General features: G+C 45.2%; 1 protein-coding gene and 35 non-coding genes across 36 annotated transcripts; all 36 read left to right on the forward strand.

Moving 5' to 3' along the window:
• Positions 1-3051: 3051 nt before the first annotated feature.
• LOC146195848 (uncharacterized) lies at positions 3052-4738 on the forward strand. Its single transcript, XM_084596294.1, has one exon. It carries the CDS (start codon positions 3194-3196, stop codon positions 4532-4534), a length of 1341 nt encoding a protein of 446 aa, XP_084452420.1. The 5' UTR covers positions 3052-3193; the 3' UTR covers positions 4535-4738.
• Positions 4739-10442: 5704 nt separating this feature from the next.
• LOC146195849 (U5 spliceosomal RNA) lies at positions 10443-10568 on the forward strand. Its single transcript, XR_014706256.1, has one exon. It is a non-coding gene; the product is annotated as a U5 spliceosomal RNA (small nuclear RNA).
• A 3634-nt stretch (positions 10569-14202) lies between these two features.
• On the forward strand, positions 14203-14328 carry LOC146195850 (U5 spliceosomal RNA). Its single transcript, XR_014706283.1, has one exon. It is a non-coding gene; the product is annotated as a U5 spliceosomal RNA (small nuclear RNA).
• A 1590-nt stretch (positions 14329-15918) lies between these two features.
• On the forward strand, positions 15919-16044 carry LOC146195851 (U5 spliceosomal RNA). Its single transcript, XR_014706278.1, has one exon. It is a non-coding gene; the product is annotated as a U5 spliceosomal RNA (small nuclear RNA).
• A 1596-nt stretch (positions 16045-17640) lies between these two features.
• On the forward strand, positions 17641-17766 carry LOC146195852 (U5 spliceosomal RNA). Its single transcript, XR_014706284.1, has one exon. It is a non-coding gene; the product is annotated as a U5 spliceosomal RNA (small nuclear RNA).
• Positions 17767-19363: 1597 nt separating this feature from the next.
• Positions 19364-19489, forward strand: LOC146195853 (U5 spliceosomal RNA). Its single transcript, XR_014706261.1, has one exon. It is a non-coding gene; the product is annotated as a U5 spliceosomal RNA (small nuclear RNA).
• A 1597-nt stretch (positions 19490-21086) lies between these two features.
• Positions 21087-21212, forward strand: LOC146195854 (U5 spliceosomal RNA). Its single transcript, XR_014706285.1, has one exon. It is a non-coding gene; the product is annotated as a U5 spliceosomal RNA (small nuclear RNA).
• A 1590-nt stretch (positions 21213-22802) lies between these two features.
• Positions 22803-22928, forward strand: LOC146195855 (U5 spliceosomal RNA). The gene has a single exon (XR_014706279.1). It is a non-coding gene; the product is annotated as a U5 spliceosomal RNA (small nuclear RNA).
• A 1597-nt stretch (positions 22929-24525) lies between these two features.
• On the forward strand, positions 24526-24651 carry LOC146195856 (U5 spliceosomal RNA). Its single transcript, XR_014706275.1, has one exon. It is a non-coding gene; the product is annotated as a U5 spliceosomal RNA (small nuclear RNA).
• Positions 24652-26252: 1601 nt separating this feature from the next.
• Positions 26253-26378, forward strand: LOC146195857 (U5 spliceosomal RNA). The gene has a single exon (XR_014706262.1). It is a non-coding gene; the product is annotated as a U5 spliceosomal RNA (small nuclear RNA).
• A 1595-nt stretch (positions 26379-27973) lies between these two features.
• LOC146195858 (U5 spliceosomal RNA) lies at positions 27974-28099 on the forward strand. The gene has a single exon (XR_014706286.1). It is a non-coding gene; the product is annotated as a U5 spliceosomal RNA (small nuclear RNA).
• Positions 28100-29689: 1590 nt separating this feature from the next.
• LOC146195859 (U5 spliceosomal RNA) lies at positions 29690-29815 on the forward strand. The gene has a single exon (XR_014706280.1). It is a non-coding gene; the product is annotated as a U5 spliceosomal RNA (small nuclear RNA).
• Positions 29816-31412: 1597 nt separating this feature from the next.
• On the forward strand, positions 31413-31538 carry LOC146195860 (U5 spliceosomal RNA). Its single transcript, XR_014706236.1, has one exon. It is a non-coding gene; the product is annotated as a U5 spliceosomal RNA (small nuclear RNA).
• A 1597-nt stretch (positions 31539-33135) lies between these two features.
• On the forward strand, positions 33136-33261 carry LOC146195861 (U5 spliceosomal RNA). The gene has a single exon (XR_014706287.1). It is a non-coding gene; the product is annotated as a U5 spliceosomal RNA (small nuclear RNA).
• Positions 33262-34848: 1587 nt separating this feature from the next.
• LOC146195862 (U5 spliceosomal RNA) lies at positions 34849-34974 on the forward strand. The gene has a single exon (XR_014706288.1). It is a non-coding gene; the product is annotated as a U5 spliceosomal RNA (small nuclear RNA).
• A 1599-nt stretch (positions 34975-36573) lies between these two features.
• Positions 36574-36699, forward strand: LOC146195863 (U5 spliceosomal RNA). Its single transcript, XR_014706289.1, has one exon. It is a non-coding gene; the product is annotated as a U5 spliceosomal RNA (small nuclear RNA).
• A 1588-nt stretch (positions 36700-38287) lies between these two features.
• LOC146195864 (U5 spliceosomal RNA) lies at positions 38288-38413 on the forward strand. The gene has a single exon (XR_014706263.1). It is a non-coding gene; the product is annotated as a U5 spliceosomal RNA (small nuclear RNA).
• Positions 38414-40003: 1590 nt separating this feature from the next.
• On the forward strand, positions 40004-40129 carry LOC146195865 (U5 spliceosomal RNA). Its single transcript, XR_014706257.1, has one exon. It is a non-coding gene; the product is annotated as a U5 spliceosomal RNA (small nuclear RNA).
• A 3631-nt stretch (positions 40130-43760) lies between these two features.
• On the forward strand, positions 43761-43886 carry LOC146195866 (U5 spliceosomal RNA). The gene has a single exon (XR_014706290.1). It is a non-coding gene; the product is annotated as a U5 spliceosomal RNA (small nuclear RNA).
• Positions 43887-45478: 1592 nt separating this feature from the next.
• LOC146195867 (U5 spliceosomal RNA) lies at positions 45479-45604 on the forward strand. The gene has a single exon (XR_014706281.1). It is a non-coding gene; the product is annotated as a U5 spliceosomal RNA (small nuclear RNA).
• A 1596-nt stretch (positions 45605-47200) lies between these two features.
• On the forward strand, positions 47201-47326 carry LOC146195868 (U5 spliceosomal RNA). Its single transcript, XR_014706291.1, has one exon. It is a non-coding gene; the product is annotated as a U5 spliceosomal RNA (small nuclear RNA).
• A 1598-nt stretch (positions 47327-48924) lies between these two features.
• LOC146195869 (U5 spliceosomal RNA) lies at positions 48925-49050 on the forward strand. Its single transcript, XR_014706292.1, has one exon. It is a non-coding gene; the product is annotated as a U5 spliceosomal RNA (small nuclear RNA).
• A 3549-nt stretch (positions 49051-52599) lies between these two features.
• On the forward strand, positions 52600-52725 carry LOC146195870 (U5 spliceosomal RNA). The gene has a single exon (XR_014706265.1). It is a non-coding gene; the product is annotated as a U5 spliceosomal RNA (small nuclear RNA).
• Positions 52726-54313: 1588 nt separating this feature from the next.
• On the forward strand, positions 54314-54439 carry LOC146195871 (U5 spliceosomal RNA). Its single transcript, XR_014706266.1, has one exon. It is a non-coding gene; the product is annotated as a U5 spliceosomal RNA (small nuclear RNA).
• A 1591-nt stretch (positions 54440-56030) lies between these two features.
• LOC146195872 (U5 spliceosomal RNA) lies at positions 56031-56156 on the forward strand. Its single transcript, XR_014706267.1, has one exon. It is a non-coding gene; the product is annotated as a U5 spliceosomal RNA (small nuclear RNA).
• A 1589-nt stretch (positions 56157-57745) lies between these two features.
• LOC146195873 (U5 spliceosomal RNA) lies at positions 57746-57871 on the forward strand. The gene has a single exon (XR_014706282.1). It is a non-coding gene; the product is annotated as a U5 spliceosomal RNA (small nuclear RNA).
• A 5874-nt stretch (positions 57872-63745) lies between these two features.
• Positions 63746-63872, forward strand: LOC146195874 (U5 spliceosomal RNA). Its single transcript, XR_014706242.1, has one exon. It is a non-coding gene; the product is annotated as a U5 spliceosomal RNA (small nuclear RNA).
• A 3577-nt stretch (positions 63873-67449) lies between these two features.
• On the forward strand, positions 67450-67576 carry LOC146195875 (U5 spliceosomal RNA). Its single transcript, XR_014706299.1, has one exon. It is a non-coding gene; the product is annotated as a U5 spliceosomal RNA (small nuclear RNA).
• A 4046-nt stretch (positions 67577-71622) lies between these two features.
• LOC146195876 (U5 spliceosomal RNA) lies at positions 71623-71749 on the forward strand. Its single transcript, XR_014706300.1, has one exon. It is a non-coding gene; the product is annotated as a U5 spliceosomal RNA (small nuclear RNA).
• Positions 71750-73347: 1598 nt separating this feature from the next.
• On the forward strand, positions 73348-73473 carry LOC146195877 (U5 spliceosomal RNA). The gene has a single exon (XR_014706238.1). It is a non-coding gene; the product is annotated as a U5 spliceosomal RNA (small nuclear RNA).
• Positions 73474-75066: 1593 nt separating this feature from the next.
• LOC146195878 (U5 spliceosomal RNA) lies at positions 75067-75193 on the forward strand. Its single transcript, XR_014706233.1, has one exon. It is a non-coding gene; the product is annotated as a U5 spliceosomal RNA (small nuclear RNA).
• Positions 75194-76790: 1597 nt separating this feature from the next.
• LOC146195879 (U5 spliceosomal RNA) lies at positions 76791-76916 on the forward strand. The gene has a single exon (XR_014706241.1). It is a non-coding gene; the product is annotated as a U5 spliceosomal RNA (small nuclear RNA).
• Positions 76917-83480: 6564 nt separating this feature from the next.
• On the forward strand, positions 83481-83607 carry LOC146195880 (U5 spliceosomal RNA). Its single transcript, XR_014706234.1, has one exon. It is a non-coding gene; the product is annotated as a U5 spliceosomal RNA (small nuclear RNA).
• A 1598-nt stretch (positions 83608-85205) lies between these two features.
• LOC146195881 (U5 spliceosomal RNA) lies at positions 85206-85331 on the forward strand. Its single transcript, XR_014706235.1, has one exon. It is a non-coding gene; the product is annotated as a U5 spliceosomal RNA (small nuclear RNA).
• A 1596-nt stretch (positions 85332-86927) lies between these two features.
• Positions 86928-87053, forward strand: LOC146195882 (U5 spliceosomal RNA). The gene has a single exon (XR_014706276.1). It is a non-coding gene; the product is annotated as a U5 spliceosomal RNA (small nuclear RNA).
• Positions 87054-92135: 5082 nt separating this feature from the next.
• On the forward strand, positions 92136-92261 carry LOC146195883 (U5 spliceosomal RNA). Its single transcript, XR_014706268.1, has one exon. It is a non-coding gene; the product is annotated as a U5 spliceosomal RNA (small nuclear RNA).
• Positions 92262-142168: the final 49907 nt, after the last annotated feature.

The raw sequence follows: 142168 nt of genomic DNA on the forward strand, positions 1-142168 counted from the left end.
CGTGGTTCATTTTGAATGATGCCACATCATCATCACAAACCCCTGCTTAGTAGCAAAAAAGGAAAACGTATTATAACTCGTGCTGCTTGAAGTGTACATTAGGAATCCGAATAGACTCGCCGGAAGTAAACATACATTCTCTTGGCTAGCTCTTCTCGCCGGCATTGAAGCTACAAAACGCCCACACTCCTCAAATCTGACAGAAGCTCGGGCGGCTGCACGGTTCGACATTTTTCACGGATTTCAAGGAGGGTGCGATATTAAAACGGGAGCGTACAGAAAAGGCAGGATTTTGGGCGACAGTGGCTTTCCAGCCGGATAAATCCAGCGCCCTGATCACGTTCACAAAGTTGGTCTGGGTCGCTGAAACACTAAAACGTTTTTTTCAATCTTCATCGCGCCTACAACTTGTGACTGGAACCATATTGCTGCTTAAATTGCATGCATCAATGATAACGAACTCTTTCATAGCTGTTTGGCTAACATTGTATAATTAGGAGAAACTTACTTTTATAACGTAGTGATTCATTGTATGATCAGGAGATACTTGTTCTGTGCTATATGTTTAACTGCATTACTTGTATTTTTTTACATAATTTGACCACTCCCCTCCTTAATGCCTCTGGCATTTAGAGTAAGGAAGTATAGAATTGAGAGCTAAGAGTTCCGGGAACAAAAAAAAAATGGGGGGGGGGGGGGTAGGGGGGGGCGTATATTTTCTTCAAGAAATATGGCCTTTATATCGATCAATCAGTCTGTTTTCTCTCAAACAGAAAATGTGAGGCTAAGCTAATGTCAAAATGTTTCAGATTAGAAACATATTCGTTTGTAGAATGTGTGCACACTAATTGTTGTGTTCACATGCAACGTGAAAGACGTTAGCGCCGCTATGTGTTGTATGTTAGCGACACTAGATGGCGATGGCCGCGCCAAAAAGCACAAGAAGCAAAAGCAATGTGCCTAGACCACGAAGTTTTCCCGTTTACAAGAATACGTTGAGCCTAAGATCCGAATTCATACAATAATTTCATTATTTTTACTAAAAGAACAACTCTAATGGCGTTATATAGTACTTATACTTGGCTAGAAACCCAGTTTGCACTGTAACTACGCAATAATTTTGTCATAGTTTGCGCCGTTAACGAGCACACATAGACATAACTGCTGCAATGGGGTGACGAGCGAAACGGTCTTGGAGTATCGCTCAGGTCTCTCCTCAAATCCACGTACTAATCTCAGCATCCTCTCATGTTTTTACATGATTGTATTGATCCCGTGCCATGGTATTGACGGGCCTGTTTTGTACTGCTGTACTTGACATGTCACCTTCGGGTGTAATAAAATTTTTTTCTTTCGCCTTTTAATAAAGATTACCGTGGGGTGGGACACTTCAATGAGCCTATAGGCCAATTTTTATGGGGCCTTGCCCGTTTGGGCGGGGCCTAAGCACTGAATCGAAGACAAGACTATGTTGCCTTTGTTGAACGTTCTTGTCAACGGGGTCAGCTGCAGTTGCAGTACCAATTCACTGCACGTACGACTACATTATACACTGTAGCACTGCTCAGGGGCACCAACGCGGATCGGGGTAGAGAGGGTTACTCCTGATGCCGCTCGGCCACTTACTAATTGTGGCACCTCGATACGAATTCGGGCGAAATCCGGAATTGCGCGTGATATTTTTCCGTCCATTTTTCAAGTGTTCGAAATTTCCCTCTTCACATGTTCGTTTGTGTCAAAAGTTTGTGCCTAAATACTACAATTCAGTTACTTTCCACCAAAATTAAATTTCGCAAACAGTGGTGAAGTCGGTCAGCTTCGTACTGCGGCCTGGCGCGTACGTGGTTCATTTTGAATGATGCCACATCATCATCACAAACCCCTGCTTAGTAGCAAAAAGGAAAACGTATTATAAGTCGTGCTGCTTGAAGTGGACATTAGGAATCCGAATAGACTCGCCGGAAGTAAACATACATTCTCTTGGCTAGCTCTTCTCGCCGGCATTGAAGCTACAAAACGCCCACACTCCTCAAATCTGACAGAAGCTCAGGCGGCTGCACGGTTCGACATTTTTCACGGATTTCAAGGAGGGTGCGATATTAAAACGGGAGCGTACAGAAAAGGCAGGATTTCGGGCGACAGTGGCTTTCCAGCCGGATAAATCCAGCGCCCTGATCACGTTCACAAAGTTGGTCTGGGTCGCTGAAACACTAAAACGTTTTTTTCAGTCTTCATCGCGCCTACAACTTGTGACTGGAACCATATTGCTGCTTAAATTGTATGCATCAATGATAACGAACTCTTTCATAGCTGTTTAGCTAACATTGTATAATTAGGAGAAACTTACTTTTATAACGTCGTGATTCATTGTATGATCAGGAGATACTTGTTCTGTGCTATATGTTTAACTGCATTACTTGTTTTTTATTACATAATTTGACCACTCCCCTCCTTAATGCCTCTGGCATTTAGAGTAAGGAAGTATAGAATTGAGAGCTAAGAGTCCGGGAACAAAAAAAAATGGGGGGGTAGGGGGGCGTATATTTTCTTCAAGAAATATGGCCTTTATATCGATCAATCAGTCTGTTTTCTCTCAAATAGAAAATGTGAGGCTAAGCTAATGTCAAAATGTTTCAGATTAGAAACATATTCGTTTGTAGAATGTGTGCACACTAATTGTTGTGTTCACATGCAACGTGAAAGACGTTAGCGCCGCTATGTGTTGTATGTTAGCGACACTAGATGGCGATGGCCGCGCCAAAAAGCACAAGAAGCAAAAGCAATGTGCCTAGACCACGAAGTTTTCCCGTTTACAAGAATACGTTGAGCCTAAGATCCGAATTCATACAATAATTTCATTATTTTTACTAAAAGAACAACTCTAATGGCGTTATATAGTACTTATACTTGGCTAGAAACCCAGTTTGCACTGTAACTATGCAATAATTTTGTCATAGTTTGCGCCGTTAACGAGCACACATAGACATAACTGCTGCAATGGGGTGACGAGCGAAACGGTTTTGGAGTATCGCTCAGGTCTCTCCTCAAATCCACGTACTAATCTTTCGCCTTTTACTAATTTAGGGTTAGTATAGTGCGTCGAACCGGACGGTGGTGAGAGGCATTTGCGGGTGAGAAGTGGTAATTAAGGCCCCGGCGCCGCGCGCAGCGTGGTTGCTTGGGCATCGCAAGGATGAACCGCCAATCGCCGTTACAGCGCCCGTCAAAGGCGCAGTGTTTCTTTTTCAGTGCGCCGGAGCATACACCAGTGGATGCTATCATCGACGCAATCGAAGAAATCGTCGGAGCCGGTGGGCTGATCTACCTGCAGCACCACGGAGGCACGAGGTTCTTGGCTGCCGTCCGCTCAGCGGCCCAGGCGGCCAAGATGGCGGCAAGCGGATCAATCAAGCTTGCGAACAAGGTTGTTCCTCTGGAACAGATGGGTTCACCTGTGGTCTACGTGACCGTGTATCGCCTGCCACCGTGCATCAGCGATGAGGCCCTTGTGGCAGCCCTTGCTCCCTACGGGAAGTGTCACGGCGTCTCGGACGTCGTATTCAAGGACCGCTCGGACATCTCCAACGGCACCAGACTTGTCAAGTTAGAAATGGTGAAGCCGGCACCCAACTTCATCGTTGTGGCTGGCTACCGCGTTATGATAGAGTATAAAGGAATGAAAAGAGTGTGTTCCAGGTGCGGTGTCGAAGGACACTTCAAAGTCGCATGCAAGACGGCGAGGTGCGCGCGGTGCGCAGTTTACGGCCACGCAACTAGTGAGTGCAAAGAGCCATGCAGACGCTGTCAGGGAAGTCACGCTACAGTTGACTGTGCCCAGCCGCGCTCATACGCTGCTGCCGCCACTCTGCCCCCCCAGCAACCCCCCACACCCGCTGTAAGTGAAGGAATTCGGAATCCCGAAGAAGGTTCCCTACAGCGAGATGCAGTACAAGATGACTCTGAGAAGACACAGGTCACGTCGGTCACCACTCAAAACACAGATGCTTCCTCAGTCGAAGGGAACGCGCCGACCACGGGTGAGACTACGTCTACTGACAACAACGCTTCCGAGCTGTCAGACTCAAGCTCTCAGCAAGACCAGGAAGAAGAAAGACGCCTTCATACAGAAAGACAGAACATCCCCAAAGACCCACGCCTTGTTAACCCTATAAGTCAAGTATCAGACCTCCTGGAAGCAGCGCGAAAGTCGGGCAGCATTGAATATGGCGCTACCAGCAGCCATAGTTTATACAGCGGCCACGCCCCTTTCAGCAGCCATCTTGGCCTCCCCGACGACACGCACGGTCCCAGTAACATAACAGAGCCACGCCTCGAGCCCAGACCAGAAGAAAACACCAACAGGAGAAATACAAGCACAGGGAGAAGTCGACCGCAAGCGGAAGACTCTAAAAGACAACTGTCCTCCTCAGACAGCAGCATGGCGGCAAGAAAAGATATTGCCCCGCTTAAGAAGTCAAAAAAGACACCGGACGAAAGCGCCATGGACTTCACTTCAGATGCGGAATCGCCTTAGAGCCAGTCATCTTGCACCGTTGTCCGCTCTTTTTTCTTTTTTTTTCTCTTCCCCTCCTTCTTTCCCCCCCCTCTCTCCTTTCAACAGAACTGGAATGCCTCGTCCACGCCTACCCAGCCTCGCTATCAACGGCGCAGTCATCTTCCGGCAGCCGCCCGCACGTGTCGCCACGCCAACCGTCTGCATCTCGGACACTGCCCGCTTTGCCGCATCTGCCGTCTCCAGTTACTCCTGTATTATTCTGTGCACTTTTTTCAGCGCGTGTGCGTCGCATTGTACCCCGCCTGTACGCCGTTGGGCCGCAGAAAGTTTTTTGTTCAAGTCGGTAAGCCAGCGTTTCAATGCCCTTCATACAAATAGAAATGGCATACTTACACATAGTAACACTCAATGCACAAGGATTTAGAAATAGAAACAAGCAAAGAGAAATAGTCCATTTTGCAAGAGAAAACAAAGTAGATCTCCTGTTCCTGCAGGAATGTAACCTGCGGAACTCAAAAGAAGTCAAAAGATTCTGTGAAGAGTTCTCCGTTAAAGCTTATTTTTCCTATAGCCCTTCACGGAGTCGTGGTGTGGGCGTAGTGGTTTTTTGCAGACCATTACTGCATGGCAGTTTTCGTTTGTTTGACACGGAAGGCCGAGTGATTGCCTTTGATTTTTTCTGGGGTGAAAAAAAATTTCGTGCACTAAACATTTATGCTCCAGCGACGCGGCCGAATTTGAAACGTTTCTTCACCGAGCTGGCCCCTTTCATTTTAGAAAACCATCCGTTTTTGGTACTAGGCGATTTCAACTGCGTTCTGGATGCCAGGCGCGACATACGAGGCCCTGGACAGGATGGGTCCATAGCACATGCGGCCGAATTAGCACGATTCGTCCGCGAATATCAATTGACTGACGCCTGGGTGCACATGAAAGGCGACACTTTTGGTGGCACATGGCGACAAAGGCGAACACAGACGAGGCTAGACCGCGTGTATCTTCCACCTGAACTAGTCCCCCGTCTTGTACAATGCAATGTCCTAGCATTCTCCCCTGACGCTGGCCACATCTCGGACCACCAGCCGTTTTCCATTATCCTGCATTTAGAAGGGAAGCCCGGGGATCGTGGAGACCTTTGGAGGCTAGACGTAGCTTCTCTACGTGATCCCGCGGCTTTAGCTGAAATCAAGGCAGCAGTAGAGGATTCGCTTACTCCGCGGAAGCAAGACATTGACAAATGGGACGATTTGAAACAAAGCTGGAGGTCCGCATGCATAAGGGCAAGCAGAAAGAGAAAGAAAGCTGAGACGGAGCAGATCTGCGAAAGTTTGCGACGCATTCGCATAGTGCGAACGGGAGGTTCGAAGTCTCAACTTTTCCAGGAATACCTCGAACGCCAGCGCGACCGATATAGCCGCCTTTTGTGCAGAACCTCACAGACGTCAGCAAAGGCATGGGCAACAAATCGACCAGTCTCCGATCCAGAGGTGCTGCGTTTGGCACGCACGTCAAGTTCCGCTCGCAGTAGTTCGTCGTTTATAGAAAAAGTATTTGTTGAAGATGGGAGCGAGAGCGGACTGCGTCGAGACATCGAAAGGATGTTCTATAACTGGTTCAGTGATGCTTTTATGTCAGAATGCACGAAAACTGCCGAAACACTCAAGAATGAAATCACTAATTTTTGTTGTAGTCTTCCACAATTGGATGATGCAGAAGGAAAAAGTTTAACCGCCTCCACCGACAAGCAAGAACTGTTTCTCGTCCTGAAAACTATGAACAGCGGAGCAGCTCCCGGGACGGATGGTCTACCCGTCGAATTTTACCGAGCCTGCTGGTCAGAAGTCAGCGACGCTTTAGTAGCCCTACTAAATGCAGTGCTGGAATGCAAAGGGATGCCTAGATCATTTTCAAGAGGACGTGTAACCCTCCTGCCTAAACCCGGCGCAGATCTTGCAAAACCAGCATCGTGGAGACCAATAACTCTTTTGAATGCAGACTATAAAATATTTGCAGCCCTACTCGTCCAGCGTCTTAAAGGACTATTAAGTAAAATAGTTAGTCCTCTCCAGACCTGTTCCATTCCTGGAAGGAGCATATTTTCATCTCTCAACCTTACTCGAGACATAATACAATACACGAAAGCGCGGGCAGCACCAGGTTTTCTGGTTGCTATAGATCAGGCGAAAGCTTTTGACCGCCTCGAACATCAATACCTTTTCGAAGTGCTGCGTTGTTATAATTTTCCCAAAGAGTTCATCCAAGTTCTTGAACTGTTGTATTCAAATATGACTGGGGAATTGTTGTTGAACGGGATCGTAACACCAACATTTAATGTCACAAGAGGGGTCCGGCAAGGATGCCCTCTATCCCCTGTACTGTTCGTGTTGGCAATTGACCCATTGTTAAGGCGTTGGCAAAACAATACAACAATAAGGGGCCTCCCAATGCCAGGTTCAAGCCGCGTTAAAGTCTCTGCTTACGCAGATGATGTTACCCTTTTCCTAGAAGATGTGGACAGCCTTGCCGGCGTCTTTACAACTTACAATGTTTACTCCACTTTGTCGGGTGCCAGAGTGAACATCGATAAGTGCGAAGCACTAAATTTAGGAAATAACAACATCGCATTACCAGGTGGAATCAGACAAGTGGATCACATGCGTATATTGGGCGCTATTTTTTGCGCAAGTGGAGTTTCCCCGCACATGTGGAAAGATATTGTGAGCGGGATACGACGACAGACTGAAGCTGTGTCGGCAGGATCCTTGTCTTTGGAAGAAAGAGCTTATCTAATTAAGAACGTAATGTGTAGCAAGCTCTGGTTTGCAGCACGTGTGGCCCTACCACCGTCATCAACGGTACGCACAGTAAACACTCTCATCTTCTCTTGGTTCTGGCTCGGGAAATCGCAGTACGTAACACAAACATCCCTCCGTCTTCCGAAGGCAAAGGGAGGCTGGAGCCTACCTTGCGTCGTCACTTTCAGCAGAATTCTCTGTACAAAGTGCACTTGTGATCTTCTAGAAGATGAATCTTTTCAAGGAAGGGTATTATTATTGTATTGGTTAGGCCATTACAAGCGCACTCTAGTGCCTCGAGGCCTAGGCAACTTAGCACCAACAGCTGTTGTACCAGCGCCCCAGTATGCTGCTGCAGCACGTATGTATGCACAACTTGAAGCGCTTCCGAATGTGTTGTGGCGCTCAGCACCAGTATCCAGGCTGTGTGAAACCATGTGTATGTCGGCCCCGCCTTCGAAGTCTTTGCCAGGTCCGACACACAATTGGAAACCTGTATCTTCGCGTGACTTGCCATCATCTGTCAGAGATGTCTACTGGCAGTACTCGTGGGGCATCTTGCCAACCAGGGACAGACTGAATAGATGGGGCATGGTGCCAAATAACAAATGCATAAACTGTGCTCAAGTAGAGACTAATAATCATCCTATAAAAGAATGTGTAGTCGCGTCTACTATGTGGAAGTTTGTTGGGAAGGTTTTCGGTGTGTTTCCTACACATGCCCCCAGACAGCGGAATAAATTTGAATATTTGGTGTACTATACAGTGATGTATGTACTGTGGCACTTCCGTAATGTTTCCGAGAGGTCGAGAAGACAAAACAGAGCAATGTTTCCCAGGTTGCGCAAATTGCGTACAATCATTCATGCTCATTTAGAGGAACGGCTGTTTGTTTTGGGGGAACAAGAGTTCCTCCGTCAATGGTCAACACGATATTTTCTTGTATCCAAAAACAGAGTGTTTTTAACTGTTTGAGGGTCTTTGATGTAACATAGCGGCAAGCTCAGACCCACACCAGCAGCTGTGTAACCTATAAGGTTAGGCCTCTTTTGTTGTCTGTCGTAACTTTTCGGTGTGTGCAAAGTGATGATTTGCTCATTTGGTTGTCATTTGTGAACAATATTCATGCTTACAGCCAATTTTGATTTGGAGGGTGTTGTCCTCCTGTTGTCATCCAGCATCCTGTCATGTTTTCACATATTTGTATTGATCCCATGTTACGGTGTTGATGGGTCTGCTTTGTACTGCTGTACTTGACATGTCACCTTCGGGTGTAATAAAACATTTTCTTTCGCCTTTTACTTTTTGGAGGGTGTTGTCCTCCTGTTGTCATCCAGCATCCTGTCATGTTTTCACATATTTGTATTGATCCAATGTTACGGTGTTGATGGGTCTGCTTTGTACTGCTGTACTTGACATGTCACCTTCGGGTGTAATAAAACATTTTCTTTCGCCTTTTACTAAAGATTACCGTGGGGAGGGACACTTCAATGAGCCTATAGGCCAATTTTTGTGGGGCCTTGCCCGTTTGGGCGGGGCCTAAGCACTGAATCGGAAACAAGACTATATTGCCTTTGTTGAATGTTCTTGTCAACGGGGTCAGCTGCAGTTACAGTACCAATTCACTGCACGTACGACTACATTATACACTGTAGCACTGTTCAGGGGCGCCAACGCGGATCGGGGTAGAGAGGGTTACTCCTGATGCCGCTCGGCCGCTTCCTAATTGTGATACCTCGATACGAATTCGGGCGAAATCCGGAATTGCGCGTGAGATTGTTCCGTCCATTTTTCAAGTGTTCGAAATTTCCCTCTTCACATGTTCGTTTGTGTCAAAAGTTTGTACTTAAATACTACAATTCAGTTACTTTCCACCAAAATTAAATTTTGCAAAAAGCGGTGAAGTCGGTCAGCTTCGTACTGCGGCCTGGCGCGTACGTGGTTCATTTTGAATGGTGCCACATGATTATCGTAAACCCCTGCTTAGTAGCAAAAAAGGAAAACGTATTATAACTCGTGCTGCTTGAAGTGTACATTAGGAATCCGAATAGACTCGCATGAAGTAAACATACATTCTCTTGGCTAGCTCTTCTCGCCGGCATCAAAGCTACATAACGCCCATACTCCTCAAATCTGACAGAAGCTCAGGTGGCTGCACGGTTCGACATTTTTAACGGATGTCAGGAGGGTGCGATATTAAAACGGGAGCATACAGAAAATTCAGGATTTTGGGCGAGAGTGGCTTTCCAGCCGGATAAATCCAGCGCCCTGATCACGTTCACAAAGTTGGTCTGGGTCGCTGAAACTCTAAAACGTTTTTGTCAATCTTCATCGCGCCTACAACAATTGTGACTGGAACCATATTGCTGCTTAAATTGTATGCATCAATGATAACGAACTCTTTCATAGCTGTTTAGCTAACATTGTATAATTAGGAGAACCTTACTTTTATAACGTCGTGATTCATTGTATGATCAGGAGATACTTGTTCTGTGCTATATGTTTAACTGCATTACTTGTATTTTTTTACATAATTTGACCACTCCCCTCCTTAATGCCTCTGGCATTTAGAGTAAGGAAGTATAGAATTGAGAGCTAAGAGTTCCGGGAACAAAAAAAAAAATGGGGGGGGGGGGGGGTAGGGGGGGGCGTATATTTTCTTCAAGAAATATGGCCTTTATATCGATCAATCAGTCTGTTTTCTCTCAAACAGAAAATGTAAGGCTAAGCTAATTTCAGATTAGAAACATATTCGTTTGTAGAATGTGTGCACACTAATTGTTGTGTTCACATGCAACGTGAAAGACGTTAGCGCCGCTATGTGTTGTATGTTAAACGACACTAGATGGCGATGGCTGCGCCAAAAAGCACGAGAAGCAAAAGCAATGTGCCTAGACCACGAAGTTTTCCCGTTTACAAGAATACGTTGAGCCTAAGATCCGAAACCATACAATAATTTCATTATTTTTACTAAAAGAACAACTCTAATGGCGTTATATAGTACTTATACTTGGCTAGAAACCCTGTTTGCACTGTAACTATGCAATAATTTTGTCATAGTTTGCGCCGTTAACGAGCACACATAGACATAACTGCTGCAATGGGGTGACGAGCGAAACGGTTTTGGAGTATCGCTCAGGTCTCTCCTCAAATCCACGAACTAATCTTTCGCCTTTTACTAAAGATTACCGTGGGGAGGGACACTTCAATGAGCCTATAGGCCAATTTTTGTGGGGCCTTGCCCGTTTGGGCGGGGCCTAAGCACTGAATCGAAAACAAGACTATATTGCCTTTGTTGAACGTTCTTGTCAACGGGGTCAGCTGCAGTTGCAGTACCAATTCAATGCACGTACGACTACATTATACACTGTAGCACTGCTCAGGGGCACCAACGCGGATCGGGGTAGAGAGGGTTACTCCTGATGCCGCTCGGCCACTTACTAATTGTGGCACCTCGATACGAATTCGGGCGAAATCCGGAATTGCGCGTGATATTGTTCCGTCCATTTTTCAAGTGTTCGAAATTTCCCTCTTCACTTGTTCGTTTGTGTCAAAAGTTTGTGCCTAAATACTACAATTCAGTTACTTTCCACCAAAATTAAATTTCGCAAACAGTGGTGAAGTCGGTCAGCTTCGTACTGCGGCCTGGCGCGTACGTGGTTCATTTTGAATGATGCCACATCATCATCACAAACCCCTGCTTAGTAGCAAAAAAGGAAAACGTATTATAACTCGTGCTGCTTGAAGTGTACATTAGGAATCCGAATAGACTCGCCGGAAGTAAACATACATTCTCTTGGCTAGCTCTTCTCGCCGGCATCGAAGCTACAAAACGCCCACACTCCTCAAATCTGACAGAAGCTCAGGCGGCTGCACGGTTCGACATTTTTCACGGATTTCAAGGAGGGTGCGATATTAAAACGGGAGCGTACAGAAAAGGCAGGATTTTGGGCGACAGTGGCTTTCCAGCCGGATAAATCCAGCGCCCTGATCACGTTCACAAAGTTGGTCTGGGTCGCTGAAACACTAAAACGTTTTTTTCAATCTTCATCGCGCCTACAACTTGTGACTGGAACCATATTGCTGCTTAAATTGTATGCATCAATGATAACGAACTCTTTCATAGCTGTTTAGCTAACATTGTATAATTAGGAGAAACTTACTTTTATAACGTCGTGATTCATTGTATGATCAGGAGATACTTGTTCTGTGCTATATGTTTAACTGCATTACTTGTTTTTTATTACATAATTTGACCACTCCCCTCCTTAATGCCTCTGGCATTTAGAGTAAGGAAGTATAGAATTGAGAGCTAAGAGTTCCGGGAACAAAAAAAAAAAAAATGGGGGGGTAGGGGGGCGTATATTTTCTTCAAGAAATATGGCCTTTATATCGATCAATCAGTCTGTTTTCTCTCAAACAGAAAATGTGAGGCTAAGCTAATGTCAAAATGTTTCAGATTAGAAACATATTCGTTTGTAGAATGTGTGCACACTAATTGTTGTGTTCACATGCAACGTGAAAGACGTTAGCGCCGCTATGTGTTGTATGTTAGCGACACTAGATGGCGATGGCCGCGCCAAAAAGCACAAGAAGCAAAAGCAATGTGCCTAGACCACGAAGTTTTCCCGTTTACAAGAATACGTTGAGCCTAAGATCCGAATTCATACAATAATTTCATTATTTTTACTAAAAGAACAACTCTAATGGCGTTATATAGTACTTATACTTGGCTAGAAACCCAGTTTGCACTGTAACTATGCAATAATTTTGTCATAGTTTGCGCCGTTAACGAGCACACATAGACATAACTGCTGCAATGGGGTTACGAGCGAAACGGTTTTGGAGTATCGCTCAGGTCTCTCCTCAAATCCACGTTTTTAACTGTTTGAGGGTCTTTGATGTAACATAGCGGCAAGCTCAGACCCACACCAGCAGCTGTGTAACCTATGAGGTTAGGCCTCTTTTGTTGTCTGTCGTAACTTTTGGGTGTGTGCAAAGTGATGATTTGCTCATTTGGTTGTCATTTGTGAACAATATTCATGCTTACAGCCAATTTTGATTTGGAGGGTGTTGTCCTCCTGTTGTCATCCAGCATCCTGTCATGTTTTCACATATTTGTATTGATCCCATGTTACGGTGTTGATGGGTCTGCTTTGTACTACTGTACTTGACATGTCACCTTCGGGTGTAATAAAACATTTTCTTTCGCCTTTTACTAAAGATTACCGTGGGGAGGGACACTTCAATGAGCCTATAGGCCAATTTTTGTGGGGCCTTGCCCGTTTGGGCGGGGCCTAAGCACTGAATCGAAAACAAGACTATATTGCCTTTGTTGAACGTTCTTGTCAACGGGGTCAGCTGCAGTTGCAGTACCAATTCACTGCACGTACGACTACATTATACACTGTAGCACTGCTCAGGGGCACCAACGCGGATCGGGGTAGAGAGGGTTACTCCTGATGCCGCTCGGCCACTTACTAATTGTGGCACCTCGATACGAATTCGGGCGAAATCCGGAATTGCGCGTGTTATTGTTCCGTCCATTTTTCAAGTGTTCGAAATTTCCCTCTTCACATGTTCGTTTGTGTCAAAAGTTTGTGCCTAAATACTACAATTCAGTTACTTTCCACCAAAATTAAATTTCGCAAACAGTGGTGAAGTCGGTCAGCTTCGTACTGCGGCCTGGCGCGTACGTGGTTCATTTTGAATGATGCCACATCATCATCACAAACCCCTGCTTAGTAGCAAAAAAGGAAAACGTATTATAACTCGTGCTGCTTGAAGTGTACATTAGGAATCCGAATAGACTCGCCGGAAGTAAACATACATTCTCTTGGCTAGCTCTTCTTGCCGGCATTGAAGCTACAAAACGCCCACACTCCTCAAATCTGACAGAAGCTCAGGCGGCTGCACGGTTCGACATTTTTCACGGATTTCAAGGAGGGTGCGATATTAAAACGGGAGCGTACAGAAAAGGCAGGATTTTGGGCGACAGTGGCTTTCCAGCCGGATAAATCCAGCGCCCTGATCACGTTCACAAAGTTGGTCTGGGTCGCTGAAACACTAAAACGTTTTTTTCAATCTTCATCGCGCCTACAACTTGTGACTGGAACCATATTGCTGCTTAAATTGCATGCATCAATGATAACGAACTCTTTCATAGCTGTTTAGCTAACATTGTATAATTAGGAGAAACTTACTTTTATAACGTCGTGATTCATTGTATGATCAGGAGATACTTGTTCTGTGCTATATGTTTAACTGCATTACTTGTTTTTTATTACATAATTTGACCACTCCCCTCCTTAATGCCTCTGGCATTTAGAGTAAGGAAGTATAGAATTGAGAGCTAAGAGTTCCGGGAACAAAAAAAAAAATGGGGGGGGGGGTAGGGGGGCGTATATTTTCTTCAAGAAATATGGCCTTTATATCGATCAATCAGTCTGTTTTCTCTCAAACAGAAAATGTGAGGCTAAGCTAATGTCAAAATGTTTCAGATTAGAAACATATTCGTTTGTAGAATGTGTGCACACTAATTGTTGTGTTCACATGCAACGTGAAAGACGTTAGCGCCGCTATGTGTTGTATGTTAGCGACACTAGATGGCGATGGCCGCGCCAAAAAGCACAAGAAGCAAAAGCAATGTGCCTAGACCACGAAGTTTTCCCGTTTACAAGAATACGTTGAGCCTAAGATCCGAATTCGTACAATAATTTCATTATTTTTACTAAAAGAACAACTCTAATGGCGTTATATAGTACTTATACTTGGCTAGAAACCCAGTTTGCACTGTAACTATGCAATAATTTTGTCATAGTTTGCGCCGTTAACGAGCACACATAGACATAACTGCTGCAATGGGGTGACGAGCGAAACGGTCTTGGAGTGTCGCTCAGGTCTCTCCTCAAATCCACGTACTAATCTTTCGCCTTTTACTAAAGATTACCGTGGGGTGGGACACTTCAATGAGCCTATAGGCCAATTTTTATGGGGCCTTGCCCGTTTGGGCGGGGCCTAAGCACTGAATCGAAGACAAGACTATGTTGCCTTTGTTGAACGTTCTTGTCAACGGGGTCAGCTGCAGTTGCAGTACCAATTCACTGCACGTACGACTACATTATACACTGTAGCACTGCTCAGGGGCACCAACGCGGATCGGGGTAGAGAGGGTTGCTCCTGATGCCGCTCGGCCACTTACTAATTGTGGCACCTCGATACGAATTCGGGCGAAATCCGGAATTGCGCGTGATATTGTTCCGTCCATTTTTCAAGTGTTCGAAATTTCCCTCTTCACATGTTCGTTTGTGTCAAAAGTTTGTGCCTAAATACTACAATTCAGTTACTTTCCACCAAAATTAAATTTCGCAAACAGTGGTGAAGTCGGTCAGCTTCGTACTGCGGCCTGGCGCGTACGTGGTTCATTTTGAATGATGCCACATCATCATCACAAACCCCTGCTTAGTAGCAAAAAAGGAAAACGTATTATAAGTCGTGCTGCTTGAAGTGTACATTAGGAATCCGAATAGACTCGCCGGAAGTAAACATACATTCTCTTGGCTAGCTCTTCTCGCCGGCATTGAAGCTACAAAACGCCCACACTCCTCAAATCTGACAGAAGCTCAGGCGGCTGCACGGTTCGACATTTTTCACGGATTTCAAGGAGGGTGCGATATTAAAACGGGAGCGTACAGAAAAGGCAGGATTTTGGGCGACAGTGGCTTTCCAGCCGGATAAATCCAGCGCCCTGATCACGTTCACAAAGTTGGTCTGGGTCGCTGAAACACTAAAACGTTTTTTTCAATCTTCATCGCGCCTACAACTTGTGACTGGAACCATATTGCTGCTTAAATTGTATGCATCAATGATAACGAACCCTTTCATAGCTGTTTAGCTAACATTGTATAATTAGGAGAAACTTACTTTTATAACGTCGTGATTCATTGTATGATCAGGAGATACTTGTTCTGTGCTATATGTTTAACTGCATTACCTGTTTTTTATTACATAATTTGACCACTCCCCTCCTTAATGCCTCTGGCATTTAGAGTAAGGAAGTATAGAATTGAGAGCTAAGAGTTCCGGGAACAAAAAAAAAAATGGGGGGGTAGGGGGGCGTATATTTTCTTCAAGAAATATGGCCTTTATATCGATCAATCAGTCTGTTTTCTCTCAAACAGAAAATGTGAGGCTAAGCTAATGTCAAAATGTTTCAGATTAGAAACATATTCGTTTGTAGAATGTGTGCACACTAATTGTTGTGTTCACATGCAACGTGAAAGACGTTAGCGCCGCTATGTGTTGTATGTTAGCGACACTAGATGGCGATGGCCGCGCCAAAAAGCACAAGAAGCAAAAGCAATGTGCCTAGACCACGAAGTTTTCCCGTTTACAAGAATACGTTGAGCCTAAGATCCGAATTCATACAATAATTTCATTATTTTTACTAAAAGAACAACTCTAATGGCGTTATATAGTACTTATACTTGGCTAGAAACCCAGTTTGCACTGTAACTATGCAATAATTTTGTCATAGTTTGCGCCGTTAACGAGCACACATAGACATAACTGCTGCAATGGGGTGACGAGCGAAACGGTTTTGGAGTATCGCTCAGGTCTCTCCTCAAATCCACGTACTAATCTTTCGCCTTTTACTAAAGGTTACCGTGGGGAGGGACACTTTAATGAGCCTATAGGCCAATTTTTATGGGGCCTTGCCCGTTTGGGCGGGGCCTAAGCACTGAATCGAAAACAAGACTATATTGCCTTTGTTGAATGTTCTTGTCAACGGGGTCAGCTGCAGTTACAGTACCAATTCACTGCACGTACGACTACATTATACACTGTAGCACTGCTCAGGGGCGCCAACGCGGATCGGGGTAGAGAGGGTTACTCCTGATGCCGCTCGGCCGCTTCCTAATTGTGATACCTCGATACGAATTCGGGCGAAATCCGGAATTGCGCGTGAGATTGTTCCGTCCATTCTTCAAGTGTTCGAAATTTCCCTCTTCACATGTTCGTTTGTGTCAAAAGTTTGTGCCTAAATACTACAATTCAGTTACTTTCCACCAAAATTAAATTTCGCAAACAGTGGTGAAGTCGGTCAGCTTCGTACTGCGGCCTGGCGCGTACGTGGTTCATTTTGAATGATGCCACATCATCATCACAAACCCCTGCTTAGTAGCAAAAAAGGAAAACGTATTATAACTCGTGCTGCTTGAAGTGTACATTAGGAATCCGAATAGACTCGCCGGAAGTAAACATACATTCTCTTGGCTAGCTCTTCTCGCCGGCATTGAAGCTACAAAACGCCCACACTCCTCAAATCTGACAGAAGCTCGGGCGGCTGCACGGTTCGACATTTTTCACGGATTTCAAGGAGGGTGCGATATTAAAACGGGAGCGTACAGAAAAGGCAGGATTTTGGGCGACAGTGGCTTTCCAGCCGGATAAATCCAGCGCCCTGATCACGTTCACAAAGTTGGTCTGGGTCGCTGAAACACTAAAACGTTTTTTTCAATCTTCATCGCGCCTACAACTTGTGACTGGAACCATATTGCTGCTTAAATTGCATGCATCAATGATAACGAACTCTTTCATAGCTGTTTAGCTAACATTGTATAATTAGGAGAAACTTACTTTTATAACGTCGTGATTCACTGTATGATCAGGAGATACTTGTTCTGTGCTATATGTTTAACTGCATTACTTGTTTTTTATTACATAATTTGACCACTCCCCTCCTTAATGCCTCTGGCATTTAGAGTAAGGAAGTATAGAATTGAGAGCTAAGAGTTCCGGGAACAAAAAAAAAAATGGGGGGGGGGTAGGGGGGGGGCGTATATTTTCTTCAAGAAATATGGCCTTTATATCGATCAATCAGTCTGTTTTCTCTCAAACAGAAAATGTGAGGCTAAGCTAATGTCAAAATGTTTCAGATTAGAAACATATTCGTTTGTAGAATGTGTGCACACTAATTGTTGTGTTCACATGCAACGTGAAAGACGTTAGCGCCGCTATGTGTTGTATGTTAGCGACACTAGATGGCGATGGCCGCGCCAAAAAGCACAAGAAGCAAAAGCAATGTGCCTAGACCACGAAGTTTTCCCGTTTACAAGAATACGTTGAGCCTAAGATCCGAATTCGTACAATAATTTCATTATTTTTACTAAAAGAACAACTCTAATGGCGTTATATAGTACTTATACTTGGCTAGAAACCCAGTTTGCACTGTAACTATGCAATAATTTTGTCATAGTTTGCGCCGTTAACGAGCACACATAGACATAACTGCTGCAATGGGGTGACGAGCGAAACGGTCTTGGAGTATCGCTCAGGTCTCTCCTCAAATCCACGTACTAATCTTTCGCCTTTTACTAAAGATTACCGTGGGGTGGGACACTTCAATGAGCCTATAGGCCAATTTTTATGGGGCCTTGCCCGTTTGGGCGGGGCCTAAGCACTGAATCGAAGACAAGACTATGTTGCCTTTGTTGAACGTTCTTGTCAACGGGGTCAGCTGCAGTTGCAGTACCAATTCACTGCACGTACGACTACATTATACACTGTAGCACTGCTCAGGGGCACCAACGCGGATCGGGGTAGAGAGGGTTACTCCTGATGCCGCTCGGCCACTTACTAATTGTGGCACCTCGATACGAATTCGGGCGAAATCCGGAATTGCGCGTGATATTGTTCCGTCCATTCTTCAAGTGTTCGAAATTTCCCTCTTCACATGTTCGTTTGTGTCAAAAGTTTGTGCCTAAATACTACAATTCAGTTACTTTCCACCAAAATTAAATTTCGCAAACAGTGGTGAAGTCGGTCAGCTTCGTACTGCGGCCTGGCGCGTACGTGGTTCATTTTGAATGATGCCACATCATCATCACAAACCCCTGCTTAGTAGCAAAAAAGGAAAACGTATTATAACTCGTGCTGCTTGAAGTGTACATTAGGAATCCGAATAGACTCGCCGGAAGTAAACATACATTCTCTTGGCTAGCTCTTCTCGCCGGCATTGAAGCTACAAAACGCCCACACTCCTCAAATCTGACAGAAGCTCGGGCGGCTGCACGGTTCGACATTTTTCACGGATTTCAAGGAGGGTGCGATATTAAAACGGGAGCGTACAGAAAAGGCAGGATTTTGGGCGACAGTGGCTTTCCAGCCGGATAAATCCAGCGCCCTGATCACGTTCACAAAGTTGGTCTGGGTCGCTGAAACACTAAAACGTTTTTTTCAATCTTCATCGCGCCTACAACTTGTGACTGGAACCATATTGCTGCTTAAATTGCATGCATCAATGATAACGAACTCTTTCATAGCTGTTTAGCTAACATTGTATAATTAGGAGAAACTTACTTTTATAACGTCGTGATTCATTGTATGATCAGGAGATACTTGTTCTGTGCTATATGTTTAACTGCATTACTTGTTTTTTATTACATAATTTGACCACTCCCCTCCTTAATGCCTCTGGCATTTAGAGTAAGGAAGTATAGAATTGAGAGCTAAGAGTTCCGGGAACAAAAAAAAAATGGGGGGGGGGGTAGGGGGGGGGGCGTATATTTTCTTCAAGAAATATGGCCTTTATATCGATCAATCAGTCTGTTTTCTCTCAAACAGAAAATGTGAGGCTAAGCTAATGTCAAAATGTTTCAGATTAGAAACATATTCGTTTGTAGAATGTGTGCACACTAATTGTTGTGTTCACATGCAACGTGAAAGACGTTAGCGCCGCTATGTGTTGTATGTTAGCGACACTAGATGGCGATGGCCGCGCCAAAAAGCACAAGAAGCAAAAGCAATGTGCCTAGACCACGAAGTTTTCCCGTTTACAAGAATACGTTGAGCCTAAGATCCGAATTCGTACAATAATTTCATTATTTTTACTAAAAGAACAACTCTAATGGCGTTATATAGTACTTATACTTGGCTAGAAACCCAGTTTGCACTGTAACTATGCAATAATTTTGTCATAGTTTGCGCCGTTAACGAGCACACATAGACATAACTGCTGCAATGGGGTGACGAGCGAAACGGTCTTGGAGTATCGCTCAGGTCTCTCCTCAAATCCACGTACTAATCTTTCGCCTTTTACTAAAGATTACCGTGGGGAGGGACACTTCAATGAGCCTATAGGCCAATTTTTGTGGGGCCTTGCCCGTTTGGGCGGGGCCTAAGCACTGAATCGAAAACAAGACTATATTGCCTTTGTTGAACGTTCTTGTCAACGGGGTCAGCTGCAGTTGCAGTACCAATTCACTGCACGTACGACTACATTATACACTGTAGCACTGCTCAGGGGCACCAACGCGGATCGGGGTAGAGAGGGTTACTCCTGATGCCGCTCGGCCACTTACTAATTGTGGCACCTCGATACGAATTCGGGCGAAATCCGGAATTGCGCGTGTTATTGTTCCGTCCATTTTTCAAGTGTTCGAAATTTCCCTCTTCACATGTTCGTTTGTGTCAAAAGTTTGTGCCTAAATACTACAATTCAGTTACTTTCCACCAAAATTAAATTTCGCAAACAGTGGTGAAGTCGGTCAGCTTCGTACTGCGGCCTGGCGCGTACGTGGTTCATTTTGAATGATGCCACATCATCATCACAAACCCCTGCTTAGTAGCAAAAAAGGAAAACGTATTATAACTCGTGCTGCTTGAAGTGTACATTAGGAATCCGAATAGACTCGCCGGAAGTAAACATACATTCTCTTGGCTAGCTCTTCTTGCCGGCATTGAAGCTACAAAACGCCCACACTCCTCAAATCTGACAGAAGCTCAGGCGGCTGCACGGTTCGACATTTTTCACGGATTTCAAGGAGGGTGCGATATTAAAACGGGAGCGTACAGAAAAGGCAGGATTTTGGGCGACAGTGGCTTTCCAGCCGGATAAATCCAGCGCCCTGATCACGTTCACAAAGTTGGTCTGGGTCGCTGAAACACTAAAACGTTTTTTTCAATCTTCATCGCGCCTACAACTTGTGACTGGAACCATATTGCTGCTTAAATTGCATGCATCAATGATAACGAACTCTTTCATAGCTGTTTAGCTAACATTGTATAATTAGGAGAAACTTACTTTTATAACGTCGTGATTCATTGTATGATCAGGAGATACTTGTTCTGTGCTATATGTTTAACTGCATTACTTGTTTTTTATTACATAATTTGACCACTCCCCTCCTTAATGCCTCTGGCATTTAGAGTAAGGAAGTATAGAATTGAGAGCTAAGAGTTCCGGGAACAAAAAAAAAAATGGGGGGGGGGGGGGTAGGGGGGCGTATATTTTCTTCAAGAAATATGGCCTTTATATCGATCAATCAGTCTGTTTTCTCTCAAACAGAAAATGTGAGGCTAAGCTAATGTCAAAATGTTTCAGATTAGAAACATATTCGTTTGTAGAATGTGTGCACACTAATTGTTGTGTTCACATGCAACGTGAAAGACGTTAGCGCCGCTATGTGTTGTATGTTAGCGACACTAGATGGCGATGGCCGCGCCAAAAAGCACAAGAAGCAAAAGCAATGTGCCTAGACCACGAAGTTTTCCCGTTTACAAGAATACGTTGAGCCTAAGATCCGAATTCGTACAATAATTTCATTATTTTTACTAAAAGAACAACTCTAATGGCGTTATATAGTACTTATACTTGGCTAGAAACCCAGTTTGCACTGTAACTATGCAATAATTTTGTCATAGTTTGCGCCGTTAACGAGCACACATAGACATAACTGCTGCAATGGGGTGACGAGCGAAACGGTCTTGGAGTGTCGCTCAGGTCTCTCCTCAAATCCACGTACTAATCTTTCGCCTTTTACTAAAGATTACCGTGGGGTGGGACACTTCAATGAGCCTATAGGCCAATTTTTATGGGGCCTTGCCCGTTTGGGCGGGGCCTAAGCACTGAATCGAAGACAAGACTATGTTGCCTTTGTTGAACGTTCTTGTCAACAGGGTCAGCTGCAGTTGCAGTACCAATTCACTGCACGTACGACTACATTATACACTGTAGCACTGCTCAGGGGCACCAACGCGGATCGGGGTAGAGAGGGTTGCTCCTGATGCCGCTCGGCCACTTACTAATTGTGGCACCTCGATACGAATTCGGGCGAAATCCGGAATTGCGCGTGATATTGTTCCGTCCATTTTTCAAGTGTTCGAAATTTCCCTCTTCACATGTTCGTTTGTGTCAAAAGTTTGTGCCTAAATACTACAATTCAGTTACTTTCCACCAAAATTAAATTTCGCAAACAGTGGTGAAGTCGGTCAGCTTCGTACTGCGGCCTGGCGCGTACGTGGTTCATTTTGAATGATGCCACATCATCATCACAAACCCCTGCTTAGTAGCAAAAAAGGAAAACGTATTATAAGTCGTGCTGCTTGAAGTGTACATTAGGAATCCGAATAGACTCGCCGGAAGTAAACATACATTCTCTTGGCTAGCTCTTCTCGCCGGCATTGAAGCTACAAAACGCCCACACTCCTCAAATCTGACAGAAGCTCAGGCGGCTGCACGGTTCGACATTTTTCACGGATTTCAAGGAGGGTGCGATATTAAAACGGGAGCGTACAGAAAAGGCAGGATTTTGGGCGACAGTGGCTTTCCAGCCGGATAAATCCAGCGCCCTGATCACGTTCACAAAGTTGGTCTGGGTCGCTGAAACACTAAAACGTTTTTTTCAATCTTCATCGCGCCTACAACTTGTGACTGGAACCATATTGCTGCTTAAATTGTATGCATCAATGATAACGAACTCTTTCATAGCTGTTTAGCTAACATTGTATAATTAGGAGAAACTTACTTTTATAACGTCGTGATTCATTGTATGATCAGGAGATACTTGTTCTGTGCTATATGTTTAACTGCATTACCTGTTTTTTATTACATAATTTGACCACTCCCCTCCTTAATGCCTCTGGCATTTAGAGTAAGGAAGTATAGAATTGAGAGCTAAGAGTTCCGGGAACAAAAAAAAAAATGGGGGGGTAGGGGGGCGTATATTTTCTTCAAGAAATATGGCCTTTATATCGATCAATCAGTCTGTTTTCTCTCAAACAGAAAATGTGAGGCTAAGCTAATGTCAAAATGTTTCAGATTAGAAACATATTCGTTTGTAGAATGTGTGCACACTAATTGTTGTGTTCACATGCAACGTGAAAGACGTTAGCGCCGCTATGTGTTGTATGTTAGCGACACTAGATGGCGATGGCCGCGCCAAAAAGCACAAGAAGCAAAAGCAATGTGCCTAGACCACGAAGTTTTCCCGTTTACAAGAATACGTTGAGCCTAAGATCCGAATTCATACAATAATTTCATTATTTTTACTAAAAGAACAACTCTAATGGCGTTATATAGTACTTATACTTGGCTAGAAACCCAGTTTGCACTGTAACTATGCAATAATTTTGTCATAGTTTGCGCCGTTAACGAGCACACATAGACATAACTGCTGCAATGGGGTGACGAGCGAAACGGTTTTGGAGTATCGCTCAGGTCTCTCCTCAAATCCACGTACTAATCTTTCGCCTTTTACTAAAGGTTACCGTGGGGAGGGACACTTTAATGAGCCTATAGGCCAATTTTTATGGGGCCTTGCCCGTTTGGGCGGGGCCTAAGCACTGAATCGAAAACAAGACTATATTGCCTTTGTTGAATGTTCTTGTCAACGGGGTCAGCTGCAGTTACAGTACCAATTCACTGCACGTACGACTACATTATACACTGTAGCACTGCTCAGGGGCGCCAACGCGGATCGGGGTAGAGAGGGTTACTCCTGATGCCGCTCGGCCGCTTCCTAATTGTGATACCTCGATACGAATTCGGGCGAAATCCGGAATTGCGCGTGAGATTGTTCCGTCCATTCTTCAAGTGTTCGAAATTTCCCTCTTCACATGTTCGTTTGTGTCAAAAGTTTGTGCCTAAATACTACAATTCAGTTACTTTCCACCAAAATTAAATTTCGCAAACAGTGGTGAAGTCGGTCAGCTTCGTACTGCGGCCTGGCGCGTACGTGGTTCATTTTGAATGATGCCACATCATCATCACAAACCCCTGCTTAGTAGCAAAAAAGGAAAACGTATTATAACTCGTGCTGCTTGAAGTGTACATTAGGAATCCGAATAGACTCGCCGGAAGTAAACATACATTCTCTTGGCTAGCTCTTCTCGCCGGCATTGAAGCTACAAAACGCCCACACTCCTCAAATCTGACAGAAGCTCGGGCGGCTGCACGGTTCGACATTTTTCACGGATTTCAAGGAGGGTGCGATATTAAAACGGGAGCGTACAGAAAAGGCAGGATTTTGGGCGACAGTGGCTTTCCAGCCGGATAAATCCAGCGCCCTGATCACGTTCACAAAGTTGGTCTGGGTCGCTGAAACACTAAAACGTTTTTTTCAATCTTCATCGCGCCTACAACTTGTGACTGGAACCATATTGCTGCTTAAATTGCATGCATCAATGATAACGAACTCTTTCATAGCTGTTTAGCTAACATTGTATAATTAGGAGAAACTTACTTTTATAACGTCGTGATTCACTGTATGATCAGGAGATACTTGTTCTGTGCTATATGTTTAACTGCATTACTTGTTTTTTATTACATAATTTGACCACTCCCCTCCTTAATGCCTCTGGCATTTAGAGTAAGGAAGTATAGAATTGAGAGCTAAGAGTTCCGGGAACAAAAAAAAAAATGGGGGGGGGGGTAGGGGGGGGGCGTATATTTTCTTCAAGAAATATGGCCTTTATATCGATCAATCAGTCTGTTTTCTCTCAAACAGAAAATGTGAGGCTAAGCTAATGTCAAAATGTTTCAGATTAGAAACATATTCGTTTGTAGAATGTGTGCACACTAATTGTTGTGTTCACATGCAACGTGAAAGACGTTAGCGCCGCTATGTGTTGTATGTTAGCGACACTAGATGGCGATGGCCGCGCCAAAAAGCACAAGAAGCAAAAGCAATGTGCCTAGACCACGAAGTTTTCCCGTTTACAAGAATACGTTGAGCCTAAGATCCGAATTCGTACAATAATTTCATTATTTTTACTAAAAGAACAACTCTAATGGCGTTATATAGTACTTATACTTGGCTAGAAACCCAGTTTGCACTGTAACTATGCAATAATTTTGTCATAGTTTGCGCCGTTAACGAGCACACATAGACATAACTGCTGCAATGGGGTGACGAGCGAAACGGTCTTGGAGTATCGCTCAGGTCTCTCCTCAAATCCACGTACTAATCTTTCGCCTTTTACTAAAGATTACCGTGGGGAGGGACACTTCAATGAGCCTATAGGCCAATTTTTATGGGACCTTGCCCGTTTGGGCGGGGCCTAAGCACTGAATCGAAGACAAGACTATGTTGCCTTTGTTGAACGTTCTTGTCAACGGGGTCAGCTGCAGTTGCAGTACCAATTCACTGCACGTACGACTACATTATACACTGTAGCACTGCTCAGGGGCACCAACGCGGATCGGGGTAGAGAGGGTTACTCCTGATGCCGCTCGGCCACTTACTAATTGTGGCACCTCGATACGAATTCGGGCGAAATCCGGAATTGCGCGTGATATTGTTCCGTCCATTCTTCAAGTGTTCGAAATTTCCCTCTTCACATGTTCGTTTGTGTCAAAAGTTTGTGCCTAAATACTACAATTCAGTTACTTTCCACCAAAATTAAATTTCGCAAACAGTGGTGAAGTCGGTCAGCTTCGTACTGCGGCCTGGCGCGTACGTGGTTCATTTTGAATGATGCCACATCATCATCACAAACCCCTGCTTAGTAGCAAAAAAGGAAAACGTATTATAACTCGTGCTGCTTGAAGTGTACATTAGGAATCCGAATAGACTCGCCGGAAGTAAACATACATTCTCTTGGCTAGCTCTTCTCGCCGGCATTGAAGCTACAAAACGCCCACACTCCTCAAATCTGACAGAAGCTCGGGCGGCTGCACGGTTCGACATTTTTCACGGATTTCAAGGAGGGTGCGATATTAAAACGGGAGCGTACAGAAAAGGCAGGATTTTGGGCGACAGTGGCTTTCCAGCCGGATAAATCCAGCGCCCTGATCACGTTCACAAAGTTGGTCTGGGTCGCTGAAACACTAAAACGTTTTTTTCAATCTTCATCGCGCCTACAACTTGTGACTGGAACCATATTGCTGCTTAAATTGCATGCATCAATGATAACGAACTCTTTCATAGCTGTTTAGCTAACATTGTATAATTAGGAGAAACTTACTTTTATAACGTCGTGATTCATTGTATGATCAGGAGATACTTGTTCTGTGCTATATGTTTAACTGCATTACTTGTTTTTTATTACATAATTTGACCACTCCCCTCCTTAATGCCTCTGGCATTTAGAGTAAGGAAGTATAGAATTGAGAGCTAAGAGTTCCGGGAACAAAAAAAAAATGGGGGGGGGGGGGTAGGGGGGGGGGGGCGTATATTTTCTTCAAGAAATATGGCCTTTATATCGATCAATCAGTCTGTTTTCTCTCAAACAGAAAATGTGAGGCTAAGCTAATGTCAAAATGTTTCAGATTAGAAACATATTCGTTTGTAGAATGTGTGCACACTAATTGTTGTGTTCACATGCAACGTGAAAGACGTTAGCGCCGCTATGTGTTGTATGTTAGCGACACTAGATGGCGATGGCCGCGCCAAAAAGCACAAGAAGCAAAAGCAATGTGCCTAGACCACGAAGTTTTCCCGTTTACAAGAATACGTTGAGCCTAAGATCCGAATTCGTACAATAATTTCATTATTTTTACTAAAAGAACAACTCTAATGGCGTTATATAGTACTTATACTTGGCTAGAAACCCAGTTTGCACTGTAACTATGCAATAATTTTGTCATAGTTTGCGCCGTTAACGAGCACACATAGACATAACTGCTGCAATGGGGTGACGAGCGAAACGGTCTTGGAGTATCGCTCAGGTCTCTCCTCAAATCCACGTACTAATCTTTCGCCTTTTACTAAAGATTACCGTGGGGAGGGACACTTCAATGAGCCTATAGGCCAATTTTTGTGGGGCCTTGCCCGTTTGGGCGGGGCCTAAGCACTGAATCGAAAACAAGACTATATTGCCTTTGTTGAACGTTCTTGTCAACGGGGTCAGCTGCAGTTGCAGTACCAATTCACTGCACGTACGACTACATTATACACTGTAGCACTGCTCAGGGGCACCAACGCGGATCGGGGTAGAGAGGGTTACTCCTGATGCCGCTCGGCCACTTACTAATTGTGGCACCTCGATACGAATTCGGGCGAAATCCGGAATTGCGCGTGTTATTGTTCCGTCCATTTTTCAAGTGTTCGAAATTTCCCTCTTCACATGTTCGTTTGTGTCAAAAGTTTGTGCCTAAATACTACAATTCAGTTACTTTCCACCAAAATTAAATTTCGCAAACAGTGGTGAAGTCGGTCAGCTTCGTACTGCGGCCTGGCGCGTACGTGGTTCATTTTGAATGATGCCACATCATCATCACAAACCCCTGCTTAGTAGCAAAAAAGGAAAACGTATTATAACTCGTGCTGCTTGAAGTGTACATTAGGAATCCGAATAGACTCGCCGGAAGTAAACATACATTCTCTTGGCTAGCTCTTCTTGCCGGCATTGAAGCTACAAAACGCCCACACTCCTCAAATCTGACAGAAGCTCAGGCGGCTGCACGGTTCGACATTTTTCACGGATTTCAAGGAGGGTGCGATATTAAAACGGGAGCGTACAGAAAAGGCAGGATTTTGGGCGACAGTGGCTTTCCAGCCGGATAAATCCAGCGCCCTGATCACGTTCACAAAGTTGGTCTGGGTCGCTGAAACACTAAAACGTTTTTTTCAATCTTCATCGCGCCTACAACTTGTGACTGGAACCATATTGCTGCTTAAATTGCATGCATCAATGATAACGAACTCTTTCATAGCTGTTTAGCTAACATTGTATAATTAGGAGAAACTTACTTTTATAACGTCGTGATTCATTGTATGATCAGGAGATACTTGTTCTGTGCTATATGTTTAACTGCATTACTTGTTTTTTATTACATAATTTGACCACTCCCCTCCTTAATGCCTCTGGCATTTAGAGTAAGGAAGTATAGAATTGAGAGCTAAGAGTTCCGGGAACAAAAAAAAAAATGGGGGGGGGGGGTAGGGGGGCGTATATTTTCTTCAAGAAATATGGCCTTTATATCGATCAATCAGTCTGTTTTCTCTCAAACAGAAAATGTGAGGCTAAGCTAATGTCAAAATGTTTCAGATTAGAAACATATTCGTTTGTAGAATGTGTGCACACTAATTGTTGTGTTCACATGCAACGTGAAAGACGTTAGCGCCGCTATGTGTTGTATGTTAGCGACACTAGATGGCGATGGCCGCGCCAAAAAGCACAAGAAGCAAAAGCAATGTGCCTAGACCACGAAGTTTTCCCGTTTACAAGAATACGTTGAGCCTAAGATCCGAATTCGTACAATAATTTCATTATTTTTACTAAAAGAACAACTCTAATGGCGTTATATAGTACTTATACTTGGCTAGAAACCCAGTTTGCACTGTAACTATGCAATAATTTTGTCATAGTTTGCGCCGTTAACGAGCACACATAGACATAACTGCTGCAATGGGGTGACGAGCGAAACGGTCTTGGAGTGTCGCTCAGGTCTCTCCTCAAATCCACGTACTAATCTTTCGCCTTTTACTAAAGATTACCGTGGGGTGGGACACTTCAATGAGCCTATAGGCCAATTTTTATGGGGCCTTGCCCGTTTGGGCGGGGCCTAAGCACTGAATCGAAGACAAGACTATGTTGCCTTTGTTGAACGTTCTTGTCAACGGGGTCAGCTGCAGTTGCAGTACCAATTCACTGCACGTACGACTACATTATACACTGTAGCACTGCTCAGGGGCACCAACGCGGATCGGGGTAGAGAGGGTTGCTCCTGATGCCGCTCGGCCACTTACTAATTGTGGCACCTCGATACGAATTCGGGCGAAATCCGGAATTGCGCGTGATATTGTTCCGTCCATTTTTCAAGTGTTCGAAATTTCCCTCTTCACATGTTCGTTTGTGTCAAAAGTTTGTGCCTAAATACTACAATTCAGTTACTTTCCACCAAAATTAAATTTCGCAAACAGTGGTGAAGTCGGTCAGCTTCGTACTGCGGCCTGGCGCGTACGTGGTTCATTTTGAATGATGCCACATCATCATCACAAACCCCTGCTTAGTAGCAAAAAAGGAAAACGTATTATAAGTCGTGCTGCTTGAAGTGTACATTAGGAATCCGAATAGACTCGCCGGAAGTAAACATACATTCTCTTGGCTAGCTCTTCTCGCCGGCATTGAAGCTACAAAACGCCCACACTCCTCAAATCTGACAGAAGCTCAGGCGGCTGCACGGTTCGACATTTTTCACGGATTTCAAGGAGGGTGCGATATTAAAACGGGAGCGTACAGAAAAGGCAGGATTTTGGGCGACAGTGGCTTTCCAGCCGGATAAATCCAGCGCCCTGATCACGTTCACAAAGTTGGTCTGGGTCGCTGAAACACTAAAACGTTTTTTTCAATCTTCATCGCGCCTACAACTTGTGACTGGAACCATATTGCTGCTTAAATTGTATGCATCAATGATAACGAACTCTTTCATAGCTGTTTAGCTAACATTGTATAATTAGGAGAAACTTACTTTTATAACGTCGTGATTCATTGTATGATCAGGAGATACTTGTTCTGTGCTATATGTTTAACTGCATTACCTGTTTTTTATTACATAATTTGACCACTCCCCTCCTTAATGCCTCTGGCATTTAGAGTAAGGAAGTATAGAATTGAGAGCTAAGAGTTCCGGGAACAAAAAAAAAAATGGGGGGGTAGGGGGGCGTATATTTTCTTCAAGAAATATGGCCTTTATATCGATCAATCAGTCTGTTTTCTCTCAAACAGAAAATGTGAGGCTAAGCTAATGTCAAAATGTTTCAGATTAGAAACATATTCGTTTGTAGAATGTGTGCACACTAATTGTTGTGTTCACATGCAACGTGAAAGACGTTAGCGCCGCTATGTGTTGTATGTTAGCGACACTAGATGGCGATGGCCGCGCCAAAAAGCACAAGAAGCAAAAGCAATGTGCCTAGACCACGAAGTTTTCCCGTTTACAAGAATACGTTGAGCCTAAGATCCGAATTCATACAATAATTTCATTATTTTTACTAAAAGAACAACTCTAATGGCGTTATATAGTACTTATACTTGGCTAGAAACCCAGTTTGCACTGTAACTATGCAATAATTTTGTCATAGTTTGCGCCGTTAACGAGCACACATAGACATAACTGCTGCAATGGGGTGACGAGCGAAACGGTTTTGGAGTATCGCTCAGGTCTCTCCTCAAATCCACGTACTAATCTTTCGCCTTTTACTAAAGGTTACCGTGGGGAGGGACACTTTAATGAGCCTATAGGCCAATTTTTATGGGGCCTTGCCCGTTTGGGCGGGGCCTAAGCACTGAATCGAAAACAAGACTATATTGCCTTTGTTGAATGTTCTTGTCAACGGGGTCAGCTGCAGTTACAGTACCAATTCACTGCACGTACGACTACATTATACACTGTAGCACTGCTCAGGGGCGCCAACGCGGATCGGGGTAGAGAGGGTTACTCCTGATGCCGCTCGGCCGCTTCCTAATTGTGATACCTCGATACGAATTCGGGCGAAATCCGGAATTGCGCGTGAGATTGTTCCGTCCATTCTTCAAGTGTTCGAAATTTCCCTCTTCACATGTTCGTTTGTGTCAAAAGTTTGTGCCTAAATACTACAATTCAGTTACTTTCCACCAAAATTAAATTTCGCAAACAGTGGTGAAGTCGGTCAGCTTCGTACTGCGGCCTGGCGCGTACGTGGTTCATTTTGAATGATGCCACATCATCATCACAAACCCCTGCTTAGTAGCAAAAAAGGAAAACGTATTATAACTCGTGCTGCTTGAAGTGTACATTAGGAATCCGAATAGACTCGCCGGAAGTAAACATACATTCTCTTGGCTAGCTCTTCTCGCCGGCATTGAAGCTACAAAACGCCCACACTCCTCAAATCTGACAGAAGCTCGGGCGGCTGCACGGTTCGACATTTTTCACGGATTTCAAGGAGGGTGCGATATTAAAACGGGAGCGTACAGAAAAGGCAGGATTTTGGGCGACAGTGGCTTTCCAGCCGGATAAATCCAGCGCCCTGATCACGTTCACAAAGTTGGTCTGGGTCGCTGAAACACTAAAACGTTTTTTTCAATCTTCATCGCGCCTACAACTTGTGACTGGAACCATATTGCTGCTTAAATTGCATGCATCAATGATAACGAACTCTTTCATAGCTGTTTAGCTAACATTGTATAATTAGGAGAAACTTACTTTTATAACGTCGTGATTCACTGTATGATCAGGAGATACTTGTTCTGTGCTATATGTTTAACTGCATTACTTGTTTTTTATTACATAATTTGACCACTCCCCTCCTTAATGCCTCTGGCATTTAGAGTAAGGAAGTATAGAATTGAGAGCTAAGAGTTCCGGGAACAAAAAAAAAAATGGGGGGGGGGGTAGGGGGGGGGCGTATATTTTCTTCAAGAAATATGGCCTTTATATCGATCAATCAGTCTGTTTTCTCTCAAACAGAAAATGTGAGGCTAAGCTAATGTCAAAATGTTTCAGATTAGAAACATATTCGTTTGTAGAATGTGTGCACACTAATTGTTGTGTTCACATGCAACGTGAAAGACGTTAGCGCCGCTATGTGTTGTATGTTAGCGACACTAGATGGCGATGGCCGCGCCAAAAAGCACAAGAAGCAAAAGCAATGTGCCTAGACCACGAAGTTTTCCCGTTTACAAGAATACGTTGAGCCTAAGATCCGAATTCGTACAATAATTTCATTATTTTTACTAAAAGAACAACTCTAATGGCGTTATATAGTACTTATACTTGGCTAGAAACCCAGTTTGCACTGTAACTATGCAATAATTTTGTCATAGTTTGCGCCGTTAACGAGCACACATAGACATAACTGCTGCAATGGGGTGACGAGCGAAACGGTCTTGGAGTATCGCTCAGGTCTCTCCTCAAATCCACGTACTAATCTTTCGCCTTTTACTAAAGATTACCGTGGGGTGGGACACTTCAATGAGCCTATAGGCCAATTTTTATGGGGCTTTGCCCGTTTGGGCGGGGCCTAAGCACTGAATCGAAGACAAGACTATGTTGCCTTTGTTGAACGTTCTTGTCAACGGGGTCAGCTGCAGTTGCAGTACCAATTCACTGCACGTACGACTACATTATACACTGTAGCACTGCTCAGGGGCACCAACGCGGATCGGGGTAGAGAGGGTTACTCCTGATGCCGCTCGGCCACTTACTAATTGTGGCACCTCGATACGAATTCGGGCGAAATCCGGAATTGCGCGTGATATTGTTCCGTCCATTCTTCAAGTGTTCGAAATTTCCCTCTTCACATGTTCGTTTGTGTCAAAAGTTTGTGCCTAAATACTACAATTCAGTTACTTTCCACCAAAATTAAATTTCGCAAACAGTGGTGAAGTCGGTCAGCTTCGTACTGCGGCCTGGCGCGTACGTGGTTCATTTTGAATGATGCCACATCATCATCACAAACCCCTGCTTAGTAGCAAAAAAGGAAAACGTATTATAACTCGTGCTGCTTGAAGTGTACATTAGGAATCCGAATAGACTCGCCGGAAGTAAACATACATTCTCTTGGCTAGCTCTTCTCGCCGGCATTGAAGCTACAAAACGCCCACACTCCTCAAATCTGACAGAAGCTCGGGCGGCTGCACGGTTCGACATTTTTCACGGATTTCAAGGAGGGTGCGATATTAAAACGGGAGCGTACAGAAAAGGCAGGATTTTGGGCGACAGTGGCTTTCCAGCCGGATAAATCCAGCGCCCTGATCACGTTCACAAAGTTGGTCTGGGTCGCTGAAACACTAAAACGTTTTTTTCAATCTTCATCGCGCCTACAACTTGTGACTGGAACCATATTGCTGCTTAAATTGCATGCATCAATGATAACGAACTCTTTCATAGCTGTTTAGCTAACATTGTATAATTAGGAGAAACTTACTTTTATAACGTCGTGATTCATTGTATGATCAGGAGATACTTGTTCTGTGCTATATGTTTAACTGCATTACTTGTTTTTTATTACATAATTTGACCACTCCCCTCCTTAATGCCTCTGGCATTTAGAGTAAGGAAGTATAGAATTGAGAGCTAAGAGTTCCGGGAACAAAAAAAAAATGGGGGGGGGGGTAGGGGGGGGGGCGTATATTTTCTTCAAGAAATATGGCCTTTATATCGATCAATCAGTCTGTTTTCTCTCAAACAGAAAATGTGAGGCTAAGCTAATGTCAAAATGTTTCAGATTAGAAACATATTCGTTTGTAGAATGTGTGCACACTAATTGTTGTGTTCACATGCAACGTGAAAGACGTTAGCGCCGCTATGTGTTGTATGTTAGCGACACTAGATGGCGATGGCCGCGCCAAAAAGCACAAGAAGCAAAAGCAATGTGCCTAGACCACGAAGTTTTCCCGTTTACAAGAATACGTTGAGCCTAAGATCCGAATTCGTACAATAATTTCATTATTTTTACTAAAAGAACAACTCTAATGGCGTTATATAGTACTTATACTTGGCTAGAAACCCAGTTTGCACTGTAACTATGCAATAATTTTGTCATAGTTTGCGCCGTTAACGAGCACACATAGACATAACTGCTGCAATGGGGTGACGAGCGAAACGGTCTTGGAGTATCGCTCAGGTCTCTCCTCAAATCCACGTACTAATCTTTCGCCTTTTACTAAAGATTACCGTGGGGTGGGACACTTCAATGAGCCTATAGGCCAATTTTTATGGGGCCTTGCCCGTTTGGGCGGGGCCTAAGCACTGAATCGAAGACAAGACTATGTTGCCTTTGTTGAACGTTCTTGTCAACGGGGTCAGCTGCAGTTGCAGTACCAATTCACTGCACGTACGACTACATTATACACTGTAGCACTGCTCAGGGGCACCAACGCGGATCGGGGTAGAGAGGGTTACTCCTGATGCCGCTCGGCCACTTACTAATTGTGGCACCTCGATACGAATTCGGGCGAAATCCGGAATTGCGCGTGATATTGTTCCGTCCATTTTTCAAGTGTTCGAAATTTCCCTCTTCACATGTTCGTTTGTGTCAAAAGTTTGTGCCTAAATACTACAATTCAGTTACTTTCCACCAAAATTAAATTTCGCAAACAGTGGTGAAGTCGGTCAGCTTCGTACTGCGGCCTGGCGCGTACGTGGTTCATTTTGAATGATGCCACATCATCATCACAAACCCCTGCTTAGTAGCAAAAAGGAAAACGTATTATAAGTCGTGCTGCTTGAAGTGGACATTAGGAATCCGAATAGACTCGCCGGAAGTAAACATACATTCTCTTGGCTAGCTCTTCTCGCCGGCATTGAAGCTACAAAACGCCCACACTCCTCAAATCTGACAGAAGCTCAGGCGGCTGCACGGTTCGACATTTTTCACGGATTTCAAGGAGGGTGCGATATTAAAACGGGAGCGTACAGAAAAGGCAGGATTTTGGGCGACAGTGGCTTTCCAGCCGGATAAATCCAGCGCCCTGATCACGTTCACAAAGTTGGTCTGGGTCGCTGAAACACTAAAACGTTTTTTTCAATCTTCATCGCGCCTACAACTTGTGACTGGAACCATATTGCTGCTTAAATTGTATGCATCAATGATAACGAACTCTTTCATAGCTGTTTAGCTAACATTGTATAATTAGGAGAAACTTACTTTTATAACGTCGTGATTCATTGTATGATCAGGAGATACTTGTTCTGTGCTATATGTTTAACTGCATTACTTGTTTTTTATTACATAATTTGACCACTCCCCTCCTTAATGCCTCTGGCATTTAGAGTAAGGAAGTATAGAATTGAGAGCTAAGAGTCCGGGAACAAAAAAAAATGGGGGGGGTAGGGGGGCGTATATTTTCTTCAAGAAATATGGCCTTTATATCGATCAATCAGTCTGTTTTCTCTCAAACAGAAAATGTGAGGCTAAGCTAATGTCAAAATGTTTCAGATTAGAAACATATTCGTTTGTAGAATGTGTGCACACTAATTGTTGTGTTCACATGCAACGTGAAAGACGTTAGCGCCGCTATGTGTTGTATGTTAGCGACACTAGATGGCGATGGCCGCGCCAAAAAGCACAAGAAGCAAAAGCAATGTGCCTAGACCACGAAGTTTTCCCGTTTACAAGAATACGTTGAGCCTAAGATCCGAATTCGTACAATAATTTCATTATTTTTACTAAAAGAACAACTCTAATGGCGTTATATAGTACTTATACTTGGCTAGAAACCCAGTTTGCACTGTAACTATGCAATAATTTTGTCATAGTTTGCGCCGTTAACGAGCACACATAGACATAACTGCTGCAATGGGGTGACGAGCGAAACGGTCTTGGAGTATCGCTCAGGTCTCTCCTCAAATCCACGTACTAATCTTTCGCCTTTTACTAAAGATTACCGTGGGGTGGGACACTTCAATGAGCCTATAGGCCAATTTTTATGGGGCCTTGCCCGTTTGGGCGGGGCCTAAGCACTGAATCGAAGACAAGACTATGTTGCCTTTGTTGAACGTTCTTGTCAACGGGGTCAGCTGCAGTTGCAGTACCAATTCACTGCACGTACGACTACATTATACACTGTAGCACTGCTCAGGGGCACCAACGCGGATCGGGGTAGAGAGGGTTACTCCTGATGCCGCTCGGCCACTTACTAATTGTGGCACCTCGATACGAATTCGGGCGAAATCCGGAATTGCGCGTGATATTGTTCCGTCCATTCTTCAAGTGTTCGAAATTTCCCTCTTCACATGTTCGTTTGTGTCAAAAGTTTGTGCCTAAATACTACAATTCAGTTACTTTCCACCAAAATTAAATTTCGCAAACAGTGGTGAAGTCGGTCAGCTTCGTACTGCGGCCTGGCGCGTACGTGGTTCATTTTGAATGATGCCACATCATCATCACAAACCCCTGCTTAGTAGCAAAAAAGGAAAACGTATTATAACTCGTGCTGCTTGAAGTGTACATTAGGAATCCGAATAGACTCGCCGGAAGTAAACATACATTCTCTTGGCTAGCTCTTCTCGCCGGCATTGAAGCTACAAAACGCCCACACTCCTCAAATCTGACAGAAGCTCGGGCGGCTGCACGGTTCGACATTTTTCACGGATTTCAAGGAGGGTGCGATATTAAAACGGGAGCGTACAGAAAAGGCAGGATTTTGGGCGACAGTGGCTTTCCAGCCGGATAAATCCAGCGCCCTGATCACGTTCACAAAGTTGGTCTGGGTCGCTGAAACACTAAAACGTTTTTTTCAATCTTCATCGCGCCTACAACTTGTGACTGGAACCATATTGCTGCTTAAATTGCATGCATCAATGATAACGAACTCTTTCATAGCTGTTTAGCTAACATTGTATAATTAGGAGAAACTTACTTTTATAACGTCGTGATTCATTGTATGATCAGGAGATACTTGTTCTGTGCTATATGTTTAACTGCATTACTTGTTTTTTATTACATAATTTGACCACTCCCCTCCTTAATGCCTCTGGCATTTAGAGTAAGGAAGTATAGAATTGAGAGCTAAGAGTTCCGGGAACAAAAAAAAAATGGGGGGGGGGGGGGTAGGGGGGGGGCGTATATTTTCTTCAAGAAATATGGCCTTTATATCGATCAATCAGTCTGTTTTCTCTCAAACAGAAAATGTGAGGCTAAGCTAATGTCAAAATGTTTCAGATTAGAAACATATTCGTTTGTAGAATGTGTGCACACTAATTGTTGTGTTCACATGCAACGTGAAAGACGTTAGCGCCGCTATGTGTTGTATGTTAGCGACACTAGATGGCGATGGCCGCGCCAAAAAGCACAAGAAGCAAAAGCAATGTGCCTAGACCACGAAGTTTTCCCGTTTACAAGAATACGTTGAGCCTAAGATCCGAATTCGTACAATAATTTCATTATTTTTACTAAAAGAACAACTCTAATGGCGTTATATAGTACTTATACTTGGCTAGAAACCCAGTTTGCACTGTAACTATGCAATAATTTTGTCATAGTTTGCGCCGTTAACGAGCACACATAGACATAACTGCTGCAATGGGGTGACGAGCGAAACGGTCTTGGAGTATCGCTCAGGTCTCTCCTCAAATCCACGTACTAATCTTTCGCCTTTTACTAAAGATTACCGTGGGGTGGGACACTTCAATGAGCCTATAGGCCAATTTTTATGGGGCCTTGCCCGTTTGGGCGGGGCCTAAGCACTGAATCGAAGACAAGACTATGTTGCCTTTGTTGAACGTTCTTGTCAACGGGGTCAGCTGCAGTTGCAGTACCAATTCACTGCACGTACGACTACATTATACACTGTAGCACTGCTCAGGGGCACCAACGCGGATCGGGGTAGAGAGGGTTACTCCTGATGCCGCTCGGCCACTTACTAATTGTGGCACCTCGATACGAATTCGGGCGAAATCCGGAATTGCGCGTGATATTGTTCCGTCCATTTTTCAAGTGTTCGAAATTTCCCTCTTCACATGTTCGTTTGTGTCAAAAGTTTGTGCCTAAATACTACAATTCAGTTACTTTCCACCAAAATTAAATTTCGCAAACAGTGGTGAAGTCGGTCAGCTTCGTACTGCGGCCTGGCGCGTACGTGGTTCATTTTGAATGATGCCACATCATCATCACAAACCCCTGCTTAGTAGCAAAAAGGAAAACGTATTATAAGTCGTGCTGCTTGAAGTGGACATTAGGAATCCGAATAGACTCGCCGGAAGTAAACATACATTCTCTTGGCTAGCTCTTCTCGCCGGCATTGAAGCTACAAAACGCCCACACTCCTCAAATCTGACAGAAGCTCAGGCGGCTGCACGGTTCGACATTTTTCACGGATTTCAAGGAGGGTGCGATATTAAAACGGGAGCGTACAGAAAAGGCAGGATTTTGGGCGACAGTGGCTTTCCAGCCGGATAAATCCAGCGCCCTGATCACGTTCACAAAGTTGGTCTGGGTCGCTGAAACACTAAAACGTTTTTTTCAATCTTCATCGCGCCTACAACTTGTGACTGGAACCATATTGCTGCTTAAATTGTATGCATCAATGATAACGAACTCTTTCATAGCTGTTTAGCTAACATTGTATAATTAGGAGAAACTTACTTTTATAACGTCGTGATTCATTGTATGATCAGGAGATACTTGTTCTGTGCTATATGTTTAACTGCATTACTTGTTTTTTATTACATAATTTGACCACTCCCCTCCTTAATGCCTCTGGCATTTAGAGTAAGGAAGTATAGAATTGAGAGCTAAGAGTCCGGGAACAAAAAAAAATGGGGGGGGGTAGGGGGGCGTATATTTTCTTCAAGAAATATGGCCTTTATATCGATCAATCAGTCTGTTTTCTCTCAAACAGAAAATGTGAGGCTAAGCTAATGTCAAAATGTTTCAGATTAGAAACATATTCGTTTGTAGAATGTGTGCACACTAATTGTTGTGTTCACATGCAACGTGAAAGACGTTAGCGCCGCTATGTGTTGTATGTTAGCGACACTAGATGGCGATGGCCGCGCCAAAAAGCACAAGAAGCAAAAGCAATGTGCCTAGACCACGAAGTTTTCCCGTTTACAAGAATACGTTGAGCCTAAGATCCGAATTCATACAATAATTTCATTATTTTTACTAAAAGAACAACTCTAATGGCGTTATATAGTACTTATACTTGGCTAGAAACCCAGTTTGCACTGTAACTATGCAATAATTTTGTCATAGTTTGCGCCGTTAACGAGCACACATAGACATAACTGCTGCAATGGGGTGACGAGCGAAACGGTTTTGGAGTATCGCTCAGGTCTCTCCTCAAATCCACGTACTAATCTTTCGCCTTTTACTAAAGATTACCGTGGGGAGGGACACTTCAATGAGCCTATAGGCCAATTTTTGTGGGGCCTTGCCCGTTTGGGCGGGGCCTAAGCACTGAATCGAAAACAAGACTATATTGCCTTTGTTGAATGTTCTTGTCAACGGGGTCAGCTGCAGTTACAGTACCAATTCACTGCACGTACGACTACATTATACACTGTAGCACTGCTCAGGGGCGCCAACGCGGATCGGGGTAGAGAGGGTTACTCCTGATGCCGCTCGGCCGCTTCCTAATTGTGATACCTCGATACGAATTCGGGCGAAATCCGGAATTGCGCGTGAGATTGTTCCGTCCATTCTTCAAGTGTTCGAAATTTCCCTCTTCACATGTTCGTTTGTGTCAAAAGTTTGTACTTAAATACTACAATTCAGTTACTTTCCACCAAAATTAAATTTCGCAAACAGCGGTGAAGTCGGTCAGCTTCGTACTGCGGCCTGGCGCGTACGTGGTTCATTTTGAATGGTGCCACATCATCATCTCAAACCCCTGCTTGGTAGCAAAAAAGGAAAACGTATTATAACTCGTGCTGCTTGAAGTGTACATTAGGAATCCGAATAGACTCGCAGGAAGTAAACATACATTCTCTTGGCTAGCTCTTCTCGCCGGCATCGAAGCTACAAAACGCCCATACTCCTCAAATCTGACAGAAGCTCAGGTGGCTGCACGGTTCGACATTTTTAACGGATTTCAGGAGGGTGCGATATTAAAACGGGAGCATACAGAAAAGGCAGGATTTTGGGCGACAGTGGCTTTCCAGCCGGATAAATCCAGCGCCCTGATCACGTTCACAAAGTTGGTCTGGGTCGCCGAAACACTAAAACGTTTTTTTCAATCTTCATCGCGCCTACAACTTGTGATTGGAACCATATTGCTGCTTAAATTGTATGCATCAATGATAACGAACTCTTTCATAGCTGTTTGGCTAACATTGTATAATTAGGAGAAACTTACTTTTATAACGTCGTGATTCATTGTATGATCAGGAGATACTTGTTCTGTGCTATATGTTTAACTGCATTACTTGTTTTTTTTTACATAATTTGACCACTCCCCTCCTTAATGCCTCTGGCATTTAGAGTAAGGAAGTATAGAATTGAGAGCTAAGAGTTCCGGGAACAAAAAAAAAATGGGGGGGGTAGGGGGGGCGTATATTTTCTTCAAGAAATATGGCCTTTATATCGATCAATCAGTCTGTTTTCTTTTAAACAGAAAATGTGAGGCTAAGCTAATGTCAAAATGTTTCAGATTAGAAACATATTCGTTTGTAGAATGTGTGCTCACTAATTGTTGTGTTCACATGCAACGTGAAAGACGTTAGCGCCGCTATGTGTTGAATGTTAGCGACACTAGATGGCGATGGCCGCGCCAAAAAGCACAAGAAGCAAAAGCAATGTTCCTAGACCACGAAGTTTTCCCGTTTACAAGAATACGTTGAGCCTAAGATCCGAATTCATACAATAATTTCATTATTTTTACTAAAAGAACAACTCTAATGGCGTTATATAGTACTTATACTTGGCTAGAAACCCAGTTTGCACTGTAACTACGCAATAATTTTGTCATAGTTTGCGCCGTTAACGAGCACACATAGACATAACTGCTGCAATGGGGTGACGAGCGAAACGGTTTTGGAGTATCGCTCAGGTCTCTCCTCAAATCCACGTACTAATCTTTCGCCTTTTACTAAAGATTACCGTGGGGAGGGACACTTTAATGAGCCTATAGGCCAATTTTTGTGGGGCCTTGCCCGTTTGGGCGGGGCCTAAGCACTGAATCGAAAACAAGACTATATTGCCTTTGTTGAATGTTCTTGTCAACGGGGTCAGCTGCAGTTACAGTACCAATTCACTGCACGTACGACTACACTATACACTGTAGCACTGTTCAGGGGCGCCAACGCGGATCGGGGTAGAGAGGGTTACTCCTGATGCCGCTCGGCCGCTTCCTAATTGTGATACCTCGATACGAATTCGGGCGAAATCCGGAATTGCGCGTGAGATTGTTCCGTCCATTTTTCAAGTGTTCGAAATTTCCCTCTTCACATGTTCGTTTGTGTCAAAAGTTTGTACTTAAATACTACAATTCAGTTACTTTCCACCAAAATTAAATTTTGCAAAAAGCGGTGAAGTCGGTCAGCTTCGTACTGCGGCCTGGCGCGTACGTGGTTCATTTTGAATGGTGCCACATGATTATCGTAAACCCCTGCTTAGTAGCAAAAAAGGAAAACGTATTATAACTCGTGCTGCTTGAAGTGTACATTAGGAATCCGAATAGACTCGCATGAAGTAAACATACATTCTCTTGGCTAGCTCTTCTCGCCGGCATCAAAGCTACAAAACGCCCATACTCCTCAAATCTGACAGAAGCTCAGGCGGCTGCACGGTTCGACATTTTTCACGGATTTCAAGGAGGGTGCGATATTAAAACGGGAGCGTACAGAAAAGGCAGGATTTTGGGCGACAGTGGCTTTCCAGCCGGATAAATCCAGCGCCCTGATCACGTTCACAAAGTTGGTCTGGGTCGCTGAAACACTAAAACGTTTTTTTCAATCTTCATCGCGCCTACAACTTGTGACTGGAACCATATTGCTGCTTAAATTGTATGCATCAATGATAACGAACTCTTTCATAGCTGTTTAGCTAACATTGTATAATTAGGAGAAACTTACTTTTATAACGTCGTGATTCATTGTATGATCAGGAGATACTTGTTCTGTGCTATATGTTTAACTGCATTACTTGTTTTTTATTACATAATTTGACCACTCCCCTCCTTAATGCCTCTGGCATTTAGAGTAAGGAAGTATAGAATTGAGAGCTAAGAGTTCCGGGAACAAAAAAAAAAATGGGGGGGTAGGGGGGCGTATATTTTCTTCAAGAAATATGGCCTTTATATCGATCAATCAGTCTGTTTTCTCTCAAACAGAAAATGTGAGGCTAAGCTAATGTCAAAATGTTTCAGATTAGAAACATATTCGTTTGTAGAATGTGTGCACACTAATTGTTGTGTTCACATGCAACGTGAAAGACGTTAGCGCCGCTATGTGTTGTATGTTAGCGACACTAGATGGCGATGGCCGCGCCAAAAAGCACAAGAAGCAAAAGCAATGTGCCTAGACCACGAAGTTTTCCCGTTTACAAGAATACGTTGAGCCTAAGATCCGAATTCATACAATAATTTCATTATTTTTACTAAAAGAACAACTCTAATGGCGTTATATAGTACTTATACTTGGCTAGAAACCCAGTTTGCACTGTAACTATGCAATAATTTTGTCATAGTTTGCGCCGTTAACGAGCACACATAGACATAACTGCTGCAATGGGGTTACGAGCGAAACGGTTTTGGAGTATCGCTCAGGTCTCTCCTCAAATCCACGTTTTTAACTGTTTGAGGGTCTTTGATGTAACATAGCGGCAAGCTCAGACCCACACCAGCAGCTGTGTAACCTATGAGGTTAGGCCTCTTTTGTTGTCTGTCGTAACTTTTGGGTGTGTGCAAAGTGATGATTTGCTCATTTGGTTGTCATTTGTGAACAATATTCATGCTTACAGCCAATTTTGATTTGGAGGGTGTTGTCCTCCTGTTGTCATCCAGCATCCTGTCATGTTTTCACATATTTGTATTGATCCCATGTTACGGTGTTGATGGGTCTGCTTTGTACTACTGTACTTGACATGTCACCTTCGGGTGTAATAAAACATTTTCTTTCGCCTTTTACTAAAGATTACCGTGGGGAGGGACACTTCAATGAGCCTATAGGCCAATTTTTGTGGGGCCTTGCCCGTTTGGGCGGGGCCTAAGCACTGAATCGAAAACAAGACTATATTGCCTTTGTTGAACGTTCTTGTCAACGGGGTCAGCTGCAGTTGCAGTACCAATTCACTGCACGTACGACTACATTATACACTGTAGCACTGCTCAGGGGCACCAACGCGGATCGGGGAAGAGAGGGTTACTCCTGATGCCGCTCGGCCACTTACTAATTGTGGCACCTCGATACGAATTCGGGCGAAATCCGGAATTGCGCGTGTTATTGTTCCGTCCATTTTTCAAGTGTTCGAAATTTCCCTCTTCACATGTTCGTTTGTGTCAAAAGTTTGTGCCTAAATACTACAATTCAGTTACTTTCCACCAAAATTAAATTTCGCAAACAGTGGTGAAGTCGGTCAGCTTCGTACTGCGGCCTGGCGCGTACGTGGTTCATTTTGAATGATGCCACATCATCATCACAAACCCCTGCTTAGTAGCAAAAAAGGAAAACGTATTATAACTCGTGCTGCTTGAAGTGTACATTAGGAATCCGAATAGACTCGCCGGAAGTAAACATACATTCTCTTGGCTAGCTCTTCTCGCCGGCATTGAAGCTACAAAACGCCCACACTCCTCAAATCTGACAGAAGCTCAGGCGGCTGCACGGTTCGACATTTTTCACGGATTTCAAGGAGGGTGCGATATTAAAACGGGAGCGTACAGAAAAGGCAGGATTTTGGGCGACAGTGGCTTTCCAGCCGGATAAATCCAGCGCCCTGATCACGTTCACAAAGTTGGTCTGGGTCGCTGAAACACTAAAACGTTTTTTTCAATCTTCATCGCGCCTACAACTTGTGACTGGAACCATATTGCTGCTTAAATTGCATGCATCAATGATAACGAACTCTTTCATAGCTGTTTAGCTAACATTGTATAATTAGGAGAAACTTACTTTTATAACGTCGTGATTCATTGTATGATCAGGAGATACTTGTTCTGTGCTATATGTTTAACTGCATTACTTGTTTTTTATTACATAATTTGACCACTCCCCTCCTTAATGCCTCTGGCATTTAGAGTAAGGAAGTATAGAATTGAGAGCTAAGAGTTCCGGGAACAAAAAAAAAATGGGGGGGGGGGGTAGGGGGGCGTATATTTTCTTCAAGAAATATGGCCTTTATATCGATCAATCAGTCTGTTTTCTCTCAAACAGAAAATGTGAGGCTAAGCTAATGTCAAAATGTTTCAGATTAGAAACATATTCGTTTGTAGAATGTGTGCACACTAATTGTTGTGTTCACATGCAACGTGAAAGACGTTAGCGCCGCTATGTGTTGTATGTTAGCGACACTAGATGGCGATGGCCGCGCCAAAAAGCACAAGAAGCAAAAGCAATGTGCCTAGACCACGAAGTTTTCCCGTTTACAAGAATACGTTGAGCCTAAGATCCGAATTCGTACAATAATTTCATTATTTTTACTAAAAGAACAACTCTAATGGCGTTATATAGTACTTATACTTGGCTAGAAACCCAGTTTGCACTGTAACTATGCAATAATTTTGTCATAGTTTGCGCCGTTAACGAGCACACATAGACATAACTGCTGCAATGGGGTGACGAGCGAAACGGTCTTGGAGTGTCGCTCAGGTCTCTCCTCAAATCCACGTACTAATCTTTCGCCTTTTACTAAAGATTACCGTGGGGTGGGACACTTCAATGAGCCTATAGGCCAATTTTTATGGGGCCTTGCCCGTTTGGGCGGGGCCTAAGCACTGAATCGAAGACAAGACTATGTTGCCTTTGTTGAACGTTCTTGTCAACGGGGTCAGCTGCAGTTGCAGTACCAATTCACTGCACGTACGACTACATTATACACTGTAGCACTGCTCAGGGGCACCAACGCGGATCGGGGTAGAGAGGGTTGCTCCTGATGCCGCTCGGCCACTTACTAATTGTGGCACCTCGATACGAATTCGGGCGAAATCCGGAATTGCGCGTGATATTGTTCCGTCCATTTTTCAAGTGTTCGAAATTTCCCTCTTCACATGTTCGTTTGTGTCAAAAGTTTGTGCCTAAATACTACAATTCAGTTACTTTCCACCAAAATTAAATTTCGCAAACAGTGGTGAAGTCGGTCAGCTTCGTACTGCGGCCTGGCGCGTACGTGGTTCATTTTGAATGATGCCACATCATCATCACAAACCCCTGCTTAGTAGCAAAAAAGGAAAACGTATTATAAGTCGTGCTGCTTGAAGTGTACATTAGGAATCCGAATAGACTCGCCGGAAGTAAACATACATTCTCTTGGCTAGCTCTTCTCGCCGGCATTGAAGCTACAAAACGCCCACACTCCTCAAATCTGACAGAAGCTCAGGCGGCTGCACGGTTCGACATTTTTCACGGATTTCAAGGAGGGTGCGATATTAAAACGGGAGCGTACAGAAAAGGCAGGATTTTGGGCGACAGTGGCTTTCCAGCCGGATAAATCCAGCGCCCTGATCACGTTCACAAAGTTGGTCTGGGTCGCTGAAACACTAAAACGTTTTTTTCAATCTTCATCGCGCCTACAACTTGTGACTGGAACCATATTGCTGCTTAAATTGTATGCATCAATGATAACGAACTCTTTCATAGCTGTTTAGCTAACATTGTATAATTAGGAGAAACTTACTTTTATAACGTCGTGATTCATTGTATGATCAGGAGATACTTGTTCTGTGCTATATGTTTAACTGCATTACTTGTTTTTTATTACATAATTTGACCACTCCCCTCCTTAATGCCTCTGGCATTTAGAGTAAGGAAGTATAGAATTGAGAGCTAAGAGTTCCGGGAACAAAAAAAAAAAAATGGGGGGGTAGGGGGGCGTATATTTTCTTCAAGAAATATGGCCTTTATATCGATCAATCAGTCTGTTTTCTCTCAAACAGAAAATGTGAGGCTAAGCTAATGTCAAAATGTTTCAGATTAGAAACATATTCGTTTGTAGAATGTGTGCACACTAATTGTTGTGTTCACATGCAACGTGAAAGACGTTAGCGCCGCTATGTGTTGTATGTTAGCGACACTAGATGGCGATGGCCGCGCCAAAAAGCACAAGAAGCAAAAGCAATGTGCCTAGACCACGAAGTTTTCCCGTTTACAAGAATACGTTGAGCCTAAGATCCGAATTCATACAATAATTTCATTATTTTTACTAAAAGAACAACTCTAATGGCGTTATATAGTACTTATACTTGGCTAGAAACCCAGTTTGCACTGTAACTATGCAATAATTTTGTCATAGTTTGCGCCGTTAACGAGCACACATAGACATAACTGCTGCAATGGGGTGACGAGCGAAACGGTTTTGGAGTATCGCTCAGGTCTCTCCTCAAATCCACGTACTAATCTTTCGCCTTTTACTAAAGGTTACCGTGGGGAGGGACACTTTAATGAGCCTATAGGCCAATTTTTATGGGGCCTTGCCCGTTTGGGCGGGGCCTAAGCACTGAATCGAAAACAAGACTATATTGCCTTTGTTGAATGTTCTTGTCAACGGGGTCAGCTGCAGTTACAGTACCAATTCACTGCACGTACGACTACATTATACACTGTAGCACTGCTCAGGGGCGCCAACGCGGATCGGGGTAGAGAGGGTTACTCCTGATGCCGCTCGGCCGCTTCCTAATTGTGATACCTCGATACGAATTCGGGCGAAATCCGGAATTGCGCGTGAGATTGTTCCGTCCATTCTTCAAGTGTTCGAAATTTCCCTCTTCACATGTTCGTTTGTGTCAAAAGTTTGTGCCTAAATACTACAATTCAGTTACTTTCCACCAAAATTAAATTTCGCAAACAGTGGTGAAGTCGGTCAGCTTCGTACTGCGGCCTGGCGCGTACGTGGTTGATTTTGAATGATGCCACATCATCATCACAAACCCCTGCTTAGTAGCAAAAAAGGAAAACGTATTATAACTCGTGCTGCTTGAAGTGTACATTAGGAATCCGAATAGACTCGCCGGAAGTAAACATACATTCTCTTGGCTAGCTCTTCTCGCCGGCATTGAAGCTACAAAACGCCCACACTCCTCAAATCTGACAGAAGCTCGGGCGGCTGCACGGTTCGACATTTTTCACGGATTTCAAGGAGGGTGCGATATTAAAACGGGAGCGTACAGAAAAGGCAGGATTTTGGGCGACAGTGGCTTTCCAGCCGGATAAATCCAGCGCCCTGATCACGTTCACAAAGTTGGTCTGGGTCGCTGAAACACTAAAACGTTTTTTTCAATCTTCATCGCGCCTACAACTTGTGACTGGAACCATATTGCTGCTTAAATTGCATGCATCAATGATAACGAACTCTTTCATAGCTGTTTAGCTAACATTGTATAATTAGGAGAAACTTACTTTTATAACGTCGTGATTCATTGTATGATCAGGAGATACTTGTTCTGTGCTATATGTTTAACTGCATTACTTGTTTTTTATTACATAATTTGACCACTCCCCTCCTTAATGCCTCTGGCATTTAGAGTAAGGAAGTATAGAATTGAGAGCTAAGAGTTCCGGGAACAAAAAAAAAATGGGGGGGGGGGGTAGGGGGGGGCGTATATTTTCTTCAAGAAATATGGCCTTTATATCGATCAATCAGTCTGTTTTCTCTCAAACAGAAAATGTGAGGCTAAGCTAATGTCAAAATGTTTCAGATTAGAAACATATTCGTTTGTAGAATGTGTGCACACTAATTGTTGTGTTCACATGCAACGTGAAAGACGTTAGCGCCGCTATGTGTTGTATGTTAGCGACACTAGATGGCGATGGCCGCGCCAAAAAGCACAAGAAGCAAAAGCAATGTGCCTAGACCACGAAGTTTTCCCGTTTACAAGAATACGTTGAGCCTAAGATCCGAATTCGTACAATAATTTCATTATTTTTACTAAAAGAACAACTCTAATGGCGTTATATAGTACTTATACTTGGCTAGAAACCCAGTTTGCACTGTAACTATGCAATAATTTTGTCATAGTTTGCGCCGTTAACGAGCACACATAGACATAACTGCTGCAATGGGGTGACGAGCGAAACGGTCTTGGAGTATCGCTCAGGTCTCTCCTCAAATCCACGTACTAATCTTTCGCCTTTTACTAAAGATTACCGTGGGGTGGGACACTTCAATGAGCCTATAGGCCAATTTTTATGGGGCCTTGCCCGTTTGGGCGGGGCCTAAGCACTGAATCGAAGACAAGACTATGTTGCCTTTGTTGAACGTTCTTGTCAACGGGGTCAGCTGCAGTTGCAGTACCAATTCACTGCACGTACGACTACATTATACACTGTAGCACTGCTCAGGGGCACCAACGCGGATCGGGGTAGAGAGGGTTACTCCTGATGCCGCTCGGCCACTTACTAATTGTGGCACCTCGATACGAATTCGGGCGAAATCCGGAATTGCGCGTGATATTGTTCCGTCCATTCTTCAAGTGTTCGAAATTTCCCTCTTCACATGTTCGTTTGTGTCAAAAGTTTGTGCCTAAATACTACAATTCAGTTACTTTCCACCAAAATTAAATTTCGCAAACAGTGGTGAAGTCGGTCAGCTTCGTACTGCGGCCTGGCGCGTACGTGGTTCATTTTGAATGATGCCACATCATCATCACAAACCCCTGCTTAGTAGCAAAAAAGGAAAACGTATTATAACTCGTGCTGCTTGAAGTGTACATTAGGAATCCGAATAGACTCGCCGGAAGTAAACATACATTCTCTTGGCTAGCTCTTCTCGCCGGCATTGAAGCTACAAAACGCCCACACTCCTCAAATCTGACAGAAGCTCGGGCGGCTGCACGGTTCGACATTTTTCACGGATTTCAAGGAGGGTGCGATATTAAAACGGGAGCGTACAGAAAAGGCAGGATTTTGGGCGACAGTGGCTTTCCAGCCGGATAAATCCAGCGCCCTGATCACGTTCACAAAGTTGGTCTGGGTCGCTGAAACACTAAAACGTTTTTTTCAATCTTCATCGCGCCTACAACTTGTGACTGGAACCATATTGCTGCTTAAATTGCATGCATCAATGATAACGAACTCTTTCATAGCTGTTTAGCTAACATTGTATAATTAGGAGAAACTTACTTTTATAACGTCGTGATTCATTGTATGATCAGGAGATACTTGTTCTGTGCTATATGTTTACCTGCATTACTTGTTTTTTATTACATAATTTGACCACTCCCCTCCTTAATGCCTCTGGCATTTAGAGTAAGGAAGTATAGAATTGAGAGCTAAGAGTTCCGGGAACAAAAAAAAAATGGGGGGGGGGGGTAGGGGGGGGGGCGTATATTTTCTTCAAGAAATATGGCCTTTATATCGATCAATCAGTCTGTTTTCTCTCAAACAGAAAATGTGAGGCTAAGCTAATGTCAAAATGTTTCAGATTAGAAACATATTCGTTTGTAGAATGTGTGCACACTAATTGTTGTGTTCACATGCAACGTGAAAGACGTTAGCGCCGCTATGTGTTGTATGTTAGCGACACTAGATGGCGATGGCCGCGCCAAAAAGCACAAGAAGCAAAAGCAATGTGCCTAGACCACGAAGTTTTCCCGTTTACAAGAATACGTTGAGCCTAAGATCCGAATTCGTACAATAATTTCATTATTTTTACTAAAAGAACAACTCTAATGGCGTTATATAGTACTTATACTTGGCTAGAAACCCAGTTTGCACTGTAACTATGCAATAATTTTGTCATAGTTTGCGCCGTTAACGAGCACACATAGACATAACTGCTGCAATGGGGTGACGAGCGAAACGGTCTTGGAGTATCGCTCAGGTCTCTCCTCAAATCCACGTACTAATCTTTCGCCTTTTACTAAAGATTACCGTGGGGTGGGACACTTCAATGAGCCTATAGGCCAATTTTTATGGGGCCTTGCCCGTTTGGGCGGGGCCTAAGCACTGAATCGAAGACAAGACTATGTTGCCTTTGTTGAACGTTCTTGTCAACGGGGTCAGCTGCAGTTGCAGTACCAATTCACTGCACGTACGACTACATTATACACTGTAGCACTGCTCAGGGGCACCAACGCGGATCGGGGTAGAGAGGGTTACTCCTGATGCCGCTCGGCCACTTACTAATTGTGGCACCTCGATACGAATTCGGGCGAAATCCGGAATTGCGCGTGATATTGTTCCGTCCATTCTTCAAGTGTTCGAAATTTCCCTCTTCACATGTTCGTTTGTGTCAAAAGTTTGTGCCTAAATACTACAATTCAGTTACTTTCCACCAAAATTAAATTTCGCAAACAGTGGTGAAGTCGGTCAGCTTCGTACTGCGGCCTGGCGCGTACGTGGTTCATTTTGAATGATGCCACATCATCATCACAAACCCCTGCTTAGTAGCAAAAAAGGAAAACGTATTATAACTCGTGCTGCTTGAAGTGTACATTAGGAATCCGAATAGACTCGCCGGAAGTAAACATACATTCTCTTGGCTAGCTCTTCTCGCCGGCATTGAAGCTACAAAACGCCCACACTCCTCAAATCTGACAGAAGCTCGGGCGGCTGCACGGTTCGACATTTTTCACGGATTTCAAGGAGGGTGCGATATTAAAACGGGAGCGTACAGAAAAGGCAGGATTTTGGGCGACAGTGGCTTTCCAGCCGGATAAATCCAGCGCCCTGATCACGTTCACAAAGTTGGTCTGGGTCGCTGAAACACTAAAACGTTTTTTTCAATCTTCATCGCGCCTACAACTTGTGACTGGAACCATATTGCTGCTTAAATTGCATGCATCAATGATAACGAACTCTTTCATAGCTGTTTAGCTAACATTGTATAATTAGGAGAAACTTACTTTTATAACGTCGTGATTCATTGTATGATCAGGAGATACTTGTTCTGTGCTATATGTTTAACTGCATTACTTGTTTTTTATTACATAATTTGACCACTCCCCTCCTTAATGCCTCTGGCATTTAGAGTAAGGAAGTATAGAATTGAGAGCTAAGAGTTCCGGGAACAAAAAAAAATGGGGGGGGGGGGGTAGGGGGGGGGCGTATATTTTCTTCAAGAAATATGGCCTTTATATCGATCAATCAGTCTGTTTTCTCTCAAACAGAAAATGTGAGGCTAAGCTAATGTCAAAATGTTTCAGATTAGAAACATATTCGTTTGTAGAATGTGTGCACACTAATTGTTGTGTTCACATGCAACGTGAAAGACGTTGGCGCCGCTATGTGTTGTATGTTAGCGACACTAGATGGCGATGGCCGCGCCAAAAAGCACAAGAAGCAAAAGCAATGTGCCTAGACCACGAAGTTTTCCCGTTTACAAGAATACGTTGAGCCTAAGATCCGAATTCGTACAATAATTTCATTATTTTTACTAAAAGAACAACTCTAATGGCGTTATATAGTACTTATACTTGGCTAGAAACCCAGTTTGCACTGTAACTATGCAATAATTTTGTCATAGTTTGCGCCGTTAACGAGCACACATAGACATAACTGCTGCAATGGGGTGACGAGCGAAACGGTCTTGGAGTATCGCTCAGGTCTCTCCTCAAATCCACGTACTAATCTTTCGCCTTTTACTAACTTCTGGGTATGTGCAAAGTGATCATATGCTCTTTTGAGTGTCATTGTTAACATTCATGCTTGCAGCCAATTTTTGATTTGGAGGGTGTTGTCCTCTTGTTGTCATCCAGCATCCTCTCATGTTTTTACATGATTGTATTGATCCCGTGCCATGGTATTGACGGGCCTGTTTTGTACTGCTGTACTTGACATGTCACCTTCGGGTGTAATAAAATTTTTTCTTTCGCCTTTTACTAAAGATTACCGTGGGGTGGGACACTTCAATGAGCCTATAGGCCAATTTTTATGGGGCCTTGCCCGTTTGGGCGGGGCCTAAGCACTGAATCGAAGACAAGACTATGTTGCCTTTGTTGAACGTTCTTGTCAACGGGGTCAGCTGCAGTTGCAGTACCAATTCACTGCACGTACGACTACATTATACACTGTAGCACTGCTCAGGGGCACCAACGCGGATCGGGGTAGAGAGGGTTACTCCTGATGCCGCTCGGCCACTTACTAATTGTGGCACCTCGATACGAATTCGGGCGAAATCCGGAATTGCGCGTGATATTGTTCCGTCCATTTTTTAAGTGTTCGAAATTTCCCTCTTCACATGTTCGTTTGTGTCAAAAGTTTGTGCCTAGATACTACAATTCAGTTACTTTCCACCAAAATTAAATTTCGCAAACAGTGGTGAAGTCGGTCAGCTTCGTACTGCGGCCTGGCGCGTACGTGGTTCATTTTGAATGATGCCACATCATCATCACAAACCCCTGCTTAGTAGCAAAAAGGAAAACGTATTATAAGTCGTGCTGCTTGAAGTGGACATTAGGAATCCGAATAGACTCGCCGGAAGTAAACATACATTCTCTTGGCTAGCTCTTCTCGCCGGCATTGAAGCTACAAAACGCCCACACTCCTCAAATCTGACAGAAGCTCAGGCGGCTGCACGGTTCGACATTTTTCACGGATTTCAAGGAGGGTGCGATATTAAAACGGGAGCGTACAGAAAAGGCAGGATTTTGGGCGACAGTGGCTTTCCAGCCGGATAAATCCAGCGCCCTGATCACGTTCACAAAGTTGGTCTGGGTCGCTGAAACACTAAAACGTTTTTTTCAATCTTCATCGCGCCTACAACTTGTGACTGGAACCATATTGCTGCTTAAATTGTATGCATCAATGATAACGAACTCTTTCATAGCTGTTTAGCTAACATTGTATAATTAGGAGAAACTTACTTTTATAACGTCGTGATTCATTGTATGATCAGGAGATACTTGTTCTGTGCTATATGTTTAACTGCATTACTTGTTTTTTATTACATAATTTGACCACTCCCCTCCTTAATGCCTCTGGCATTTAGAGTAAGGAAGTATAGAATTGAGAGCTAAGAGTCCGGGAACAAAAAAAAAATGGGGGGGGGTAGGGGGGCGTATATTTTCTTCAAGAAATATGGCCTTTATATCGATCAATCAGTCTGTTTTCTCTCAAACAGAAAATGTGAGGCTAAGCTAATGTCAAAATGTTTCAGATTAGAAACATATTCGTTTGTAGAATGTGTGCACACTAATTGTTGTGTTCACATGCAACGTGAAAGACGTTAGCGCCGCTATGTGTTGTATGTTAGCGACACTAGATGGCGATGGCCGCGCCAAAAAGCACAAGAAGCAAAAGCAATGTGCCTAGACCACGAAGTTTTCCCGTTTACAAGAATACGTTGAGCCTAAGATCCGAATTCATACAATAATTTCATTATTTTTACTAAAAGAACAACTCTAATGGCGTTATATAGTACTTATACTTGGCTAGAAACCCAGTTTGCACTGTAACTATGCAATAATTTTGTCATAGTTTGCGCCGTTAACGAGCACACATAGACATAACTGCTGCAATGGGGTGACGAGCGAAACGGTTTTGGAGTATCGCTCAGGTCTCTCCTCAAATCCACGTACTAATCTTTCGCCTTTTACTAAAGATTACCGTGGGGAGGGACACTTCAATGAGCCTATAGGCCAATTTTTGTGGGGCCTTGCCCGTTTGGGCGGGGCCTAAGCACTGAATCGAAAACAAGACTATATTGCCTTTGTTGAATGTTCTTGTCCACGGGGTCAGCTGCAGTTACAGTACCAATTCACTGCACGTACGACTACATTATACACTGTAGCACTGCTCAGGGGCGCCAACGCGGATCGGGGTAGAGAGGGTTACTCCTGATGCCGCTCGGCCGCTTCCTAATTGTGATACCTCGATACGAATTCGGGCGAAATCCGGAATTGCGCGTGAGATTGTTCCGTCCATTCTTCAAGTGTTCGAAATTTCCCTCTTCACATGTTCGTTTGTGTCAAAAGTTTGTGCCTAAATACTACAATTCAGTTACTTTCCACCAAAATTAAATTTCGCAAACAGTGGTGAAGTCGGTCAGCTTCGTACTGCGGCCTGGCGCGTACGTGGTTCATTTTGAATGATGCCACATCATCATCACAAACCCCTGCTTAGTAGCAAAAAGGAAAACGTATTATAAGTCGTGCTGCTTGAAGTGGACATTAGGAATCCGAATAGACTCGCCGGAAGTAAACATACATTCTCTTGGCTAGCTCTTCTCGCCGGCATTGAAGCTACAAAACGCCCACACTCCTCAAATCTGACAGAAGCTCAGGCGGCTGCACGGTTCGACATTTTTCACGGATTTCAAGGAGGGTGCGATATTAAAACGGGAGCGTACAGAAAAGGCAGGATTTTGGGCGACAGTGGCTTTCCAGCCGGATAAATCCAGCGCCCTGATCACGTTCACAAAGTTGGTCTGGGTCGCTGAAACACTAAAACGTTTTTTTCAATCTTCATCGCGCCTACAACTTGTGACTGGAACCATATTGCTGCTTAAATTGTATGCATCAATGATAACGAACTCTTTCATAGCTGTTTAGCTAACATTGTATAATTAGGAGAAACTTACTTTTATAACGTCGTGATTCATTGTATGATCAGGAGATACTTGTTCTGTGCTATATGTTTAACTGCATTACTTGTTTTTTATTACATAATTTGACCACTCCCCTCCTTAATGCCTCTGGCATTTAGAGTAAGGAAGTATAGAATTGAGAGCTAAGAGTCCGGGAACAAAAAAAAAATGGGGGGGGTAGGGGGGCGTATATTTTCTTCAAGAAATATGGCCTTTATATCGATCAATCAGTCTGTTTTCTCTCAAACAGAAAATGTGAGGCTAAGCTAATGTCAAAATGTTTCAGATTAGAAACATATTCGTTTGTAGAATGTGTGCACACTAATTGTTGTGTTCACATGCAACGTGAAAGACGTTAGCGCCGCTATGTGTTGTATGTTAGCGACACTAGATGGCGATGGCCGCGCCAAAAAGCACAAGAAGCAAAAGCAATGTGCCTAGACCACGAAGTTTTCCCGTTTACAAGAATACGTTGAGCCTAAGATCCGAATTCATACAATAATTTCATTATTTTTACTAAAAGAACAACTCTAATGGCGTTATATAGTACTTATACTTGGCTAGAAACCCAGTTTGCACTGTAACTATGCAATAATTTTGTCATAGTTTGCGCCGTTAACGAGCACACATAGACATAACTGCTGCAATGGGGTGACGAGCGAAACGGTTTTGGAGTATCGCTCAGGTCTCTCCTCAAATCCACGTACTAATCTTTCGCCTTTTACTAAAGATTACCGTGGGGAGGGACACTTCAATGAGCCTATAGGCCAATTTTTGTGGGGCCTTGCCCGTTTGGGCGGGGCCTAAGCACTGAATCGAAAACAAGACTATATTGCCTTTGTTGAATGTTCTTGTCAACGGGGTCAGCTGCAGTTACAGTACCAATTCACTGCACGTACGACTACATTATACACTGTAGCACTGCTCAGGGGCGCCAACGCGGATCGGGGTAGAGAGGGTTACTCCTGATGCCGCTCGGCCGCTTCCTAATTGTGATACCTCGATACGAATTCGGGCGAAATCCGGAATTGCGCGTGAGATTGTTCCGTCCATTCTTCAAGTGTTCGAAATTTCCCTCTTCACATGTTCGTTTGTGTCAAAAGTTTGTACTTAAATACTACAATTCAGTTACTTTCCACCAAAATTAAATTTCGCAAACAGCGGTGAAGTCGGTCAGCTTCGTACTGCGGCCTGGCGCGTACGTGGTTCATTTTGAATGGTGCCACATCATCATCTCAAACCCCTGCTTGGTAGCAAAAAAGGAAAACGTATTATAACTCGTGCTGCTTGAAGTGTACATTAGGAATCCGAATAGACTCGCAGGAAGTAAACATACATTCTCTTGGCTAGCTCTTCTCGCCGGCATCGAAGCTACAAAACGCCCATACTCCTCAAATCTGACAGAAGCTCAGGTGGCTGCACGGTTCGACATTTTTCACGGATTTCAAGGAGGGTGCGATATTAAAACGGGAGCGTACAGAAAAGGCAGGATTTTGGGCGACAGTGGCTTTCCAGCCGGATAAATCCAGCGCCCTGATCACGTTCACAAAGTTGGTCTGGGTCGCTGAAACACTAAAACGTTTTTTTCAATCTTCATCGCGCCTACAACTTGTGACTGGAACCATATTGCTGCTTAAATTGTATGCATCAATGATAACGAACTCTTTCATAGCTGTTTGGCTAACATTGTATAATTAGGAGAAACTTACTTTTATAACGTCGTGATTCATTGTATGATCAGGAGATACTTGTTCTGTGCTATATGTTTAACTGCATTACTTGTTTTTTTTTACATAATTTGACCACTCCCCTCCTTAATGCCTCTGGCATTTAGAGTAAGGAAGTATAGAATTGAGAGCTAAGAGTTCCGGGAACAAAAAAAAAATGGGGGGGGTAGGGGGGGCGTATATTTTCTTCAAGAAATATGGCCTTTATATCGATCAATCAGTCTGTTTTCTTTTAAACAGAAAATGTGAGGCTAAGCTAATGTCAAAATGTTTCAGATTAGAAACATATTCGTTTGTAGAATGTGTGCTCACTAATTGTTGTGTTCACATGCAACGTGAAAGACGTTAGCGCCGCTATGTGTTGAATGTTAGCGACACTAGATGGCGATGGCCGCGCCAAAAAGCACAAGAAGCAAAAGCAATGTTCCTAGACCACGAAGTTTTCCCGTTTACAAGAATACGTTGAGCCTAAGATCCGAATTCATACAATAATTTCATTATTTTTACTAAAAGAACAACTCTAATGGCGTTATATAGTACTTATACTTGGCTAGAAACCCAGTTTGCACTGTAACTACGCAATAATTTTGTCATAGTTTGCGCCGTTAACGAGCACACATAGACATAACTGCTGCAATGGGGTGACGAGCGAAACGGTTTTGGAGTATCGCTCAGGTCTCTCCTCAAATCCACGTACTAATCTTTCGCCTTTTACTAAAGATTACCGTGGGGAGGGACACTTCAATGAGCCTATAGGCCAATTTTTGTGGGGCCTTGCCCGTTTGGGCGGGGCCTAAGCACTGAATCGAAAACAAGACTATATTGCCTTTGTTGAATGTTCTTGTCAACGGGGTCAGCTGCAGTTACAGTACCAATTCACTGCACGTACGACTACACTATACACTGTAGCACTGTTCAGGGGCGCCAACGCGGATCGGGGTAGAGAGGGTTACTCCTGATGCCGCTCGGCCGCTTCCTAATTGTGATACCTCGATACGAATTCGGGCGAAATCCGGAATTGCGCGTGAGATTGTTCCGTCCATTTTTCAAGTGTTCGAAATTTCCCTCTTCACATGTTCGTTTGTGTCAAAAGTTTGTACTTAAATACTACAATTCAGTTACTTTCCACCAAAATTAAATTTTGCAAAAAGCGGTGAAGTCGGTCAGCTTCGTACTGCGGCCTGGCGCGTACGTGGTTCATTTTGAATGGTGCCACATGATTATCGTAAACCCCTGCTTAGTAGCAAAAAAGGAAAACGTATTATAACTCGTGCTGCTTGAAGTGTACATTAGGAATCCGAATAGACTCGCATGAAGTAAACATACATTCTCTTGGCTAGCTCTTCTCGCCGGCATCAAAGCTACAAAACGCCCATACTCCTCAAATCTGACAGAAGCTCAGGTGGCTGCACGGTTCGACATTTTTAACGGATGTCAGGAGGGTGCGATATTAAAACGGGAGCATACAGAAAATTCAGGATTTTGGGCGACAGTGGCTTTCCAGCCGGATAAATCCAGCGCCCTGATCACGTTCACAAAGTTGGTCTGGGTCGCTGAAACACTAAAACGTTTTTTTCAATCTTCATCGCGCCTACAACAATTGTGACTGGAACCATATTGCTGCTTAAATTGTATGCATCAATGATAACGAACTCTTTCATAGCTGTTTAGCTAACATTGTATAATTAGGAGAACCTTACTTTTATAACGTCGTGATTCATTGTATGATCAGGAGATACTTGTTCTGTGCTATATGTTTAACTGCATTACTTGTATTTTTTTACATAATTTGACCACTCCCCTCCTTAATGCCTCTAGCATTTAGAGTAAGGAAGTATAGAATTGAGAGCTAAGAGTTCCGGGAACAAAAAAAAAATGGGGGGGGGGGGGTAGGGGGGGGCGTATATTTTCTTCAAGAAATATGGCCTTTATATCGATCAATCAGTCTGTTTTCTCTCAAACAGAAAATGTAAGGCTAAGCTAATTTCAGATTAGAAACATATTCGTTTGTAGAATGTGTGCACACTAATTGTTGTGTTCACATGCAACGTGAAAGACGTTAGCGCCGCTATGTGTTGTATGTTAAACGACACTAGATGGCGATGGCTGCGCCAAAAAGCACAAGAAGCAAAAGCAATGTGCCTAGACCACGAAGTTTTCCCGTTTACAAGAATACGTTGAGCCTAAGATCCGAAACCATACAATAATTTCATTATTTTTACTAAAAGAACAACTCTAATGGCGTTATATAGTACTTATACTTGGCTAGAAACCCTGTTTGCACTGTAACTATGCAATAATTTTGTCATAGTTTGCGCCGTTAACGAGCACACATAGACATAACTGCTGCAATGGGGTGACGAGCGAAACGGTTTTGGAGTATCGCTCAGGTCTCTCCTCAAATCCACGAACTAATCTTTTGCCTTTTACTAAATATTACCGTGGGGAGGGACACTTCAATGAGCCTATAGGCCAATTTTTGTGGGGCCTTGCCCGTTTGGGCGGGGCCTAAGCACTGAATCGAAAACAAGACTATATTGCCTTTGTTGAACGTTCTTGTCAACGGGGTCAGCTGCAGTTGCAGTACCAATTCAATGCACGTACGACTACATTATACACTGCAGCACTGCTCAGGGGCACCAACGCGGATCGGGGTAGAGAGGGTTACTCCTGATGCCGCTCGGCCACTTACTAATTGTGGCACCTCGATACGAATTCGGGCGAAATCCGGAATTGCGCGTGATATTGTTCCGTCCATTTTTCAAGTGTTCGAAATTTCCCTCTTCACTTCTTCGTTTGTGTCAAAAGTTTGTGCCTAAATACTACAATTCAGTTACTTTCCACCAAAATTAAATTTCGCAAACAGTGGTGAAGTCGGTCAGCTTCGTACTGCGGCCTGGCGCGTACGTGGTTCATTTTGAATGATGCTACATCATCATCACAAACCCCTGCTTAGTAGCAAAAAAGGAAAACGTATTATAACTCGTGCTGCTTGAAGTGTACATTAGGAATCCGAATAGACTCGCCGGAAGTAAACATACATTCTCTTGGCTAGCTCTTCTCGCCGGCATCGTAGCTACAAAACGCCCACACTCCTCAAATCTGACAGAAGCTCAGGCGGCTGCACGGTTCGACATTTTTCACGGATTTCAAGGAGGGTGCGATATTAAAACGGGAGCGTACAGAAAAGGCAGGATTTTGGGCGACAGTGGCTTTCCAGCCGGATAAATCCAGCGCCCTGATCACGTTCACAAAGTTGGTCTGGGTCGCTGAAACACAAACGTTTTTTTCAATCTTCATCGCGCCTACAACTTGTGACTGGAACCATATTGCTGCTTAAATTGTATGCATCAATGATAACGAACTCTTTCATAGCTGTTTAGCTAACATTGTATAATTAGGAGAAACTTACTTTTATAACGTCGTGATTCATTGTATGATCAGGAGATACTTGTTCTGTGCTATATGTTTAACTGCATTACTTGTTTTTTATTACATAATTTGACCACTCCCCTCCTTAATGCCTCTGGCATTTAGAGTAAGGAAGTATAGAATTGAGAGCTAAGAGTTCCGGGAACAAAAAAAAAATGGGGGGGTAGGGGGGCGTATATTTTCTTCAAGAAATATGGCCTTTATATCGATCAATCAGTCTGTTTTCTCTCAAACAGAAAATGTGAGGCTAAGCTAATGTCAAAATGTTTCAGATTAGAAACATATTCGTTTGTAGAATGTGTGCACACTAATTTGTGTTCACATGCAACGTGAAAGACGTTAGCGCCGCTATGTGTTGTATGTTAGCGACACTAGATGGCGATGGCCGCGCCAAAAAGCACAAGAAGCAAAAGCAATGTGCCTAGACCACGAAGTTTTCCCGTTTACAAGAATACGTTGAGCCTAAGATCCGAATCCATACAATAATTTCATTATTTTTACTAAAAGAACAACTCTAATGGCGTTATATAGTACTTATACTTGGCTAGAAACCCAGTTTGCACTGTAACTATGCAATAATTTTGTCATAGTTTGCGCCGTAAACGAGCACACATAGACATAACTGCTGCAATGGGGTGACGAGCGAAACGGTTTTGAAGTATCGCTCAGGTCTCTCCTCAAATCCACGAACTAATCTTTCGCATCCTGTCATGTTTTCACATATTTGTATTGATCCCATGTTATGGTGTTGATGGGTCTGCTTTGTACTGCTGTACTTGACATGTCACCTTCGGGTGTAATAAAACATTTTCTTTCGCCTTTTACTAAAGATTACCGTGGGCAGGGACACTTCAATGAGCTTATAGGCCAATTTTTGTGGGGCCTTGACCGTTTGGGCGGGGCCTAAGCACTGAATCGGAAACAAGACTATATTGCCTTTGTTGAACGTTCTTGTCAACGGGGTCAGCTGCAGTTGCAGTACCAATTCACTGCACGTACGACTACATTATACACTGTAGCACTGCTCAGGGGCACCAACGCGGATCGGGGTAGAGAGGGTTACTCCTGATGCCGCTCGGCCACTTACTAATTGTGGCACCTCGATACGAATTCGGGCGAAATCCGGAATTGCGCGTGATATTGTTCCGTCCATTCTTCAAGCGTTCGAAATTTCCCTCTTCCCATGTTCGTTTGTGTCAAAAGTTTGTACTTAAATACTACAATTCAGTTACTTTCCACCAAAATTAAATTTCGCAAACAGCGGTGAAGTCGGTCAGCTTCGTACTGCGGCCTGGCGCGTACGTGGATCATTTTCAATGGTGCCACATGATCATCGTAAACCCCTGCTTAGTAGCAAAAAAGGAAAACGTATTATAACTCGTGCTGCTTGAAGTGTACATTAGGAATCCGAATAGACTCGCAGGAAGTAAACATACATTCTCTTGGCTAGCTCTTCTCGCCGGCATCGAAGCTACAAAACGCCCATACTCCTCAAATCTGACAGAAGCTCAGGTGGCTGCACGGTTCGACATTTTTAACGGATTTCAGGAGGGTGCGATATTAAAACGGGAGCATACAGAAAAGGCAGGATTTTGGGCGACAGTGGCTTTCCAGCCGGATAAATCCAGCGCCCTGATCACGTTCACAAAGTTGGTCTGGGTCCCTGAAACACTAAAACGTTTTTGTCAATCTTCATCGCGCCTACAACTTAAGTGACTGGAACCATATTGCTGCTTAAATTGTATGCATCAATAATAACGAACTCTTTCATAGCTGTTTAGCTAACATTGTATAATTAGGAGAAACTTACTTTTATAACGTCGTGATTCATTGTATGATCAGGAGATACTTGTTCTGTGCTATATGTTTAACTGCATTACTTGTTTTTTATTACATAATTTGACCACTCCCCTCCTTAATGCCTCTGGCATTTAGAGTAAGGAAGTATAGAATTGAGAGCTAAGAGTTCCGGGAACAAAAAAAAAAAAAAAAAATGGGGGGGTAGGGGGGCGTATATTTTCTTCAAGAAATATGGCCTTTATATCGATCAATCAGTCTGTTTTCTCTCAAACAGAAAATGTGAGGCTAAGCTAATGTCAAAATGTTTCAGATTAGAAACATATTCGTTTGTAGAATGTGTGCACACTAATTGTTGTGTTCACATGCAACGTGAAAGACGTTAGCTCCGCTATGTGTTGTATGTTAGCGACACTAGATGGCGATGGCCGCGCCAAAAAGCACAAGAAGCAAAAGCAATGTGCCTAGACCACGAAGTTTTCCCGTTTACAAGAATACGTTGAGCCTAAGATCCGAATTCATACAATAATTTCATTATTTTTACTAAAAGAACAACTCTAATGGCGTTATATAGTACTTATACTTGGCTAGAAACCCAGTTTGCACTGTAACTATGCAATAATTTTGTTATAGTTTGCGCCGTTAACGAGCACACATAGACATAACTGCTGCAATGGGGTGACGAGCGAAACGGTTTTGGAGTATCGCTCAGGTCTCTTCTCAAATCCACGTACTATCTTGCCAACCAGGGACAGGCTGAATAGATGGGGCATGGTGCCAAATAATAAATGCATAAACTGTGCTCAAGTAGAGACTAATAATCATCCTATAAAAGAATGTGTACTCGCGTCTACTATGTGGAAGTTTGTTGGGAAGGTTTTCGGTGTGTTTCCTACACATGCCCCGAGACAGCGGAATAAATTTGAATATTTGGTGTACTATACAATGATGTATGTACTGTGGCACTTCCGTAATGTGTCCGAGAGGTCGAGAAGACAAAACAGAGCAATGTTTCCCAGGTTGCGCAAATTGCGTACAAAAATTCATGCTCATTTAGAGGAACGGCTGTTTGTTTTGGGGGAACAAGAGTTCCTCCGTCAATGGTCAACACGATATTTTCTTGTATCCAAAAACAGAGTGTTTTTAACTGTTTGAGGGTATTTGATGTAACATAGCGGCAAGCTCAGACCCACACCAGCAGCTGTGTAACCTATAAGGTTAGGTCTCTTTTGTTGTCTGTCGTAACTTTTGGGTGTGTGCAAAGTGATGATTTGCTCATTTGGTTGTCATTTGTGAACAATATTCATGCTTACAGCCAATTTTGATTTGGAGGGTGTTGTCCTCCTGTTGTCATCCAGCATCCTGTCATGTTTTCACATATTTGTATTGATCCCATGTTATGGTGTTGTTGGGTCTGCTTTGTACTGCTGTACTTGACATGTCACCTTCGGGTGTAATAAAACATTTTCTTTCGCCTTTTACTAAAGATTACCGTGGGGAGAGACACTTCAATGAGCCTATAGGCCAATTTTTGTGGGGCCTTGCCCGTTTGGGCGGGGCCTAAGCACTGAATCGAAAACAAGACTATATTGCCTTTGTTGAATGTTCTTGTCAACGGGGTCAGCTGCAGTTACAGTACCAATTCACTGCACGTACGACTACATTATACACTGTAGCACTGCACAGGGGCGCCAACGCGGATCGGGGTAGAGAGGGTTACTCCTGATGCCGCTCGGCCGCTTCCTAATTGTGATACCTCGATACGAATTCGGGCGAAATCCGGAATTGCGCGTGAGATTGTTCCGTCCATTCTTCAAGTGTTCGAAATTTCCCTCTTCCCATGTTCGTTTGTGTCAAAAGTTTGTACTTAAATACTACAATTCAGTTACTTTCCACCAAAATTAAATTTCGCAAACAGCGGTGAAGTCGGTCAGCTTCGTACTGCGGCCTGGCGCGTACGTGGTTCATTTTCAATGGTGCCACATGATCATCGTAAACCCGTGCTTAGTAGCAAAAAAGGAAAACGTATTATAACTCGTGCTGCTTGAAGTGTACATTAGGAATCCGAATAGACTCGCATGAAGTAAACATACATTCTCTTGGCTAGCTCTTCTCGCCGGCATCGAAGCTACAAAACGACCATACTCCTCAAATCTGACAGAAGCTCAGGTGGCTGCACGGTTCGACATTTTTAACGGATTTCAGGAGGGTGCGATATTAAAACGGGAGCATATAGAAAAGGCAGGATTTTGGGCGACAGTGGCTTTCCAGCCGGATAAATCCAGCGCCCTGATCACGTTCACAAAGTTGGTCTGGGTCCCTGAAACACTAAAACGTTTTTGTCAATCTTCATCGCGCCTACAACTTAAGTGACTGGAACCATATTGCTGCTTAAATTGTATGCATCAATGATAACGAACTCTTTCATAGCTGTTTAGCTAACATTGTATAATTAGGAGAACCTTACTTTTATAACGTCGTGATTCATTGTATGATCAGGAGATACTTGTTCTGTGCTATATGTTTAACTGCATTACTTGTATTTTTTTACATAATTTGACCACTCCCCTCCTTAATGCCTCTGGCATTTAGAGTAAGGAAGTATAGAATTGAGAGCTAAGAGTTCCGGGAACAAAAAAAAAATGGGGGGGGGGTAGGGGGGGGCGTATATTTTCTTCAAGAAATATGGCCTTTATATCGATGAATCAGTCTGTTTTCTCTCAAACAGAAATTGTGAGGCTAAGCTAATGTCAAAATGTTTCAGATTAGAAACATATTCGTTTGTAGAATGTGTGCACACTAATTTGTGTTCACATGCAACGTGAAAGACGTTAGCGCCGCTATGTGTTGTATGTTAGCGACACTAGATGGCGATGGCCGCGCCAAAAAGCACAAGAAGCAAAAGCAATGTGCCTAGACCACGAAGTTTTCCCGTTTACAAGAATACGTTGAGCCTAAGATCCGAATCCATACAATAATTTCATTATTTTTACTAAAAGAACAACTCTAATGGCGTTATATAGTACTTATACTTGGCTAGAAACCCAGTTTGCACTGTAACTATGCAATAATTTTGTCATAGTTTGCGCCGTAAACGAGCACACATAGACATAACTGCTGCAATGGGGTGACGAGCGAAACGGTTTTCAAGTATCGCTCAGGTCTCTCCTCAAATCCACGAACTAATCTTTCGCCTTTCACTAAAGATTACCGTGGGCAGGGACACTTCAATGAGCTTATAGGCCAATTTTTGTGGGGCCTTGACCGTTTGGGCGGGGCCTAAGCACTGAATCGGAAACAAGACTATATTGCCTTTGTTGGACGTTCTTGTCAACGGGGTCAGCTGCAGTTGCAGTACCAATTCACTGCACGTACGACTACATTATACACTGTAGCACTGCTCAGGGGCACCAACGCGGATCGGGGTAGAGAGGGTTACTCCTGATGCCGCTCGGCCACTTACTAATTGTGGCACCTCGATACGAATTCGGGCGAAATCCGGAATTGCGCGTGATATTGATCCGTCCATTTTTCAAGTGTTCGAAATTTCCCTCTTCACATGTTCGTTTGTGTCAAAAGTTTGTGCCTAAATACTACAATTCAGTTACTTTCCACCAAAATTAAATTTCTCAAACAGTGGTGAAGTCGGTCAGCTTCGTACTGCGGCCTGGCGCGTACGTGGTTCATTTTGAATGATGCCACATCATCATCACAAACCCCTGCTTAGTAGCAAAAAAGGAAAACGTATTATAACTCGTGCTGCTTGAAGTGTACATTAGGAATCCGAATAGACTCGCCGGAAGTAAACATACATTCTCTTGGCTAGCTCTTCTCGCCGGCATTGAAGCTACAAAACGCCCACACTCCTCAAATCTGACAGAAGCTCAGGCGGCTGCACGGTTCGACATTTTTCACGGATTTCAAGGAGGGTGCGATATTAAAACGGGAGCATACAGAAAAGGCAGGATTTTGGGCGACAGTGGCTTTCCAGCCGGATAAATCCAGCGCCCTGATCACGTTCACAAAGTTGGTCTGGGTCGCTGAAACACTAAAACGTTTTTGTCAATCTTCATCGCGCCTACAACTTAAGTGACCGGAACCATATTGCTGCTTAAATTGTATGCATCAATGATAACGAACTCTTTCATAGCTGTTTAGCTAACATTGTATAATTAGGAGAAACTTACTTTTATAACGTCGTGATTCATTGTATGATCAGGAGATACTTGTTGTGTGCTATATGTTTAACTGCATTACTTGTTTTTTATTACATAATTTGACCACTCCCCTCCTTAATGCCTCTGGCATTTAGAGTAAGGAAGTATAGAATTGAGAGCTAAGAGTTCCGGGAACAAAAATAAATGGGGGGGGGGGGGGGGGGTAGGGGGGGGCGTATATTTTCTTCAAGAAATATGGCCTTTATATCGATCAATCAGTCTGTTTTCTCTCAAACAGAAAATGTGAGGCTAAGCTAATGTCAAAATGTTTCAGATTAGAAACATATTCGTTTGTAGAATGTGTGCACACTAATTGTTGTGTGCACATGCAACGTGAAAGACGTTAGCGCCGCTATGTGTTGTATGTTAGCGACACTAGATGGCGATGGCCGCGCCAAAAAGCACAAGAAGCAAAAGCAATGTGCCTAGACCACGAAGTTTTCCCGTTTACAAGAATACGTTGAGCCTAAGATCCGAATTCATACAATAATTTCATTATTTTTACTTAAAGAACAACTCTAATGGCGTTATATAGTACTTATACTTGGCTAGAAACCCAGTTTGCACTGTAACTATGCAATAATTTTGTCATAGTTTGCGCCGTTAACGAGCACACATAGACATAACTGCTGCAATGGGGTGACGAGCGAAACGGTTTTGGAGTATCGCTCAGGTCTCTTCTCAAATCCACGTACTAATCTTTCGCCTTTTACTGTTTACGCCTTTTTTTTGTTGTCTGTCGTAACTTTTGGGTGTGTGCAAAGTGGTGATTTGCTCATTTGGTTGTCATTTGTGAACAATATTCATGCTTACAGCCAATTTTTTGGAGGGTGTTGTCATCCAGCATCCTGTCATGTTTTCACATAATTGTATTGATCCCTTGTTATGGTGTTGATGGGTCTGCTTTGTACTGCTGTACTTGACATGTCACCTTCGGGTGTAATAAAACATTTTCTTTCGCCTTTTACTAAAGATTACCGTGGGCAGGGACACTTCAATGAGCTTATAGGCCAATTTTTGTGGGGCCTTGCCCGTTTGGGCGGGGCCTAAGCACTGAATCGAAAACAAGACTATATTGCCTTTGTTGAATGTTCTTGTCAACGGGGTCAGCTGCAGTTACAGTACCAATTCACTGCACGTACGACTACATTATACACTGTAGCACTGCTCAGGGGCGCCAACGCGGATCGGGGTAGAGAGGGTTACTCCTGATGCCGCTCGGCCGCTTCCTAATTGTGATACCTCGATACGAATTCGGGCGAAATCCGGAATTGCGCGTCAGATTGTTCCGTCCATTCTTCAAGTGTTCGAAATTTCCCTCTTCCCATGTTCGTTTGTGTCAAAAGTTTGTACTTAAATACTACAATTCAGTTACTTTCCACCAAAATTAAATTTCGCAAACAGCGGTGAAGTCGGTCAGCTTCGTACTGCGGCCTGGCGCGTACGTGGTTCATTTTCAATTGTGCCACATGATCATCGTAAACCCCTGCTTAGTAGCAAAAAAGGAAAACGTATTATAACTCGTGCTGCTTGAAGTGTACATTAGGAATCCGAATAGACTCGCAGGAAGTAAACATACATTCTCTTGGCTAGCTCTTCTCGCCGGCATCGAAGCTACAAATCGCCCATACTCCTCAAATCTGACAGAAGCTCAGGTGGCTGCACGGTTCGACATTTTTAACGGATTTCAGGAGGGTGCGATATTAAAACGGGAGCATACAGAAAAGGCAGGATTTTGGGCGACAGTGGCTTTCCAGCCGGATAAATCCAGCGCCCTGATCACGTTCACAAAGTTGGTCTGGGTCCCTGAAACACTAAAACGTTTTTGTCAATCTTCATCGCGCCTACAACTTAAGTGACTGGAACCATATTGCTGCTTAAATTGTATGCATCAATGATAACGAACTCTTTCATAGCTGTTTAGCTAACATTGTATAATTAGGAGAACCATACTTTTATAACGTCGTGATTCATTGTATGATCAGGAGATACTTGTTCTGTGCTATATGTTTAACTGCATTACTTGTATTTTTTTACATAATTTGACCACTCCCCCCCTTAATGCCTCTGGCATTTAGAGTAAGGAAGTATAGAATTGAGAGCTAAGAGTTCCGGGAACAAGAAAAAAATGGGGGGGGGGGTAGGCGGGGGCGTATATTTTCTTCAAGAAATATGGCCTTTATATCGATCAATCAGTCTGTTTTCTCTCAAACAGAAAATGTGAGGCTAAGCTAATGTCAAAATGTTTCAGATTAGAAACATATTCGTTTGTAGAACGTGTGCACACTAATTTGTGTTCACATGCAACGTGAAAGACGTTAGCGCCGCTATGTGTTGTATGTTAGCGACACTAGATGGCGATGGCCGCGCCAAAAAGCACAAGAAGCAAAAGCAATGTGCCTAGACCACGAAGTTTTCCCGTTTACAAGAATACGTTGAGCCTAAGATCCGAATCCATACAATAATTTCATTATTTTTACTAAAAGAACAACTCTAATGGCGTTATATAGTACTTATACTTGGCTAGAAACTCAGTTTGCACTGTAACTATGCAATAATTTTGTCATAGTTTGCGCCGTAAACGAGCACACATAGACATAACTGCTGCAATGGGGTGACGAGCGAAACGGTTTTGGAGTATCGCTCAGGTCTCTCCTCAAATCCACGAACTAATCTTTCGCCTTTTACTAAAGATTACCGTGGGCAGGGACACTTCAATGAGCTTATAGGCCAATTTTTGTGGGGCCTTGACCGTTTGGGCGGGGCCTAAGCACTGAATCGGAAACAAGACTATATTGCCTTTGTTGAACGTTCTTGTCAACGGGGTCAGCTGCAGTTGCAGTACCAATTCACTGCACGTACGACTACATTATACACAGTAGCACTGCTCAGGGGCACCAACGCGGATCGGGGTAGAGAGGGTTACTCCTGATGCCGCTCGGCCACTTACTAATTGTGGCACCTCGATACGAATTCGGGCGAAATCCGGAATTGCGCGTGATATTGTTCCGTCCATTCTTCAAGTGTTCGAAATTTCCCTCTTCCCATGTTCGTTTGTGTCAAAAGTTTGTACTTAAATACTACAATTCAGTTACTTTCCACCAAAATTAAATTTCGCAAACAGCGGTGAAGTCGGTCAGCTTCGTACTGCGGCCTGGCGCGTACGTGGATCATTTTCAATGGTGCCACATGATCATCGTAAACCCCTGCTTAGTAGCAAAAAAGGAAAACGTATTATAACTCGTGCTGCTTGAAGTGTACATTAGGAATCCGAATAGACTCGCAGGAAGTAAACATACATTCTCTTGGCTAGCTCTTCTCGCCGGCATCGAAGCTACAAAACGCCCATACTCCTCAAATCTGACAGAAGCTCAGGTGGCTGCACGGTTCGACATTTTTAACGGATTTCAGGAGGGTGCGATATTAAAACGGGAGCATACAGAAAAGGCAGGATTTTGGGCGACAGTGGCTTTCCAGCCGGATAAATCCAGCGCCCTGATCACGTTCACAAAGTTGGTCTGGGTCCCTGAAACACTAAAACGTTTTTGTCAATCTTCATCGCGCCTACAACTTAAGTGACTGGAACCATATTGCTGCTTAAATTGTATGCATCAATAATAACGAACTCTTTCATAGCTGTTTAGCTAACATTGTATAATTAGGAGAAACTTACTTTTATAACGTCGTGATTCATTGTATGATCAGGAGATACTTGTTCTGTGCTATATGTTTAACTGCATTACTTGTTTTTTATTACATAATTTGACCACTCCCCTCCTTAATGCCTCTGGCATTTAGAGTAAGGAAGTATAGAATTGAGAGCTAAGAGTTCCGGGAACAAAAAAAAAAATGGGGGGGTAGGGGGGCGTATATTTTCTTCAAGAAATATGGCCTTTATATCGATCAATCAGTCTGTTTTCTCTCAAACAGAAAATGTGAGGCTAAGCTAATGTCAAAATGTTTCAGATTAGAAACATATTCGTTTGTAGAATGTGTGCACACTAATTGTTGTGTTCACATGCAACGTGAAAGACGTTAGCGCCGCTATGTGTTGTATGTTAGCGACACTAGATGGCGATGGCCGCGCCAAAAAGCACAAGAAGCAAAAGCAATGTGCCTAGACCACGAAGTTTTCCCGTTTACAAGAATACGTTGAGCCTAAGATCCGAATTCATACAATAATTTCATTATTTTTACTAAAAGAACAACTCTAATGGCGTTATATAGTACTTATACTTGGCTAGAAACCCAGTTTGCACTGTAACTATGCAATAATTTTGTCATAGTTTGCGCCGTTAACGAGCACACATAGACATAACTGCTGCAATGGGGTGACGAGCGAAACGGTTTTGGAGTATCGCTCAGGTCTCTTCTCAAATCCACGTACTATCTTGCCAACCAGGGACAGGCTGAATAGATGGGGCATGGTGCCAAATAATAAATGCATAAACTGTGCACAAGTAGAGACTAATAATCATCCTATAAAAGAATGTGTACTCGCGTCTACTATGTGGAAGTTTGTTGGGAAGGTTTTCGGTGTGTTTCCTACACATGCCCCGAGACAGCGGAATAAATTTGAATATTTGGTGTACTATACAATGATGTATGTACTGTGGAACATCCGTAATGTGTCCGAGAGGTCGAGAAGACAAAACAGAGCAATGTTTCCCAGGTTGCGCAAATTGCGTACAATCATTCATGCTCATTTAGAGGAACGGCTGTTTGTTTTGGGGGAACAAGAGTTCCTCCGTCAATGGTCAAGACGATATTTTCTTGTATCCAAAAACAGAGTGTTTTTAACTGTTTGAGGGTATTTGATGTAACATAGCGGCAAGCTCAGACCCACACCAGCAGCTGTGTAACCTATAAGGTTAGGTCTCTTTTGTTGTCTGTCGTAACTTTTGGGTGTGTGCAAAGTGATGATTTGCTCATTTGGTTGTCATTTGTGAACAATATTCATGCTTACAGCCAATTTTGATTTGGAGGGTGTTGTCCTCCTGTTGTCATCCAGCAGCCTGTCATGTTTTCACATATTTGTATTGATCCCATGTTATGGTGTTGTTGGGTCTGCTTTGTACTGCTGTACTTGACATGTCACCTTCGGGTGTAATAAAACATTTTCTTTCGCCTTTTACTAAAGATTACCGTGGGGAGGGACACTTCAATGAGCCTATAGGCCAATTTTTGTGGGGCCTTGCCCGTTTGGGCGGGGCCTAAGCAATGAATCGAAAACAAGACTATATTGCCTTTGTTGAATGTTCTTGTCAACGGGGTCAGCTGCAGTTACAGTACCAATTCACTGCACGTACGACTACATTATACACTGTAGCACTGCTCAGGGGCGCCAACGCGGATCGGGGTAGAGAGGGTTACTCCTGATGCCGCTCGGCCGCTTCCTAATTGTGATACCTCGATACGAATTCGGGCGAAATCCGGAATTGCGCGTGAGATTGTTCCGTCCATTCTTCAAGTGTTCGAAATTTCCCTCTTCCCATGTTCGTTTGTGTCAAAAGTTTGTACTTAAATACTACAATTCAGTTACTTTCCACCAAAATTAAATTTCGCAAACAGCGGTGAAGTCGGTCAGCTTCGTACTGCGGCCTGGCGCGTACGTGGTTCATTTTCAATGGTGCCACATGATCATCGTAAACCCCTGCTTAGTAGCAAAAAAGGAAAACGTATTATAACTCGTGCTGCTTGAAGTGTACATTAGGAATCCGAATAGACTCGCATGAAGTAAACATACATTCTCTTGGCTAGCTCTTCTCGCCGGCATCGAAGCTACAAAACGCCCATACTCCTCAAATCTGACAGAAGCTCAGGTGGCTGCACGGTTCGAAATTTTTAACGGATTTCAGGAGGGTGCGATATTAAAACGGGAGCATACAGAAAAGGCAGGATTTTGGGCGACAGTGGCTTTCCAGCCGGATAAATCCAGCGCCCTGATCACGTTCACAAAGTTGGTCTGGGTCCCTGAAACACTAAAACGTTTTTGTCAATCTTCATCGCGCCTACAACTTAAGTGACTGGAACCATATTGCTGCTTAAATTGTATGCATCAATGATAACGAACTCTTTCATAGCTGTTTAGCTAACATTGTATAATTAGGAGAACCTTACTTTTATAACGTCGTGATTCATTGTATGATCAGGAGATACTTGTTCTGTGCTATATGTTTAACTGCATTACTTGTATTTTTTTACATAATTTGACCACTCCCCTCCTTAATGCCTCTGGCATTTAGAGTAAGGAAGTATAGAATTGAGAGCTAAGAGTTCCGGGAACAAAAAAAAAATGGGGGGAGGGGTAGGGGGGGGGGGGGGCGTATATTTTCTTCAAGAAATATGGTCTTTATATCGATCAATCAGTCTGTTTTCTCTCAAACAGAAAATGTGAGGCTAAGCTAATGTCAAAATGTTTCAGATTAGAAACATATTCGTTTGTAGAATGTGTGCACACTAATTTGTGTTCACATGCAACGTGAAAGACGTTAGCGCCGCTATGTGTTGTATGTTAGCGATACTAGATGGCGATGGCCGCGCCAAAAAGCACAAGAAGCAAAAGCAATGTGCCTAGACCACGAAGTTTTCCCGTTTACAAGAATACGTTGAGCCTAAGATCCGAATCCATACAATAATTTCATTATTTTTACTAAAAGAACAACTCTAATGGCGTTATATAGTACTTATACTTGGCTAGAAACCCAGTTTGCACTGTAACTATGCAATAATTTTGTCATAGTTTGCGCCGTAAACGAGCACACATAGACATAACTGCTGCAATGGGGTGACGAGCGAAACGGTTTTGAAGTATCGCTCAGGTCTCTCCTCAAATCCACGAACTAATCTTTCGCCTTTTACTAAAGATTACCGTGGGCAGGGACACTTCAATGAGCTTATAGGCCAATTTTTGTGGGGCCTTGACCGTTTGGGCGGGGCCTAAGCACTGAATCGGAAACAAGACTATATTGCCTTTGTTGAACGTTCTTGTCAACGGGGTCAGCTGCAGTTGCAGTACCAATTCACTGCACGTACGACTACATTATACACTGAAGCACTGCTCAGGGGCACCAACGCGGATCGGGGTAGAGAGGGTTACTCCTGATGCCGCTCGGCCACTTACTAATTGTGGCACCTCGATACGAATTCGGGCGAAATCCGGAATTGCGCGTGATATTGTTCCGTCCATTTTTCAAGTGTTCGAAATTTCCCTCTTCACATGTTCGTTTGTGTCAAAAGTTTGTGCCTAAATACTACAATTCAGTTACTTTCCACCAAAATTAAATTTCTCAAACAGTGGTGAAGTCGGTCAGCTTCGTACTGCGGCCTGGCGCGTACGTGGTTCATTTTGAATGATGCCACATCATCATCACAAACCCCTGCTTAGTAGCAAAAAAGGAAAACGTATTATAACTCGTGCTGCTTGAAGTGTACATTAGGAATCCGAATAGACTCGCCGGAAGTAAACGTACATTCTCTTGGCTAGCTCTTCTCGCCAGCATTGAAGCTACAAAACGCCCACACTCCTCAAATCTGACAGAAGCTCAGGCGGCTGCACGGTTCGACATTTTTCACGGATTTCAAGGAGGGTGCGATATTAAAACGGGAGCATACAGAAAAGGCAGGATTTTGGGCGACAGTGGCTTTCCAGCCGGATAAATCCAGCGCCCTGATCACGTTCACAAAGTTGGTCTGGGTCGCTGAAACAGTAAAACGTTTTTGTCAATCTTCATCGCGCCTACAACTTAAGTGACCGGAACCATATTGCTGCTTAAATTGTATGCATTAATGATAACGAACTCTTTCATAGCTGTTTAGCTAACATTGTATAATTAGGAGAAACTTACTTTTATAACGTCGTGATTCATTGTATGATCAGGAGATACTTGTTGTGTGCTATATGTTTAACTGCATTACTTGTTTTTTATTACATAATTTGACCACTCCCCTCCTTAATGACTCTGGCATTTAGAGTAAGGAAGTATAGAATTGAGAGCTAAGAGTTCCGGGAACAAAAATAAATGGGGGGGGGGGGGGTAGGGGGGGGCGTATATTTTCTTCAAGAAATATGGCCTTTATATCGATCAATCAGTCTGTTTTCTCTCAAACAGAAAATGTGAGGCTAAGCTAATGTCAAAATGTTTCAGATTAGAAATATATTCGTTTGTAGAATGTGTGCACACTAATTGTTGTGTGCACATGCAACGTGAAAGACGTTAGCGCCGCTATGTGTTGTATGTTAGCGACACTAGATGGCGATGTCCGCGCCAAAAAGCACAAGAAGCAAAAGCAATGTGCCTAGACCACGAAGTTTTCCCGTTTACAAGAATACGTTGAGCCTAAGATCCGAATTCATGCAATAATTTCATTATTTTTACTAAAAGAACAACTCTAATGGCGTTATATAGTACTTATACTTGGCTAGAAACCCAGTTTGCACTGTAACTATGCAATAATTTTGTCATAGTTTGCGCCGTTAACGAGCGCACATAGACATAACTGCTGCAATGGGGTGACGAGCGAAACGGTTTTGGAGTATCGCTCAGGTCTCTTCTAAAATCCACGTACTAATCTTTCGCCTTTTACTAAAGATTACCGTGGGGAGGGACACTTTAATGAGCCTATAGGCCAATTTTTGTGGGGCCTTGCCCGTTTGGGCGGGGCCTAAGCACTGAATCGAAAACAAGACTATATTGCCTTTGTTGAATGTTCTTGTCAACGGGGTCAGCTGCAGTTACAGTACCAATTCACTGCACGTACGACTACATTATACACTGTAGCACTGCTCAGGGGCGCCAACGCGGATCGGGGTAGAGAGGGTTACTCCTGATGCCGCTCGGCCGCGTCCTAATTGTGATACCTCGATACGAATTCGGGCGAAATCCGGAATTGCGCGTGAGATTGTTCCGTCCATTCTTCAAGTGTTCGAAATTTCCCTCTTCCCATGTTCGTTTGTGTCAAAAGTTTGTACTTAAATACTACAATTCAGTTACTTTCCACCAAAATTAAATTTCGCAAACAGCGGTGAAGTCGGTCAGCTTCGTACTGCGGCCTGGCGCGTACGTGGTTCATTTTCAATGGTGCCACATGATCATCGTAAACCCCTGCTTAGTAGCAAAAAAGGAAAACGTATTATAACTCGTGCTGCTTGAAGTGTACATTAGGAATCCGAATAGACTCGCATGAAGTAAACATACATTCTCTTGGCTAGCTCTTCTCGCCGGCATCGAAGCTACAAAACGCCCATACTCCTCAAATCTGACAGAAGCTCAGGTGGCTGCACGGTTCGACATTTTTAACGGATTTCAGGAGGGTGCGATATTAAAACGGGAGCATACAGAAAAGGCAGGATTTTGGGCGACAGTGGCTTTCCAGCCGGATAAATCCAGCGCCCTGATCACGTTCACAAAGTTGGTCTGGGTCGCTGAAACAGTAAAACGTTTTTGTCAATCTTCATCGCGCCTACAACTTAAGTGACCGGAACCATATTGCTGCTTAAATTGTATGCATTAATGATAACGAACTCTTTCATAGCTGTTTAGCTAACATTGTATAATTAGGAGAAACTTACTTTTATAACGTCGTGATTCATTGTATGATCAGGAGATACTTGTTCTGTGCTATATGTTTAACTGCATTACTTGTATTTTTTTACATAATTTGACCACTCCCCTCCTTAATGCCTCTGGCATTTAGAGTAAGGAAGTATAGAATTGAGAGCTAAGAGTTCCGGGAACAAAAAAAAAATGGGGGGGGGTAGGGGGGGGGCGTATATTTTCTTCAAGAAATATGGCCTTTATATCGATCAATCAGTCTGTTTTCTCTCAAACAGAAAATGTGAGGCTAAGCTAATGTCAAAATGTTTCAGATTAGAAACATATTCGTTTGTAGAATGTGTGCACACTAATTTGTGTTCACATGCAACGTGAAAGACGTTAGCGCCGCTATGTGTTGTATGTTAGCGACACTAGATGGCGATGGCCGCGCCAAAAAGCACAAGAAGCAAAAGCAATGTGCCTAGACCACGAAGTTTTCCCGTTTACAAGAATACGTTGAGCCTAAGATCCGAATCCATACAATAATTTCATTATTTTTACTAAAAGAACAACTCTAATGGCGTTATATAGTACTTATACTTGGCTAGAAACCCAGTTTGCACTGTAACTATGCAATAATTTTGTCATAGTTTGCGCCGTAAACGAGCACACATAGACATAACTGCTGCAATGGGGTGACGAGCGAAACGGTTTTGAAGTATCGCTCAGGTCTCTCCTCAAATCCACGAACTAATCTTTCGCCTTTTACTAAAGATTACCGTGGGCAGGGACACTTCAATGAGCTTATAGGCCAATTTTTGTGGGGCCTTGACCGTTTGGGCGGGGCCTAAGCACTGAATCGGAAACAAGACTATATTGCCTTTGTTGAACGTTCTTGTCAACGGGGTCAGCTGCAGTTGCAGTACCAATTCACTGCACGTACGACTACATTATACACTGAAGCACTGCTCAGGGGCACCAACGCGGATCGGGGTAGAGAGGGTTACTCCTGATGCCGCTCGGCCACTTACTAATTGTGGCACTTCGATACGAATTCGGGCGAAATCCGGAATTGCGCGTGATATTGTTCCGTCCATTTTTCAAGTGTTCGAAATTTCCCTCTTCACATGTTCGTTTGTGTCAAAAGTTTGTGCCTAAATACTACAATTCAGTTACTTTCCACCAAAATTAAATTTCTCAAACAGTGGTGAAGTCGGTCAGCTTCGTACTGCGGCCTGGCGCGTACGTGGTTCATTTTGAATGATGCCACATCATCATCACAAACCCCTGCTTAGTAGCAAAAAAGGAAAACGTATTATAACTCGTGCTGCTTGAAGTGTACATTAGGAATCCGAATAGACTCGCCGGAAGTAAACATACATTCTCTTGGCTAGCTCTTCTCGCCAGCATTGAAGCTACAAAACGCCCACACTCCTCAAATCTGACAGAAGCTCAGGCGGCTGCACGGTTCGACATTTTTCACGGATTTCAAGGAGGGTGCGATATTAAAACGGGAGCATACAGAAAAGGCAGGATTTTGGGCGACAGTGGCTTTCCAGGCGGATAAATCCAGCGCCCTGATCACGTTCACAAAGTTGGTCTGGGTCGCTGAAACAGTAAAACGTTTTTGTCAATCTTCATCGCGCCTACAACTTAAGTGACCGGAACCATATTGCTGCTTAAATTGTATGCATTAATGATAACGAACTCTTTCATAGCTGTTTAGCTAACATTGTATAATTAGGAGAAACTTACTTTTATAACATCGTGATTCATTGTATGATCAGGAGATACTTGTTGTGTGCTATATGTTTAACTGCATTACTTGTTTTTTATTACATAATTTGACCACTCCCCTCCTTAATGCCTCTGGCATTTAGAGTAAGGAAGTATAGAATTGAGAGCTAAGAGTTCCGGGAACAAAAATAAATGGGGGGGGGGGTAGGGGGGGGGGCGTATATTTTCTTCAAGAAATATGGCCTTTATATCGATCAATCAGTCTGTTTTCTCTCAAACAGAAAATGTGAGGCTAAGCTAATGTCAAAATGTTTCAGATTAGAAACATATTCGTTTGTAGAATGTGTGCACACTAATTGTTGTGTGCACATGCAACGTGAAAGACGTTAGCGCCGCTATGTGTTGTATGTTAGCGACACTAGATGGCGATGTCCGCGCCAAAAAGCACAAGAAGCAAAAGCAATGTGCCTAGACCACGAAGTTTTCCCGTTTACAAGAATACGTTGAGCCTAAGATCCGAATTCATGCAATAATTTCATTATTTTTACTAAAAGAACAACTCTAATGGCGTTATATAGTACTTATACTTGGCTAGAAACCCAGTTTGCAATGTAACTATGCAATAATTTTGTCATAGTTTGCGCCGTTAACGAGCGCACATAGACATAACTGCTGCAATGGGGTGACGAGCGAAACGGTTTTGGAGTATCGCTCAGGTCTCTTCTAAAATCCGCGTACTAATCTTTCGCCTTTTACTAAAGATTACCGTGGGGAGGGACACTTCAATGAGCCTATAGGCCAATTTTTGTGGGGCCTTGCCCGTTTGGGCGGGGCCTAAGCACTGAATCGAAAACAAGACTATATTGCCTTTGTTGAATGTTCTTGTCAACGGGGTCAGCTGCAGTTACAGTACCAATTCACTGCACGTACGACTACATTATACACTGTAGCACTGCTCAGGGGCGCCAACGCGGATCGGGGTAGAGAGGGTTACTCCTGATGCCGCTCGGCCGCTTCCTAATTGTGATACCTCGATACGAATTCGGGCGAAATCCGGAATTGCGCGTGAGATTGTTCCGTCCATTCTTCAAGTGTTCGAAATTTCCCTCTTCCCATGTTCGTTTGTGTCAAAAGTTTGTACTTAAATACTACAATTCAGTTACTTTTCACCAAAATTAAATTTCGCAAACAGCGGTGAAGTCGGTCAGCTTCGTACTGCGGCCTGGCGCGTACGTGGTTCATTTTCAATGGTGCCACATGATCATCGTAAACCCCTGCTTAGTAGCAAAAAAGGAAAACGTATTATAACTCGTGCTGCTTGAAGTGTACATTAGGAATCCGAATAGACTCGCATGAAGTAAACATACATTCTCTTGGCTAGCTCTTCTCGCCGGCATCGAAGCTACAAAACGCCCATACTCCTCAAATCTGACAGAAGCTCAGGTGGCTGCACGGTTCGACATTTTTAACGGATTTCAGGAGGGTGCGATATTAAAACGGGAGCATACAGAAAAGGCAGGATTTTGGGCGACAGTGGCTTTCCAGCCGGATAAATCCAGCGCCCTGATCACGTTCACAAAGTTGGTCTGGGTCCCTGAAACACTAAAACGTTTTTGTCAATCTTCATCGCGCCTACAACTTAAGTGACTGGAACCATATTGCTGCTTAAATTGTATGCATCAATGATAACGAACTCTTTCATAGCTGTTTAGCTAACATTGTATAATTAGGAGAACCTTACTTTTATAACGTCGTGATTCATTGTATGATCAGGAGATACTTGTTCTGTGCTATATGTTTAACTGCATTACTTGTATTTTTTTACATAATTTGACCACTCCCCTCCTTAATGCCTCTGGCATTTAGAGTAAGGAAGTATAGAATTGAGAGCTAAGAGTTCCGGGAACAAAAAAAAAATGGGGGGGGGGGGTAGGGGGGGGCGGATATTTTCTTCAAGAAATATGGCCTTTATATCGATCAATCAGTCTGTTTTCTCTCAAACAGAAAATGTGAGGCTAAGCTAATGTCAAAATGTTTCAGATTAGAAACATATTCGTTTGTAGAATGTGTGCACACTAATTGTTGTGTTCACATGCAACGTGAAAGACGTTAGCGCCGCTATGTGTTGTATGTTAGCGACACTAGATGGCGATGGCCGCGCCAAAAAGCACAGGAAGCAAAAGCAATGTGCCTAGACCACGAAGTTTTCCCGTTTACAAGAATACGTTGAGCCTAAGATCCGAATTCATACAATAATTTCATTATTTTTACTAAAAGAACAACTCTAATGGCGTTATATTGTACTTATACTTGGCTAGAAACCCAGTTTGCACTGTAACTATGCAATAATTTTGTCATAGTTTCAGTTCAGTTCAGTTCACTTCACTTTATTTTCCTTTCCGTTAACGAGCACACATAGACATAACTGCTGCAATGGGGTGACGAGCGAAACGGTTTTGGAGTATCGCTCAGGTCTCTTCTCAAATCCACGTACTATCTTGCCAACCAGGGACAGGCTGAATAGATGGGGCATGGTGCCAAATAATAAATGCATAAACTGTGCTCAAGTAGAGACTAATAATCATCCTATAAAAGAATGTGTACTCGCGTCTACTATGTGGAAGTTTGTTGGGAAGGTTTTCGGTGTGTTTCCTACACATGCCCCGAGACAGCGGAATAAATTTGAATATTTGGTGTACTATACAATGATGTATGTACTGTGGCACTTCCGTAATGTGTCCGAGAGGTCGAGAAGACAAAACAGAGCAATGTTTCCCAGGTTGCGCAAATTGCGTACAATCATTCATGCTCATTTAGAGGAACGGCTGTTTGTTTTGGGGGAACAAGAGTTCCTCCGTCAATGGTCAACACGATATTTTCTTGTATCCAAAAACAGAGTGTTTTTAACTGTTTAAGGGTATTTGATGTAACATAGCGGCAAGCTCAGACCCACACCAGCAGCTGTGTAACCTATAAGGTTAGGTCTCTTTTGTTGTCTGTCGTAACTTTTGGGTGTGTGCAAAGTGATGATTTGCTCATTTGGTTGTCATTTGTGAACAATATTCATGCTTACAGCCAATTTTGATTTGGAGGGTGTTGTCCTCCTGTTGTCATCCAGCATCCTGTCATGTTTTCACATATTTGTATTGATCCCATGTTATGGTGTTGTTGGGTCTGCTTTGTACTGCTGTACTTGACATGTCACCTTCGGGTGTAATAAAACATTTTCTTTCGCCTTTTACTAAAGATTACCGTGGGGAGGGACACTTCAATGAGCCTATAGGCCAATTTTTGTGGGGCCTTGCCCGTTTGGGCGGGGCCTAAGCACTGAATCGAAAACAAGACTATATTGCCTTTGTTGAATGTTCTTGTCAACGGGGTCAGCTGCAGTTACAGTACCAATTCACTGCACGTACGACTACATTATACACTGTAGCACTGCTCAGGGGCGCCAACGCGGATCGGGGTAGAGAGGGTTACTCCTGATGCCGCTCGGCCGCTTCCTAATTGTGATACCTCGATACGAATTCGGGCGAAATCCGGAATTGCGCGTGAGATTGTTCCGTCCATTCTTCAAGTGTTCGAAATTTCCCTCTTCCCATGTTCGTTTGTGTCAAAAGTTTGTACTTAAATACTACAATTCAGTTACTTTCCACCAAAATTAAATTTCGCAAACAGCGGTGAAGTCGGTCAGCTTCGTACTGCGGCCTGGCGCGTACGTGGTTCATTTTCAATGGTGCCACATGATCATCGTAAACCCCTGCTTAGTAGCAAAAAAGGAAAACGTATTATAACTCGTGCTGCTTGAAGTGTACATTAGGAATCCGAATAGACTCGCATGAAGTAAACATACATTCTCTTGGCTAGCTCTTCTCGCCGGCATCGAAGCTACAAAACGCCCATACTCCTCAAATCTGACAGAAGCTCAGGTGGCTGCACGGTTCGACATTTTTAACGGATTTCAGGAGGGTGCGATATTAAAACGGGAGCATACAGAAAAGGCAGGATTTTGGGCGACAGTGGCTTTCCAGCCGGATAAATCCAGCGCCCTGATCACGTTCACAAAGTTGGTCTGGGTCCCTGAAACACTAAAACGTTTTTGTCAATCTTCATCGCGCCTACAACTTAAGTGACTGGAACCATATTGCTGCTTAAATTGTATGCATCAATGATAACGAACTCTTTCATAGCTGTTTAGCTAACATTGTATAATTAGGAGAACCTTACTTTTATAACGTCGTGATTCATTGTATGATCAGGAGATACTTGTTCTGTGCTATATGTTTAACTGCATTACTTGTATTTTTTTACATAATTTGACCACTCCCCTCCTTAATGCCTCTGGCATTTAGAGTAAGGAAGTATAGAATTGAGAGCTAAGAGTTCCGGGAACAAAAAAAAAAATGGGGGGGGGGTAGGGGGGGGCGGATATTTTCTTCAAGAAATATGGCCTTTATATCGATCAATCAGTCTGTTTTCTCTCAAACAGAAAATGTGAGGCTAAGCTAATGTCAAAATGTTTCAGATTAGAAACATATTCGTTTGTAGAATGTGTGCACACTAATTGTTGTGTTCACATGCAACGTGAAAGACGTTAGCGCCGCTATGTGTTGTATGTTAGCGACACTAGATGGCGATGGCCGCGCCAAAAAGCACAGGAAGCAAAAGCAATGTGCCTAGACCACGAAGTTTTCCCGTTTACAAGAATACGTTGAGCCTAAGATCCGAATTCATACAATAATTTCATTATTTTTACTAAAAGAACAACTCTAATGGCGTTATATTGTACTTATACTTGGCTAGAAACCCAGTTTGCACTGTAACTATGCAATAATTTTGTCATAGTTTCAGTTCAGTTCAGTTCACTTCACTTTATTTTCCTTTCCGTTAACGAGCACACATAGACATAACTGCTGCAATGGGGTGACGAGCGAAACGGTTTTGGAGTATCGCTCAGGTCTCTTCTCAAATCCACGTACTATCTTGCCAACCAGGGACAGGCTGAATAGATGGGGCATGGTGCCAAATAATAAATGCATAAACTGTGCTCAAGTAGAGACTAATAATCATCCTATAAAAGAATGTGTACTCGCGTCTACTATGTGGAAGTTTGTTGGGAAGGTTTTCGGTGTGTTTCCTACACATGCCCCGAGACAGTGGAATAAATTTGAATATTTGGTGTACTATACAATGATGTATGTACTGTGGCACTTCCGTAATGTGTCCGAGAGGTCGAGAAGACAAAACAGAGCAATGTTTCCCAGGTTGCGCAAATTGCGTACAATCATTCATGCTCATTTAGAGGAACGGCTGTTTGTTTTGGGGGAACAAGAGTTCCTCCGTCAATGGTCAACACGATATTTTCTTGTATCCAAAAACAGAGTGTTTTTAACTGTTTAAGGGTATTTGATGTAACATAGCGGCAAGCTCAGACCCACACCAGCAGCTGTGTAACCTATAAGGTTAGGTCTCTTTTGTTGTCTGTCGTAACTTTTGGGTGTGTGCAAAGTGATGATTTGCTCATTTGGTTGTCATTTGTGAACAATATTCATGCTTACAGCCAATTTTGATTTGGAGGGTGTTGTCCTCCTGTTGTCATCCAGCATCCTGTCATGTTTTCACATATTTGTATTGATCCCATGTTATGGTGTTGTTGGGTCTGCTTTGTACTGCTGTACTTGACATGTCACCTTCGGGTGTAATAAAACATTTTCTTTCGCCTTTTACTAAAGATTACCGTGGGGAGGGACACTCCAATGAGCCTATAGGCCAATTTTTGTGGGGCCTTGCCCGTTTGGGCGGGGCCTAAGCACTGAATCGAAAACAAGACTATATTGCCTTTGTTGAATGTTCTTGTCAACGGGGTCAGCTGCAGTTACAGTACCAATTCACTGCACGTACGACTACATTATACACTGTAGCACTGCTCAGGGGCGCCAACGCGGATCGGGGTAGAGAGGGTTACTCCTGATGCCGCTCGGCCGCTTCCTAATTGTGATACCTCGATACGAATTCGGGCGAAATCCGGAATTGCGCGTGAGATTGTTCCGTCCATTCTTCAAGTGTTCGAAATTTCCCTCTTCCCATGTTCGTTTGTGTCAAAAGTTTGTACTTAAATACTACAATTCAGTTACTTTCCACCAAAATTAAATTTCGCAAACAGCGGTGAAGTCGGTCAGCTTCGTACTGCGGCCTGGCGCGTACGTGGTTCATTTTCAATGGTGCCACATGATCATCGTAAACCCCTGCTTAGTAGCAAAAAAGGAAAACGTATTATAACTCGTGCTGCTTGAAGTGTACATTAGGAATCCGAATAGACTCGCATGAAGTAAACATACATTCTCTTGGCTAGCTCTTCTCGCCGGCATCGAAGCTACAAAACGCCCATACTCCTCAAATCTGACAGAAGCTCAGGTGGCTGCACGGTTCGACATTTTTAACGGATTTCAGGAGGGTGCGATATTAAAACGGGAGCATACAGAAAAGGCCGGATTTTGGGCGACAGTGGCTTTCCAGCCGGATAAATCCAGCGCCCTGATCACGTTCACAAAGTTGGTCTGGGTCCCTGAAACACTAAAACGTTTTTGTCAATCTTCATCGCGCCTACAACTTAAGTGACTGGAACCATATTGCTGCTTAAATTGTATGCATCAATGATAACGAACTCTTTCATAGCTGTTTAGCTAACATTGTATAATTAGGAGAACCTTACTTTTATAACGTCGTGATTCATTGTATGATCAGGAGATACTTGTTCTGTGCTATATGTTTAACTGCATTACTTGTATTTTTTTACATAATTTGACCACTCCCCTCCTTAATGCCTCTGGCATTTAGAGTAAGGAAGTATAGAATTGAGAGCTAAGAGTTCCGGGAACAAAAAAAAAAATGGGGGGGGGTAGGGGGGGGCGGATATTTTCTTCAAGAAATATGGCCTTTATATCGATCAATCAGTCTGTTTTCTCTCAAACAGAAAATGTGAGGCTAAGCTAATGTCAAAATGTTTCAGATTAGAAACATATTCGTTTGTAGAATGTGTGCACACTAATTTGTGTTCACATGCAACGTGAAAGACGTTAGCGCCGCTATGTGTTGTATGTTAGCGACACTAGATGGCGATGGCCGCGCCAAAAAGCACAAGAAGCAAAAGCAATGTGCCTAGACCACGAAGTTTTCCCGTTTACAAGAATACGTTGAGCCTAAGATCCGAATCCATACAATAATTTCATTATTTTTACTAAAAGAACAACTCTAATGGCGTTATATAGTACTTATACTTGGCTAGAAACCCAGTTTGCACTGTAACTATGCAATAATTTTGTCATAGTTTGCGCCGTAAACGAGCACACATAGACATAACTGCTGCAATGGGGTGACGAGCGAAACGGTTTTGAAGTATCGCTCAGGTCTCTCCTCAAATCCACGAACTAATCTTTCGCCTTTTACTAAAGATTACCGTGGGCAGGGACACTTCAATGAGCTTATAGGCCAATTTTTGTGGGGCCTTGACCGTTTGGGCGGGGCCTAAGCACTGAATCGAAAACAAGACTATATTGCCTTTGTTGAACGTTCTTGTCAACGGGGTCAGCTGCAGTTGCAGTACCAATTCACTGCACGTACGACTACATTATACACTGTAGCACTGCTCAGGGGCACCAACGCGGATCGGGGTAGAGAGGGTTACTCCTGATGCCGCTCGGCCACTTACTAATTGTGGCACCTCGATACGAATTCGGGCGAAATCCGGAATTGCGCGTGATATTGTTCCGTCCATTTTTCAAGTGTTAGAAATTTCCCTCTTCACATGTTCGTTTGTGTCAAAAGTTTGTGCCTAAATACTACAATTCAGTTACTTTCCACCAAAATTAAATTTCTCAAACAGTGGTGAAGTCGGTCAGCTTCGTACTGCGGCCTGGCTCGTACGTGGTTCATTTTGAATGATGCCACATCATCATCACAAACCCCTGCTTAGTAGCAAAAAAGGAAAACGTATTATAACTCGTGCTGCTTGAAGTGTACATTAGGAATCCGAATAGACTCGCCGGAAGTAAACATACATTCTCTTGGCTAGCTCTTCTCGCCGGCATTGAAGCTACAAAACGCCCACACTCCTCAAATCTGACAGAAGCTCAGGCGGCTGCACGGTTCGACATTTTTCACGGATTTCAAGGAGGGTGCGATATTAAAACGGGAGCATACAGAAAAGGCAGGATTTTGGGCGACAGTGGCTTTCCAGCCGGATAAATCCAGCGCCCTGATCACGTTCACAAAGTTGGTCTGGGTCGCTGAAACACTAAAACGTTTTTGTCAATCTTCATCGCGCCTACAACTTAAGTGACCGGAACCATATTGCTGCTTAAATTGTATGCATCAATGATAACGAACTCTTTCATAGCTGTTTAGCTAACATTGTATAATTAGGAGAAACTTACTTTTATAACGTCGTGATTCATTGTATGATCAGGAGATACTTGTTGTGTGCTATATGTTTAACTGCATTACTTGTTTTTTATTACATAATTTGACCACTCCCCTCCTTAATGCCTCTGGCATTTAGAGTAAGGAAGTATAGAATTGAGAGCTAAGAGTTCCGGGAACAAAAATAAATGGGGGGAGGGGGGTAGGGGGGGGGCGTATATTTTCTTCAAGAAATATGGCCTTTATATCGATCAATCAGTCTGTTTTCTCTCAAACAGAAAATGTGAGGCTAAGCTAATGTCAAAATGTTTCAGATTAGAAACATATTCGTTTGTAGAATGTGTGCACACTAATTGTTGTGTGCACATGCAACGTGAAAGACGTTAGCGCCGCTATGTGTTGTATGTTAGCGACACTAGATGGCGATGGCCGCGCCAAAAAGCACAAGAAGCAAAAGCAATGTGCCTAGACCACGAAGTTTTCCCGTTTACAAGAATACGTTGAGCCTAAGATCCGAATTCATACAATAATTTCATTATTTTTACTAAAAGAACAACTCTAATGGCGTTATATAGTACTTATACTTGGCTAGAAACCCAGTTTGCACTGTAACTATGCAATAATTTTGTCATAGTTTGCGCCGTTAACGAGCACACATAGACATAACTGCTGCAATGGGGTGACGAGCGAAACGGTTTTGGAGTATCGCTCAGGTCTCTTCTCAAATCCACGTACTAATCTTTCGCCTTTTACTAAAGATTACCGTGGGGAGGGACACTTCAATGAGCCTATAGGCCAATGTTTGTGGGGCCTTGCCCGTTTGGGCGGGGCCTAAGCACTGAATCGAAAACAAGACTATATTGCCTTTGTTGAATGTTCTTGTCAACGGGGTCAGCTGCAGTTACAGTACCAATTCACTGCACGTACGACTACATTATACACTGTAGCACAGCTCAGGGGCGCCAACGCGGATCGGGGTAGAGAGGGTTACTCCTGATGCCGCTCGGCCGCTTCCTAATTGTGATACCTCGATACGAATTCGGGCGAAATCCGGAATTGCGCGTGAGATTGTTCCGTCCATTCTTCAAGTGTTCGAAATTTCCCTCTTCCCATGTTCGTTTGTGTCAAAAGTTTGTACTTAAATACCACAATTCAGTTACTTTCCACCAAAATTAAATTTCGCAAACAGCGGTGAAGTCGGTCAGCTTCGTACTGCGGCCTGGCGCGTACGTGGTTCATTTTCAATGGTGCCACATGATCATCGTAAACCCCTGCTTAGTAGCAAAAAAGGAAAACGTATTATAACTCGTGCTGCTTGAAGTGTACATTAGGAATCCGAATAGACTCGCAGGAAGTAAACATACATTCTCTTGGCTAGCTCTTCTCGCCGGCATCGAAGCTACAAAACGCCCATACTCCTCAAATCTGACAGAAGCTCAGGTGGCTGCACGGTTCGACATTTTTAACGGATTTCAGGAGGGTGCGATATTAAAACGGGAGCATACAGAAAAGGCAGGATTTTGGGCGACAGTGGCTTTCCAGCCGGATAAATCCAGCGCCCTGATCACGTTCACAAAGTTGGTCTGGGTCCCTGAAACACTAAAACGTTTTTGTCAATCTTCATCGCGCCTACAACTTAAGTGACCGGAACCATATTGCTGCTTAAATTGTATGCATCAATGATAACGAACTCTTTCATAGCTGTTTAGCTAACATTGTATAATTAGGAGAAACTTACTTTTATAACGTCGTGATTCATTGTATGATCAGGAGATACTTGTTCTGTGCTATATGTTTAACTGCATTACTTGTTTTTTATTACATAATTTGACCACTCCCCTCCTTAATGCCTCTGGCATTTAGAGTAAGGAAGTATAGAATTGAGAGCTAAGAGTTCCGGGAACAAAAATAAATGGGGGGGGGGGGGTAGGGGGGGCGTATATTTTCTTCAAGAAATATGGCCTTTATATCGATCAATCAGTCTGTTTTCTCTCAAACAGAAAATGTGAGGCTAAGCTAATGTCAAAATGTTTCAGATTAGAAACATATTCGTTTGTAGAATGTGTGCACACTAATTGTTGTGTGCACATGCAACGTGAAAGACGTTAGCGCCGCTATGTGTTGTATGTTAGCGACACTAGATGGCGATGGCCGCGCCAAAAAGCACAAGAAGCAAAAGCAATGTGCCTAGACCAGCAAGTTTTCCCGTTTACAAGAATACGTTGAGCCTATGATCCGAATTCATACAATAATTTCATTATTTTTACTAAAAGAACAACTCTAATGGCGTTATATAGTACTTATACTTGGCTAGAAACCCAGTTTGCACTGTAACTATGCAATAATTTTGTCATAGTTTGCGCCGTAAACGAGCACACATAGACATAACTGCTGCAATGGGGTGACGAGCGAAACGGTTTTGGAGTATCGCTCAGGTCTCTCCTCAAATCCACGAACTAATCTTTCGCCTTTTACTAAAGATTACCGTGGGCAGGGACACTTCAATGAGCTTATAGCCCAATTTTTGTGGGGCCTTGCCCGTTTGGGCGGGGCCTAAGCACTGAATCGGAAACAAGACTATATTGCCTTTGTTGAACGTTCTTGTCAACGGGGTCAGCTGCAGTTGCAGTACCAATTCACTGCACGTACGACTACATTATACACTGTAGCACTGCTCAGGGGCACCAACGCGGATCGGGGTAGAGAGGGTTACTCCTGATGCCGCTCGGCCACTTACTAATTGTGGCACCTCGATACGAATTCGGGCGAAATCCGGAATTGCGCGTGATATTGTTCCGTCCATTTTTCAAGTGTTCGAAATTTCCCTCTTCACATGTTCGTTTGTGTCAAAAGTTTGTGCCTAAATACTACAATTCAGTTACTTTCCACCAAAATTAAATTTCTCAAACAGTGGTGAAGTCGGTCAGCTTCGTACTGCGGCCTGGCGCGTACGTGGTTCATTTTGAATGATGCCACATCATCATCACAAACCCCTGCTTAGTAGCAAAAAAGGAAAACGTATTATAACTCGTGCTGCTTGAAGTGTACATTAGGAATCCGAATAGACTCGCCGGAAGTAAACATACATTCTCTTGGCTAGCTCTTCTCGCCGGCATTGAAGCTACAAAACGCCCACACTCCTCAAATCTGACAGAAGCTCAGGCGGCTGCACGGTTCGACATTTTTCACGGATTTCAAGGAGGGTGCGATATTAAAACGGGAGCATACAGAAAAGGCAGGATTTTGGGCGACAGTGGCTTTCCAGCCGGATAAATCCAGCGCCCTGATCACGTTCACAAAGTTGGTCTGGGTCGCTGAAACACTAAAACGTTTTTGTCAATCTTCATCGCGCCTACAACTTAAGCGACCGGAACCATATTGCTGCTTAAATTGTATGCATCAATGATAACGAACTCTTTCATAGCTGTTTAGCTAACATTGTATAATTAGGAGAAACTTACTTTTATAACGTCGTGATTCATTGTATGATCAGGAGATACTTGTTCTGTGCTATATGTTTAACTGCATTACTTGTTTTTTATTACATAATTTGACCACTCCCCTCCTTAATGCCTCTGGCATTTAGAGTAAGGAAGTATAGAATTGAGAGCTAAGAGTTCCGGGAACAAAAATAAATGGGGGGGGGGTAGGGGGGGCGTATATTTTCTTCAAGAAATATGGCCTTTATATCGATCAATCAGTCTGTTTTCTCTCAAACAGAAAATGTGAGGCTAAGCTAATGTCAAAATGTTTCAGATTAGAAACATATTCGTTTGTAGAATGTGTGCACACTAATTGTTGTGTGCACATGCAACGTGAAAGACGTTAGCGCCGCTATGTGTTGTATGTTAGCGACACTAGATGGCGATGGCCGCGCCAAAAAGCACAAGAAGCAAAAGCAATGTGCCTAGACCAGCAAGTTTTCCCGTTTACAAGAATACGTTGAGCCTATGATCCGAATTCATACAATAATTTCATTATTTTTACTAAAAGAACAACTCTAATGGCGTTATATAGTACTTATACTTGGCTAGAAACCCAGTTTGCACTGTAACTATGCAATAATTTTGTCATAGTTTGCGCCGTTAACGAGCACACATAGGCATAACTGCTGCAATGGGGTGACGAGCGAAACGGTCTTGGAGTATCGCTCAGGTCTCTCCTCAAATCCACGTACTAATCTTTCGCCTTTTACTGTTTGAGGGTCTTTGATGTAACATAGCGGCAAGCTCAGACCCACACCAGCAGCTGTGTAACCTATGAGGTTAGGCCTCTTTTGTTGTCTGTCGTAACTTTTGGGTGTGTGCAAAGTGATGATTTGCTCATTTGGTTGTCATTTGTGAACAATATTCATGCTTACAGCCAATTTTGATTTGGAGGGTGTTGTCCTCCTGTTGTCATCCAGCATCCTGTCATGTTTTCACATATTTGTATTGATCCCATGTTACGGTGTTGATGGGTCTGCTTTGTACTACTGTACTTGACATGTCACCTTCGGGTGTAATAAAACATTTTCTTTCGCTTTTTACTAAAGATTACCGTGGGGAGGGACACTTCAATGAGCCTATAGGCCAATTTTTGTGGGGCCTTGCCCGTTTGGGCGGGGCCTAAGCACTGAATCGAAAACAAGACTATATTGCCTTTGTTGAGTGTTCTTGTCAACGGGGTCAGCTGCAGTTACAGTACCAATTCACTGCACGTACGACTACATTATACACTGTAGCACTGCTCAGGGGCGCCAACGCGGATCGGGGTAGAGAGGGTTACTCCTGATGCCGCTCGGCCGCTTCCTAATTGTGATACCTCGATACGAATTCGGGCGAAATCCGGAATTGCGCGTGAGATTGTTCTGTCCATTTTTCAATTGTTCGAAATTTTTCTCTTCACATGTTCGTTTGTGTCAAAAGTTTGTACTTAAATACTACAATTCAGTTACTTTCCACCAAAATTAAATTTCGCAAACAGCGGTGAAGTCGGTCAGCTTCGTACTGCGGCCTGGCGCGTACGTGGTTCATTTTGAATGGTGCCACATCATCATCACAAACCCCTGCTTAGTAGCAAAAAAGGAAAACGTATTATAACTCGTGCTGCTTGAAGTGTACATTAGGAATCCGAATAGACTCGCCGGAAGTAAACACACATTTTCTTGGCTAGCTCTTCTCGCCGGCATCGAAGCTACAAAACGCCCATACTCCTCAAATCTGACAGAAGCTCAGGCGGCTGCACGGTTAGACATTTTTCACGGATTTCAAGGAGGGTGCGATATTAAAACGGGAGCATACAGAAAAGGCAGGATTTTGGGCGACAGTGGCTTTCCAGCCGGATAAATCCTTTTACTATGTGGAAGTTTGTTGGGAAGGTTTTCGGTGTGTTTCCTACACATGCCCCGAGACAGCGGAATAAATTTGAATATTTGGTGTACTATACAGTGATGTATGTACTGTGGCACTTCCGTAATGTTTCCGAGAGGTCGAGAAGACGAAACAGAGCAATGTTTCCTAGGTTGCGCAAATTGCGTACAATGATACATGCTCATTTAGAGGAACGTCTGTTTGTTTTGAGGGAACAAGAATTCCTCCGCCAATGGTCAACACGGTATTTTCATGTATCTAAAGGCAGAGTGCTTTTAACTGTTTGAAGATCTATTTGATGTAACATAACGGCTAGCTCGGACCTACACTAGCAGTTGTGTAACCTATATGGTTAGGTCTCTTTTGTTGTCTGTCGTAACTTTTGGGTGTGTGCAAAGTGATGATTTGCTCATTTGGTTGTCATTTGTGAACAATATTCATGCTTACAGCCAATTTTGATTTGGAGGGTGTTGTCCTCCTGTTGTCATCCAGCATCCTGTCATGTTTTCATATATTTGTATTGATCCCATGTTATGGTGTTGATGGGTCTGCTTTGTACTGCTGTACTTGACATGTCACCTTCGGGTGTAATAAAACATTTTCTTTCGCCTTTTACTAAAGATTACCGTGGGGAGGGACACTTCAATGAGCCTATAGGCCAATTTTTGTGGGGCCTTGCCCGTTTGGGCGGGGCCTAAGCACTGAATCGAAAACAAGACTATATTGCCTTTGTTGAATGTTCTTGTCAACGGGGTCAGCTGCAGTTGCAGTACCAATTCACTGCACGTACGACTACATTATACACTGTAGCACTGCTCAGGGGCACCAACGCGGATCGGGGTAGAGAGGGATACTCCTGATGCCACTCGGCCGCTTACTAATTGTGGCACCTCGATACGAATTCGGGCGACATCCGGAATTGCGCGTGATATTGTTCCGTCCATTTTTCAAGTGTTCGAAATTTCCCTCTTCACATGTTCGTTTGTGTCAAAAGTTTGTGCCTAAATACTACAATTCAGTTACTTTCCACCAAAATTAAATTTCGCAAACAGCGGTGAAGTCGGTCAGCTTCGTACTGCGGCCTGGCGCGTACGTGGTTCATTTTGAATGGTGCCACATCATCATCACAAACCCGTGCTTAGTAGCAAAAAAGGAAAACGTATTATAACTCGTGCTGCTTGAAGTGTACATTAGGTATCCGAATAGAATCGCCGGAAGTAAACATACATTCTCTTGGCTAGCTCTTCTCGCCGGCATCGAAGCTACAAAACGCCCATACTCCTCAAATCTGACAGAAGCTCAGGTGGCTGCACGGTTCGACATTTTTCACGGATTTCAAGGAGGGTGCGATATTAAAACGGGAGCATACAGAAAAGGCAGGATTTTGGGCGACAGTGGCTTTCCAGCCGGATAAATCCAGCGCCCTGATCACGTTCACAAAGTTGGTCTGGGTCGCTGAAACACTAAAACGTTTTTTTCAATCTTCATCGCGCCTACAACTTGTGATTGGAACCATATTGCTGCTTAAATTGTATGCATCAATGATAACGAACTCTTTCATAGCTGTTTAGCTAACATTGTATAATTAGGAGAAACTTACTTTTATAACGTCGTGATTCATTGTATGATCAGGAGATACTTGTTCTGTGCTATATGTTTAACTGCATTACTTGTTTTTTATTACATAATTTGACCACTCCCCTCCTTAATGCCTCTGGCATTTAGAGTAAGGAAGTATAGAAGTGAGAGCTAAGAGTTCCGGGAACAAAAAAAAAATGGGGGGGTAGGGGGGGCGTATATTTTCTTCAAGAAATATGGCCTTTATATCGATCAATCAGTCTGTTTTCTCTCAAACAGAAAATGTGAGGCTAAGCTAATGTCAAAATGTTTCAGATTAGAAACATATTCGTTTGTAGAATGTGTGCACACTAATTGTTGTGTGCACATGCAACGTGAAAGACGTTAGCGCCGCAATGTGTTGTATGTTAGCGACACTAGATGGCGATGGCCGCGCCAAAAAGCACAAGAAGCAAAAGCAATGTGCCTAGACCACCAAGTTTTCCCGTTTACAAGAATACGTTGAGCCTAAGATCCGAATTCATACAATAATTTCATTATTTTTACTAAAAGAACAACTCTAATGGCGTTATATAGTACTTATACTTGGCTAGAAACCCAGTTTGCACTGTAACTATGCAATAATTTTGTCATAGTTTGCGCCGTTAACGAGCACACATAGACATAACTGCTGCTATGGGGTGACGAGCGAAACGGTCTTGGAGTATCGCTCAGGTCTCTCCTCAAATCCACGTACTAATCTTTCGCCTTTTACTAAAGATTACCGTGGGGAGGGACACTTCAATGAGCCTATAGGCCAATTTTTGTGGGGCCTTGCCCGTTTGGGCGGGGCCTAAGCACTGAATCGAAAACAAGACTATATTGCTTTTGTTGAATGTTCTTGTCAACGGGGTCAGCTGCAGTTACAGTACCAATTCACTGCACGTACGACTACATTATACACTGTAGCACTGCTCAGGGGCGCCAACGCGGATCGGGGTAGAGAGGGTTACTCCTGATGCCGCTCGGCCACTTACTAATTGTGATACCTCGATACGAATTCGGGAGAAATCCGGAATTGCGCGTGATATTGTTCCGTCCATTTTTCAAGTGTTCGAAATTTCCCTCTTCACATGTTCCTTTGTGTCAAAAGTTTGTACTTAAATACTACAGTTCAGTTACTTTCCACCAAAATTAAATTTCGCAAACAGCGGTGAAGTCGGTCAGCTTCGTACTGCGGCCTGTCGCGTACGTGGTTCATTTTGAATGGTGCCACATCGTCATCACTAACCCCTGCTAAGTAGCAAAAAAGGAAAACGTATTATAACACGTGCTGCTTGAAGTGTACATTAGGAATGCGAATAGACTCGCCGGAAGTAAACATACATTCTCTTGGCTAGCTCTTCTCGCCGGCATTGAAGCTACAAAACGCCCACACTCCTCAAATCTGACAGAAGCTCAGGCGGCTGCACGGTTCGACATTTTTCACGGATTTCAAGGAGGGGGCGATATGAAAACGGGAGCATACAGAAAAGGCAGGATTTTGGGCGTAAGTGGCTTTCCAGCCGGATAAATCCAGCGCCCTGATCACGTTCACAAAGTTGGTCTGGGTCGCTGGAATACTAAAACTTTTTTTCAATCTTCACCGCGCCTACAACTTGTGATTGGAACCATATTGCTGCTTAAAATGTATGCATCAATGATAACGAACTCTTTCATAGCTGTTTAGCTAACATTGTATAATTAGGAGAACCTTACTTTTATAACGTCGTGAATCATTTTATGATTAGGAGATACTTGTTCTGTGCTATATGTTTTACTGTATTGCTTGTTTATTATTACATAATTTGACCTCTCCCCTCCTTAATGCCTCTGACCTTGAGAGTAAAGAAATATAGAATTGAGAGCTGAGAGTTCCGGGAAGAAAAGAAAAATGGGGGGGGGGGGGGGAGGGGGTATATTTGGTATTGAGGACTGCTGCAGCTGAGGCTCCAAGGGAGCACTTCAGGTGAGGCTCAAAGGAAGTACCTTTGCAAGACAAACTGAACCACCTTTGCAGGCTGCGAGGTTCGAAACTGGGTTTGGGCCCCCTGCGGAGGAGGGTCGCGCGCAGCGGGGTTTACGGAGCTTCTCCCAAACGCACACCCCTAGAAAAGACGAGCGCCAGGCCGGGGGACGCTTGTACCCATTTTTACCGGTGGGAGTCCGGCGGTTGTTTTCTAACAACCTCCCGCAGAAATATGGCCTTTACAACAATGATTCAGTCTGTTTTCTCTCAAACAGAAAATGTGACGCTAAGGTCATAATGTTTCAGATTAGAAACATATTTTTTGGTATACTGTTTGCACATATTTTTTTTGTGTGCACATGCAACGCGAAATACATTCTTTCATTCATAAACCTTTATTCATGAGGATGGCCTGAGGCCTAGAGGGGAATAGAGGGGAAGGGGGTGGGTTAGGTGAGGTTGAGGGCACCAGACTCCGACATTAAGTCTAGCAGGGCACTAAGCTTGCGCTTGGCGTTGGTATTGGGGGCTGTCCAGTCGTTGTAACTCTGAATGTGGTGAGCAGATGTGTAGCGTGCGCGGAGGCCAGCCGTGCCAGGACAGGTCCAGACCAAGTGCTGCAGGTCAACGGAGTCAGCAGGGCAGTTGGGGCAGCTGATCTTGGTTCGGCGCCATTGACTCAGGATGTCCGGTGTGTACGCTGCACCGGCTCGCGCCTTGTGAGTTAGAACTTGGGCTGGACGAGAGAGGCCGGAAGGGATCGGAGGAGTAATACCGGGGACAATTAAGGTCCCGGAACAAACCCCTCCGCTCATGTTTAAGCCGCGTGATGACAGAGTCCGGTATGATGAAGGAGACGGGAGAACAGTAAGGGTGGTCCGAGTTGGACGGGCCCACATCAAGGCTATGCCGGCGGTCTTCCTCTAGCTGCGCGCCAGCAGCCTCCTGGGCCATTCTGTTCCCAGTTCCTTGTGCATGATGTCCAGGTGTCCAATGAATTCGTACCGAGACTTGTGAGGTCTCTCGCAGGTATCGGCAGCGCTCTTTGATGCTGTGTTGTACTGAGGTCTTGTAAGAACGGGCTTGCAGGATGTGGATGAAACGATCTGTTCCTTTGGTGCAGTGTTTAAGGGCCTCGTCGATGGCTGTTAATTCGAGTTCAGTTGCGGACCAGTACCTGCGACCACTGTGGCTAGTAGCGTGCAGCTGTGAACCCTCTTGGTAGTAAGCGGTGGTTGCAAACGTGATGTTGGTGTCATCGTCATGATATAGGGCGGCGTCGGTATAAATGCCGAGACCGATGTGCTGGTCTTCTGTATCAATTATGTGGCGTTGTCGGTGACCTCTTCCTGTACCTTTGGTGTTGGTTGGAAGGGGTTTTGGATCCGTTACAAATGTTCATGTCCATGGTGCTGTAAGGTGGTCCAATATGGGCAAGTTTAGGTTTGCTTCGTCAAAGATTCGAGTGAGGAGGCGATGACGGTTGGGTGTGTGACGCAGGCGAGTTTCATGATTGGCTCGATGCGTAGCAATAAACGCATCCACCGGTGAAAGTTGAGCGAATCTGTGAAGCTTCGCGATGCGTGTGTCTACGGGTAGACCAGTCATAATCCTCAAGGCAGAGTTATAAAGTAAGCCAAGTGTCTTGTAATTGGCCGCGGTCACGGTCAAGTCAAAGTAAGGGTCACCGTAGCGGAGCTTAGCGAGCAGAATAGCCACGGTGAGGCAATGTGCTACCTCCGTCCCTGCGCCACCACTCTTGCTGCTGAGCCGTTTGATTAGGTGGAGCGTTGGCTTCCATTGAGATTTTAGCTGTTGGATCCAATCCTTAGCATTACCATGTTGATTGATAGGAACGCCAAGTATCCGGAGATGACCTTCCGGGGGTTGTTCGATGCATTGACTGCCGAAGTGAAGGTTGACGTCCACGCCGCCAGGCGATGGATGTATGATCAGAAATTTAGTTTTTTTCCAGGGATGGACGCATGCCTATAGAATAAAGTTCAATGTCGATTGTATTTAGTGCTACCGTAGTTCGAGCCGTATTACATTACGTGGTCCAGAGCGTGATGTCGTCCGCGTATATTGTGAGCCATTGGCCATCGATTTTGTCAAGTTGCCATGCGATTTTCGCCATGACGATGCTAAATAAGGGGAGTAATGACTGAGCCTTGAGGCACTGCCATGCGGTTTGTAAAACTTTGTGCCGCGTGGTTGGTATCGATTTGAAATTCATAGGTTCTGTTACTCAGGAAGGATTTCCCAAAGTTGATGGCGCGGGCTCCAACTCCAGTGTGGATAAGCGCGTCGACAATGGCTTGATGGCTGATGGTGTCGAACGCCTTGTGTAAATCGACAGCTACGAGTATGTCAGGACGGCCTTTGCGCCATCGGTGTGCTCTGTTCAGGTTTGTGTGGAGAAGATAAAGGCTGTCCTGTGTTCCTAGCTGAAGGCGGAAGCTAGTCTGGAACGGGTGCAAGTAATTTGGGGTCTCAAGGTAATGTGTAAGTCGATTGGTGACCATGCGTTCCATTAGCGTACAGACGGTTGAGGTTAGAGAGATCTGTCGCAAGTTGGCAAGTTGCGTGGGGTGTTTTCCAGGCTTGGGAATGGGGATGCCTACCGAGTGTTTCCAGTGTGGTGGTAGGCAGCCTGTATCCCAGTACTGGTTGATGAGGTCAAGAAATTTTTCCTTTGTAGGTGTGCTGGAGTTCCGGAGCATGCTCCAAGTGATGCCATCTTTGTCGGGAGCGCTGTTCTTTTTAACTTGTGAAAGAGCACATTCGAATTTAAATGTGTTAAAAAGGGCGTTAATGCCAGTAGAGGCTGTGCATGGAACAGGTGCATAGATATCAGGTGGGGGTGGTGAGGCGAGTTGCGGAAAGGAAGTGCGGGCTGCCTCCTGTTCAAGCTCGGTAGCAGTCTGACTAGTGCGGAGGAGAAGGGTTTCTCCGGTATTTGCAGATTTGCTCTTGCCGTTCATGGCCCGGAATACTCTCCACAGCCTGTTGGTGTTGCTCCTATAAGATAAAGTGCTACAAAAGTCAAGCCACTGACTTCTGCTAAGGCGTTTGCTATAGTGGCGGGACTCAGCAGTGAGGCGACGAAGTTTTAGAAGCTTTCTGTAATTCCTTCCATATTGGAGGTAGTCGAGTTCGGCTTGTTTTCTGCTTTCCCATAGATTAAACAGGTGAGGGTCAGCTACAGGAACGTCTTCTGTTACTTGCGTGATTGCAGGGGCTGAATGACGGGCGCGTTGAAGGAGCGTTTCGACTGTCAGTTCGGCGAGATGATCGTCTAAAGCCTGTCGGACGTTTTTCCAATTGACGGTACGTGCATTTCGTTTGCGGCGGCGTAGATTGGACTGGAGCTGTATCCATATAGGGTAATGATCACTGTTCATTGTTGCAGGGCTACATCGCCAATCTTGGATAATGTTGTTCGAGTGCCAGGTCAGATTCGGCGACATATGTTGACCAGGATGCATGCCTCGTCGTGTCGGATAATCGGTGTCATTGCCGAGGTATAGTACCGCTACCTCTGTGGATGTGATGTGCAGACGTGTTCCGAGAAGACTGGAGCGTCTGTAATCCCATGTTTGATGCTGCGCGTTGAAGTCCCCGCCAATGAGCATCTCGTCTTTAGGATGAGCGTCGTGAAGTTTCCGTATCCAGTCAAAACTGACTTCGTGAGGCTTTGCGTGGGGTCTGACGTATGCGCTGACAACCACAAGATGTTTGCGGTTGTATCGCACTCGCGCTGCTACGATTTCTTGGTGCTGCGAGCAGAACGCGGATGTGTCAAGTTGGGCATGGGGAGTATTTTTATGAATAAATATAGCAGCCTGAGCGCGGATTACAGGGGCGTTTTGGTAACGAGGCGTATGCATAATACTTTCATAATAAAGTGCCTTGTAGTGACGAATTCCAGGGGATGTTCCTTTTGTTTCTTTAAGAAGAAGAATTGGGGGGCAGCCTATGCTCTCAAACAAGAGATTGAGTTCGTGCGCACAGGTTGCTAGGCTTCGGCAGTTCCACTGAAGGACATCAGGTATGGTTTCGATTGAGGCGATGGCCATGTTAATCGGTGGGGCGAGGCGGATGTTTATCGACCGCAGCTATGTTGGGACGCTTTGGAGCGGGAGGGCCGTTTTCTAGAGCGTCTAGGCGTTGTGCGAGGTGAGCCTGGTCATTCCGTATAAGCTGTTGTTCGGCTCTGAGTTGCGTTTGAGCATTATTGAGTTGCTTAAGTTGGCTGCTAATAGTGTCGAGGACGGTAAGCTGCATCATGACAGTTGCAGGTTGTGTTAAAATCTTTTCTTGTGCGGCTTGTTGTGCTTCGTAAGCGTCAACTCGTTTCGTGAGAGCGGCCAGTGCTGCAGATACTGTGTCGACTGATGTGGTGGTGGGCGAATCACAATTGATCTGCGTTGCGGAAGGAGGTGCTGCCTGGTTTTGCGGTGCGCTAGGAGGCGCTGTCTCGTTTTGCGGGGCGTCTGGCGCTGGAGAGGCTGTTGAAGAAAACTGAGAAGGTGGGGACGTGCCAGTCAAAGGGGCAGATTTTTTAAACCATACTGAGGCTTGACGAAGTTTCGCCTCATTGTCTTTGACCTGTTTGGCCTCGAGGAGCTGTTGGAACGCTAACTGCTTGTCCAGCATGAGGGAACGCGCGCGTTCGAGATCAGCTTGTGCTTTGGCGAGTGCCTTGTCTAGATCAGACGCGACCTGTAAATCCGATGGTTGTAATTTCTGTTGCGAGTTGCTTGAGGCGGATTCTTCTTCGCTATTTTTTTTTTTTACTGTTATGTGACTCTTTGAGAGTTTTTTGGGTGAGTTGTAGTTGCGATGTAGAACAGGTAATCTCAGATGAGCCGGTGTCATTGCCGAGGTTATTGCTGTGTGACCGGGCCTGCGTCGGCGGCGGGACTGACGGTTTCTTAGAGGGGCATGTTGTGCTGGTAGCAAGATGACCCTGTACTTTACACCTAACACAGTATGGCAAGGTGCAGGCCGCGTCTCCAGTATGTGCAGTTCCACAACGGCCGCATACAGCGGCGTTCGGACAGAATGCTTGCATGTGTCCTGCTTCGTGACAATGAAGGCACACAACAGGTCGATGTTCGAACGGGTATGCCTTTACAGGACAGTTGTAATAATAAACACGTTTCGGTATGCTCGGGGCTTCCATTGTAATTAGGGCAGTGTTCTATTTCCCAAGCATGCGTGCGGCAAGTATGGTTCCATGCGGCGAAAAAATATTGGCAATCAAATCTTTGCTGGAGCTGCCTGGCTCGATGGAATGCAACACAAAGCGTACAGTGTTTTTAGGCGGTGCCATGTAGCTGGTAACTCCAACTGAGCCCCATGTGGGGTCGCAAAGCGTCCGAAGATGGCGGGTTATGTTTACAGCATGCTGCGATTCTTTCACGATTGCCGTTATTGTATTGCTGCGACTGTCAGGTCGGTACACTGCAAGTTTGGCAAAGCTGGGGTCTATGGCGTGCTGGTTGAGTAATGTTGCTAGTCGGGCACGAAAGGCGTTAGCGTCTCTATGCGTTGCATGGTAGCGTCACTAGATGGCGATGGCCGCGCCCAAAAGCAAAATAATCAAAAGCAATGTGCGTAGTCCATCAAATGTTTTCGTTTAAAAGAACGCGTTGAGCCTAAGATTCGAATTTATATAATATTTTCAAAAAGTTTACTAAAAGAGCAACTCTAATGGGGTGATATAGTACTTATACTTTGCTAGAAACCCAATTTACGCTGTGATTAAGGAATACCTTTATCATATTATGCGCTGTTAACGAGCATATGTAGACATAACTGCTGCAATTGGGTGGCGAGCGAAACGGTTTTGGAGTATCGCTTAGCTCTCTAATTCTCGTACTAATCTTGCAGCCGTACTGAAGTTGGGAGAAGTATTCTACATCGCGCCTGTAATTGTTTGCCTCTTTTCGGTGGCTAGACAACGGCCATCTCACCGTTTTCTTATGTGCTCGAGTTTCGTTTTGTGCTGGTGGTGCAGCGGATCATCGCGGCCTGGCGTCTGGCCTGCTGTCTGGCGTCCGGGGTGCATTTTCCTCGGCGGGCGCTCCCTTGAAGTTCGGCTGCCCGGATCCCGCCTGCTGTCATTCCCGGTAGTCCTGTTGCCCCTGAGTCCGAGGCCGGGCTATCTGCCTGGCATATTGGTTGGTTGGTTTGTGGGGTTTAACGTCCCAAAGCAACTCAGGCTATGAGAGACGCCGTAGTGGAGGACTCCGGAAATTTCGACCACCTGGGGTTCTTTAACGTGCACTGACATCGCACAGCACACGGGCGCCTTGCTTTTCGCCTCCATCGAAAAGCTGCCGCCGAGGCCGGGATTTGATCCCGCGTCCTTGGGAACAGTAGTCGAGCGCCGTAACCACTGCGCCACCCCGGCGGGGCTGCCTGGCATATTGGTCCCGGGAAGATGGACCATCCACCACCATGTACTAGGCCTTCCAACGCCCAGTGCTTCACTTTCGAGTTGCCGGAGCCTGCTCCGGCAGACGACCTGTTTGATGCGTTCGAGAAGGTCGTCGGTGTCGGGGGGGTTGCAGTATTTGCATCACCTCGGTGGAACTGGCGCCATATGGCAAAGTGCGGGCAATCACGGAGCCCGTGTTCAAGGGAAAGAGCCACGTCCGCAATGTGTGCCGACTTGTAAATTTGGACATGGCACGAGCACCTCCGAACTTCCTCTACACCGCGGGCCACCGGGTTGCGTATTGACAAACCATATCCCGTAGGAGCAGTAGGAGCACTCGATCAGACGACGCCCTGACGCGCTAGCACGTGAAACAATGTCACTTCCGCGAGTAGCAGCGACGCTGTTTCTTCCTAGCGCCTTGTGACGAGACTACTCATGGTTTCAGTTTCGTTTCACGCAGGGCTCGCATTTACGTTTTTTTCCCGCTGGTGTTTTTAAAAGATACTCATGTTTTGGTGTCGTTTTCGCGCAGCCCCCGTATTATCGCACGGCTGTCGGCTGAAGTTCCCGTAAAAATAACGCGAATTGCCGTCGGCTAAAAGTGCGGTCACGCGTCACGTTAATTTCGGTCCAGTGACCACTGCGCGGGCTTTTTGCTCTGGTGTTCTGTAAACGTCGGTCGGTTACCGGTCACGTGTCACGCATATTTCAGTCCAGTGGTCACTTACGCGGCTGTTCTTGTTCTGGTATGTTCTGGAATCGTCGCTCGGCTCGGCTACACTTCTCCCCATCCGCATAGGTCCGCGCAGTTCGTCCAGTGCTTCTGGGTTGTACACACTTGCACTGGCTCATCCGTTGCGCGCTGCGCTAACCAGGGCGATTTTGTGCTTGGCGAACTTGCGTGTCAATTGCGGATAACTAGAGATGATGGACGAGCTCCAGAGCAGCTCGAGCTCGTAAAAGATGAGCTCGCGTCAAAAGAGCACGGATCAGTGTATCGCGCGAACCTGGCAAACGAGGCAGCCGTCAATGAATGGCTGGAAGCCTACAGCGTCGAAACCAACCCGTCTTGGATCGTGCAAAAGGTTCAAAGGGATGGACAAAGGTACGTACATTGCCGATCAGCCTGTATTGCTCTTAGCAATATATTTCAATCATTGTCAAATAATTCATACTCGGCTAGTGCTTTATGTGGGTTGAATTTTAGTCAATTTAATAAAAAGCGGAGCTACATTTCTCGCTTATACTGGAGTCGAAAGTACACGAGCGCAATATATTAGGCGATAGTTTCCATGCAGACCTATGCAGTTAGCTGGCAAGCGCGAGTGAAGAGACTTTTGAAGGAAGTCATCACTTCGAAGCTAAATGACTAATTGTAGAAATGATGACACAAAGTGCTAGTCACATGCCGTCAATCTGATAACTTTCCCTTGTAAACGTTCGTAAAATCAGTTTACAAAAAAAAAAAAAAACCTTAGCCAAAGAACTTATACTCAGTGAACATCCAGTGAATATCTGCCGCAAATATTAATATATCATTATAGTATACATTGCAATGTCCACATTGAAGAGAGTAGAAAGTGGACATGTACCCAAATACTCACATATGCCCACACATCTGTTGATGATATATTAAATGATATTCTGTAGATATGTAGCCAACATCTTTTTAGGGGTTGTGAGCTGTGTAGCAAGAGTACAGCACTTTATAAGAGCAATCAGAGAAATTGCTGAAAAATGCCAAAGATGATAATTGTTTATCCAAGGTAAAAATTTCCTACTTGTTTCTGGCTGGGTGTCACGATATCGGCGCACTCAAGCCGGTACGGCGCGAGGCCCGCGCGGTGTCGCGTGCAAAAGCATGGAGAGAAAAGCCTCCTTCCCCGCGCGGGAGAGCGCGTAGCTTTGTACGCGTTGCCGTCACCCTCTTTCCCATTGCCCGGGGAGGACGGTGGTTCATCGGACCGGAATACGCCAGAAAATTCCAGAATCTTCTATGGGACCTAGCCAATGACGACGCGCGGCTCGACGGGAGGAGAAAAGAAAGCTATAACCAGCGAAGCTAAGTGTGTGTGCGCGCTAGCTTTGACGCGTGCTAACAAACAGACGCGGCGCGCTCTATTTAAAGCGACCGCGCCACTTGTTGAGTCAGACAGTCAGTCACTCAGTGTTTGCGACGTGTTCGCATGTGCTTCGGCTGGACTCTCGGGGATCACCTGCTGCTGGCAAGCCCACGGACCTGCAAGGGAGCGGCGCCCGTCTCGTATGGCGGCCACATCGTTACTCTTGAGGCGTCGGACTGCAACAGTGCCCGGTGAACAATTTGGTGTTTGTTTATGTAACTCTCTCGTGTTTGATCTGTTGTAAAGCCTATGTGTTATTGAATCATTCTGTAGTTGCATGCTTAGCGTTTGTATTCTGTGAACCTCTCGTCTGTTGTATTTCAAGTGATCTTGTGTATTCCTTTGTATCATCTCTTGCTCTACATAAATTGTGTTTTGTTTGTTACTTCTGACTCCGACCCTTACTCTGGTTTGAACCGGCGACAGCTGGGCACCAAACGGCCACCCCCTTCTGTCACTACTAGGTAGTTGAATTCCGGCTGAGCTTGCCACGCAGGTCGAGGGCATCTCCTTCGCGACCGGAACAGCTACCCCCACTCACTCTAAGGGTGTCTGGGAGTGTGCGCACCGTTAAGGGCGCATCGTTAATAATACCCCCTAATTTTAACGGGTGACACTGGGATCCTACTAGTTCCAGTAGTACTGATTTATTAACACATTCCCCATAGCCACTGCAATCGGTAGCGGCTGGGTCTCCCTGCAGAAGGTCGGTTGGGTGCATTGGTTCTGGTGGGCCTGTTGACCTATGAAAATCTTGGTGCAGCAGCTGCCTAGGGCCACACTAACAAAACGAAGACAAGGGCAAAGGTTTCATAAGTATGAATCATACTTTATTATTTTCCATGTCTACAAAAGTTCTGCAATCTGCATGGACATTTTTGTCTTGCTGTCTGGTACTGCTGCAGGTGTTCCAGCTTCAATCAGATGTTGCAATGAAGTTAGCTGCACAGAAAGACTTTTTCAGAAAAACATACTTTAATTTAAATATCAACAATTTGGAAAGCAGCCATTCAATAACAATGCGTTTGAATTACGTTTGTGTACTTGCATCGCCAAGGGCTTAGATTACTTCCAACCAAAGCCATCATCTCAGCTTTTAGACATGAGTTGATGGCATGGTACCCTGTCAATTTAACGGTCAAACCATTCCATATGTGACACACCACAAATTGTTAGTGCTGTGCTTCGCATGCCTATACAGCTGCTTACAGTGCGATCAATCATGTTTCTGTCTAGTTTGAGCTTATTCAGAATCAGTGCGTGGCGAGCCTGTGTATGCATTTGGACCAGAATATGACAGTGAAAGTGTGTGCAATGACAACTGGTGCATGTGGAGAACATGCACTTCATGTGTTATATGTCGACTATGCGAGACGAGTGCAAACCACTGTGTGCGTGGTCTTCTCTATAACTCGAACCAATTCACTGCTCTACAACATTGTCATCAACCATTTGTATCCTCAGTCTCCTTTTATTTCCCTTTTCACCCTTCTCTAGTGTGGAGCAGCACGCTAGGGTCATATTGCTGCTGGCCGAACTCTCCACCTTTCTTTTCATGGAATTATTTTCATCGCTATCTTGCTTATTCACTGTGCTTTGGGCCTCCTTGCAAACACAAATGTGGCTATTTGCAGTTCAAAGTAGGTTCTTTGATGGCTGCATGGCTGCCCAGTATCATTTGTAGAACTGAAGTCACATCTGCCACTTTTTCCTGCCAAAAAGTTGAAGGCATTTGCCAGTAAAACAAACTGCTTCTGCATAAATAGTTTACAATGTATTGCTTGCCGTGCATTTACTAAGCAGCAAAGGCATTGTTTCACCTAAATTTAGAAGAAGTGAATTTCAGTTTTGTTTAGTATAGTGTCCCAAATTGACTTAGGCTCTGCAGGAATCTGTAGTGTAGGTCTCCGGCTCATTTTTGACCAATGATTTTTTTTTTAACATGCACTGACATCACACAGTAAATGGGTGCCTTACATTTTTTTCTATCAAAACATGATCACTATGGCTGGGATCGAACTCAGGTTCCTCAAAATTTAAATGCCTAAAACTGGTTGTTTCATACTATTTCCTAGACGACTTTCATTGGGGTAGCCTTGTAGTACCTAATTTACTATAGCCACAAGTCCTTGTAGTACCTAATTTACTATAAACACACTTGTGGCACATGATGATGGCATTAACAAGCATTTCTTGAAATGTTGGATTGCTAGCTGACCAGTGTGCAAACCATAAGGGAGTGATGTCACAATACTCTGGTTCTCCCCTCTTCGAGTGTTACTATAATTTATGAGCTTAATCCTTTAATTTTGTAGCAATGCTTCCCTCTTCAAAAATATTGGTAGGCATAATGGTGCAAGTACAGTATGTCACCTAATTCAGAAGCTCTTGAATCGGCTGTAAGATAGTTTGGAATTCAAGTTGGCCAAGGTCACTTCGAGATGTATGCAAGGAATAAACAGTTGTTGTGAAAGCCAGCACTTATTTATTTGACTCAATATTAAACTGCACCATTCTGTGTAAGCATGTTATGAGGTGCCCACGACTTCAAAAATAAACACTCCTGTTTCTTCTTGCCATGACACTTGAGCAGAATACCAATCACGTACATAAAGAGTTACAAAAAACAAATTACACAGCATGCTATGCCACTGCCTCTGCTTAACAGGTGCAGTTAAGTTAGCTACTGCGCTCAACAAATGCCTATTCAACGCAGTACTCTCAAACAAGCGTCAGTACTTTAAGAGGGTGGAAATTCTGGCTGGTTGGTGCATTATCTGTGGCTAAAAATAGCGCTAACACGAGACGAAGCAGACGAAACAGCGTCGTGTCCCCTCTGCTTCGTCTCGTGTCAGCGCTGTTTTTAGCCACAAAAGCCTGAGTACTTGGTTATCGAGTTCACCTAATATCCCACTACTTTCAGAATCAATAGTTTCACGTCGCCAGATTATGGGCTTCAGAAAAGGGCGGTTGGCGCTATGAACAGGGCGCCGTAATCATGCGTGCGTTCACAAAACGAGAGCATGTTTTCATTTCAAGGATTATTACCGCTAATTTCAGAAAACTGGCTTCGCTGTCCCAGCATGTTGCCATATAGAAACATTTCCGTATTTAAATGCCGGAAACTGAAAAAAAAAAATCCTGAGTGCAAACAGCTGCTCACAAGGTAGCATAAAATAAGAGACGGCCTTTGAGATGTAATTTAGCATCGGTAGTAGTCTACATACGCCCTTGGGTAGGCCAGTAGCTTTAGCATCCTTAACGAACACCCCCTCGAGCAGCGATGCAGCATCACAGCAAATGTTTCACAAATACACCATGTAACCACGTGTTTTTTTTTATCTCTTTTTCCCCCCTTTTTACCCCCCATATTCCAGCGGTGCTTATCCAAATATTGCAGTGCTACTAACCAAGGCACTTTCAGCGACTAGTGGCTCCAAGGCGAGCATCCAACGGCGCTGCGCAGCTTTCTTGGAATCGACGCACTTGCACATCCAGCACCAGCACAGTCGGCATCCAGCATGCTTAGGCAGCAAAAGTTCAGCAGTCGTGGCTTCACAAAATCGCTTGCTGTCAGAGTCAAAACACCAGACTACGAGATGAAGGTCAAAACACTTGTTTCGAACTGCAAGCATCACAGTATCCAGCATCCAAATGGCACGGCTTCGGCCACTGCGTTTAAAAAGCCTCAAAACGCGGCCGCAGCACCCCTTAAGCCACAGGTACTACCACTAAGCCATGGTAGAAGGATACGCGCTTGTCTGGCTAACCAACGCCCCAAGGCCAGCGTCGGCGAAGCAAAGGCGCGCGTGTGCGCCGCCATCTTTCTTTGGAAAAATGGCGACGTGCTTGCTCGTCAGAGCGTCGTCTGCTCGAGTGCTCCTACGGGATATGGTTTGTCAATACGCCACCGGGTCATGCTAGAATATCGCGGCATGAAACGGGTCTGTTCGCAGTGCGGACAGAAAGGCCACATGGGCGCTGCTTGCCGGGCGACCACGTGTGGGCGATGCTCCACCTACGGACATGAGACGGAGGCCTGCAAGGCCGCATGCAAGCGTTGCGGAGGCGAGCATGTAACATCGGAGTGTTTACTGTCACGGTCGTACGCGAAAGCCGTTGCTGCCACTACGCGTTCCAAGGCCCCTTCCAACGAGCCTGACATACTGTAACAAATTTCCCCAGTCCCTACCATCACGGAAAATGAGGCACAGTCGACGGATGCGTCATCAGCAGAGACCGCCGAAGAACTATCAAGTAAGGATAAAACATCCTCATAACCCGACGGATCAAACACATCAGACTTTCAGTCCCCTCTTGCCGAGCAGCTGAGCATGGAGGATTCATTCTCAGATGAGCCCAGTGCAAGTCAGCACAGCAGGAAAGAGGTGATCGCGGAGTCGTCTACTACGTCTGAATCAGACGACATCTTACACGGGAGCTATAAAGATCGCCAACGGTGTGCGGACATGGCGGGTGCCACAGCTCCAATCAGACACATTCCAGTGGTCCCAATTCCAAAAATCGAGCGTTCCGCGCCACGAGTGACCATATGGAAGAAACTGCACACGGATGAAGGTGATGACAGTAAGCGACAACATTCTTCGGATGGCAGCACGACCGCGATGGCATTGGCTGCACCAAAGAAGCCTAAAAAAGTTGCGTACGAGGGCGTCTCCATGGACACCTCAGAAAACGACAAATAGGCATCATGGCGTACTTCCTGAAGAAAGCGCAGGATTTAGCGGACCCTTTCCTTCCAACCCCTTCCCCCGGTGCGGTGCGTGTGGCGCGGTTTCTCTGTGTGGCGATGGCGGCGCTCCGGCGCGGCGTTCCAACGCGGTGCTTCGGTGCGGCCTTCCAGGGCGGCATTCCGGCTCGGTGTCGCGGCTAAGAGTTGCCGCGACGTCATGCCCTCCAAGCCCTACTCGGGTCCTTTGAAGACTTTGCTGCAAGGTGCCCTCGCTCTGTCGACACGCCACCCCATTGATTGGAAAACCACTGTGGTCACATTCATACCAAAGGCCGACAAAGCAATAAACACGGACAACCTTCGCCCCATCTCTCTTACCTCTTGTGTGGGCAAACTTATGGAGACGATGGTGCGGGACCGGTTGTCTGAGTACCTTGAGACACAACATGTCTTCGCGGACACCATGTACGGATTTCGCCCACACAGATCCGCACAGGATGTCTTGCTTCAACTACATCGGGAAGTCCTTGACCCCCTCGAGTGCCCTCATGACGACAGGGTCGTACTCGCCCTGGATCTTAAGGGGGCTTTCGACAATGTAACGCATGATATTAATCTCACTCATTTAAGTCAAACCAACTGTGGCCCCCGTGCCTTCCAATATATCCGCCAATTCCTCACAGACCGCCAATTTTACATCCGCATTCAGGATAACGAACACGGCCCCTTCCCCCTAGGTACCAGGGGAACGCCGCAAGGCGCAGCGCTTTCTCCCCTGCTATCCAATTTGGCCATGATGCGCCTGCCGGCCCAGCTGGGTGCTGTCGAGGGCGTGCAGCATGCTCTGTACGCCGACGACATCACCCTGTGGGCTACACAGGGCTCACTTGGAGACATTGAGGCCAGCCTGCAGCAGGCGGCGACTATAGTAGACCGCTATGCTAGCCGCTGCGGCCTTCAATGCTCCCCACAGAAATCGGAATTTGTGCACATCCGCCCCTCTCCAAAATTCACTACTAAAATTCAACTTACTCTTCAATCAGGTCCAATTCCAGAAACACAAGAAGTCCGAGTACTGGGATTCTTCATTCACCAACACCGCAAGCCAGACACCACATTGGCTAAACTCCGCAAGGTGGGGGACCAGGTGGGGGCATGGTCCGCCGGGTTTCCAATAAACGCGGTGGGTTACGAAGCAAGGATGCCTTGCGGCTGGCAAACGCCTTCGTAACCAGTCGAATCCTTTATTCGACTCCATATCTCCACCTGCGGAAGCAAGATGAGGATGCCCTCGAGGTCATTCTCCGCAAAATCATTAAGCGGGCCCTCGATATTTCGGTGAATACCTCAAACCAGCGCCTCATGGCGCTGGGAATGGTGGACACCTTCAGGGAATTGAGGGACGCGCACCTCACAAATCAATATACGCGTTTGTCGCAGACGCAGTCGGGCCGCCGCCTTCTTGCCCGGCTCCACATCAAACATATGACACTTATGAAAGAACGGGCACGCATTCCAGCGCCGTGGAGATGCGCCCTCCGCGTACGCCCTCTTCCCGCCAAAATGGCACGCGAAGACCATGATGGCAGACGCCTGGCGCGGGCGGAAGCCCTGGCACGCCATTATGGTTCTAAACCCGGCGTTTTTTATGTGTACGCCTCTGGCCCGCACCATGGGGGTTGGTACACGGCCGCTGTCGTCCACGAGGCGAAAACAGTCAACGGTCTTAGCTTCAGGGCCCGCAACATAACTCATGCGGAGGAGGTCGCCATAGCATTGGCTGCTTCCCACTCTGACTCGAAATATATAATTTCCGACTCGCGAGGGGCCTGTCGGAATGTCGAACAGGGCTGGACCCCTTATCTAGCCTACCGAATACTTCAACATAGCTCCTACATTGGGGATCCCGCTACCCGATATATTATTTGGGCTCCTGCTCATCAGGGGCTGGCTGGAAACGAGGCTGCCGACGCCGCCGCCTGCGTGCTCTCTATCCGGGAAGTTTTCTCCTCCTCCCCCTCCGACCAGGACGCTGATCCTAATCCGGTTTATACATTCAAAGATATCGTAAATTACTACCAATCTAGCCACAGCCTTTACCCCCGCTCATGTAAAGGCCTTTCAAAGGCGGATGAGCGGCTCTTACTCCGCCTTTATGCCAACACACTGCTGTGCCCGGCCGCTCTAAAACACTTCGACCCTGCTTTCTCTGGCAGCTGCCCGCACTGTGGGGTGGTGTCTTCGGACATCTACCACATGGTGTGGGCCTGCCCCTCGAATCCGGCTATCCCCCCTCACCCCAACCCAACCCGGGAGGACTGAGAGGCGACCCTGCTCGGCTGCTCCGACCTGAAGGCCCAACGGGCCTTAGTCGGGCGAGCCCGAGCGGCGGCAGACGCCACTGGGGTCCCGAACTAGAGACCTCCACCTAGTGTTTGTGAGGGTTGGCCTTTTCAGGGTCAGCTCACGCCTAACCTCCTGTATTTGTCCTATATAAATGTTTTCTACCACCACCAGCAGCTAGGAATCCGGCACGGACAATGGATGCCCTACCAAACTCCTCCACCATGGCATGGTTCGAACACACCCACGAACTGTGTTGTGAGTTGGCCACCATCTTTTTTGTGATCTCGTTTGATTACGCTGCTTGGTTAGTTTTTCTTTTCTTTTCATGATGGCTGAGCTTCGTTTTCTTTCTTTTAACGTGCAAGGCTTCCGTAGTCCCGATAAACAACGGGAAGTACTACAGCTTGCACGTTTGCATCACATTGATACTTTATTTTTGCAGGAGTTTAATTTTCGCGCCCCTGCAGCCATAATTTCTTTTCGGTCTCGCTTTTCTGTTGATGCCTTCTTTTCATTGAGGGACTCTCGGTGTTGCGGTGTGGGTGTGATTTTCCATAACCGCGGAATTAGAGCGAGTGCTCATTGTACATTTGGGATGGATGGCCGTGTCATAGCAGTAGACATTTTCCTTGATGGCCGGAGAACTCGTTTTTTCAACGCCTATGCGCCGGTCACTCGCAGTTTGACGAACAAGTTCTTCCGGTCCATTAGGTCACATTTCCTAGACGATGTACCTTATGTGCTCTTGGGCGATTTAATTGCGTGTTGGATTCCTCCCGCGATATCAGGGGTCTGGACAGGGCGTGTTGAATTACAATGCTAAAGAATTAAGCAAGCTTGTTCAGTCATTGCATCTGCAAGATGCCTGGGTCAATTCAAACGGTGACCACTTCATTGCAACACGTGTTAGGGGCCAAAGAGCGACCCGTCTTGACTGGGTGTACATCGCCTCCGCCCTGACACCCTCCCTTTTCAGGTGTGACGTGCTGCCATGTTCTGCAGGTTCTCGCAATATGAGCGTCATATACCTATCCTTGTAGCGCTGCAAGCAGCGCCTGGCCGCTCCAACAGACCCCTGATGTGGCGGATGGACGCATCAGTACTGTACGATGGAGAGTGTCAGAGAGAAATCCGCGCAAACCTAAATTCTGCAATTGCGGATATGACTTCAGTGACACCTGTGGTGTGGGATGAATTTAAGATACACTGCCGAGAGATCCTTGCGCGCGCGGGGAAAGCACGGCGCGTTCGCATCACCGCAGTGCTAAATGAAATTCTCCGGCGCATGCGCATAGTTCGCGACGGAGGACAGCTTACTTATGCTATGCGCGAGTACCTCGACACGATCCGCGTTCAGTACCACCGAATCGTCGAGAATAGCTCGCGCGCGTCACTCACCGCACGAGCGTACAGTCTTTCGCTCGAAGGTAGCGCCGATCTCGGACACGCGAGAGCTCGCAGCGACCGTCGCACTCGTGTAGAGTCTGTCTCTCGTGAGGACGGCTCCACGTCCTACGATCCTGCCGAGATCTGAAGCACTTTCAGCACGCATTTTGCACGCCTTTTTACATCGCAAGGTCTTGACCAATGCGAAGACTACGAGGAAGCTGTAGGGTCTTTCTGTGGGCCCCTTCCTCAGCTTCCTGCTGACTCGAATAGGGAACTTTGCTCGCCAGCAACTTTGGAGGAGGTTCGGAGTGTATTAAGCGCCATGAACATTTTCTGTTCGCCAGGCCCGGATGGCTTGCTGACGGGTTTCTACAAAACATTTTACGACATCCTCGGTCCTCTCTTGCTCCAGGTAGTAAATACCTTTCTGGAAAGCGGGACTAAACCACCCTCATTTAGCTCGGGACGTATTGTGTTGCTCCTAAAGAAGGGTACGACCGCAGCGAGTCCATCATCGTGACGACCAATAACCCTCCTCAGCACTGACTACAAGCTGGTGGCCACGATTCTTGTTCGGAGGCTACGGATTCATTTGCAGGACCTGATAAGCCCGTACCAGTCTTGCTCGGTTCCTGGACCGTCAATGGTTGCTGCACTAACTCTAACGAGAGATGTGTTCTCTTACGCTTGCGCTAAAGGCCTAGAGGGAGTCTTCGTCGCTCTAGATCAGGCCAAAGCCTTCGATAGCATTGAGCACAGCTATTTGTTTGCTGTGCTGCGCTCTTTTGGCCTGTGTGAAAATTTATCCCCCTTGTGCGTTCACACTATGCGGATCCTACTATGGAGCTCCTTCTAAATGGTGGCATTGCAGGGAGATTTCCAGTTTTACGGGGAGTTCGGCAGGGGTGTCCCCTATCGCCGGCCCTCTTCATTCTTGCTGTCGATCCGCTTCTACGTAGAGTTGCAGCTGACAGGTGCATTCGTGGTTTTCCACTTGTTGGACAGGAAACAGTGGCCATCGCTGCGTACGCAGAGGACATTTCCCTTTTCTGGCCAGATGCTGATAGCTTCCGCATTTTCTTGGGAGTGTTTTCTGAGTACGCGGCCGTGTCCGGGGCTCAGCTCAACACAAGGAAAAGTCACGCGCTCCGATTTGGATCATTTCAGGGTTCATTGTCAGCCAAGGCCCCCTTTGTGAACGCGGTCCGCGTACTTGGAGTACTATTTGAACCAAGCGGAGTATTGGCTCACACATGGGACGAAGCAGTTTCACGCACGGCCCGAATGCTCGCTGACGCCGCGCGCTTCGAGCTGTCGCTCAAATTCAGGGTCGCGTTAGTAAAATTTCGGGCGTGCGCCTTCACATTTTATGTGGCGTGAGAGGCTGTCTTGCCGCGCCGTACGGCTGGCCGTCTCTCGTCTTTGATAGGAGTGTTCGTGTACGGATGGTGGGACGGCTCTCGTTGCGCGCCATCTCCTGCACCTATCGACTAGCAGAGGAGGGCTCAGGCTGCCTTGCAGCAACACAGTGGCTCGAGCCATCATGAATAAGTTAGTCACGACACTGTTAGATAGTGATTGGTACCCGGGGCAATCGCTCTTACTCTACTGGATGAGCAAAGCCAGTCGAGGTTTCACAGAGGATCGACATAGTGGCCCGCAGGCTGAAAGGCCATACCCGTTCTATCGCGTCGCAGCAGGTTTCAAGCAGACCCTAAACGCCGACCTACCCGAGGTGGACTTAGATGCGGTTCCACCGACGGTAGTTAGTGAGATGGTCGCCAGCTTGCGACTCGGTTCGGATGATCAGCGGCGCACCTCAAATAATAGATGGAGGCCTTGGGCAGTCAGCTGCCTGCCCCCCGAGGTCAGAGACTTTGAGTGGCGGCGGCGCTGGGGAGTTCTATCCACGCGTCAGCGCCTAGCTTCATAGGGCGTACGTCGTGCCTAACGACAGCTGTCCCAACTGCTGCGCGACGGAAACAATCTACCATGCAGTGTTTGACTACTCAGTGGCGCGAGTCGTGTGGCGCCTCGTGAGACATATATTTTCTGCACACTACGGGCCAGGCGTTCGTCACCCGCGTGGAGTGTTTGCGCGAATGGTTGTGCGTTGTGTCATGTTTATTTTGTGGCGTCGCAGCTGCCTGGCGGAAGCACGTAGGCAACCGGCACGATCAATGTATCCAGCGCTTCGAAATCTCCGTCTCCTCCTCTGGAAGTACCTGTCCGAGCGTCTGGAAACAGATGGGGAGGCGCGGTTCCTACAGTGCTGGCATACACGTTGCTTTGTTGTTCGTCCGGATGGTCTCGCCATGCCGGCACTGCTTTATTGAGTGTTATAAAATGTCGTGTGGCTCCCCCCCCCCCCTCATTTTTTGGGGGAGAGGGATGTTGAAGTCGTAACGCGTGCAAGTTGTGTGCTTTCTAGCTTGGCATTAGTGCAATGGTCGTTGTGCAGGACGGACCTGCATCTTGTATATCATTGTTTAACATAGTGTTGGACAGAGTGTATACTATATAGTGTGGATATAAGCATGTATACGAGTATATGAGTATATATGTATATGAGTTGTAATAAACTTCTCTTCAGTGCAGCCCTACTGGCCAATCATCTTAAAGGACTATTAAGTAAAATAGTAAGTCTTCTCCAGACTTGCTCCATTCCTGGGAGGAGCATATTTTCCTCCCTCAACCTAACCCGAGACATCATACAGTACAGGAAGGCGCGGGCAACGCCAGGTCTACTGGTTGCTTTAGATCAAACGAAAGCTTTTGACCGCCTTGAACATCAATATCTATTCGAAGTTTTGCGTTGTTTTAATTTTCCCAAAGCGTTCATCCAAGTTCTTGAGCTGTTGTATTCAAATATGACTGGGGAACTGTTGTTGAACGGAATTGTAACACCAACATTTAATGTCACTGAGGGGTCCGGCAAGGATGCCCTCTTTCTCCTGTGCTTTTTGTGTTGAGGCGCTGGCACAATAACACAACAACAAAAGTTCTCCCAATTCCAGGCTCCAGCCGCATTAAAGTCTCCGCTTACGCGGACGATGTTACCCTTTTCCTAGCAGATGTTGACAGCCTTATAGGCGTCTTTACAACTTACGATGTTTACTCCACTTTGTCGGGTGCCAGAGCGAATATCGATAAGTGCGAAGCACCAAACTTGGGAAGTAACAACATCGCTTTACCAGCTGGAATTAGGTAGATCATATGCGTATATTGGGCGCTATTATTTACGCTAGTGGTGTATCTCCGCACATGTGGAGAGATATTGTGAGCGAGATACGACGACAGAATGAAGCTGTGTCTGCAGGCTCCTTGCTTTGGAGGAAAGAGTTTATTTAATTAAGAACGCAATGTGCAGCAAGCTCTGGTTTGCAGCACGATTGGCTTTACCACCGTCACCAACGGTACGCGCAGTGAACCCTCTTATCTTCTCTTGGTTCTGGCTTGGGAAATTTCAGCACGTAACGCACACATCCCCCCCACTTCCCAAGGCAAACGGAGGCTGCAGCCTGCCATGAGTAGTCACTTTCAGCAGAATTCTCTGCACAAAGTGCACTTGTGGTCTTCTAGATGAAGAAGCTTACCAAGGAAGGGTATTTTTACTGTACTAGTTAAGTCATTACTAGCGTACTCTAGTGCCTCGATGTCTAGGTAACTTAGCATCTGCAGCTGTTGTGCCAGCACCCGAGTATGCTGCAGCAGCACGTATGTATGCACAACTTGAAGCGCTTCCGAATGTGTTGTGGCACTCAGCATCATTATCAAGGCTGTGTGAAACCATGCATATGTCGGCCCCACATTCTAACTCTCGCCAAGTCCGACACACAAATGGAAACCTGCTTCTCCGCGTGACCTGCCATCGACTGTCAGAGATGTCTACTGGCAGTACTCGTAGGGCATCTTGCTAACCACGGAAATGCTGAATAGATGGCGCATGGTGCCAAATAATAAATGTATACATTGTGCTCAAGTAGAGACCAATAATCAGCCTATAAAAGAATGTGTAGCCGCGTGTACTATGTGGAGGCTTGTTGAAAAGGTTTTCGGTGTGTCTCTAACACATGCTCTGAGACAGCGGAACAAATTCGTATACTTGGTTTACTATACGGTGATGTATGTACTGTGGAATTTCCGAAATGTGTTCGAGAAGTCGAGAAGGCGCAATAGAGAAATGTTTTCTAGGTTGCGCAAATTGCGTAAAAGTATATATGCTCACTTGGAGTAACGACGTTTTGTTTTGGGGGAACAAGAATTCCTCCACTAAAGGTCAACGCGATATTTTCTTGTGTCTAAAAACAGAGTGCTTTTAACTGTTTGAAGCTGTGTGATCATGAAATAACGACCAGTTCAGACCTGCACTAGTAGCTGTGTAACCTGTATGGCTAGGTCTCTATTATTGTCTTTCGTACGTTTTGGGTATGTGCAACGTGATCATTTGCTCTTTTGTTTGTCATTTGTTAACAACATTTATGCTTACAGTCAATTTTAATTTGGAGGGTGTTGTTCTCTTGTTGTAATCCAGCATTGTGTCCTGTTTTCAGATGATTGTATTAACACCGTGGTATGGTGTTGACGGGCTTGTTTTGTACCGCTGGACCTGACTTATCAGCTTCGGATGTAGTGAAATGTTTTCTTTCGCCTTTTACTAAAGATTCCCGTAGGGAGGGACACTCCAATCAGCCTATAGGCCAATTTTTGTGGGGCCTTGCCCGTTTGGGCGAGGCCTAATCACAGAATCCAAAACAATATTATACTGCCTTCGTTGAATGTTCTTGTAAACGGTCAGCTGCAGTTGCGGTACCAATGCACTGCACGTACGACTACATTATACACTGTAGCACTGCTCAGGGGCGCCAACGCGGATCGGGGTAGAGAGGGTTACTCCTGATGCCACTCGGCCGCTTCCTAATTGTGATACCTCGATGCGAATTCGGGTGAAATCCGGAATTGCGCGTGAGATTGTTCCGTTCATTTTCAAGTGTTCGAAATTTCCCTTTTCACATGTTCGTTTGTGTACAAAAGTTTGTGCTTAAATACTACAATTCAGTTATTTTCCACTAAAATTAAATTTTGCAAACCGAGCGGTGAAGTCGGTCAGCTTCGTAGTGCTGCCTGGCGCGTACGTGGTTCATTTTGAATGGTGCCACATCATCATCACAAACCCCTGCTTAGTAGCAAAAAAGGAAAACGTATTATAACTCGTGCTGCTTGAAGTCTACATTTGGAATCCGAATAGAGTCGCCGGAAGTAAACATACATTTTCTTGGCTAGCTCTTCTCGCCGGCATCGAAGCTACAAAACGCCGATACTCCTCAAATCTGACAGAAGCTCAGGCGGCTGCACGGTTCTACATTTTTCACGGATATCAGGAGGACGCGATATGAAAACGGGAGCATACAGAAAAGGCAGGATTTTGGGCGACAGTGGCTTTCCAGCCGAATAAATCCAGCGCCCTGATCACGTTCACAAAGTTGGTCTGGGTAGCTGAAACACTAAAACTTTTTTTCAGCCTTATATAGCGCGTACAACTCGTGATTGGAACCATATTCCTGCTTAAATTGCATCCATCAATGATGACGCACTGTTTCATAGCTGTTTATCTAACATTGTATAATTAGGAGAACCTTACTTTTATAACGTCATGAAGGAGGTACTTGTTGTGTGTCAAATGTTTACCTGCATTACGTGTTTATTATTACACAATTTGACCACTCCCCTCCTTAATGCCTCTAGACCTGAGAGTAAAGAAGTATAGAATTCCGAGAAGGAAAACAAAAAAAAGGGGGGGGGGGGAGGGGGTATATTTCTTTACATCAATGAATCAGTCTGTTTTCTCTCAAACAGAAAATGTGAGGCTAAGCTAATGTCAAGATGTTGCAGATTAGAAACATATTTGCTTGAATACTGTTTGCACATTTTTTTGTGTGCACATGCAACGCGATATAAGTTAGCGTCGCTATGCGTTGTATGTTAGCGTCACTAGATGGCGATGGCCGCGCCCAAAGGCAAAAGAAGCAAATGCAATATGCGAAGACCACCAAATGTTCCCGTTTACAAGAACGAGTTGAGCCTAACATCCGAATTTATACAATATTTGCAATATTTTTCTAAAAGAGCAGCTCTAATAGAGGTGATAGTAATTATACTTTGCTAGAAACCCAGTTTTCGCTTTGATTAAGCAATCCTTTTATCATAGTAGGCGCTGTTAACGAGCACATATATACAAAACTCTGCAATGGGGTGGCGAGCGAAACGATTGTGGAGTATCGCTCAAGTGTCTCTTGAAATGCTCGTACTTATCTTTCGCATTTTTGGTCAACACGATATTTTCTTGCATCTAAAAACAGAGTGCTTTTAACTGTTTGAGGGTCTGTGACGTAACATAGCGGCCAGTTCGGACCTACTCTAGCAGCTGTGCAACCTGTATGGTTAGGTCTCTATTGTTGTCTTTCGTAACTTTTGGGTATGTGCAACGTGATCATTTGCTCTTTTATTTGTCATTTGTTAACAACATTCATGCTTACAGTCAATTTTAAGTTGGAGGGTGTTGTCCTCTGGTTGTCATTGAGCATGGTGTCCTGTTTTCACATGATTCTATTAACCCCGTGCCATGATGTGGACGGGTTTGTTTTGTGCCGCTGGACGTGACGTCATCTTCGGGTGTAATAAAAATTCTTCTTTTGCCTTTTACTAACGTCGTGTGATTCGGAGATACTTGTTCTGTATTTTTTGTTTAACTGCATTTCTTGTTTATTATTACTATAAAGAGAAAGATTTTCAGTCGAGGACGAAGAACTAGCTTCTGTGCGCTGTCGCCAGTGGCATCGCTATCGGTGTGTGCTCTGGACCTACGCGTACGTTGACCGTTCCTGACGGCCTTCTAGTTCGCCCAGTACCTGTAATAAACCCTTATCCTACATTTGGTGGAGTTGCGGGTTAGAAACGTCGGTCCTGGAGCTCCGTAGGCACACTATTCCTGAGCCTGCCATGACAGACGACGTCCAACATCAAGGCACGCAGGCCGATCCAACTGTGATCTGCGCCGGCTCCCTTCGCCAGCGGGACCCGGCTATCTTCAGCGGGACCGATGAGCACGATGTCGAAGACTGACTCATTTCTTAGGAACGGGTGAGCCTCTACAATAAATGGAACGACGAAACTAAATTGAACAACGTCATATTTCATCTCACAGTCGTGGCAAACTTGTGGTATACCGTAACCATAAAAGCGACATCCGTACTTGGCCTTCATTTAAAACAACGCTCGGTGAAGTTCTTGGTCGTCCGGCTGTCAGCAAATTGCGCGCCGAGGAGCGCTTGCGTGAGCGGAAGCAGCGAAAGCTTTACAAGCTATATCGAAGATATCGTCGAACTGTGCACGCTTGTGGACGCGAATATGTCAGAGGCTGCAAAAATCAAATACGTCTTGGTGGTATTGACGATGACGCCTTCCAGATGTTATCAGCGTGCGACTTGCGCACCGTCAATGAAGTCTTCCCGCTCTGCCAGAGCTTCGAGGAGCTGCGCAAACAGAGGGTATTAACGCGTCAGCCCCAAGCACAAGTTGAATCGTTTGCAGGACTGACGCCTGCAGCCGACAATTCATCGTTGCTGCTGCAAATTAAAGCCTTTATTCGTGAAGAGGTGGCGTGTCAACTTTCCCTACTTCCTAGCCCTAAAGAGCAGCCACACCATTTGGCTCCGGCATTGCGTCAGGCTGTCCAAGAGGAGGTTGCTGAGGCGCTTCCACCTATACATCCGCCATCAGTTGTCGCTGCTGCTCTCTGACTTATGCCGGCGCCGCTCCAAGACCTGTCGCCGCTCCTATGACATATGACGATGTCACCCCAAGGCCTGTCGCCGGTCCTCTGACTTATGCCGAAATGGTTGCACGACCTCGGCAGCCAACTTACACTCTACCGTCAGTGCATGTGCAAGCGCCAGCACCCTATTTTCGACCGGCTCTAAGACCACGCAATCCCTGGCGCACGACAGACAATCGGCCAGTTTACTATATTTGCCGGCTGGCTGGGCATATTTCCCGCAATTGACGAAACCATCTCCCGGTATCACCAGCAACTACCCAAAGGTCTGGGTAGTGGTCTTCGACGCCTCAGTATTCCGCGCCTACTGAGCTTCCAGCAAGCCGTCATTTCTCACCTGACCGCTCAGCCAACTCCGACCATCGTTCACCGTCGCCGCGACGCCGCTCTATCTCTCCGATGCGACGTCGGCCGAATGCTTCACGTGAGGAAAACTAGAGGCCGCAGTTTCTGAGGTGAGAACTGCGACCCCATCGAACTTTCCAAGCCCTAATCTATCGCCAGGCAATCTCATTGAAGTTTTCGTCGAAGATGTTTCTGTCATGGCCCTAATTGACACTGGTGCTGCGGTTTCGGTAATGGACGCAAAACTTTGTAGCTCTTTAAAGAAAGTGAAGACGCCAATTGCAGGATCGACTTTTGTTGCGAACGGCCACATCAAGCCTTTAGCAGCGTGCACCGCTCAAGTAGTGATCGAGAATCGCCGTTATATAATTGAGTTCGTTGAGCTGCCAAGTTGCTCACACGCTGTAATTTTAGGTTGGGATTTCCTGTCGCATCATGCCGCTATAATCGATTGTGCTCGCGCTGAAGTCGGATTTTCTGCACTGCCCGAGCCTGGGTCAGACAACGCTCCTTCTAGTCTATCCGCTAAAGCCCTCGTCGCCGAAGGCATCGACATTCCTCCTTCTTCGTCTCTCCTTGTAAATATCACTTGTGACTGTGCGATGAAACTCTCCTCTTCACGCCAGCACATTTCTGCACCGAAAGTGCCTTCCGTTACCCTATGCTTTACTCACTATTTCCGTTGGCTCCTCTACGCTCTGGCTCTCTAACCCGTTTAACTACCCCCCAGCTTTGCGCCATGGGGAATGGCTCGGGAGCCTACAACCCATCGCATCTCTTCTCCATGAAGAGACTGACGATGCGCCACGCCTCGCCATGGCTGCACTCACCCTTCCACTTTCTGTATCACCTCCATCTTCCATAGACCTGTTCCGGCCGCTCCATCGACACCAGTCTTCCTGAGCGTCAGCGAGAACAACGTCTTGCCCTCCTTCAACAGTTCAGCTCCTTCTTCGAAATTTCCTGGCCAAAAGTTCAACTGTCACTCATCGGATCGACACTAGAGACCACACCACTGCGACAGCGGCCCTACCGTGGCTCTGCAACAGAGCGCCAGGTTGTTGAAGAGCAAATAGACCAGATGCTCCGGAACGGTGTCATTCAGCCCTCAAACAGCCCTTGGGCCTCGCCTGCCGTACTCGCCAAAAAGGAGGATGGTTACATCCGCTTCTGTATAGATTACCGCCGACGTGATAAGGTTACAAATAAAGACGTCTATCCTTTTCCGCGCATAGACGGCGCACTGGACTGCTTGCAAGGGGCTGAATTTTTTTCATCCCTAGATTTACGTTCCGGATACTGTCAGGTCCCGATAGAAGCGGCCGACCGCTCTAAAACCGCTTTTGTTACTCCAGACGGCCTGTATGAATTTACTGTTATGCCGTTCGGTGTTTGCAATGGTCCTGCGACATTTGAGAGAATGATGGACACCATTTTGAGTGGACTGAAATGGAAGACCCGCCTCTGCTATCTCTACGACATCATCGTCTTCTCTCTTGACTTCGACACTCATCTCTACCGCCTGAAACATGCTTTGACCTGCCTTTCTGATGCCGGATTGCAGCTCAACTTAAAGAAGTATGGTTTCGCCGCCCGTCAACTGGCCATTTTGACGGCCAGTGGTGTCGGTCTCGGCACTGTACTCGCGCAGCGAAAATCAGGATTTTCTGAATACGTCGTCGCCTATGCAAGTCGAACGCTCACGAAGGTGTAGTAAATTTACTCAGTCGCTGAAAAAGAGTGTTTGGCAATAGTTTGGGCTCTGACCAAACTCCTCCTTTAGGCACCTTTTGGCCCCTTTTTGAGGTTGTGACCGACCACCATGCGCTGTGCTGGCTGGCTTTCCTCCTTGAAAGACCCATCCGGCCGTCTTGGTAGGTGGGCTCTTCGTCTACAGGAATTTGATGTAAACGTAGACTACCGCTCTGGCCGCAAGCATCAAGACGCCGATGCCCTTTCTCGCTGCCCCCTTCCAACTGATATCGACAGCCTTTCCATCTTGGATGCCTCAGCAACGTCACTTCGAATCAGTGACATGCGCAGTGAGCAGCGCAGAGACCCCTGGGCTGCTTCTCTTATCGACCTCCTCTCAGATCCATCGGCTGCTTCTCCATCGCGTCCACTTCGCCGCCAAGCATCGCACTTCGCCATTCGCGACAACCTTCCTTATCGCCGCAACTACAGGGCTGATGGCCGCAAATGGTTGCTAGTCATTTCTCGCCACTTACGCTCGCAGGTCTGCGACTGCTTTGACGCTGACCCACAATGCGGCCGTGCGGGAGTGTTGAGACATACCATCGCCTACGCTTGCGATACTACTGAAGGGGCATGTACAACTTTGTCCTCAAATACGTTCGCTCATGCCTAGTCTGTCAACGTCGCAAGGCCCCTATTCATCTTTCTGCTGGCGAGTTGCAGCCGCTACCTTGCCCATTACGCCCCTTTGATCGCGTCGGTATTGATTTATACGGCCCGATCCCGTACACAGCCGCTGGAAACCATTGAACCTTCGTCGCGGTTGACCACCTGACGAGTTATGCAGAAACCGCTCGCTTCCATTTTCCAGAGCGTCAGACGTAGCCTAATTCATTTTGCAGCGATTTTTCCTACGCCACGGCGCACCTCGTGAGCTACACAGTGACAGAGGACGCTTATTTTTATCTGACGTTGTTAAAGCACCACTGAACAAGTGCCACATACCTCATCCAACCTCTACCGCCTATCATCCGAAGACTAACGGACTCACCGAACGCTTCAACCGTACCCTCGGTGACATGCTTTCTAAGTATGTCTCCTCCGACCACTCTGACTGGGATCTCCTCCTTCCATATGTGACGTATGCATGCAATACTGCTACACTGTCAACTACCGGTTTCTCTCTATTCTATCTTCTTTACGGCCGTCACCCCTCTGCTCCACTAGATACCATTCTTCCGTACCAACCAGACCCATCTAACTATACCGCTGCTTCTGAAGCTGCCCGATCTGCAGAGGAGTGCCGCCAAATTGCCTGGTTTCTCACAACTGAAACCCAGTCCCTCCAGAAATCCTTCCACGATGACCATCAGACGACACCGCAATTCTCTTTTGGCAGTCGTGTGTGGCTGTGGATTCCATCAGGGACTCCCAGACTACCTTCTAAATATATTTTCAAGTATCACGGCCCCTACCGTGTCCTGGAGCGCATCTCTCCTGTCAATTACATTATGGAACCGCTGACGCCCTCACCTGATCTCCGTCGACGCAGCCGCGAAACTGTCGGCAACCAGCGCCTTAAGCAATAATACGACCCTGCCATTTTGCCTACGCCGTAAATCGCCAGGATGGCTCCTCTTCGCCCCGGGTATGGTCGCTAGAAAGGTTAGGTGACGCGAGCGGGCGGAGAGCTCCGCTCCTACGTTTCATGCGTCGCGCAGGTGGCGCTGCTCTCAGCACTTCGATGCGTGCTCGGCTCGCGCTGGGGTAAACTGCTGCGGTTGCAGCGCAGTCATACCAACAAAATGTTAAAATTATGGTTACCACTGGAAATATTTTGACCAGGTAAGTAAAATAGGCAAATCAGGAGTGACGTAGACTGCAAATATGCTATTTGGCACCGTGAAAGCGGGCAATGCGGCTGTGCCGGTTGTTTTGCTTGTCGCGCTACTAAATGCTGCTTAAACGATGAAGTTTTCGTCTGAAGGTGCTTTACGTTCCCTTTCCCGATGCGCACAGTGGTCGCAGTTATAAAATAATTATTTTCGTTTGGTTTTGTGAGCTTTAAAAAGCCAAAGCGACTCGGGCTGAGGGGCGTTGCAGTCGAAGATTACTCAGAATGCAGATGACATGTGATTATTTAACGTGCGGTTACGTCGCACAGTACGCAGGCACCAGGCTAATTTGTATTCTTTTGTTCTCTGCGGGTATGCGGTGCGTCTAAAGTGGGAAAGTCAATTTTTAGCCAGATGATATCCAGAACGTACAACACGCGATGTGAAACGGTATTTGAGTACAGCAGGAACAAATTGCAGTTTTATTGACAAAAAAACTCTCATGGATAAGCAAAGTTTTGTGTATTGCACTTAAGGGCAAGAATGCTGAAAAGAAAATTGTAATATCACAATGCTGAGGTTGCTGTTGAAGGCCTCAAATATACATGTAATAAAGGTAGAATAAACAATTTTCAGACATAACTGCTCGCAACCAAATAGCAAATTAAAGAACCTGCCTCAGTTTAAACAGTTTCATTCTATCTTGCCTTTCTTTTCGCAATAATTCTGCGTCTTCAGGTAGAAGTGTAGTCTGCTGAGAACCTAGGACTTGATCACTTTGTTTGTCACAGATGTACTATGTTCGTGACAACCAACCAGCTGCAGTTTGGTCATTTGGAGAAAGGATACCAAGTCCATAAGGCTGTCTCTCCGGATTTCACGCGCACTAAAACAGCGAGTAAAGGTGTTTTTAAGGGATGTCACAGCGGCGTTTAGATTGGTTGATGGAAGCAAAGACCGGCTCTGTCAACTGCACTGGTTAGACACGCTGCGTCTGGAGCAGTTCCGTCCTTGAGACTGAGGAGTTGCTTGCAGCACTCTTCACATTTTGTGCCAGCTATGCATTTCTTCGCCATATAGCCAGCGATATAAAATATGAGCCTTGATTCACTGGCCTGAGTGATGAGAGATGTGTGTTCGATGCCACTGTCTTTGAGAACTTCATTTGCCTCACTGAGGTATCCCACATCGAGAAGCTAGTCATGGACGATGCTTTCACTAATTTATGTTTTTTTTTAGCAATTGACTGGCCTTTTGCCTGACAACGATGTTTTCATTATTTTTTTTAGCAATTGACTGGCGGTTTGCCTGACAACGATTGTTTCATTAATTTTTATTTTACAATTGACTGGCCTTTTGCCTGACAACAATGATTTCATTACTTTATTTAGCAATTGACTGACCTTTTGCTTGACAACGATGCTTTCAATAATTTTATTTTTACAATTGACAAGCCTTTTGCCTGACAACGATATTTGAATTTCTTTTTTAGCAATTGACGGGCCTTTTGCCTGACAACGATGTTTTCACAGATTTTTTTTTTATCTGGGGGTTTCTAAATGCAAGAGAAACAGAAAAGTACGCACATGTACTACACACTTGCACTAGCACCTCGGCAAGAAAAACTATATAGACACCAAACAAAACAGGATAAACTGAGCTAGGGCAAAGCTGATCGTAAAATAGCACCACAGCTCAAGCAGCATATCTACAGGCAAACAAGAACGAACGCGCCGGCGTGCGCCGGAGAGAATGCATCGGATGTATGGATGGAATATAGAAGCGTCCGCTTTGAAATGGGGTGGTAGCAGTAGCTATCATGCTCGTTTTTCTCCCTATATCTTAATTATTGATTTAGAATGGTTAACTAAACCATCATTATATTTATTAAATTTTGTTCCTACCTTACTAACATTATGTCACTTCTCTGCTTTTGAGCCACCAATCTTCCAGTCGTTTTTTGCTAGTTTCCACCGCCGGTTTATTCACCCGGCCCCTGTTATCTCTAAACCCCAGAGCTTCAGGAACAGTGATTGCGCCTGCACAAACTTCCGGATGGATACCATTACATTCGAGTATAATATGGTCAATTGTTTCACTGGAGTTTCCACATAACACATATGCGTCATCTCCATTGTTAAATTTCTTTTCGTAACTGCGTGTTCCAAGGCACCCTGATCTAGCTTCAAAAAGTAGGGCACTGCCTCTTGAGTTATCAAAGAAATCTTCCTTCCTGATCTGCATTTTCCACTTTCGGTATAATTCCACACTCTGTTTCTTTTCCATCGAATTTATCCAATTTTTACCTTCTGTGTTTTTCACCTGTTGCTTAATGCTCTTTATTTCTCCGTCCTTGTTACTAGCATACTTACCAGTTACTTTCCTAGTTCTTTTCCTCCATTGTGAGTCAACGCTTTTTAGGTACAGGTATTTAAATACTTTAGCTGCCCATCTGTTACTGTCCAATTTCCTCAGGCGTTCCTCATATAATATTTTACTCTGAGCTTCCCGTACTTCGAAAGATGCCCAGCCCATATCTCCCTGTACCGCCTCATTTGTGGTTTTGCTGTGGGCACCTAGTGCTAATATCGTCCAACGGATGTCTGATTTGTTTCTAATGTCGACTGTACCTCTGATTTTAGGCACAAAACCGCAATTCCGAAAGTAAGTCCGGGCACCATAATTCCTTTCCAAATACCCCTCAAAACCTCATACCTATTGTATCCCCACAATACCTTATGCTTCATTATCCCGGCATTCCTTCGCTCTTTGGCCTTAAGTGATTGCTCGTGCTTTCCAATGTATGCCAATGCTTCGTTTATCCATACCCCCAGATATTTATATTCTGCTACTCTAGGTATTTCAAGGCCTTGTATTTTAAGACCCTGATCAGTTGAGCCGTTGAGAATCATCAGACCCGACTTAACTGCGCTGAAGCTGAAGCCTAGAGCGTCCCCTTCGTCTCCGCAATACTTAACTAGAGTTTGCAATTCTTCCAGACTCTCAGCTAGCAGCACAATATCGTCTGCATATATCAAACCGGGGAGGCGCTGCTCTACCGCCTTTCCACCTAATCTATATGACAGGTTAAAAAATAGGTTACTCTCTTGTATCCTTCGTTCCAGGTTTATCATATAAAGCATGAACAGCACCGGTGGTAGAGGACAGCCTTGTCTTAATCCTTTGCATACTTTGACATCCTCCGTACTTCTTATCCCTTCCCACGTAATTTCTACTTTGTTATCCCGGTATATTTCCTGTAGGAACTCTATTATCTCATAACTGATACCTTCTTTTTTTAATATGTTCCACAGGAGTTCCCTGCTTACGTTGTCGTACGCCCCGTTTATGTCCAGGAAGGCCAAATACAAAGGTCTATTTTCCACTCTAGATATTTCGATGCATTGGGTAAGCACGAACAGGCTATCATCTAAGCGCCTACCATTTCTAAAGCCGTTCTGAAGTTCTCCGAGTATCTTGTTACTTTAAACCCATGCTTGCACCTTTAATTTCACCGCCTGCATGGCTGACCTGTACATAACAGATGTTATGGTAATCGGCCTGTAGGATTTTATGTGCATCCTGTCTCCTTTCCCTTTATAAATCAAATTCATTTTACTCTGCCGCCAGCTGTCCGGAATTTGCTTATTCGTTATGACTGTTTCCAGAGCTTTTAACAACGTTTCCTTACTTTTTGGACCGAGTTCATTAATCAGCTTGATCGGAATTCCATCTATTCCTGTAGATATGTTCTTAGGAATATTTTTTTCTGCCTTTTTCCTGTTTAGATTGGTCAGTTCTAAGCTGCTTTGTATTCTGCTACCTTGTGTTGCTTCCTGATTTGCGGAGATTACCCTATCGTCGCTCTTAAATGACTCGGCTATAACTGATGTAATGTAGTTCACTGCGTTGTCTCCCTTTAAACAATTTCCCTCGTTATCTTGAATCCGATCCTGCTTTCTTTGATTCTTCTTCCCTAGACAGCTTATATGGTTCCAGAATTTTCTTGCTCCGCCTCTAGAGGCATCGTGTACATCAGCCATCCAGCGATCGGTGGACTGTCTTATTTTACTTTGGACGAGGGCCTGCACTTGAAGTTTCTTTTGTCGATATGATTCCCATTTTTGGTCGATTTCCTCCTGAGATACCTGTGCTTTCTTTGCCATTCGGTGTTCCCTTGAAGCAGCCCGTCGTGGTTCAATAGCTTCCCTGATTTCCTTATTCCACCAGCTCCGTGGTTTCCTCTTTCCATTCCAGCGGTTTGCTACTTTAACCTCCTGAATTTTCCTCCTTATGAGTAGTTCTACCTGTTCATAATCCCAGTCTTCCATGGGGCTTTTCTCTATTGCTTCCTCTATGTCTGCTGCTACCTGCGCTATTTTATCGTCGTTTAATTTTGCGTTTACGTTTTGTCTAAGTTCCATTTCTCTTTTCATCAAGGGCCCCATCTGCAGACTAATACGTTTATGATCACTTCCCAGACTACACTCCCCTTCTTCGTCTATTTCCATTTTTGTGACCTAGCTATAAATTAACTGCGACATTAGACAATAGTCAATGGTCGTCTGCCTGTTGCGAAATTCCCACGTGATTTGGCCTTCACATTTTGTTTCTCTATTTACTATAACTAGACCGTGTCGCTCACAGAAAAGAATTAGCTTGCCGTTACAATCCGTGTATCCATCCAGATCGTCGATGCGGCCGTTCATGTCCCTCAGTAGAATAATATTGGCCCCGTTTCCAAACTGGCTTATATCGTCACTGAGACATTCAACAAGATCCCTGTTTTCTTGTCTGCATTGACGTCCTGTTCCTAAATAAACTACCCTCAGCCATGTCCTTATGCCGGCAATTGTTCCTGAAACCCAGATATGCTCTTTACAAGGTGATTTAATTCTTTGCCAATTTGTTCCCTGGTGTATCAACATACCTACCCCTCCACCCTTTTTTCCGTTCTCCTTCTGTTGCACCCTTCCCAGACGTAGCCTTCTATAAACGGCGGATCTTCTAGACCCCTGAGATGTGTCTCGCAAAGAGCGTACACATCTATTTTGTCATCCTTCAACTGCTGTTCTATCTCTATAGCCACTTCGCTCTTTTTCTACCTGCTTGCATGTTTATGTAGCTGATCCTAGTGTTAAATTTCTTTTTTGTACTTTTCTTTCTCGACCTACTCTTTGCCATTTTTGGGGGCTCAGCCTCCATTATTACACTTTCTTCTGCTTCACTTCTAACTATCTCTGTGCACGGAGTCCTCGCGGACCCCCTAAAGAAGCTACAGCCCTGCCTGCCAGGCGCCAGCCGATCTCTGCTCCCACCCTTCTGTTAAAATGAATGCCACCTCGCTGAAAAGCCTACCAAAACCTGCTTTATGTACCTCCCTGTTTACCTCAACCACTTCGAAACGCTTCTCCAGGCTTAACTTTCTTATGTCCTGATTAACTGTCGCCACGTCCTTTTCCATCTTTCCGTTCAATCCTAGCACCTCTGGTACTGTGCATACAACTATCTGCGTCTGCTGTGCTATCTCCCTGATCTCGTCAACTCCCTTAGCTAAACTTTCCACCACTCCTGCAGCGTCACCATTTAGGACGTCGTTTAGACCCGCGGCTACTATTACCATCGAAGAGCTGACAGCAGCGCCACAGCGGCGATCAGTGGCGGCGGCATGAACCGCAGGCGTGTTTTCTCCAAGCGGCGGAATGCGCGGTCGCGCCACCTCTCCCCGGAGGCCCTTGTAAAGAGGAAGATGTTCATTCGAAGACGAAGAACTAGCTTCTCTGCGCTGTCGCCAGTGACATCGCTATCGGTGTGTGCTCTGGACCTACGCGTACGTTGACTGTTCCTGACGAGCTTCTAGATCGCCCAGTACCTCTAATAAACTTCAATCCTACATTAAATACTTTGGCCACTCCCCTTCTTAATGCCTCTGGTCCTGAGAGTAAAGAAATATAGCATTCAGAGTAAGAGCTCCGGAAATAAAAAAAAGGGGTGTGGGGGGGGGGGATATTTTCTTCAAGAAAAAGATAAACAAAATTGTCATTTACATCAATCATTCAGTCTGTTTTCTCTCAAACAAAAAATGTGACGCTAAGGTCAAAATGTTGCAGATTGGAGACGTATTAGTTTGTATACTGTTTGGACATTTTTTGTGTGCACATGACGCGTGAAAGACGTTAGCGTCGCTATGCGTTGTATGTTATCGTCACTAGATGGCGATGGCCGCGCCCAAAAGCAAAAGAAACAAAAATAATGTGCGTAGACGACCAAATGTTCCCATTTCCAAGAACGCGTTGACCCTAAGATCCGAATTTGTACAATGTTTTCAATATTTTTACTAAAAGAGCAACTATATAATAGGGGTGATTTTACTTATATTTTGCTAGAAACCTGGTTTGCGCTGAGTTTAAGCAATACTTTTATCATTGTATGCGCTGTTAACCAGCACATGTAGACAACCGCTGCAATGGGGTGGCGAGCGAAACTGTGTGCAGTATCGCTCAGGTTTCCCCTCAAATCCACGTACTAATCTTTCACCGCTGGACTTAACATGTCACCTTTGGGTGTAATAAAAACTTTTCTTCCGCCTTTCGTGATTGTATTAAATCCGTGCCATGGTGTTGACGGGTTTGTTTTGTACTGCAGGACCTGACATGTCACCTTCGGGCGTAATAAAATTTTTTTCTTTCGCCTTTCGTCCCCACTTTCGTCCCCAAATCACATCGGCCATGACCAGTGCTGTAGTAAAGGGGCTTGTAGAAGTATTGGATGGAAGGCCTTCGTTGACAGTTCTCTGAGGTGCTTTTTATGTAGTCTCCGTTTTTTACAAGATTAGTGGCGGGGGTCCCTGCGTGTTTCACGTTAGGGGCGTCCCGAGATTTCGTCACCATGGCGCCTTTAACGCCGTGGAATCTTTCAAAGACTCTGGTCTTCGACATGGTCGTTCCTACGGGGACCAGTCCCGAGACCGTCGTCGACGCGGCGACTTCGATAGTGAGTTTACCCGAAGTTTACTGCTTCCAGCATATGGGCGCCCAGTCTTTTCAAGTTACAGTGAAGAGCATGGTATCCATGTCTCTAATCGTTGACGCCGGCTGGCTCGTCATTGGCAGCGAGCGTATACCGATCGTCCCTGTTGGGCCTCAAGTTACCACCGTGGCCTGCCTTTTCCTGCCGTCTTACGTCTCAAACGAAACGCTCGTCCAGGTCCTGAGCCAGCACGGCAAAGTCCTGTCCGTCACTGCGGGCAAGACGAGCTCCAGTAAGGGCGTTCTCACTGGGACGCGGTATGTGCGGATGGAGATGTCTGCGTCGTCACCAGTACCCAATTGTCTACGCGTCGCTGGGCATCGCGTAACCTTTGACTACAAAGGTATGCAGCGTGTTTGCCGGCGATGTGGCTCCTCAGAGTACTTTCGGGCGCAGTGCTCAGCGCCTTTTTGTGGACGCTGTGGTATCCACGGTCACCAAGGCGAAGGCTGTGTCATGCCCTGCCGACGTTGCAGTGATGACCACCCGATGGTGGCGTGCCCGGTGCGCCGTTCCTACTCGGACGCAGCGGCAAGTGCGTTCCCTCCGATTACACCCATGCCGTTTACACACAGTGCCGGTCCCATCTGCCAAGCCAGCTGAGTCGGCTAAAGGTAAGGAGGAAGTACAAATAGACTCTGTGGAGGGCACATCAAAAACGTTGCCGAATTCGACTGCTGGTACACTGGTGGAAGGATCAGCCAGCAGAGATGACGTGCCGTTGGACAAGCATACGACTGGTCCATCCCAGCCTGAGATTGCTTGCGCGACGGCGGCTGACGTCGCGGTGGCCCCCGGATCATCGTGTGAGCCTCCTGCTACTGAGACAGCTCCTGCCACATCGTCACCGGAACCTCCGTGCGCGTCTAAAGTTCGCGGCGTCCAGGCCAGTCATGGAGTTCGCGGAAGGAAGGTGCAGTCGGCATATAAGGCTTTGGCTCCACCGAAAACCCGCGCTGCTCTCGGAACGCAGGCTGATCGTATTATGAAGCTGGCGGCGACGCTGGCCACTGCTGGCGTTTCTAAGATTCGCGGAGCCTTGGAGAAGGCAAACGGGGCGCGTGCAAGAACTACCGGCTTTACGAAAACACTTAAAGGAGTCATCTGAGATGTGTATTCCAGCAGCTCTTTCAGCTTTGGTGTCGGACACTCCCCGTCGCTTTCAATGCTCAGTGAGTGTGATATGAACATCGAACTCCAGCGAGAAGGGAATAAGCGCTGTGTTTCGTCGCCGATCTCAGGATCGGATACGGCACAAGAAGGTCACCCGGAGGAACACCCTCCCAAGATGTCCCGTCCTTCTTCAGGAGGGCCGGGAGGCTCCGCCTAATGTGTGTGCAAAGCACTTTCGTGGTGCCACCTCAGGGTGCGCATCTGCCTTAATGGCGTTCCGAACGCAATACCCGATATGGCATTACAACTGAAAACTTCTTTAAACGCCCAGGGCTTTCGTAATATGCGAAAACAGATAGAAATAGTATATTTGCCTTTCAGAACAAACTGTGATATCTTGTGTCTTCAGGAAACAAATTTACTATACTATTTCCGATGTATTGACCTTTAAGCGCGATTTTAATTTGGAGTGCGTCTTTTCGTTCACCACTTCGCGCTCGAATGGCGTAGGAATTGTGGTGCTAAACAGATTCATTTTGCGCGATCATCACTTCACGTATGACGGGTTTGGGCGTGTGCTAGCGTTCGATTGCTTATTTTCGGCTGTGAGGTTGCGCATCTTGTGCATTTATGCTCCGGCGGACTCCAGCCTTAGTAAAAGCTTCTTTAAAGTGTTGGATGCTTTCTTTTTAGGCGGCCGCCATGTAATAACAGTGGGTGATTTTAATCATGTCATAGACTCACATGATATTCAAGGCCCTGGTCGAGAACGACCGACTTGAAACGCACGTGAAGTGCAGCGCCTGGGTCAGCATTTTGCGCTTCTTGATGCGCACGAACTCATGCATAGGTCGCGTTTCTGGTGGACATGGCGTCGTGGTTCATCCGCGAGCAGGCTAGACCGTGCATATGTGCCGCAGTCCCTTTCAACCTATGTGTCGGCTATGGGTGTTGTGACCTTGCCTCAGAAGCCCATTCATATTTCTGACCACCGGCCAGTCATGCTCAGCCTTTCCTTTCCTAGCGCTGGCTCATTTCGTCTGTGGCGTTTTGATGTGCGCGTACTACACGATTCACGTTCGCGTCAGAGCTTGTCGCGAGCTTTACGCGTCTCGCTTTCTGACAGTGCTGAAAATGAATGGGACATGCTCAAATCAATTAGGCGCATGCATAGTTCGGTAGAGGGTCGTGCACTACTTCGTCGCGTGTCTCAGGAGCTGGTAGACACGACTTCGAATATCCGTATCGCACACAGAGCGGGCTGGCATATACCCCTCTGATGCGAGCCTGGTGCGACGAGTTATATAGCCGGTATCAGTGCCTTATTGGAGCCTCGTCCCTTTCGGCGGCGGCAGTGGCGTGGAAGACGTAGTCCATCTGCACATCCTGAGGTGCTTCGATTTGCGCAGAGAACTTACATCCATAGCTCAGCGTTGAGCGGAGCGCCCCACTCTGCGTCCCATCAAAGTAGGGATTGTATGCGGTTCCTGACGCACTTCAAAGGCATGGCGTTTTCAGATGCTACGATTAATGTAGGAGCTGTAGAGACGCATCCAATGTTAGCTGGGTTGCCGCTGGTCAGCCCGGAGATGCGGGATGTGCTTTGAGCACTTCCCTCTTTAGAAGACGTAAAGACAGCTTTCAAGCCAATGAAACGCGTGTCAGCGCCTGGGCCTGCTGGGCTCCCTGTGGAATTTTATTTGGGTTTCTAGGACGTTGTCGGTTCAGCACTGACCAATGTCCTTTGACAGTGCTTTGAGTGTTTAGATTTTCCGGCCATTTTCGAAGTGGGCGAAACGTGATCCTGGGTCATCTCATCCAGAAGAGTGGAGGCCGATCACCCTTATAAACGTAGACTACAAGGCTCTCGCAGCCGTCGTGGTTCGGCGCTTGAGGGGTGTGATGGCCTCCCATTGGTTGTCATTAGGTGTACTCTGTTCCTGGCAGGATACATAGGTTATCGTATGCCACTCGAGACATTATTGAATACACACAAAGACGCTTAGCTACTGGCATACTAGTTTCTTTAGATCAAGAAAAATTAGCTTTTGACCGGATAGAACATGGCTACATATTCGGCGTTCTGAATGCTTTTCGGTTTCCGCAAAATTTAATATGTTTAATTAAAAGCATGTATGATGGCATTCAAAGCACACTGGCGATGGATAGGTGGGAAAGTGCCCTCTTCCCTGTGACCCACGGTGTCCGGCAAGGTTGTCCCCTCTCGCCTCTTTTGTTTGCTCTCGGCTTAGAGCCTTATTTGAGGGCAATAATTACAGACCAAAGTATCCGTGGCCTCCCTCTCCCAGGCTGTCAGACGCTGCGTGTGACTGCTTACGCGGCTGATATTACGTTATACCTACGTGATGAAGCGAGCCTGCTGCGCTGCCTTCATCTTTTTGACAGATACAGCAAGGTGTCTGGGGCTGCTCTCAATTTTGAAAAAAAAGTAAATATCTTTTAATTGGCAGGCCTGAAGCGCGCCTTAATGGTGCCCTGCCAATTACGCACAGCGACACCATCCGCATACCTGGCATTGATTATGAGGCACGTGTGATAGCAGCTTCGGTGTGGACTGCCGTCTTAAACGAGCGCAGCAAGGTGACTACAGCCAGGGCCTTTGAACTACCCATGTTGGAGAAACGCTATCTTGTCCACACTGTTTTCTGCGGACGAATATGGTACCTCGCACATGTAACGCATCCACCTCTCATAATTTTGGGTTCCCTTCAGTCTCTTGTAAGTTCATTTTTTTAGCAGGTCGCACGGAACTAGTATGCCGTGCGCCACTCGGCCGGCAACGTTCGAAGGGTGGGTTTGCCTTCCCTTCTTTGTCAGGCTGCTGGCTCCACGCTACTTTCTTTGTTTGCTGCAGGGTGATGAGTGCCCAGCACGGGTGCTTGCCTTCTATTTTTTAGGTACAAGTGTGAAGGAGCTTGTCCCTGACATACCACTCAACAGGGGACCTCAGGCTTTTCGGATGCCTGTTTTTTATTCGTGTATGGTGGCATTTAGTCGCCACGCCCGCCATGTGAGCCCTGAATTAGACATCTCGGCGAACAGAGTAGTGGAGTCGATGAGAACGTTACTTCTTCCGCTGGTGCCTGCAGAACGTAGGCATGGGCGGATTACACTTGTTGGTTACCACTCACAGCGTCTTTCTGCCAAGGCATTTACGTGACTTTATGTGGATTTTGGAGAAGGGGGGGGGGGGGGGGCTTGCCTACACGAGATCGGCTGCAACGATGGGGCATTATGCGGACAACGCAGTGCCCCAACTGCCCACTTCAAGTATCCAATCGTCACATGGCCCAGCAAATGCGTCGTTGCTCGTGTTTTTTGGAGGGCAGTTCATGCCGGTTTCAGAAGTCTAGGTACTAACCGATTTCAGATAAATGGTAGATGTCATCACGGTCGCTTTGCACGATTGCTGATTGTAGCTGGCGCTTTCGCGTTATGGCGCAATCGTTGTGAGGCTGTCGCATCGAGCCGGTGCCGACGTGCGCTTTTCCCTGTCCTGGCGCGTCAACGAAAGGAGATCGTAAGCTTCCTGGTTGAGGAACTTTTCTACCTCGGGGAGCGCGAGTTCCTTCGCCAATGATCTTGCCCTTTTGTTTCCGTGTCGGATGGACGTGTTCAGGTGGTGTTTAACCCACCTTGGTACCTGTCATATAATGTAAATATTTGTGTCAACTAACTCCCGTATACATCGCAACACACATGTGCATCCAAACATGTCGAATAGACGTGTATTGAGTGGTTTTTAACACACCTTGGTACCTGCAATATGATGCAAATATATATGTCCACTCACAGCTGTTCACATCGCAACCCACATGTGCACTACATACTGTACATGCGATTGCTGTATGTGTTGATATCTATTTTATTTGGCAAATTATTCTACACTGTCTATACCATCATGTACATTGCCATTCAAATTTGTATATATCATCATCACGAACAGCCAAATTTTATTCGGTATGTAAATACTGATTTCATATGTATTTGTTCGTTAGGATGTATTTTGTGCACATTTTTCTTTGTTGTTAATTATGTGCATTTTCTGTTTGGTCATTTATCGCTGCTCATGTGAATGTCTAATTTCTAATAAACTTTTTCTAAACACATTTTTCTCCTCCTTCTAAACTGTACTGTGGCACTTCCGAAATGTGTCCGAAAAGTCAAGAAGGCGCAATAGAGCAATGTTTCCTAGGTTGCGCAAATTGTGTACAATTATATATGCTCATTTGGAGGAACGACTGTTTGTTTTGGGGGAACAAGAATTCCTCCGCCAATGGTCACCGCGATATTTTCTTGTGTCTAAAAACAGAGTGCTTTTAACTGTTTGAAGCTCTGATCGTATTATAACGACCAACACTAGCAGCTGCGTAACCTGTATGATTAGGCCTCTATTGTTGTCGTTGGATATGTGCAACGTGATCATTTGCTGTTTTGTTTGACATTCATGCTTACAGTTAACAAAATTGCTTGAAGGGGATAACGCCCAGGAGATTGCGGACAGCCGTCTTCTGCATATGTGGGAAGATAAGCAGAGCATGGAGCGTCCTCTCAAAACGCAGAAATGGAACCGCAACCTCAGAAGAAGAATTGCGCGACATAATAAAGAAATCGAAGATTATACTTTCAAATTATGCGAACAAAATTTGGACAAAAAGTGTAACGAAATGGGGGGGAGCATGAACTTCTCCAAGACGTGGAGCTTGCTCCGGCACTTGTTGGACCCAGACAACTCGAAGACGCACTCTGGTATAAGATTAGATAAAGTGAGGCGCGCGTTCGAAGGAAATGATGATGATTTCATGAGCAAATTAAATGAGACGTATGTGGGGGAAAGTTCACGAACCCCACTTCCTGACTATGGTGGAGCGCCTAACGAGGCGCTGGACGCCCTCATCACAGAAGCGGAAGTGAGGGCGGAGATTGTAAGACTTAAAACGAAGTCGGCTCCAGGCCCTGACGGCATAACGAACAAAATGCTCAGGAACCTAGACGATGACTCCATTAGGTATCTGACGGAGTATATGAAGGAATGCTGGGAAAAAGACGAGCTCCCGTACAGTGGAAGAAGGCAAGTATTATTTTAATACCGAAACCAGGGAAGTCTCCTCAACTGGCAAATGTACGACCAATTTCCTTAACTTCATGCGTGGGGAAATTGATGGAGCACGTCGTCCAGACCAGACATGAGTTTCATGGAGCAGGGTGATCTGTGGCCACATGAGATGGTTGGGTTCCGACCTCACTTGTTTACGCAGGATGTCATGCTCCAAATAAAACATGACATAATAGACTCAAAGTCTAAATATGTGAAAGCAATATTGAGGCTCGACCTCACGAAAGATTTCAAAAACGTAAAACATCAGGCGGTCCTGTAAGGGCTGAACAAGATTAATGTAGGTACCAGGACATATCGGTACAACAGGGACTTTCTGACGGGTAGAACGGCCTGCATGAAGTTCCAAACGCTGGAATCCCCCTCAATAGAGCTAGGAAATAAGGGTACGCCCCAGGGATCAGTGCTGTCCCCCCTACTCTTCAGCGTGGGTATGAGGGAACTCCCCGGGTAATTTGGCAAAGCTCGAGGGATTAAAATTTAGTATATATGCTGATGATATCACCCTTTGGGTTAACCGGGGAAGTGATTCGTGCGTCGAAAACCTGCTCCAAGCCTCCACCGACATCATAGTCGATTACGCGGCAGAGAGAGCCTAGCGTGCTCGCCGCACAAATCAGAATTGTTTATATACAATCCGAAGCACTTAAGATGCAAGGCACCGTTGGAGATCAAAATTAAAGTGGCGGGTAACGAGGTACCAATAGTCGAGCAAATCAGAATGTTGGGCTTGATTCTCCAATCACACGGACATAATTGCGAGGCCATCAAGAGGCTGGAGAATCATGCGATGCAGATCCTGAGCCTAATTAGGCGGGTGGCCAGCAGGGGCCGAGGATTAAAGGAAAAAAAATTTGATGAAACTAATACAGGCGTACATCTTCAGCCGAGTGAGCTACGCAACGCCGTATCTAGATTTGAAAGCGATGGAAAAAGAAGATATCGAGTCTCTAATAAGAAAATGCGTAAAATGGGCGCTAGGACTGTCCATGTGTACATCCACAGAGAGATTGATGGCTCTAGGAGTACACAACACATGGGCAGAACTGGCGGAAGCGGTGCGAACCCCTCAAATTGAGAGTCTTAGCACCACGAAGACAGGAAGGGTCATTCTGACGAAAGTTAAAATAAATCCCGATAGGGGTCCCACGTTCAAGGTGGAGATAGATAGGGAAGTCAGACAAAATCTGATGATCCCCCCCCCCCCCCCCCCGCCCCTGCCAAAAAAAACATGCACCCGAAATATAACAAAGACAGCAGGAAAAAACGAGCCGAAGCATTCGAAAGTTTCGGAACTTGAGGTGGCCTATGTAGACGCGGCGGGAGGTGGTTGAAGTCTCACGGTGGCAACGGTCGTCAGAGACCGGGGCAATCCCGTGACAGCTGACACGTTGCGCGGGCGGAGTACAGAATTAGCCGAGGAAACCGCGATTGCGTTAGCTTGCGTCGGAACGGAACCGAAGTTTGTCATTAGTAACAGCAAAAACTGCCATACAGAATGTTAGTAAAAACAGGATCTCGCCCTTAGCAGCCAGAATCCTAGGCCAGAAAAAGTTGGATAGGAAAATTAAAATAATCTGGGCTCCTGCGCACGAAGCCGCCCCAGGAAACGAGGCAGCCCACAAGCTGGCTCGAGATCTCTACCGCCGAGCCACTACAGGGCCATTTGATGACAGAGGTAGCGGAGAGCGCTTGATAACATATGGGGAGATCACGCAGCACTATAGATTGGATCGCAGACTGGTACCCCCGCCAGACCCGAAATTTCACAGCAGACAAGCAGTCGCGTGGAGGCGACTGCACACTTATACATATCCGCACCCAGTTATGGCGAACCAAATGTTCCCTGAGGAAAGGAGTGAAAAGTGCAATCTTTGTGGGGCGAGAGGGACCCTCGGCCACATAATATGGGAATGCCCGTTATCTCCCAGGGGGACGCACAATATAAGCAGTAGAGACACCTGAGAGATCCTGCTGCGCAGCTCGGACCCTGCGCTCCAGCTCCTACTCGTCCAACTGGCTGAAGAGGCTGTTGGGACCCAAGACCTCCCAGGCTACATCTGAGGCGGCGACACCCGCCCCCTGACCTGCGTGTCGGGGGGTGCGTAGGTCACCTTATCTGTTGGACATTACAGGTTAGTCCATCCATCCATCATTTGGAGGGTGTTGTCTTGTTGTAATCCAGCAATGTGTTGTTTTCACATGATTGTATTAACCCCGTGCCATGGAGTTGACAGCTTTGTTTTGTACCACTGGACTTGACTTGTCACCTTCGGGTGTAATAAAAAATTTTCTTTTGTTTTTTACTAAAGATTACCGTGGGGAGTGGCACTCCAAAGAACATATAGGCCAATTTTTGTGGGGCCTTGCCCGTTTGGGCGAGGCCTAATTACTCACATCAAAATAAGATTATATTGCCTTCGTTGAATGCTCTTGTAAACGTTCAGTTGCAGTCGCGGTAGCAGAGTAGTTTCTAATTTACTGCACGTGCGGCTACATTACGCACTCTAGCACTGGTCAGGGACGCCAACGCCCGCTACTTAATATTGATGCATCGATACGAATTCGGGCGAAGTCCGGGATTGTGCGTGCAATTGTCCTACCCATTTGGGAAGTGTTCAAAATTTCTCTCTTCACATGTTTGTTTCTGTTCAAACGTTTGTGCTTAAATAGCCCAATTTTGTTATTTTCCACTATCACTAAATTTCGCAAACCGAGCGGTGAAGCCGGTAAGATTCGTAGTGCGGACAGAAGCGTACGTGTTTCATTTTTAATGGTGCCACATCATCATAACAGACCCCTGCTTAGCAGAAAAAAAAAAGGAAACGTATTATAATTCTCATGCTTCTTGAAGTATTCGCAGTGATAGCACCCTACGGGAAATGTCACGAAGTCTCAGACGACGTTTTGAAGGACCTCTCGGACGTTGCTAATGGTACCAGGCTTGACAAGATAGAAATAGTGAAGCTCGCACCCAACTTCATTGTTATTGGTGGCTACCGTGTGATGATCGAGTGCAAAGGTATAAAGAGAGCTTGTTCAAGGTGCGGAGTCAAAGGGCATTTCAAAGTCGAATGAAAGACTGCGAGGTGCGCGCGTTGCGCGGTCTACGGCCACGCAACCAGCGAGTACAAGGCACCATTTGCCGACGCTCTAAAGGCAGTGAAGCTACAGTTGAATGTGCCCAGCCACGTTCATACACAGTTACCGCCACTCCGCTCTCCCAATAGTACCAAGCATGCCGGAAGTGAAGATGTACGGATTCCCGAATAACACCCTCAGCAAGAAGCAGGACAAGTGCAGAATGAGAATACACAGGACATGCCAGTCACCAATTGAAACACGGAAGACGTTTCCTCGGTCGAAGAAACGCACTAGCTACGACTGAGACAACGTCCAGTCACAACTACTATTCCGAGCTGTCGGACTCAAGTTGGCACCAAGAACCGGAAGTAGAAAAACGCCAATGTGCTTAAAGAAAGCATATCGCCAAAGACCCACGCCTCGTCAACCCAATAAGCCAAGTGTCAGACCTCCTGGAAGCAGTGCGAAATTCGGGCAGCATTCAATATGGCGCTACCAGCAACCATGATTTATTCATCGGTCACGCCCCCTCAGTGGCCATCTTGGCCTCCCCGACGACTTGCATAGGCCTGCAGTAATCTAACAGAGCCATACCTCGGGCCAAGACTGGAAGAAACAACCAGCAGGAATAATTCAAGTACAGGGCGAAGTCGTCCGCAAGCGGAAGACTCCAAAAGACAACTGTTCTAATGAGACTGTAGCTTGGCGGCAAGGAAAGTCGTTGCCCCGCTCAAGAGGTCGAAAAGGAAACCGAAATGGAGCGCCATTGATGACATGGGTTTCATCTCGGATACGGAATCACCTCAGATCCAGTCATCTTGCCCCGCTGCGTCCGTTGTCTCTTTCTTCCCTCCTTTTCCCCCTTTTTCACGCAACTGATCGCCCATGCCACCAACCGGCTGCATCTTGGACACTGCTCGCTTTGTCATGTCTGCCGTTTGCCATTTTAAATTTTTTTAAGTCTTTGCACTTTTCCTGTGTATGTGTGCATTGCATGATACGTACTTCCCTGTGAGCCATTGGTCCCAAGCAACTTCAATATCAGTGGAAATGGCATATTTACCTAGAGTGACACTTATTGCACAAGGCTTCAGAAACATGAATAAGTAAAAGGAAGTAGTTCAATTTAGGAAGAAAAAACAAAGTGGATCTCCTGTTCCTGCAGGAATGTAACCTGCGGAACTCTCTAAAAGTTAAAAGTTTCTGCGAAGAGTTCTCCGTTAAAGACTTTTTTTCCTATAGCCCAACACGGAGGCGCGGAGTGGACGTAGTTGTGTTTTGCAGATCATTACTGCATGGTAGTTTTTGTTTATTTGACACGAAAGGCCGCATGATTGCTTTTGATTTTTTGGGGGGTGAAAAAATATTTCGTGCACTGAACATTTATGCTCCAGCGACGCGGCCTAACTTGAAACGTTTCCTCGCCGAGCTTGCCCCTTCCATTTTAAAGAACCATCCGTTTTAGGCAGTCGGCGACTTCAACTGCGTTCTGGATGCCAGGCGCGACATACGAGGACCTGATCAGGATGGGTCTGTAAAACACGCGGCCGAACTAGCATGATTCGTTCGTGAATATCGATTGACTGACGCTTGGGTTCACATGAAAGGCGACACCTTTGGAAGCACATGACACCAAAGGCGAGCACAAACCAGGCTAGACAGCGTGTATACCTTCCACTTGAACTAGTCCCCCGTCTTATACAATGCAATGTCCTACCATTCTCTCCTGACGCTGGTCCCATCTCTGACCGCCAGCCATTTTCTGTCATCCTACATTTAGTAGGGAGGCCCAGGGATCGCGGTGATCTTTGGAGGCTAGATGTAGCCTCTTTACGTGATCCTGCGGTATTGGCTGAAAGCAGGGCAGCAGTAGTAGAATCACTCCCTCCAAATAAGCGAGGCCTCAAAAAATGGAACGAAAAAAGCAAAGCTGGAGACGCGCATGCATAAGGACAAGCAGGAAGAGGAAGAAAGCAGAGACGGAACAGATACGTGAAAGTTTGCGACACATTCACGTACTACGAATGGGAGGTTCCAAGACACAACTTATGGAGGAATACCCTGAAAGCCAGCGCGACCGATATAGCCGCCTGTTGTGCAGAAGCTCGCAGACGTCAGCGAAGGCACAGGCAACTTTACCGACCAGTTTCGGAGTAGTTCAGCTTTCATAGAAAAGGTATTAGTTGAAGATGGGAGTGAGAGTGGACTGCGTCGTGATATCGAAAGGATGTCCTACAAATGGTTTAGTGACGCTTTTATGCCGGAATGCACGCAAACTGCCGAAACACTCAAGAATGAAGTCACTAAATTTTGTTGTAACCTTCCACAATTAGATGATGCTGAAGGAACATATTTAAGCTCCCCCACTGACAGACAAGAACTGTTTTTTTTTTTCCTGATAACTATGAACAGCGCAGCAGCTCCTGGAACGGAAGGCCTACCCGTCGAAATTTACCGAGCCTGCCGGCCAAAGGTTAGCGACACTTTAGTAGCTATACTAAATGCAGTGCTGGAATGCAAAGGAATACCTAGATCCTTTTCAAGAGGCCGTGTAACCCATCTGCCTAAACCTGGCGCAGATCTTGTAAAACCAGCATCATGGAGACCAATAAATATTTAAAAAAAAAGATGACAAAATAATTGCTGCGCTACTGGTTCATCGTCTTAAAGGACTATTAAATAAAACACTAAGTCCTCTCCAAACTCGCCCCATTCCTGGGAGGAGCATATTTTCCTCTCTCAACCGAGACATCATACAATACACGAAAGCGCGGGCAGCACCGGGTCTACTGGTTGCATTAGATCAAGCGAAAGCTTTTGACCGCCTTGAACATCAATACCTTTTCGAAGTTTTGCGTTGTTATAATTTACCCAAAGAGTTAATTCACGTTCTTAAGCTGTTGTATTCAAAGATAGAACTTACGATGTTTACTCCACATTGTCGGGCGCCAGAGTGAATATCGATAACTGCGAAGATCCAAATTTGGGAAATAACAACATCGCTTTACCTGGTTGAATTAGACAGGTAGATCACATGCGTATATTGAGCGCTACTTTTTGCGCAAGTGGTGTATCCCCACACATGTGGAGGGATGTTGTGATCGGGATACAACGGCAGACTGAAGCTGTGTCTGCCGACTCCTTGCCTTTGGAGAAAAGAGCTTATTTATTAAAAACGTGTGCAGCAAGCTCTGGTTTGCAGCACGAGTGGCTTTACCACCGTCATCAAAAGTACGTGCAGTGAACACTCTTATATTTTCTTGGTTCTGGCTTGGGAAATCCCAGTACGTAACGCAAACATCCCTCCGTCTTCCCAAGGAAAACGGAAGCTGGAGCCTGCCATGTATAGTTTTAAGCAGAATTCTCTTCACAAAGTGCACTTGTAATTTTCTTGATGACGAAGCTTACCAAGGAATGGTATTAATACTGTACTGGTTAGGTCACTATAAGCATACTCTAGTGCCTCGAGGTCTATAGGTAACTTAGCACCAGCAGCTGTGTTCCCAGCGCCCCAGTATGCTACAGCAGCACTTATGTACGCACAACGTGAAGCGCTTCCGATCGTGTCGTGGCGCTCTGCAACAGTATCCAGGCTCTGTGAAGCCATGTGTATACAGGCCCCGCCTTCGAACTCTTCACCAGGTCTGACAAACAATTGGAAACCTGTTTCTTCGTGGG

This window comes from Amblyomma maculatum, chromosome 3, assembly GCF_055883805.1.
Source record: "Amblyomma maculatum isolate TAMU_Amacu chromosome 3, ASM5588380v1, whole genome shotgun sequence".
Taxonomy (NCBI): Eukaryota; Metazoa; Arthropoda; class Arachnida; order Ixodida; family Ixodidae; genus Amblyomma; species Amblyomma maculatum.

Excerpts from the sequence above, each read along its gene's own strand:
- LOC146195848 (XM_084596294.1), top strand. The coding sequence starts at position 3,194 with ATGAACCGCCAATCGCCGTTACAGCGCCCGTCAAAGGCGCAGTGTTTC.